Genomic DNA, 144,179 nt, shown 5'->3' on the forward strand with positions numbered 1-144,179 from the left:
ATTGGCAGGTGTAACCTTGGGGCTTGGAGCGTGGCATGTGGGTTGCAACATTGCGGCCTTGGCTGTGGGCTCTCGCTGGACTCGTTCTGCATGGTCAGCGCTTTGCTTTTCATCTTGGGAGGATTTTCGTCTGCAAGGCTCCTGCCTGGGGACTCTTGCTTGCGGCCTACTTGGGCCTAGCCTCTCGGTGGCGGTACATAACCCATAATATGGAGGTCCCGGGGCGACAGAATGTCACAAGCAGCATTAGGTACACATGGTGGCGTCTTCATAGGGATAGGTACTGAGAAAGCATCAGCAAGCACATACACGAGCTCTTCAGGCACCTTGCGTTTCTGCGGTGCTGTAGAAGGCCTATGTGAAAAATAACAATGATGCATGTCCGTGGGGATGTCAGTCCGCTACATCATAGCACTGAGTATGTTCTTCGTGTGTGTTGGTGTGTGAGTGACTGTGAAAATAAAATGAAGATATCGAGGCTGTGTACCCCAAAAGGAAATACACCAAACGCTGGTTAGAAAGGACAATTTATACTGAACAGTTTCAAAGTTTAAAGCAACAGATAGCTATCTGCCCTCAGTACAACACAGCGAACTCCAGCGTGGTTCAGTGTGCTCAGTGAGTGCGCCTGTGCATTAGAACAGTCGCACTTTATAAACTGTCGAAAACATGATATTCAGCTCTCCTTGAAGTTAATATAGGTTAATACATCACGGATCTAGGGTTTGTGCCGAGTTCATGCATCTATATATTTAGGGTTTACCTTTAATACATTCACTTAACAAGCCACAATGGCAACAGTATGTCTTTGGATTTCTTGCTAAACCTTCTCAAATGTCTATACAATGTAGTTTAAACAAGCGTTCACCGTTCAGTATTAGAATACATTGTGTTCAACATGTGCACAGGTAATCCTCTACACACAGATCAGGGATGGACAAGGTCTCAGTTCATGACCCCAACATGTGGCCTCCAGGCAGATTACATATTAGCTTATACACAGAGGTCAAGACGGCCATGTTACATTTGGAATGACACTGTCCACCATTATAGAACACAGGGTGACTTCCAAAGAGGGAATCTAAAATGGTGGATAGACTGAAAATGGCTGCTTACACTGATCTAAGGTCAAGACCTTGAAACGCGGATTTTCTTCGCAAACGGCTTATAAGCAGCGTACAGTATAGGAGGCACGATATGATTTCCCGTTCGACATGACCAGTGTGCATGGTGGCACTTATGTTCTTGTCTGTTGGCTATGTCGTCATGGCATCTCTAACAATGTACATACTTGTTGCTGTTGTTCTAGTCGAGCTGGTCCATGTCGCAGACGTCGGCTTGACCGGGACCTGGTAGTGGGCATGCTCCTCGTGCATGTGGGCCATGAACACATGGTACCTTGTCGTTTGGTAAAGAAGGGAGTTGGTCAAACTCCTCTTGTGGGGGGTGCTTGGGGCGTGGTCTCCTAGGCCATGGTCTGTATGAGACTGGAGGGAGGGTATTGTACCATTCTTCCACTTCAGTGGTAAGGATGTAAAAGAAAGAATTGGCCCGCATGGGACTTGAGAAAATATTATTTAAAGAGGGGAGCATGTTGATAGCACTCTTTCTTGCCCTCACCAGATTAGTTGTGAAAAGCATCTGCAACTCAATCCAGCAGGACTTGCAAACCCAAATCTACCTGAAGCAAATGAGTCAGTGAGCGTGATGGAGCTAGATATCTCTGAAATTGGGGTGGCAGGGCCTGCATCTGTCCGAGAAAGTGAGAGTACAGAGAAGGTTATTATATGTGTGGACATAGAGTCCCCTGGGGAAACAATGCCAAAGGATACTAGGTTCAAAACCAGGACTGAAAGTGGCCCCAACAAGAAATCAAAAAATAAATCCTGGGGAAAGACCTCTAAGAAGCTCTCACCTAAATGCTTGTGCCACCTGGTAAATGAACCATCAGATGCCACTATCCTTAAGAAACCACCTGTCAGGAAAAAGGCAAACAACATTTGTGATTCTCAATGTGGTGATCTTGCTACGGACATAGAGCTATCTAGTGAAGAAACGTTTGAGAAACAGTATGCAAAAAACCACAGGGCATGAAGCCGTCCAAACTGACTATGTAATAATGTTGGACAGTCTCTGTCAAGCAGCCATGAGACCTCCAATCATTTAATTAGAAAGATAGCAGGGATTTGGGTTGCCTAATTATACCGATGCAACTTGGCATGCAATTCCAACCAATTTCCAATTGGCAGTGGACAGATCTAAGATGCCTATGTATGCCAGAGCATTTCAACAGTCAGAAACAGCATCAGTCTCGATATTCCATGTGGGTTCTCTAACTAGGAATGGAATGAACCCTGATCAATATGCTTGTTAGTCTGTATTTAACTCCTCTGGCCATTTCCAGGAAACAACATTTGGGGGGTAATTCATGGAATAAATGTGCGCCTAAATCAGTGGCGCAAGCAGGCGCAAGCGTGAAAAAGCCAGCGCACGCAGGCGAATCGCACGCGTGCGATTCATGGAAGGACCTGCGTGTGTAATTTCCGGGATATGTGCTAAATCCGTGCGTGGCGCACACCGGCACACGCGTCATTTCCACATCCCGAACGACATGCGCGGTGCGCACAGCGAAAGCGCACAAAGTCAGCGCACACACCAAAAGGGGGCAGAACACAGGGCGGAACACGTGGAATGGGGAACAATGTGTGAAAAAGAAGGCGTAACTGGGGAAGTACTGCACAGAAATACACGGAACGCCCACACGCACGCAAACTACACGTATTCATGGAATTGAATAGGGGAAACCCACGCACGGCCAAAGACAGGCACAGGCCTAAACACGTCTGCCACATGAAGGCAGGCGGTAGCGTCCCTGCGCATTACAAAAGTGCGCACAAACAACAAACACGTATATACAGCCATGATGAATGTCCCATTCTTTGGCCCCCAAAAAAGCACGAAAAATAGATACGCGACCGCTGTAGCCCACTTGCGTGTAAAAAAAACACACGCAGTACGCTGTGGCAGTCAGGAACACAAAAAATGTCTACGTGATCAACACGCAGGCTAGTATGCCTGGAAAAAAGGGGTACGTGACAAACTGGGACACCCGCAGCATGGAAAATAGTGTGTGTGCGACCTACCATCTGCCTTGCGTGTAGAAGAAGAACGCATAGCCAACACCCACGCCAACAGAAGAAGTACGCACTGTATCTGCTGTGAAATAACCACGTGTGAACCCCAACGTCTGGAAAACACACGCACCGCTTCCCATGAAAAGCACGTCGAGAGCAATTGGAACCCACGTGGGACTGTCAACCCATGCTAGGGAAACGCCCGTGCGAGGGTTACTTCACCTATGCGCTTATGCGCCAAGGGTCTTTCCTCGAATTACACGCTGACTTGCTGTTTTTTCACATGCCAAATCACTCCGTATCAAGCTGGCCACCAGACAACACACAGAAGACCACGCTCCTGCCCAGAAGGCTGAATTACTGCCCCCCAGAGCCCTGAGCAGCCTCCCACGAGCCATCTGCTGCTGCCTGCCTGCCTGCTGCCAACGTTCCCTGCCATTTGGTGCCTGAATATCTGCCATCTCCAGGGGTCCAGTTGCTGTGACCACCCCTGCTGGAACAGATGACTCCCGACTGTTATTCTATCGCTCCACAGCCCAGCCCCAGGACCCACTTGCCCACTCACACCTGCCTTGGGGGTTGCCATGTCCGACACAACACCATCTGGCACCAGTGGCAACCCCCCAGCTGAGAGGTAGAGGGCTGCCAGCTTCACTTCCAATGAAGTTTGCATCCTGGTGGAACAAGTCCTGGTGCATTATGATGCCCTCTTCACACCATCGCGCGTCGACAAGGAAGGACGGAGGAGGATCTGGACGAACATAGTGGGTGCCATCAACGTGGAGGGGTGGCACCCTGCAGCATCAAACACGTCCAGAAGCGCTGGGAGGACTACAAGTCCAGGACCCTCAAGAAGGCCTGAGCCAGCTTACCAACCAGCAGATGTGGGTCCTGGAGCACATTCGCCCAGTGCTTCACCACCAGATGCTCAGGATTCAGGCCCGTCTGGAGTCGAGCGGTAAGTGGCCATGCATTGCTGTGTGAAACAGGGCATGTTGCAGTGTGCTGGTAGTTAGCTATTTGCCTGTATTTGTTACAATGCAATATGCGGAGCAGCATGCGGAATGCACACATGAATGCATGCCTGTCTCTGTTCTTGGACATGGTTGGGGTGTGAGAGATGGGTGCTGCTGTCATGGACATGTTTGGTGTACATGTCTGTGTGTCTGAGTAGCGTGTATGTGACTTGTAAACGCCATGGATGAATGACATATGTCCGTGACAATGTTCTGATTCACTGATGCAAGTCATCCTTGTATCCACTGTGTCTGGGGTGTACGAGGCCAGATGCATGAAACTACGGTGATGTGTGTACATGTGATCGGTATGACCCATGATGCATGTGAGTTTCAACCACCATTGTATGTTTCAACAGTTCACTGGGCATGCATGCAAATGTTCATTGCATGCATCATGCCTGTTTCTGCATGTTTGTTGCCTGCACTGACCCATGTGATGTGGAGGGACATGATGGAAGTGACGTTTGACAGTGCCACTCATGTGCTATTGCTTCCTGTCTAGGGGACTATTGTACAGTACCCCGATGCTTGTGTTCTATGTCTCCCTCTACACAGCGGCGAGTGAAGAAGAGGGCGGAGATGGTGCTGTGGAACAAAGTGGCGGGGATGCCTCCACCGGCCGGAGATGCAAGGCCCAGTCACACTCTCAGGAATTACCATCAACGGGAGGGAGGGGACTGGTGCCGCATCTGCCACTACGGCTGCAGCAGAAGGGGTGGGAAGTCTGCCTGTGGGGCATGCACTGGGGTGATGGGCTGCCTGTGGGTCATGGGGCAGGTGGATGGGCTGCATGCGTGTATTCTGAGGGGTGTGCGTGGAGTTTTATACACAATTTCGTTAGCGCGAGAGGGGTACATGTATTCTGAGGGGTGCGCAGGGAGTTTTGCATGCGATTTGGCTAGCACAAGAGGGGTACATGTATTCTGAGGGGTGCACAGGAGTTTTACACGCAATTTCGCTAGCGCCAGAGGGGTACGTGTATTCTGAGGGGTGCACAGGGAGTTTTACACGCGATTTCGCTAGCACCAGAGGGGTACGTATCTTCTGAGGGGTGCGCAGGAGTTTTGCATGTGATTTTGCTAGCTCAAGAGGAGTACGTGTATTGTGAGGGGTACACAGGGAGTTTTACACGTGATTTCGCTAGCGCCAGAGGGGTACGTGTATTCTGAGGGGTGTATGGGGAGTTTAACACGCGTTTTGTGGTTGGGGGGTTGTATTCTGGTCCACTGGCCTTTGGGCCATGTACTGGATTTGTGCGCTGTTCATGACGCACAGGGTGGGGTTGGGGACGTAACTGGCGGTGCTGCAGGGTCGCTGAGCCACTCTGTGCCACGGCTGGTTGTGGATGTTAAAATCCATGAATACGCTGTGCGCTGAAATGGGTTTTGGCTCACAGGGCTGGCGCAGACTGCCGCACGTGCTCACTGTGCGCCAGCTGCGTGCGCCACTTGTGCGCTTATTTCTATGAATTACCCCCTTGATCTTGAAGTGCATAACTATCAAGACTTTTTAGAAGCTAAAAAAAGTCAGGACCAGAGAGTGGCCTTGAGTGTTTTGAAAAATGTGTAAGGCACAGATATGATGTATGACTATGAACCATCACTGTTTTCTACAAGTTTGGTCCTTCATGGTTCGTTGACCAGTGATGATGACGGCTCAGCTTGGTCGACAAGTGTAACATTTAAAATTCTTGTTGAAAGCCTACTACCAGATAACCGTGATCTTCTATTGAATAGATCAAATATTATTCGGCTCATGAGTAAGGTTCCAAATTTGACCTCAGTGGATATTAACATAGTGGACTTTATAGACTTGCATAAAACTGACCAGGCCATAATATACATTAATGCAAAAGTTGTGATTGATACTATTATAAAAGAAGGGCATTGTTTGAGGGAATTGGTTTTCAATGTCTCTATTTATTCTGGTATGGAAAATAGAAATGCTAACCTGACTAAGGTGTCAGCCCCCTGTCAAGTGAGATTTTGGTCTCAGCAGTCTGTAGAGGAAACATGGGGAGGAGAGTTATTCTGGTAAAAAGAAATGTTGCCAATTCAGTTCGGAACCAGGACTGGTTGTGGTTAGCGGGAGCGTATTTACAATCTGGAAAGTGGGATCAGTTGTAGCCTATATCAAATGAATTCTTATTTCTGTTCTGGAATTCTAGAGGCCATCAAAAATTACTAACTGTGTATTAGGAAATTGTTTTAAAAAAGTAATCTAATCTGTCTGCAAGAAATCTGGCTAATTGATTAACCTGTGTGCGACAGCATATACCATCAGCAGATACAAAGGAAATCCTGATCATAAACATCTACGACCCTCCTACAGGCATATATACAAACAGTATACAAAAGTCAATTGGAAAGGCCATCTCGGCCTGGCATGAGTCACACCCCAAATACCTTATCATAATTTCTGGTGACTTAAATACCAAGGATGTTCATATTAGCCTGCAATCCAGGGTCATGGCAATAATAAAAGGAAAAGCTTTCTGACCATCCATGTGTTGGAATGCTTACCACTTGAAATGTCGAGACCTGTAGTCACTATACATAGGTGGTTGAATGGCAGCTCTTATTCACATATAGAGTTTGGAATAGTTGATCCTAAAATGGCTGCTGTGAAGTGCCTAAGAGAAGCCCAACTGACCTGAGCGATCACACTTATATCACATGGCCTATCAATACAGTCCCCTCTTCTAGCCAAAAAGAGATGTGCGCCCAATATAAACATCAATGTCAAAAGCAATGAAATCAGGTGATCTGCCGAGAGGATCCAGGAGATCCACAACTTATTATCAAATGACCACTTTGATGACAAGGACGGGCGGGAAAAATATATAGGACCTTGCAGGTCTCAACGGTTCACTAACCAACTGTGCGAATACGAGATCGAAGAGCTCATTTGGCAATAGAAACTGGAATCCAACTGCTCTGTTTGATCCTCTGTTACAGGAACAAAAACCTTTAAAATGCAAGGAAAGGGCCTGTATGAAATTAGACAAGTCCCTCATGAACTTGGAAAAAGTGTCTGTCCTAACTAAGACCACCACTCGATATAAGAACTGGCTTAAACAATATAAACAATTATTTTCGAGTGCCAATTGGTTGGTTATCGCCTCCCTACTAAAAGCCAATGACTCTCGCAAATTTTGTTTCTGGTTCAATGACTACCAAAAAATCCTGCTGGCCAGTGATCTAAATCCAGCCACTGAGATTGCATGGGAAAGGCATATAAGGGAGATGTATACTGGCCCTGCAAATGCAAAGGAATCTGCTAAAGTGTGGTTGAGAAAAACAATGCAAAGCTTATCGGATCCCGACCTGGAGGAGCTGGAAAACATAATACGAAAGTTAAAACTCTCCATTGCACAGGGGCCCAAATGTATTCCTAACATTCTATTAAAAGAAAATCCACAGCTCTGGTCTAGGATCTTGTTTTCCATTTTTTATCAAATCTACTGTAGCGGACATCTCCCTGAGAGTTGGCTACAATCCATATTAGTTCCTGTTTTTAAAAAGGCAGACACAGCTGTTCCGTCAAATTACAGATTGTTGGCCATGCTCAACATTAGCCAGAAGATCTTTGCTACCACTCTCTTATGATGGCTCACAACATGGGCTGAGGGGAACAACATCTTCACAATGTTTCAAGCTGGCTTCAGGAAAAAGTATTGCACAATTGACAACTTGTCTGTGGTACACTATCTCATGACACAAACTTTAAATGATCCAAAAGACAATTTGTACTGCTGCTTTGTTGACTTTAGCAAGGCCTTCAAACTGGTCAAGTGCGATATTCTGTAGGTAAATCTAAGGCGTTGGGGTATGGAGCCTCACCTTCTCTATTATATTGAACTGCTCCTCCCCAACACTAAAGTTTCAATACAGCTAAGCCACTTTGGCATTTTAAGCAAATCATTTGACACCAATCGAGGATTAAAGCAGGGGTGCGTTCTTGCACCCACGCTTTACAAATTGTTTGTAGCCAACATGGCAGAGACTCTCAGTTCTGTAAGAGAGAGTCTCAGTTCTGTAAGAAATTTCTCTCTAAAAATCGATAGCGGGCCATTGCTAATCATGACCTATGCCAACGACACTGTTATCTTTGACAGGACGCCAGTGGGCCTGCAGAGATCAATAGATACTTTAGCTGTATATGCTAAGGGTAATGGTATGGAGATATACATCACAAAGACAAACATCATGTTTCTAGATGGCAAACTTCCCCAAAAACCTTCCTTTCAGTAGCACCTAAATGGAGAGCCATTAGATATAGTAGATCAATATAGCTATTTCAACTTTCCCTTTAAACACAAACCGTCCGCCCATTTCTATGGCACCATTTTTGCTTACAAAATCTTGAAAACATGGCTGTCAGTTAAACATTATATAGCCAGGCAAGGGGGCTTTAATATTGAAGGCTTACTAGAGATCTATCGAGTAAGTACGGACCCTAGTCTAATATATGGACTAGCAGTCCTCCCCTCGAAATCTGTCCCATTGCTCGACAAGATTGAGGGTAAAATGCTGTGCAGCATCATTAATGTACCTTCATCTGTCCCATTTGCAGCCCTGAGATTGGAATATAGGCTCACCTCTTTGAAGTCTACATGGCTTCTGCAAAAGTTGCTATTGTATCACAAATTAACATCATATTATGTTAATACCCCTGGGCAGGACAAAGGCTGATATGCGGGGACATTTCTTCTCTGTGAAAAGGACAGTGAGCTAAAGACTTGGTAGAGTCTCTCCCAGGGGTTATTCACCCAAGAACAGGTCATTGGGCTGTGTTTGTGCTGGTAGAGAGATTCCCAGACCCCCCTTTGTTTGCATACATTAACTTTGGGTTTCACCCTAAGTTAACAGGGCAATCCAGACGTGGACCCCTTGCTCACTGTTCTTAGAGAGGCAACAGTTTCACCTCACTGATGATACCCAACAAGGCTGAAACACGTGTATGGGGTTACTGATGGTACTCTTGTTCAGAGGAGAATTGCCTAGCATTTCGGCGCTGGACTGCCTCTGGGCAGGACAAAGGCTGATATGCGGGGAAATTTCTTCTCTGTGAAAAGGACAGTGAGCTAAAGACTTGGTAGAGTCTCTCCCAGGGGTTATTCACCCAAGAACAGGTCATTGGGCTGTGTTCGTGCTGGTAGAGAGATTCCCAGACCCCCCTTTGTTTGCATACATGTCAAGAAAGGAAGAAGGCAATGTGCACGGAATCTCACAGTGTTCAACTTTGAATCTAAATATGTGCATACAAAACCCAAGACTTGTGTATACTAAAACCCAGGAGAAACAATAATACCTATATATGAAAAGGAATGTGGGGTAAGCACTTAGAACCTCCTTATGACTGAAAGGAAAGTCGGCAAACTCCTTACCCACTATGCTATTACAGATACTGACAGCGCTAAATCCACGTAGAGGGCAAGCAAGGACAGGATCTGTGAGCTGACACTCTGGATGATACAGAATAAGGAACTTAGAAAATGTACTCACGAGGACCGGAAAGACCACTTGAATGTCAGTAAACTCACGAACCCAGTTGATCAAACAGGAACCCTGAAGGCTATAACAGCAATGGGTGGAGGAAACTAAATACATAAGACCCTAGTCAAGGGGCGAGTAGAATTAGTGATATAAAATAGTGAGGAAACAAAAGGGCATTTACACTGGGACTAGTTACAATAACACCCACACCTAATAATCCATGGGAAATGAATGCAGAAGTGAGATGGAAAACATGGAATGGATCCGAATAGAAAGTAAGGATCAGGAGCAGGGAAAATGATATCACAAAAGGAAACCTTGAGGCAGGAAGCTAAATCTATAAAGGGAAAGACTAAAGCATCAGGTTTTTCAGTAGCAAAGGACGGCAACAAAGAAACAGAAAACACAGGCGAATTGGGCAGCATCAAAGGGTAAAGCACAGAGACAGGCTGCCTGCAGACAGAGGAAGACAGAAAGGGAAATCCAGTGAGCAGAAATCAATTAAGCACAAGAATCCGAAATCCAGGGCAGAGGAACAAGAAACAGGAACTGGGCACTAGGCACAAAAGCTAGGAACAAGGAACAGGAACTAGGTACTAGGCACAAAAGCTAGGAACAAGGAACAAGGGACCAGTCACAACAGGAACACAACAACAATGACCAGCGCTGGACTGAAGCAAACTGAGGCTTTTAAAGCTGCTTAACAAGCACACCCCTCAGGCGTGCCGCCTGCTGCACCTGCAGCCACAGGTGTTGCCTATCCTCCACCCAGCCTTGTCCTGCAAGGGAGGAGGTGAAGCAGTGAGCCAGGCATTCTGGGAAGCATAGTCATTTTATTAAAGTGGCATGCTGGCTGCCAAAAACCTGGAATGGATCCGGAAGGGAAGTAATTTGGGAAATAAGGTTTTAGCGCTCCCAATTCATCAGGACACTGTAGCATAAGGTTCGGAGGAAATGTCCAGTAGGGAATAAACCCCAAAACATGCCCCCAAGTGGTGGGAACGGGAGCGAAGGGAGCGAGCCGTGACACTATACCCCCTCCCACGGCCGACTCCAGGCGGCCGTTACTCGCACAAAACATCTTCTTTCCATGACAGGAGCGCTTTGTCTTCAGAAGTGGCACTGACGGAAACGATGACCCACGGGCAGAAGCAGAAGGACTGGAATGAATAGAATCAGGCCGCAGTCTATAAGAGCCATAGGCAGGTTTTCAGTGAGGAAGAGACTCATGGTTCGAAGAAAGGCATGAAGGACTTGCAGGACCTGAAGCAGAGTTGGAAGGTCCAGGAAGCTCAGTCTCTGGGAGCGAACACTCATACATCATTGAGGAGGGAGGCTGGTGCAACATGCTTTGGACAATGATTGATGCTCTGGTAGCCCCCCTGCTGAGAGCGGACACACAGGAGGTGAGAAATCAGCAGGTTTCAGGAAATGTTCATGTTCAGACAAAGAAGGTGGCGGCCGAGGTAGAGGTTCAGATCTTCTCTCATCATCCATTTGATTAAAGGCCTGTGGTTGAGGGTGACCAAGGTTCGACTGCATCTGTCCCACGCCTTGGGGGCCTGGAAGTCCAATGGGTTGTACGAGGTTGGCACTCTTGGTGTCAGTCATGTAGCCACCTTGTTGCACATGGAATACAACCGCAGGAACGTTTGGCATACCGATAGGAGTGATAGACGCAGTACTTGGTACATCAGGCACACTCGCAGCAGGAGCAATAACGGGCACATTTTGAACTGCAGCAGTCATATCCTTCCTTTGGCTACTAGCACCCGAATGGTGCAGCATTTGGGGGGCCGTGCCCGTCCCTTCCTTCAGGCTCATGTGGGATCCGGCAACAAAAAGGCTGTCAAGCGGCTGATCCAAACCGGCCCCCAAATGTGAACCGTCCAGCCCGTTATCCTGGTTGGCTACTTGTTCGATGTCTGGGCCATGGCGGATGGTATCCGTCTCCCTCTTGTAACACTCCAGGCAAGTCCAACGGCCTTGCATGTAAGGCCCTCCCGAGTCGTGATCCAGCTTGATGTTTCTGGCAGAAGTCTCAGACTCAGATGTAGCATATGCGGGAGGTGAGGATTCTACAGTCAAGCAGTTGGGAGAATTAACTTGTGTAAGAGGCAGGCCTTCTGGTGATCCTCCTGAAGCATAAGAAGGGCAGATTGGACGTTCATCCGTAATAAATGGTTGTGATTTAGGAGGTAGCTCTGAAGTAGATGAATCTGCAACACGATCAAACAGAGCAGACAGGTGCACCTCCGATATTGGCAGCGAGGCTGAGCAGGATACAGGTCTTTCATGAACTGAAGCCAAACTAGCAGTAGGCTCTGGGACCAAAGACAGGCACTCAGGATGTGCTACCGGAGGCTCCATGGCTGAAGGATAATCCGCTGGATGAGTCACTGTAGCCGAAAACAGGCATGCCAGAGGAAATTCAGAGGCTGAGGGCATGCAAGCTGGAGCCGTCTCGTTAGCTGATGACAAACTTGTCAAGGTCTTTGACTCTGACCACGTACATGGTGAAGGCTCTTGAGTGATTGGCAGACATAGCAATTGTTCATTGATTGAAGACACGTTAGACAATGATGACTGCAGAGCCATGGACTGGATAATCGAAGAGTCAATGGTTGTAGGAGGACAAACAGAAGTCCCAGAAGTCGACAGACACATTTGTGGCTCAGGAATGGAATGCACCTCTAGGGCGGTTGACTCCTTGGCACCAGTAACCAAAGACTGAGCTGTAACCATGCCGTCCCTCTCCTTAGTGGATGACACAGAGTCTCTTCCTTTGTAAAAGTCAAAATCAACCAGAGAATCACCATAGTAAAGTCTCTGTTAATCAGGATTTCGTCAAATGTCCATTCCTCTGACTTAGCTTCTGAAAGTGGCATATTAACAATCAACAGTTCAGGAATTGCCTGCCGGGTCTTTGGTTCAGTATACTGTGGAATGAGTCCATCAAAACATGAATTTTGTACTGTCTTTGACTGTTCATTGAGACAAAAATTGGCAGAAGAAGGAGCGAACACAGAGGTAGCATCGTTTTCCACATCAGCTTGAATGTCTACTTCAGTCTCAGTAGCTAGATCAAGGGCTGAACCTAAGCCTACAGTAGTGACTGATTCTGTGTATGCCACCATTGTGGATTGTGTTTGGGAATCAGAAGCATGTATGTGTTCAAGCTCAGAATTATGACTGACTGCTAAACAGGAAATCTTAGGTAAAGGAGTGGCTTGTAAATCTTCAACTAACGGCAATTCCTGACAAACGGTAGAACAATTGTCAGAACCTGTGCCCTGAATAAGTGTTGTGCTAGAAAGAGAACTTTCACTCCCAATAGAATCATCATATTGACAAGTATCATGACCTACAAAAACCTCCGCACTCAGGGATTGAACAGTATTCACTTCATCAACGGATAAAGTTTGAGGGGTATTCAGAAAAGACCGTAAAGTCTTATTCTCCTCTAGTAAAGTAATGTATTCTTGTTTTAACTCCTCAAGTTCAGCTTTTAGCATGCCCCGCCTTAACTGTACATCCCTATCAGTAGGCACAGGGGAAGGCATGGTGGCATCAGGGCTGGATCCTGCCCTAACCATCCGGGTGTGCACTGATTGTACATTGTCATTTGCTGCTTGCAGGTTTTGTGATCTATACTCACTCTTACCGACTTGGTCTGTGTTACCCTTAAGCAGACTACTGACATCAGACCTCTTGACATTAGGGACTACAGTAAGTACTTGTGCAGAGGAGTAAGCAGTTGACTGAGGGCTGAAAACAGAAGATATGCAATGAACCCCTCCATTCTTTATGTTTGAATCATGAAACTGTTCAATCTGAGGTAGAGCACAACCGGAATCATGGGGTTCAACAACAGACGTTCTCGTGTGTAATAAATCTAACAGTGTGTTGTTTTCCGCTGCTAAGGCTTGTGCGGACATAGAATCTGGATCAAAATTAAAGACAGAACTAGGATCAGGCAATGTACGATGGGCCATCCTGTGGGTAAAATACTCAGCACGTAAATACCCATTTGTATCAAGGAGTTCTTTTAAGTCAGGATCAATGATTTGATTGTCACAGGTAGACTTAGGGGAAACTTTCTGTACTAACTTGTTAGTGACCTTGCTGCCTTTCTTTCTTAAACTGGCCATATTCAAACGGGAATAACGGCTGGTCATTCTGTTAAGAAAGGAAGAAGGCAATGTGCACGGAATCTCACAGTGTACAACTTTGAATCTAAATATGTGCATACAAAACCCAAGACTTGTGTATACTAAAACCCAGGAGAAACAATAATACCTATATATGAAAAGGAATGTGGGGTAAGCACTTAGAACCTCCTTATGACTGAAAGGAAAGTCGGCAAACTCCTTACCCACTATGCTATTACAGATACTGACAGCGCTAAACCCACGTAGAGGGCAAGCAAGGACAGGATCTGTTAGCTGACACTCTGGATGATACAGAATAAGGAACTTAGAAACTGTACTCACGAGGACCGGAAAGACCACTTGAATGTCAGTAAACTCACAAATCCAGTTGATCAAACAGGAACCCTGAAGGCTATAACAGCAATGGGTGGAGGAAACTAAATACATAAGACCCTAGTCAAGGGGCGAGTAGAAATAGTGATATAAAATAGTGAGGAAACAAAAGGGCATTTACACTGGGACTAGTTACAATAACACCCACACCTAATAATCCATGGGAAATGAATGCAGAAGTGAGATGGAAAACATGGAATGGATCCCAATAGAAAGTAAGGATCAGGAGCAGGGAAAATGATATCACAAAAGGAAACCTTGAGGCAGGAAGCTAAATCTATAAAGGGAAAGACTAAAGCATCAGGTTTTTCAGTAGCAAAGGGCGGCAACAAAGAAACAGAAAACACAGGCGAATTGGGCAGCATCAAAGGGTAAAGCACAGAGACACGCTGCCTGCAGACAGAGGAAGACAGAAAGGGAAATCCAGTGAGCAGAAATCAATTAAGCACAAGAATCCGAAATCCAGGGCAGAGGAACAAGAAACAGGAACTGGGCACTAGGCACAAAAGCTAGGAACAAGGAACAGGAACTAGGTACTAGGCACAAAAGCTAGGAACAAGGAACAAGGGACCAGTCACAACAGGAACACAGCAACAATGACCAGCGCTGGACTGAAGCAAACTGAGGCTTTTAAAGCTGCTTAACGAGCACACCCCTCTGGCGTGCCGCCTGCTGCACCTGCAGCCACAGGTGTTGCCTATCCTCCACCCAGCCTTGTCCTGCAAGGGAGGAGGTGAAGCAGTGAGCCAGGCATTCTGGGAAGCATAGTCATTTGATTAAAGTGGCATGCTGGCTGCCAAAAACCTGGAATGGATCCGGAAGGGAAGTAATTTGGGAAATAAGGTTTTAGCGCTCCCAATTCATCAGGACACTGTAGCATAAGGTTCGGAGGAAATGTCCAGTAGGGAATAAACCCCAACACATGCCCCCAAGTGGCGGGAACGGGAGCGAAGGGAGCGAGCCGTGACAATACATTAACTTTGGGTTTCACCCTAAGTTAACAGGGCAATCCAGACGTGGACCCCTTGCTCACTGTTCTTAGAGAGGCAACAGTTTCACCTCACTGATGATGCCCAACAAGGCTGAAACACGTGTATGGGGTTACTGATGGTACTCTTGTTCAGAGGAGAATTGCCTAGCATTTCGGTGCTGGACTGCCCCTGGGCAGGACAAAGGCTGATATGCGGGGAAATTTCTTCTCTGTGAAAAGGACAGTGAGCTAAAGACTTGGTAGAGTCTCTCCAATGGGTTATTCACCCAAGAACAGGTCATTGGGCTGTGTTCGTGCTGGCAGAGAGATTCCCAGACCCCCCTTTGTTTGCTTATGTTAATACCAACCCCGTAATGCAAATACTAGGGAAACAATCTGTGATAAAGGAACACAAATATTTTCATAGATGAATTGAAGAAACCTTGGTAACTAGTACAAATTATCTGAACATACCATTGTTATATTTCTCAGACTCTCCTGACATAGAGAATATACTTAAGAAAAAGATCAAGACATGGGATAGGATCCAGTTTATTGACAACCTTGCTAGGAAGTGTAGATATAATGAGTATTCGCACCAAGCCTTCACGAGTGTAGTTTTCGTGCCTCTGGCAGATTTTGATCTGACTGGTGGTTGTGGAGACAACCATCAGATTCACTGTAGTGGACAGCTGTGAGATGGTCAGCTTCACCAAGAGTTTGCCCAGGAGGGGGTAATGTAGATAGGCAAGTAGTTATCCAGACAGGAAAGGTAGGCAGAAGGCTTTTTGAGGAGAGAGTGCTTGAGCAGTAATGGGAAGGATCCAGTGGCAAATGCGCGATTACAGAAATTAGTCAAGGCTGGAGCAAGGGAGACAATGTTGTCCTTGATAGTTCTGGAGGAGCAGCAGAGCACCTGTTTAGATGAGACTTTCATGGAGTGGTCTTGTCTTGAAATCTCATCAGGTGATATGGGAGAAAAAGAGGAGAGTAGGAAGGACAGAGGCCAAGGGAGGTCTGAGTATGGGTTAGGGAGAGGGGTGTGGTGTAGAGGAGAGTGAGAATAGGAATTTCCTGAGTTTTAGTAAATAAGTGAGAGGCCAGTGAAGAGCACAGGGCCAGGGAAGGCAGTGGGGAAATGGAGAATGCAGTAGGATTGGCAAGCTCCTTGCAGATGTTGAAAAGTTCAGCCATGTTGTTAGTTTCCCCAGAGATGTGGGCTTGGATGTATGCCCTCTTCTTCTAGCAGATGGAAAGTCTGTATTGCCTTTGGAGCAGGCGACAGGCCAGTTTGTCAGAGGATGTGCTCGAAGCCTGCTACTTCAACTCAGCTGCTCTGCACTTGCGTTTCATAGAAGAGAAGTTGGAGTCATACCAGGTGTTGAGCTTGGAGGAAGGCTTTATGCGGATCCTCATAACAGGGGCAAGGATGTGTTGGAGATGGAGTGTTGAAAGTAAAGGGCTGTGTCAGAGTGAGAGTCAGTGGCAGGGTAGGAGGGGGAATGAAGTTAGCGGCAAAGCAACAACTGACACTCACTTCCTAGGTTGAATGACGGAGAAGAAGATTGGCAGTGCGGGTGGGGGCATAGCCGGGCTACCCAGGAAGTCCAGTTGAGAGGACTGGAGAGCATGATCAGACCAGGAGAGAGGAGTAATGAGAGGGTTGGCAATGGGGATGTCTGCAGAGATTTGAGAATCCAAGGTGTGTTTGGCTGAATATGTCAGACAGGAGGGAAGAATGGAGAGGGAAAGAGGCACAGAGATTGTGGAAGAGTCCAGAGGCAACATCATGGGAGTCAAGGTGAATATTGAAGTCTCTGATGGAGGATAAGCTTGGAGGTGGAGGCCTAAAACTGCCAACCTCCCCTCTCTGCGTTTCCACTAAATAAACAACTGCCAACTCTGACGTACATCTCCCCAGTACTGTGTAGGCCCTGACTTCATGCCTGCCTATTCAATATGTACCCGAGGCATTTGTTCATTTAAGTGCACACATCATTTGTTCATTTAAGTCAACATCCCCTGGGTCTTAGATATCTCCAGCATCAAGCACAGAGGGATGTAGTGTCATGAGGGGGCAGAATTGTGCACTGTTGTTCTTGCCACGTGCTGTGATACTTTTTCTGAAAGGTAGTGGCTGGAAAAGGCTTTTGTGATATTACTATCCATTCAACCAGACGTTATCAATCGGAGAAGAATCCGATGAATTCATTTCAGTTGCTGACAGTGAGCCAGTTTTCATTTCTGATATGTTCATCAAATTGTGTGAGGAAAACAAAACAAAAAGTGATTAAAATTAACTCTGACATGATTCTAAAAGATTGTTTTGATTAGGTTAAAAATTCTGCCTGAGATTAGTCAGGCTAACTATACTGGTGGCTGTTCCCACCTCTCATATTGGCAGGACAGTCACACACTGAGCCTTGTAGCAGCCTAGGCTGAACCTTTCTTAAAATGGCAGAACCGGTCTAGACAATAGCAGCACAAATTGGGCCTCATTCCGAGTTTGCTGGTATGGAAATAAGGATGCTAATAACAACTTATTGGCACACTTTCTGGACCGGCACACTACAATTATGCCTGCCAGAGCCGTTGTGCCCAGCAGGTCTGATCTTCCATGCGCAATGGCCCCGGAAGCAGAGTTGTCACGGATGCACCGGCACCATTAGGAACGGTGTCGGTGCTTCAGAGTCCCCATTCCCATCGAGTTCTATGGGACTCCACGGGAATGGGGACTAACCTTATCTGCCGTCTTACTTAAACGGTATTGCCAGGTAATTTCTGCAACAATTCATATACACACATTATAAATTACCCTTAAGATTTAAATATCTACAGTCAATTACAAGCAAATTCGTAGGCAACCACCAGCAAAAGGGCACAATGGGGGTTCCATTTTGGACTCAAAAAAATAAAATGTGTATTATTATTATTATTATTATTATTATTATTATTATTAAAATCGTACCAACTCTGTTCTTAAGACAGAAAACACATATTTCCTATTTAGCTCACTCACGACAGTCTTGTACGTAACTGAAAACAATTCAGGTAAACACTTAGAACTGTACAAATAACTGAGACACCGGGCTCGGTATGACAACACATTTGTATATGTGCAAAATCTATTTGCAAACGCATAATCACTTTAGCGATAGTACAAGTACATTTTCACTGTATTTGCACTGGTGCTGATGCTATTGTGCAAGTACAGGCAACATTCTGTCACGGGCTAGTGATATTGTGTATAGACAAAAACATTGGGCAGAGGCATATTTGTAATATGAAAGTCACCATTTGTAGACCTCCAAGTGAAGAATGACCACACTACATAGCCAACTTGCAAACACTTTCCAATTCCGTCCTCATTCTAGGTGATTACAATTTGGTTTAACTACCGCATCAACCTCAGAGACATTTTACCCAATCTGGAGACCGAGTTTTGGACAGTTTAGGATCCTCTCACAAGCCACTGTTGGTGGGCCTCCAAGTTGCACACTTTCATGAACAGATCCTGATCTAGTTCTTACCAAATTAGCAAAGCATGAAACGCTCCATAACCGACAGCTCGTCACACACTTGGGGTTCATCAAAGTCTGTCCCTTGAAAAGGTATCCCCTGAACACTTTGCTGAGATCTGCAAATTCCTTTATCTGTAAACTGACGTCCCTGTGCCCCTTCTAGATAACCACCATCAGGAGCTCTAGAAACCATGAATATCCTGGCCCCCACAACCAACAGAAAAAACGAACTTCTATGCAAATCGAATCACTGGATGTCTAAAAAGACCGCAGAACTTTAGACAGGCGCTGCTAAACACCAGGAACTGTAAACAAAAATGGTTGCCATAGACAGCTGAAAGGATATGTTGGCACCATGAAGAAAACTACTTTTTTTGTATGACAGCATTGCACAAACAAACAACCACACATGTTAACATTTTGGAATACACAGAGACAAGAGGTCCCCTCTGGAGTGTGCCTAGTCACCACCATCTTCTCAAACCATAGCCAGTAACCTGCACCTACTTCTCTTATGAAAAGATGAATGCTATTCAACACACGGCTAATGTCACCTTCCCACATGTAAACCCATTTGTCAAGCTAATGTCACCTCTACAGTACGCAAAATGAAAGCTTCATCTGAGCAGGGTTCCCCTTGCCCAGAAAAGACCAATGAAGAATATGTAGGTGTCATGGCACCCTCGTGAATACCCTTGATCGGCTGCTGCCTTGAGTCTGGCTTCTGAAGAAAACCTGCATATCACTTCTCCTGAAGAAGGAAAACAATGTAGCATCAAAACTACTGTCGCATTTCCAAATACTCTTCATCATCAAGGTCTTCGAAAAAGGTGCAATCCATTGTCTGCAGTAAGTACAATAGCATTCTACATAATCATCAACCAAGATTTAGATCTGCCAGAGGTACCAAACTGGATCTGATTTACATGCGAAATGTGCTCCTCAACTCTCTAGAATGGAACATTCCTGCTGTTACTATCCATATATACTTGCCTGACGTCTTTGACACTGTTAACAAGTCCACCCTTATTTGATGGTAACATCCTATTTTAGCATTGAAGCCAATACCCTTACATTGAGTTGATCCTTCCTGTCTGAAAGAGAACTACATGTCATATTAGGGCTTGTCCATTCTCCACCCGCTGTGCTACATTTCGGAGTTCCTGAAGCTGTATTCTATAGCCAAGGGTATGTAATACATATTTCAAACCATTGGAAGACCTCATCACCCCGTTTTCCATGATCTTCCAATCGAATGCACTGATGGTCTTTAGTCTTAATGGATGTTCCAGTGACCAAGGCCTGGTCTCGTCATGCCTTCTTAAGATACAAGTCTGGATCATAGACAACTCATTGGGTCTGATTTACAAAAATGTTTTAACATGGGGGAAGTACCATTGATAACATTGTTATAAATCACGGCCATTGTGTCTAAAGGTAAAACATCCAGACACTATGGGCCTCATTACACGGTAGGCGGTGGACCAAGGTGCTATTAGCACCTTGGTCCATGCCAGTAAAATACCGGCACCGCCTTGGAGGAAAGGGGAATTACCACCCTATTCCAAGGTTGGCGGGGTGGTAATTCCCCCTTCCCCCATTGCCCTTCCCCATTCCCATTTTTGCCCCATAGGGCATAATGGGAATGGAGAAGGTGCTAATTACGGTACCGCAAATTGCTAAAAAGCAGGCGTTAAAGTACCAAACCGCAAAGGGACCTCATAGTAAGGCGGTAAGGGTTAGCGGTCACCGGTACCATTACCGGTGAGCATTAACGCTTACCGCCTTCCATGTATATTAGGCACTCCTATTTTGCTGCACTCCACTGTATCTGACTTCCTTGGATGCCCCAACAGACCTTCCCCAGGCTGCAGAAAATCGGCAGTGTTTTTTGAATGGCTATTTTCTTCATCTCTTCAAATGCAAGACATAATCAGGAAGTGCCATATCCAGTTACATGGGTTGAAGTGCATGCTGCCTATCTTAAAGTGTTTAGAGAGTGTTCAGGTCACTTTGTTATCTTGGCTTGATCACTGTAACAGTTTGTTTCAAGGACTTCCCAAATGCCTAACTCAGCAGTGAAAAGTCATCCATAACAATGAAGCAAGGGCGCCCTTCTGAAAAAAAAACAGTATCACATTAACCCAAGAGTTTGAAGGCAGTCTGTTTTTCTGTGCCTCTACTCATGCCGATATGAAGCTGAAGTTTTAGAAGTGCTGTCCATCAAGTTTCCTCGAATCCTCAATTTAACATTGTTGTGGCAGCCCTCAGAGCAAATAAGTTTGGATCAGGAACTCTGGATGCCTCCAGGGGTTATTTATTTATTACATTTGTTACACGCCCAGACCCTGAGATATTATGGCGAGGTTACAGACAGCTTGATAAAAATTGGTCATAGGAGGGTTGCAGCATATAAACACTGGGATACACAAAAACTACAGCAAGGGTTTTTATCTGAAATGGGATGACAGCATCCCTTCAATTCTGGTAAAAAGTTAAAAACATTACTTGTTTGCCTTGATTCCCTGGCTCTTGCATCTTCGTTATTGCTGTTTCTGGTTTCTTCTTCTGCCTCTCCATCTGACGTCACAGGCACCTATTTATATGTGCACTTATGGTATATGTTCACATTTATCTAATTGCCCTTCACCTCTCCCTTTCTACTCTCTCTTACTGATCTGAATGGTGCCATTGCCTGTGAATCATCAATTGCCTGTACCCCGACCCTTTGCCATGGGTGTTCTATGAAGCGGATGAGTCAACAGATGGCATGGTACACAAGACAAATAAATAAATAAATGTGGGAATGCTCTTTTAAAAGTGCCTGTGTCATTTATTTCACTGTCAACAAAGTTCTCGCTTACAGAAATGCATTAGTTCTCACTGAAAAGATTGAAGTTGAACTGATCATTTACATATACAGTGCTGATATTAGCACTTATATGTCCAACATAGACTTTGGTGCACATGTTAATACTTGGAAGAGATGTAATCTGACTCATTTGGAAGCCAAGTGGCATTCCGAATATTTTCCAATTTCTTTAAAAACTAAAGTAATAGGATTTTCAGCGGATTCGCTCACCCCTGTCATACCATGTTTTTCAGATTAAATGTTCACACATATATTTATCTTCTTCAATGAAGAGCCAAGACAAAGTTTCCCTTTACTGATGCTGCAATCAGTAAACCCCTCTGGCTTTTTCAGCCAGGCTTCCTAAAATACTTCCTACTTTGAGGTTTAATTGCATTCTGCTTTCAGAGGTTTCTCAGTGTGTGTTCGAACGAGTAGTATAGAAACAGTAAAGTATCCCATTCATTTATTATTAAACTGATTAGCAAACTAGACTAATTGCATGCGCTAATGCTCTATTAACTTATTATGCTTATACGATTCAAAGGGAATAGTCAATGTGTAGACAATAAACAAACAAAATACAATTTGGGAGATGGATTTTCCCCTTCACTAAACCTGTAAAAATGAAACAAGCTAGCTGTACCATGCATATCATACAGCAATTTTGCACTCTCTCTCTATCTCTGTCTCTCTCTCTCTCTCTATCTCTGTCTCTCTCGTTCTCTCTCTTGTCACCACTTGCACACTCTCCTTATCACTGCCTCTCCCTTTGTCTATGTTTTAGTGTGAAATCCACCTGCTCGGATGCTCAGCTCGCTCTAGAGCGCATTTTACATGCTAAGAAGGGTGAGTCGTGAACTCCTGAATGTAGAACTTTAGTTGAAGGACTGTTCATTTGGCAGGTGCTGGAAGCTGCATCACCTCTTAACTATGAGGCCCCTATTGAGCAGCTCCTAAGCAGGCTAATGACATCACTGATGACATCACACATGACATCACATAAGGCATCATCAATAATAAAACTGGTACATCAGATCACGTGTGCAAATAAGAGAGATGCAACATATATGAACGTATGCTTCTGCATATGGATGGATTAAATTGCAACGCGTGATTAGAGCTTGCATTTAAAAATACTGTGCATTTACAATCATGGCAATCTTACAAACCAGGATTACTCTGTATTAAATGAGCATTTACAATAAAAGACTCAGGAACCATTATCACTTTGTTCTAAAAATATTCCTCTATGCAAAGAAGTAAGTTGGGTAGTACAGTTATGACTTTGCACAAGACCACCAAAGAATGCAACACACATGAGAAGGAACAGTTTCTGAAATCATTGTATCTTCATATATCAGTCTCCTTACTGTCAGTATAACAAATCAAAGGATAGGTCTTGGCCATCTCAAATGATAAAGGCTAAGGCAGGCGGCCTGCAAGGGCCAACAATGTCAAAAACACTTTCATGTTGTCAGCATACATGATAATCAGGACTAATATAATAGTTAATGTACTGAATGGAAAAAAAGTTCTCATTGTTCTAGTGTCATGGTTTAAAGCCAGCATACCACTACATTTTTGAACTCCCATGATCCATCACCATAGCCTGAATTTCTGCAGTCCTTATTTTCCTTAGGTCCTCTTCAGAAGTCCTGCGATAATCTAGTGCAATTACCGCCAATCGGAAATAGTGTTACCACCAGGTTGTGCGGTGGTATTAGCACCGCACAACAACCTGGCTTAAATGCACACAAAACTCTGATGGTAATGTAATTAACTCCAGACGAAATCTGTGCTGAAATAAGGGTTACAGCCAAAATATCATCGCTAATAGCATTGCCGCCGCTGACCTCAGCACTAATAGTGCCAGTGGAAATTGTATCATCGCTGGAACGAGAAGCATTGCGGTGGCCATTTTGAAAAACACAATCCATCAAATATCTACACTTCGTGCAGCCATCCAGTCCTGGAAACAAGCCAGAATGTCTCAGAAGAGTTTCAGAGGCAATGCCACTTAAAATCAACTCATGAAACCTACGTTTAGTGAGGGGGAGCTGGTGGTACTGCCCAATGGGGTTGTTGCTCACAGTGATGAGCTATATGGCACCAGGCAACACAAAACATCTGCACAGTGCAGGACAGCCATCTGGCACTCCATCAACCTGAAAGTGACAGCTGTGGCCAGCATACCCCGTGACGGGGAGAAAGTTGTAAACGTTGGAACATACTCAGGGGGATTGGAGAAGGAACTGTGGAGCCACTGGTCCTCACCCCCTTATTGGAAAAGTGCAGCACAGTGCTGGATATGAAGGGAATAAAGGGAGTCAGAGCTGCAGAGGTGGGTGCCAGCAGCCAGGAGGCAGGAGGTGAGTCAACCCCCCCCAGCAAAAGTGCATTCACAAATGACAGTCTAGCCATGGAGTAAACCACCACCTCCACCCCCACAAGCTGAGTGCCACCCGGGTAGGGGATTTGCAGGTATGAAGGACCACAAACATGCATGCCAAACATCATCTGCCACAACATAGGCACCCTGCCCTACCCACACACAGTCCATGTGTCAAACATTCATTGCTGCAACCATCCCCATTATGCTGGTCTGACTTGCAATCTCCCCTGACCAACCATGCTCATCTGCCCAGAAGTGTGGGGTCCCACTCTGTACCATTGTGAATGTGTCTTGCATGCCAACACACTTGGGGGAACCAAGCCTGATGATATTTCCTATGTCCCCTACAGGCACTCACACATCACCAGAGGCATCCGAGGAGGACGAGGGGCCTGCCCTTCTGGGAGTGGTGCATCTAGGCCCTCAAGGTCCGCCTTCACCACCACCCTCCAAAGACACAGGCAGGCTATGCCAGGGCGGATGTCCCGTCATGGGACCCCACAACCCAGCAGGGCCAGGCCAATGTCCATTCCACAGCCCACCACTACCACTGCATTGGCCACTGCACCCACTCCCGCAGCTGGAGGGTCTCATATGGATGCCACACCTCCAGGCAGGGTGACTGTGGAAACACAGGGGGAGACCAGCCCAGTGTCACCAGATACAGAAGGGTTACAAACCCCTTGGTGCTCTTGCCACTGCCAGCATTCACCAACACCGAAAAGCCCCACACTGACTGAGGGAGATGGATGCAATAGGGCACATTCACTCGAAAAACCTGCAGGCCATATGTGACAGCATACAAGGGGCCACCCGCAGAATTATGCAGGCCATTGCAAAGAACCAAGCCAAGACAAATGCCAGTATGGCCACCCTGACACTATACGCCCAGACGGTCAGGGAGATGACCGAAGGTGTCTCTGCACTGGCAGAGGCCATTCACCGAAGCAACGAGTTGACATGCCATCATATCCAGGGGCCAGGTTCCATCCCTTCCAGTTTTACAACTCCCAAGGAGAAGTCTCAGTAGAGCACACTGGGGCATCAGTAACTGCGCCATCACTGGGGGCTGATAGGTGTTGAAAGAGGTCATGGTTGTAAACCACATCGATACACTTATTGGCCTGAGTGGCCATGCTGGGGAGTGGGTGTTGGGCTGAGGAAGTGGGGATAGTGTACTGGGCAGTTGATGCTGGGAGGTGGGCGGGGGGATAGTGTGCTGGAGAGTTGGTGGTGGGTCGATAGTTGGGGCACATCATATCATTAAGACTGTTTAACTTCATCAATGCATGAACAATCCTGATTGTGTCATTGTGGAGTTTATATACAGAAGTGACTGTCACACGGTGGTGCATGGCTTGTGCCAGGGAAATGACTTAAAAAAATGTCCATCAGTGCCTGACGAGCAAGTCTCCCATCCCTCTCGCCATCTCTGACATTGCTGTGGCCCCTGCCTAAGGCACTTCATCATCATCATTTGTGGGTGGCATGTCCACATCAGGGAGTAAGGGTACATTGCTCCTTATGCAGATGTCGTGTAGCATTGCACACATGAGCGCTATTCTTCCTACTTTCTCTGGAGTGTACATAAGTGTTCCACTGTATGATCTAGGCAGCAAAAATGTACCTTCAGGATTCCAAAGGTGCCCTCAATGCACAGGCGGTTCCTGCTGTGTGCTTGGTTGTATACTATGTTGTGCTGCGTTTGTGGATCACGCAGAAAGGTCATTAGCTAATCCAGCTGTGGGTATCTGGAGTCACCTGCATGGGGAGATGCACATGCATTAGTCACTCTGAAATGTGTGTAAACGTTGGAACATACTCAGGGTGACTGGAGAAGGAAATGTGGAGCCACTTGTCCTCACCCCCTTATTCGAAAAGTGCAGCACAGTGCTGGTAATGAAGGGAATAAAGGGAGTCAGAGCTGCAGAGGTGGGTGCCAGCAGCCAGGAGGCAGGAGGTGAGTCAACCCCCCCCAGCAAAAGTGCATTCACAAATGACAGTCTAGCCATGGAGTAAACCACCACCTCCACCCCCACAAGCTGAGTGTCATCCGGGTTGGGGATTTGTGGGCATGAAGGACCACAAACATGCATGCCAAACATCATCTGCCACAACATGGACACCCTGCCCTACCCACACACAGTCCATGTGTCAAACATTCATTGCTGCAACCATCCCCATTATGCTGGTCTGACTTGCAATCTCCCCTGACCAACCATGCTCATCTGCCCAGAAGTGTGGGGTCCCACTCTGTACCATAGTGAATGTGTCTTGCATGCCAACACACTTGGGGGAACCATACCTGATGATATTTCCTATGTCCCCAACAGGCACTCACACATCGCCAGAGGCATCCGAGGAGGACGAGGGGCCTACCCTTCTGGGAGTGGCGCATCTAGGCCCTCAAGGTCCGCCTTCACCACCACCCTGCAAAGACACAGACAGGCTATGCCAGGGCGGATGTCCCGTCATGGAACCCCACAACCCAGCAGGGCCAGGCCAATGTCAACTCCATAGCCCACCAAAGCCACTGCATTGGCCACTGCACCCACTCCCGGAGCTGGAGAGTCTCATATGGAGGCCACACCTCCAGGCAGGGTGACTGTGGAAACACAGGGGGAAACCAGCACGGTGTCACCACATACAGAAGGGTTACAAACCCCTTCGTGCTCTTGCCGCTGCCAGCATTCACCAACACCGAAAAGCCCCACACTGACTGAGGGAGATGGATGCAATAGGACACATTCACTCGAAACACCTGCAGGCCATATGTGACAGCATACAAGGGGCCACCCGCAGAATTGTGCGGGCCATCGCAAAGAACCAAGCCAAGACAACTGCCAGTATGGCCACCCTGGCACTATACGCCCAGACGGTCAGGGAGATGACCGAAGGTGTCTCTGCACTGGCAGAGGCCATTCACCGAAGCAACGAGTTGACATGCCATCAGATCCAGGGGCCAGGTTCCATCCCTTCCAGTTTTACAACTCCCAAGGAGGAGTCTCAGTAGAGCACACTGGGGCATCAGTACCAGCACCATCTGCGCCCAAAATCACCGGGGGCTGCTAGGGGTGGAAAGAGGTCATGGTTGTAAACCACATCGATACACTTATTGGCCTGAGTGGCCATGCTGCGGAGTGGGTGTTGGGTTGAGGAAGTGGGGATAGTGTACTGGGGAGTTGATGCTGGGAGGTGGGCGGGGGGATAGTGTGCTGGAGAGTTGGTGGTGGGTGGATAGTTGGGGCACAACATATCTTTAAGACTGTTTAACTTCATCAATGCATGAATAATCCTGATTGTGTCATTGTGGAGTGTATATACAGAAGTGGCTGTCACACAGTGGTGCATGGCTTGTGCCAGGGAAATGACTTAAAAAAATGTCCATCAGTGCCTGACGAGCAAGTCTCCCATCCCTCTCGCCATCTCTGACATTGCTGTGGCCCCTGCCTAAGGCACTTCATCATCATCATTTGTGGGTGGCATGTCCACATCAGGGAGTAAGGGTACATTGCTCCTTATGCAGATGTGTAGCATTGCACACATGAGCGCTATTCTTCATACTTTCTCTGGAGTGTACATAAGTGTTCCACTGTATGATCTAGGCAGCAAAAATGTACCTTCAGGATTCCAAAGGTGCCCTCAATGCACAGGCGGTTCCTGCTGTGTGCTTGGTTGTAGACTATGTTGTGCAGCGTTCGTGGATCACGCAGAAGGGTCATTAGCTAATAAAGCTGTGGGTATCTGGAGTCACCTGCATGGGGAGAGGCACATACATTAGTCACTCTGAAATGTGTGTAAACGTTGGAACATACTCATGGTGACTGGAGAAGAAACTGTGGAGCCACTTGTCCTCACCCCCTTATTGGAAAGATGCAGCACAGTGCTGGATATGAAGGGAATAAAGGGAGTCAGAGCTGCAGAGGTGGGTGCCAGCAGCCAGGAGGCAGGAGGTGAGTCAATCCCCCCCAGCAAAAGTGCATTCACAAATGACAGTCTAGCCATGGAGTAAGCCACCACCTCCACCCCCACAAGCTGAGTGCCATCCGGGTTGGGGATTTGTGGGCATGAAGGACCACAAACATGCATGCCAAACATCATCTGGCACAACATGGACACCCTGCCGTACCGACACACAGTCCATGTGTCAAACATGAATTGCTGCAACCATCCCCATTATGCTGGCATGACTTGCAATCTCCCCTGACCAACCATGCTCATCTGCCCAGAAGTGTGGGGTCCCACTCTGTACCATAGTGAATGCGTCTTGCATGCCAACACACTTGGGGGAACCATACCTGATGATATTTCCTATGTCCCCTACAGGCACTCACACATCGCCAGAGGCATCCGAGGAGGACGAGGGACCTGCCCTTCTGGGAGTGGCGCATCTAGGCCCTCAAGGTCCGCCTTCACCACCACCCTGCAAAGACACAGGCAGGCTATGCCAGGGCGGATGTCCCGTCAAGGGACCGCACAACCCAGCAGGGCCAGGCCGATGTCCACTCCACAGCCCACCACTACCACTGCATTGGCCACTGCACCCACTCCCGCAGCTGGAGGGTCTCATATGGAGGCCACACCTTCAGGCTGGGTGACTGTGGAAACACAGGGGGAAACCAGCCCGGTGTCACCAGATACAGAAGGGTTACAAACCCCTTGGTGCTCTTGCCACTGCCAGCATTCACCAACACCGAAAAGCCCCACACTGACTGAGGGAGATGGATGCAATAGGGCACATTCACTCGAAAAACCTGCAGGCCATATGTGACAGCATACAAGGGGCCACCCGCAGAATTATGCAGGCCATTGCAAAGAACCAAGCCAAGACAAATGCCAGTATGGCCACCCTGACACTATACGCCCAGACGGTCAGGGAGATGACCGAAGGTGTCTCTGCACTGGCAGAGGCCATTCACCGAAGCAACGAGTTGACATGCCATCATATCCAGGGGCCAGGTTCCATCCCTTCCAGTTTTACAACTCCCAAGGAGAAGTCTCAGTAGAGCACACTGGGGCATCAGTAACTGCGCCATCACTTGGGGCTGATAGGGGTTGAAAGAGGTCATGGTTGTAAACCACATCGATACACTTATTGGCCTGAGTGGCCATGCTGGGGAGTGGGTGTTGGGCTGAGGAAGTGGGGATAGTGTACTGGGCAGTTGATGCTGGGAGGTGGGCGGGGGGATAGTGTGCTGGAGAGTTGGTGGTGGGTGGATAGTTGGGGCACATCATATCATTAAGACTGTTTAACTTCATCAATGCATGAACAATCCTGATTGTGTCATTGTGGAGTTTATATACAGAAGTGACTGTCACACGGTGGTGCATGGCTTGTGCCAGGGAAATGACTTAAAAAAATGTCCATCAGTGCCTGACGAGCAAGTCTCCCATCCCTCTCGCCATCTCTGACATTGCTGTGGCCCCTGCCTAAGGCACTTCATCATCATCATTTGTGGGTGGCATGTCCACATCAGGGAGTAAGGGTACATTGCACCTTATGCAGATGTCGTGTAGCATTGCACACATGAGCGCTATTTTTCATACTTTCTCTGGAGTGTACATAAGTGTTCCACTGTATGATCTAGGCAGCAAAAATGTACCTTCAGGATTCCAAAGGTGCCCTCAATGCACAGGCGGTTCCTGCTGTGTGCTTGGTTGTATACTATGTTGTGCTGCGTTCGTGGATCACGCAGAAAGGTCATTAGCTAATCCAGCTGTGGGTATCTGGAGTCACCTGCATGGGGAGATGCACATGCATTAGTCACTCTGAAATGTGTGTAAACTTTGGAACATACTCAGGGTGACTGGAGAAGGAACTGTGGAGCCACTTGTCCTCACCCCCTTATTCGAAAAGTGCAGCACAGTGCTGGATATGAAGGGAATAAAGGGAGTCAGAGCTGCAGAGGTGGGTGCCAGCAGCCTGGAGGCAGGAGGTGAGGCAATCCCCCCAGCAAATGTGCATTCACAAATGACAGTCTAGCCAATGAGTAAACCACCACGTCCACCCCCACAAGCTGAGTGTCATCCGGGTTGGGGATTTGTGGGCATGAAGGACCACAAACATGCATGCCAAACATCATCTGCCACAACATGGATACCCTGCCCTACCCACACACAGTCCATGTGTCAAACATTCATTGCTGCAACCATCCCCATTATGCTGGTCTGACTTGCAATCTCCCCTGACCAACCATGCTCATCTGCCCAGAAGTGTGGGGTCCCACTCTGTACCATAGTGAATGTGTCTTGCATGCCAACACACTTGGGGGAACCATACCTGATGATATTTCCTATGTCCCCAACAGGCACTCACACATCGCCAGAGGCATCCGAGGAGGACGAGGGGCCTACCCTTCTGGGAGTGGCGCATCTAGGCCCTCAAGGTCCGCCTTCACCACCACCCTGCAAAGAAACAGACAGGCTATGCCAGGGCGGATGTCCCGTCATGGAACCCCACAACCCAGCAGGGCCAGGCCAATGTCAACTCCATAGCTGTAGGGTATTTTGTGGAGATTCGGGGCCTGACGGTATTTTATTACCGCCGAAAAATAACTTAGCAATAATCACTCTTTGTATTCAGATTTGGCCATGTGCAACAATAATACAATGGACATGCATTATTTCAGCACCCAGACCTGCATTTTTGGTATACGTGGTTGGTGGTATTTTGGTGAGCATAATTCCCTTGTTTTATTTGTGGCCCCAATGTCCAGAATCCCTTATCTTTTCTTAGATTTTTCGTGTGATCACTAGAGAGACCTCAGACCTGCATTCTAGGAATACCACATTTTCCAGTGATAGTGTTGGTGTGCCACCATGGGCGAACTCACTGACTTATTTACGACAGAGAGCTATATGTGGTAGTCTTGTGGTAATTTCCACTACCTTATATACGGTAGGGAGCTATGTTCAGAGAGTCTCTCTTCCCGTTGGCTCATGTACCTCCAACAAGCTATGCTACAGTCACTCACAATTATTCATACTGATTTTGACATGCACACATCTGTCTTAAAATGACCATTGCACTGTTTAAAATCTCCCCACATCATCAGCATTGTAATGGTAAACAATAAACATCACCCGTCTGTTTTCAAATATTTTTCTGTATTATAAAAGTTGTATTTAAACACGATCTCATTCTTTACTGAAATAAAATGGTACAGTCAAAGCATTGTCTGTGACACACTGCAGAGAGTGGCGGAGAACAGAACTCAAATTGCAACATTAGCACTTGATTAAGACACGCACAGGAATCCTACACTGACTGCATATTACCGTACACACTCAGCTCCCACACTTCTCATTACCTTATCTTTTTAGTTGTTCTCTTTGTGAATGTGGCTCTCTTGGATTAACTCCAGCAAAAAGGAACGCTTGCCTTCTCAAACCGGGGTCATTGTCTGGAATTCTCAGCTTTTGCAGATAGGAATGCCTCAGCCAGTGGAAAGGTCCTTCTTTCAGCTCTCCCCAATCTCGACTGCAGCAGGACACAGGAATCTGCATTCAGTCAGGAGCCCCACAGCCAGGTCTTCTCCCCAATAGTGCAGAAAGATGTCTGCCTGTCTTTTTCCCTGATACTGCCCACTAAAACTTTCCTCTCAGCCCTCTGTATGACGTGTCCCAATGAAATCCATCATCTCTCATCCTCCTACTCTTCAACAATAGCTTCGCTTATACATTTGCAATTGTTGCAAATCTGACTTCCTTCTTCCTGCAGTTACTGTGCACAAAAACACGGAGAATCAGGCAGAGAAGAGAAGAAAAAAAATCTGCACACGCATTTAAATGGTTTTCAGAGTATGCCTAATTCTGCAGTGGAGAACACATTTTATTATTGGGTTATGTTAAATAAGGTTTTATTAGTCAGGTTAATTGTTAATAGGTTAGCTGTTAATTTTCAAATGTGTCTCTAGCAATATAGGCATTTCAGGTGAAAAATAGTGTGCATTTTTAAATGAGCACGTGTGCTTTTAACTGTAAAAATAGATTTGCATCTTATATGTTAAAATCGTTTTTGACTGAATAGCCTGTCTTTCATTGTTAATCTGGCAACCCATATAGCAATGCACCGCACCCTTGTGGTGGTGCTGCAAAAAAAATGTGCTACTTGTGCAGTATTGCTGTACTCTGTACTGTAACACGCCAAATATCCTTACATATACCCTCCTTTTGTTTTTAGAACTTGGCTATAATCCAAGCCCATTCCTAAAAACAACTTGTTCTATTTTTTATACAATATAGCAATCCAACAAATGAATATTCATGTGCATCAATGAAAATTTGCAATCAACATTTCATCTGGGTCCATCAGTTCATAAAATGTTCCACATTTGCCTTCTCAGTGGAATTGGCATTACTTTAAGTTTAAATTTTCCAAGTCAATTAAAAACAATGAAATAAAACAACTAACTAAAACAAATAAGTAATATAACAAATTAAAATAAATAATTAAAATAATAAATACGTGGAACTTCATATGCCGGAACTTTTGTTTTGTCTCTTTTGGTATGTCCCGACCAGCGATGTTATTCGGTTCATTCGAGTACTCTTTCATCTTGGCAATCTTGAATCCACAGTAGTCATCTCTTTTGGCATTCCGGTTATTTTGTCTTCACCTCCACCTGGAGGCAGGCATCTTTTGGTCTTCATCCAGGGGACTCCAGGACTCCATCGTCTCCCGTGGCCTCTGATCCCGGAACCGCCGACCAAATAATGTTAATTGTCTAAATCAAAATAGAAAATAAACAGATTAAGTACATAGCACAATACTAACTTCATCCTTTTGCCAAAAATAAAACATGCTTGGTAAAAATATTTCGTTTTTTTTTTTTTCTTTCTTCTGAAATTAAACACAAGTTAAAAGAAAACAAACACATATAAAACAGCATTCAATATTTAATACACTTTCTCTCTGCACACCAACCATGAGCTTCCATTATATGTGCATTTATTTATTTATTTATTTATTTATATTTATTTTATATTATATTTTACATATACTACAGTGTTTATGTGCCATCATAACAATCAACTTTTTAACTTCTTTGTCACTGCCTCCTGATTGTACCCATTTATTTTCTCTTTTTGTGTTCAAGTGATTTTATCTGTTTCTACATGCTCAAGCCGCCTGATCTCATGTCTGGGATGGCATGGTTTGATTTGATTTACATGGACAAACTGCTCTATTGCTGTTTCACCTTCATTTTTCAAAATATTATACACTACAGGAGAAACCTTATCTATAATTCGAAATGGCCCCTGCCAGGCTGCTAGAAATTTAGAATTTTTCTGTTTACTTTTTCCAAAATGAAACTTGTACACCTGATCCCCTACATTGTATTCCTTTACTGATGTCTTTTTGTCATAATATGACTTAGCACTGTCAGCAGCCCTTTCCAGATTTCTCTGCACAAAAGCAAATGCATGTTGCAAATGCCTCCTCAGTTCATCAATATATTCATGAACCGTGGATGCACTCACTAGAGTTTGCTCATGTGTTCTGTATAGTAGGCGTTGTGGTAACACCATTTTCTTACCTGTCAAGACCTCATGGGGGCTAACACCTGTTGCTTTGGCAGGAGTCGACCTGATTGCCATCAGAACCAACGGTAAACGTAAATCCCAGCTGGAACCTGCTTCTGCCATAAATTTCTTTAAAATATCCACAACAGACCTATTGCTTCTTTCAACTGTACCTGAAGACGCCGCCCGATATGCGATATGTAGTTTCCTTTTCACACCTAGTATTTGCCATACCTTACTCATTAGAGTACTTGTGAAATGACTTCCTCTGTCTGACTCAATTCTTTGTGGCAACCCAAACCTTGAGAACACATGGTTCACCAGTAATGTGGCTGCTGTTTGCGCACTACAATCTGGTGCAGGGATGCACTCAATCCACTTCGACATCAAACATACCACACTCAAAATATAACGGTGTCCCCTGCTCGACCTTTTTAAAGGACCTACATAGTCTATTTGCAAATCTGACCATGGGAGAGTTAGGCCTCTTTTCATCAATGGTGCTCTATGCATTGGTGAAGCAGGTTTAAATTGGGCGCATACTAGACATCCTCTAGTATATAATTCCACATCTTGGGACATATGAGGCCAGTAAGCATAATCTTTTAGTATTTCTAATGTTTTTTGTGAACCTCTATGGCCTGCAGTTATGGCATCATGTGCATGGTGTAGCATTAGTCCTCTGAATGAAAGGGGTACTACCCACTGTATTTGTCCTGTTATGGACTCTCTAATCATGAGTCCATCCTGTAATCTGATTCGTGTTTTGTTCTTTAATAACACCCTCAACTCTTCTTTTCCCATGCAATCTTTTTCTGTTAAATGATTTTGTTCAGGATCTATCAAATGATTATAATAGATTCCCAAAATTTGATCATTCTTTTGTGCCTCAATCAAATCTTGGTCTGGCGTGTCATGACTCCACTGCACCACCGGTTGATTTATCTCCTTTGGTGCTTTAGAACGTGTCACTGCATCAATTTGTATTTCACCCATTAAATAATCAATATGTAGCAATTCTCCCATCACAGCCCCAATCTTAGCCAGATGGTCTGCCTTATCATTTCCCTCCTTATCCTCTCCTGGTGTTTTTAAATGCCCACGAATTTTTCTCCAGTATATTGTTAAATTATTTTCTGACACCAATTTGTCTATGGCTTGTATCATTTTTCCATGTTTAAGTGGCTTTTTGTTGTATGTAACCATGCCTCTTGCTTTCCAACCAGGCAAATACTCCACAAAGCTATTCCGTGCATAGTCAGAATCAGTCACCAGGACAATTTCACTGAACTTTTAATCAACTGCAGTAGCAATTGCTTTATAGATGGCTGCCAATTCCGCCACCTGACTGCTCTTATCTCCAATCCTCATCCCTATACTAGGAACGCCTTCACATTTCAACCAGACATTTCCTATTCCTGCCACTAATTGTTTATTACTGTCATTTTCAATGTGAAAAGCACAACCATCCACATATACAGTTGGCAAATCCTTGCATGTTTTTTCATCAAAAGCTTTGTGTGGTGATTGTTCAAATTCCTGTAAACTAGCTTCCACTTCCATTTCATTTGGTATTTGTTCAGCTGCACAGTCATGTAAGTCAGCTAACCCTTGAGCAATTGGGCTCTTTTTATTTTGTCCATATCTTACTTCTACGGGAAAACCTTGTAATGCCAGCGTCCATGAAGTGATTCTGGATTGCGCTAGATTGCCTGATCTAATTCTTTTACTCTCTAAAAATTGCAAAGGTTGATGATTTGTTTCAATAATCACCTTTTCTCCCTGAACAATGGGGCGAAAATGTTGTAGCGCCCACACAGTGGTTAATAGGGCCTTCTCACATTCATTAAATTTCATTTCAACTTGGGAAAATGCCTTACTTGCATATGCAATGGTTTTGGGATTCAAATCGTGTTTTTGTGATAACACTGCTGACATACAATGTTCAGAAAAGCCTATTTCTATAAAGAAATCCCTGTCCTTTATGGGGTATGCTAAACATGGTGCCTTTACAAGACATTCCTTCAATCTAGCCACTGCATCAGACTGCTCTCTTTCCCATCTCCAGGGAGTATTTAGTTTAAGCAGTTTAGTCAATGGTTGAGTGATTTCTGCATAATTCTCAATGAACTTTCTGTTATAGCCTGTCATCCCTAATAAACTTTTTACTCCCTTCACATTTTTAGGATCTTTTAATCTTTGTATGGCCTCTATTTTCTTCCTTTGTGTATTTAGCCCATGTTCAGTCAATTCATGCCCTAGAAAGTTCACTTTTTTCTTGCACCATTGTGCTTTTTGCAAAGATACTTTGGCGCCTGCTTTCTGCAATTGGCCAAGCACATGTCTTATTTCATCAAAATGGCTTTTAAGGTTTTCATTTTTTATCAGGACATCATCCACATAAACTATTGTTCCTCTTTCCGCTGCATCCGGCATGGCCTTTCTCAAAAATATGCCAAATTCACTCCCACTATTGATGTACCCGAACGGAGCTCTAAGCCAGGCATATTGAGTCCTGTCAAATGTAAAGGAAAATAAGTGTTGTATCTCCTCTGCCAATGGCACACACCAATATCCAGAGGTGAGATCTAACGTGGTAAATACATTTAAACCATGTATCTGAGCTAGGCCCTGATCAATGAATGGTAGTGGCCATCTAGATACTGGTACTCTTTTATTTAACTCTCTTAAGTCTGCACACAGCCGCCATTGACCATTTGGCTTTAACACACCTAAAATAGGCGTATTGGATGTGCTATGAATGGGCCTAATTATTCCCCGTCATTCCAAATTTTTAATAATCTCTGCCAATGATTCTAAACATGCCAGCGGTAGTCTATACTGGCGTACAAACACTGGATTTCTGCTACAACCTTCTGGTATTGTGGCCACATGTAAATCAGTTAAACCACAATCATAAGCATCTTTTGCAAATACATCCTTAAACTCCATAAATATTTCCCTCAGGTCGTTTCGATCCCCATCGCTGTCACATGCATCCGCTAAGGAGATCTGCTCTTCTACCATTCTGGAAAATTCTGGAAACTCTTCTGGTAAAGGAATCTCAGCGCTTTCCTCTAACTGTGTGGCTGTGTCTTTTTGTAGAGCTGCCACTTTTAAATATTTTGGCATATCAGCTTCCACTTCAATGGGCTGATTTCCTGTTTCATTTTCATTTAAATTAAATATTATGCAATCCTCTTGATGGCAGCACACTGTCTCATTTGAATCATAAGGATACACAGAATGAATTTTAAATATTCCTTTGGGCTGAGAGTCCAGGTGTTCTGGCAACTCGCCCTTGGCATCTACATATTTTTCAGGAATATTCCCAATCACCATGTTATTTAAATCTGCCGTATAATGTGATTTTTGTATGGCCATTCCTAATGGGGAGTTTTCCTCTAAATGAATATCCTGACAACCTTTATTATTTACCATGATTTTTACAGATCCCTCACCAATGTCTACCAATGGAATGTATTCATAATCCAGGCCTTGCTGTTTTATGGATTCATTCAGGCATACAAATGCATCAGAGCCTTTCATCTGCTGTCCATTTTTGCATTTCAGTGTTATTGCAAACTGTTTTGTAAATGCAGGAATAATAGTATTTTTCCTCATTTGTAATTCGACTGCATAAGGAACCAGTTGTGCACAATGATAAGCCTTTCTTTTGTCTTCAAATTCAGGTGCCGGCCCACCTAGGCGTGACCATATTTTTTGATTAAGGAAATCTAACACCATACACATTCTGTGCATGATGTCATTGCCCATGTAAAATTCATTTTGTGCTCCACTCACTATCCATACATTATGGTAAATTGTTTTCTGCCCAATGCTAATTTTAAGCATGCATCTGCCTGTAATTCGGTTTTCAAAGTCTGGACTGTCCAACCCAGAAACATATTGGTTTTTAATCCTAAATTTCGGGATTTCTTCCCTCTCCATAATTTTTTGCAACAATTTCTCATTAATGAAACTCCTTTCATGTTCAAGCGCTAAAGTGGCTTTTATTGTTTTAAGATAATCATTTATACCAACGTGAACCCATGGTTGCTCATCTTCCATGTGTATTTCTGCCAGAGTGGTAATGTGTTTTTCTGAATCTGTTTTAGGAACAGTATTCTGTTTGCATGTATTCTCTTTTAAATAGAAACGTAATGTGTGCTCATCTATAGCAGTCTGCCAATCTTTCCTTGGGTCCAAGTATATTTGTACAGGTAGTTTTTCATTGTCGCTCTGATCTTTGTCTTGACACATTAATATAACAGTGACACTAGGTATGCAGCTATTCTGGAGATATACCTCCACAGCATCATTTGTTTTGGCAACGGTGTGACATTTTTTTATATTGCTGTTTTGTGATTTTAGTTTCTTAGGCCTCAATGGTTTTTTGGTTAAGGACCACAGCACTCCATTCACCCCATCTATGAGAGGAGACAATCTTTTCAGGCAATCTGTCCCCATCAGAAATGGAATTTCACAAATAGATGTGATCAATACCTCTTGTTTCATTCTGTGCTTTCCTATTTTTATGTCAACCTCAGTTACACCTATGATGGGCACCTCCTCTCCATTAAAGTTATGCACTGGGCCTTGATTTTCCTTCACTGTGATCTGACTCTGTGGAGGCCTCCCTTCATTGATACTCTTTACCAGCTCCTTGGACATAATTGTGGCCTGTGCGCCAGTGTCAATCATAGCAAAGGTGTGGCATTTTTCTTCTACAGTGATGGGTGCATAATATCTGTCCTCAACTTCCTCTAATACACATAAGAAATGTGAATTCTTACTGATTTCAGGGCTCACCTTTCTCAGGTCTTTTTCACTTTTGGCTAAGCACATTGGTAAATGAAAAGACATTTTTCCCTCCTTTTCACCCATTTCTGCGCGAGAGACTTTATGCATTTCTCCATGATCAGAGGTTTTTTGGAGTGTGGCCACTGTTCGCCCATTCATCTGGGTAGCATCAGAGACCACATTACAATCCTCCAACTGAACATGTGTAACAACATCATTCAGCAATTTGTCATTTTTTAATTCTGTGCATTTGTGATCATTTAGTGTAATACCAGCCCTTTCAGCCTCTTCAAAAATATGTGGCTCAAAGAATTCTTCAGGTGATTGACTTGTACCCTCCTTGTGAGTATTTCCTTTTTCTGTCTGTGTTTGGTCATTGTTTTGATTGCCCAGGGAAGGAGCTATGGCATCCCCACTTACTCCCTGTTCACTGGTATTCCCCATGCATGAGTCATTTTTCTTAAATCTGTTCCTTTGTTCTTTTGGAATTCCTAATGTTTCTTTTTCATTTGTGCAAATCTTTACTGTTTTATTTAGCTCTAAATTAAACCGTACCTCTTTTTTTAGAAGTATTTGCACTTTCTGTCACAATTTCATTTACTGGTACTTTCATTTTTAATCCATTAGGCATCTCAGAGTCGTTATGCCAAATTATATCAGAGCAATCTGTCATTTTGGCACTGCAGTTATCATGAGTACTTAGTCACTTTTCGGAAGCCCCCCGGTCATTGCTATGGCCATCAGCCCCCTCTTTGGAAGGTTGTTTTTGCGCTGTATAGAGCTTTCCTATTTGCTCAGCTAACATTTTCACTTGGGCCTCAAGGCATTGGAACCTTTCCATCTCTCTAGGATCCTCTTTCTGTGGCCTAGGTCGATATTGGTTGTTTTCCCCCTGATTGGATCTATTCTGATACCTCTCAGGTGATTGATACCGGTTGGGATGGTTTCTGAACTCTTGATTCATTTGTGGAGGGGAGCGGGTTGCACCCATCCTTTGATTATAGTCCCTTGGTGGGGAATCATCGTACTGGCGTGCACTGTAGTTCACGTTTTGCCTCATGTCCTGTCTCTCAGATTGTGGGTACTGGCCCCTATGTTGATTTCCATTATCAGTAAATCGATCCACATATCGGGGCCTATCCTGATTACCATATATCATGGTGTTGGGATCAAATCTGCTCTGTGTCCCCAATGACTGGTAGGGACCATCATTTCTTTGATCTTGATTTTGTCTCTGGTTATTGTTCATACCTGCCATATCAGACCGGTATCTTACCCGGGGTCTATCCCCTAAATATCTAGGGCTGATGTAGCTCTCTCTATTACTAGGATCATGTGTTTGGAATATTGGTACAGGAAATGGCGATCTTTGTTGATTACCCCTTTGTTCAGGTGTCACATTATTTTTACCTTGACTTTGAGCAGACTCAAGGGACATTTTGGCTGACCTGATTTCCATTACTGTGGCTGAGGGTTCTTTAGATTTATGCCTGGTATCTTTCATTTTATCACTTTCTCTACCCTGACAATAGAGTACCTCATATAGCTTTGTGCTTTGATGTACAATCCATTCAAGGGACTTGTCACGGTCAAATTCACGGACCAATTGGGATATGATGTCTTTCTGTAGCCCATAGAAGTATGCAGTTTTAAATTCATTGGAATTTGAGTCAAAAGATACATCAAAGCGAGAGAATGCTCTTTTTAAGTCTTGTAAAAATTGGCGAGGGGATGTATTAGGTCCAGCAGTAATTGTGTACGCGACTTTCTTTGCCTCCTGCAATGACTGAAAAGGAGAAAAATGACGCCTAATTTCTTTTTCAAACTCCAGCCATGTCATATTCTGCTGTTCATTTAATCCCCTTATGATGCTGGCCGTCGGGGCATCTAAAGTTAAATGAAAATATTGTCTGTACTGTTCCTTAGGTATCTGGAGTGCTTTAAAAATGTCATGCACCGCTTCTAAGTGATCCTCAATGCAGCATTCACCTCCCTTTTTAAATGGTTTGATCAGGGCTTTAATGGATTTCATTATTTTTATGGGGCTACTTGTTGCAATACATGGAATTGCACTATTTTGTGAGTCAATCCTGTTTTCAGGTGTATGAGATTGGTGACTGCCCCCAATGGGAGTATCAAATCCCCCAAGGGCGCTGCAACCAAGTTCAGTCACCGGCCCAGTCACTGGAGCACTAGCTCTTTGGGCAGAGCTAGAATTCACCTCCACTCCATTGAAGGTGGTACCCTGCCGCCTCTCCTGGGACCTGGGAATGCACATTTGCTGTTCTAAGTCCTTACACTTTTTAAGGAGTCTGTTGGCTTCATCATGCAAATAATTATTTTCATCACTCATTTTATTAATCGCCTCCTGCATATCGCACATTTGCATTTGGCATTCATTGAACTCTTTATTTCTCTTGTCTCTTTCTTGGATCATTTTAATCATTTCTTGTTCTGCACTCTGGAGATCACCTTCTTTTTCGCAATGTTCTTTTTGTAAAATCTGCATTTCTGAAACAACCTCATCTTTATCCTGCCTAATGTGATCCACTAAGGCTTTTAAGTGTGTCAATTCTTGCTCACTATCTTCAAATTGTTTCTTGCTTTTGGATAACTGAGTATCAAAGTCTCTGCATTTTAATTGCATGTCTTTTTGGCATACATCCAATTCTGCTCTCAACATTTCCTGATTTTTACTTGCCCCATCTAATTCAGTCTTTAACCTGTTAATTAGCTGAGTATCATTCTCTTGCATTCGCAGGGACTTGTTTAAAATAAACCATATTTTGCCGCGTAGCCGTATTAAACAGTCTTTCGCTGCACTTTTATCGGCTGCATTCAATAATCTTGTAAGGCAGACCTGAATTATGCTGCCTTCTGCAAAAATATTGTCTAGTTTTTCTTTCTGCACCTCACCCTGGATGCGGTTACTCCATTCTAACGTGCTCTTCGAAGACCAATTCCCATGTGCAAATAACTTTGCCTCTAAATATTGCACTAGATCTGAGAATGTGGTTTCCCTTTGTGACATTCTGAAATTCGTTTTTAGTGGCACTCTGCTATTATAAAATGGGTTCCCTTTAATGTGCAAATGGCAGTGTGAGACACGCTTGCCACGCCCAGTAGGTACTCTATGATCACTTTCCCGGCCTGCAACGCACCATAAATATGTAGGGTATTTTGTGGAGATTTGGGGCCTGACGGTATTTTATTACCGCCGAAAAATAACTTAGCAATAATCACTCTTTGTATTCAGATTTGGCCATGTGCAACAATAATACAATGGACATGCATTATTTCAGCACCCAGACCTGCATTTTTGGTATACGTGGTTGGTGGTATTTTGGTGAGCATAATTCCCTTGTTTTATTTGTGGCCCCAATGTCCAGAATCCCTTATCTTTTCTTAGATTTTTCGTGTGATCACTAGAGAGACCTCAGACCTGCATTCTAGGAATACCACATTTTCCAGTGATAGTGTTGGTGTGCCACCATGGGCGAACTCACTGACTTATTTACGACAGAGAGCTATATGTGGTAGTCTTGTGGTAATTTCCACTACCTTATATACGGTAGGGAGCTATGTTCAGAGAGTCTCTCTTCCCATTGGCTCATGTACCTCCAACAAGCTATGCTACAGTCACTCACAATTATTCATACTGATTTTGACATGCACACATCTGTCTTAAAATGACCATTGCACTGTTTAAAATCTCCCCACATCATCAGCATTGTAATGGTAAACAATAAACATCACCCGTCTGTTTTCAAATATTTTTCTGTATTATAAAAGTTGTATTTAAACACGATCTCATTCTTTACTGAAATAAAATGGTACAGTCAAAGCATTGTCTGTGACACACTGCAGAGAGTGGCGGAGAACAGAACTCAAATTGCAACATTAGCACTTGATTAAGACACGCACAGGAATCCTACACTGACTGCATATTACCGTACACACTCAGCTCCCACACTTCTCATTACCTTATCTTTTTAGTTGTTCTCTTTGTGAATGTGGCTCTCTTGGATTAACTCCAGCAAAAAGGAACGCTTGCCTTCTCAAACCGGGGTCATTGCCTGGAATTCTCAGCTTTTGCAGATAGGAATGCCTCAACCAGTGGAAAGGTCCTTCTTTCAGCTCTCCCCAATCTCGACTGCAGCAGGACACAGGAATCTGCATTCAGTCAGGAGCCCCACAGCCAGGTCTTCTCCCCAATAGTGCAGAAAGATGTCTGCCTGTCTTTTTCCCTGATACTGCCCACTAAAACTTTCCTCTCAGCCCTCTGTATGACGTGTCCCAATGAAATCCATCATCTCTCATCCTCCTACTCTTCAACAATAGCTTCGCTTATACATTTGCAATTGTTGCAAATCTGACTTCCTTCTTCCTGCAGTTACTGTGCACAAAAACACGGAGAATCAGGCAGAGAAGAGAAGAAAAAAAATCTGCACACGCATTTAAATGGTTTTCAGAGTATGCTTAATTCTGCAGTGGAGAACACATTTTATTATTGGGTTATGTTAAATAAGGTTTTATTAGTCAGGTTAATTGTTAATAGGTTAGCTGTTAATTTTCAAATGTGTCTCTAGCAATATAGGCATTTCAGGTGAAAAATAGTGTGCATTTTTAAATGAGCATGTGTGCTTTTAACTGTAAAAATAGATTTGCATCTTATATGTTAAAATCGTTTTTGACTGAATAGCCTGTCTTTCCTTGTTAATCTGGCAACCCATATAGCAATGCACCGCACCCTTGTGGTGGTGCTGCAAAAAAAATGTGCTACTTGTGCAGTATTGCTGTACTCTGTACTGTAACACGCCAAATATCCTTACATATACCCTCCTTTTGTTTTTAGAACTTGGCTATAATCCAAGCCAATTCCTAAAAACAACTTGTTCTATTTTTTATACAATATAGCAATCCAACAAATGAATATTCATGTGCATCAATGAAAATTTGCAATCAACATTTCATCTGGGTCCATCAGTTCATAAAATGTTCCACATTTGCCTTCTCAGTGGAATTGGCATTACTTTAAGTTTAAATTTTCCAAGTCAATTAAAAACAATGAAATAAAACAACTAACTAAAACAAATAAGTAATATAACAAATTAAAATAAATAATTAAAATAATAAATACGTGGAACTTCATATGCCGGAACTTTTGTTTTGTCTCTTTTGGTATGTCCCGACCAGCGATGTTATTCGGTTCATTCGAGTACTCTTTCATCTTGGCAATCTTGAATCCACAGTAGTCATCTCTTTTGGCATTCCGGTTATTTTGTCTTCACCTCCACCTGGAGGCAGGCATCTTTTGGTCTTCATCCAGGGGACTCCAGGACTCCATCGTCTCCCGTGGCCTCTGATCCCGGAACCTCCGACCAAATAATGTTAATTGTCTAAATCAAAATAGAAAATAAACAGATTAAGTACATAGCACAATACTAACTTCATCCTTTTGCCAAAAATAAAACATGCTTGGTAAAAATATTTCGTTTTTTTTTTTTCTTTCTTCTGAAATTAAACACAAGTTAAAAGAAAACAAACACATATAAAACAGCATTCAATATTTAATACACTTTCTCTCTGCACACCAACCATGAGCTTCCATTATATGTGCATTTATTTATTTATTTATATTTATTTTATATTATATTTTACATATACTACAGTGTTTATGTGCCATCATAACAATCAACTTTTTAACTTCTTTGTCACTGCCTCCTGATTGTACCCATTTATTTTCTCTTTTTGTGTTCAAGTGATTTTATCTGTTTCTACATGCTCAAGCCGCCTGATCTCATGTCTGGGATGGCATGGTTTGATTTGATTTACATGGACAAACTGCTCTATTGCTGTTTCACCTTCATTTTTCAAAATTTTATACACTACAGGAGAAACCTTATCTATAATTCGAAATGGCCCCTGCCAGGCTGCTAGAAATTTAGAATTTTTCTGTTTACTTTTTCCAAAATGAAACTTGTACACCTGATCCCCTACATTGTATTCCTTTACTGATGTCTTTTTGTCATAATATGACTTAGCACTGTCAGCAGCCCTTTCCAGATTTCTCTGCACAAAAGCAAATGCATGTTGCAAATGCCTCCTCAGTTCATCAATATATTCATGAACCGTGGATGCACTCACTAGAGTTTGCTCATGTGTTCTGTATAGTAGGCGTTGTGGTAACACCATTTTCTTACCTGTCAAGACCTCATGGGGGCTAACACCTGTTGCTTTGGCAGGAGTCGACCTGATTGCCATCAGAACCAACGGTAAACGTAAATCCCAGCTGGAACCTGCTTCTGTCACAAATTTCTTTAAAATATCCACAACAGACCTATTGCTTCTTTCAACTGTACCTGAAGACGCCGCCCGATATGCGATATGTAGTTTCCTTTTCACACCTAGTATTTGCCATACCTTACTCATTAGAGTACTTGTGAAATGACTTCCTCTGTCTGACTCAATTCTTTGTGGCAACCCAAACCTTGAGAACACATGGTTCACCAGTAATGTGGCTGCTGTTTGCGCACTACAATCTGGTGCAGGGATGCACTCAATCCACTTCGACATCAAACATACCACACTCAAAATATAACGGTGTCCCCTGCTCGACCTTTTTAAAGGACCTACATAGTCTATTTGCAAATCTGACCATGGGAGAGTTAGGCCTCTTTTCATCAATGGTGCTCTATGCATTGGTGAAGCAGGTTTAAATTGGGCGCATACTAGACATCCTCTAGTATATAATTCCACATCTTGGGACATATGAGGCCAGTAAGCATAATCTTTTAGTATTTCTAATGTTTTTTGTGAACCTCTATGGCCTGCAGTTATGGCATCATGTGCATGGTGTAGCATTAGTCCTCTGAATGAAAGGGGTACTACCCACTGTATTTGTCCTGTTATGGACTCTCTAATCATGAGTCCATCCTGTAATCTGATTCGTGTTTTGTTCTTTAATAACACCCTCAACTCTTCTTTTCCCATGCAATCTTTTTCTGTTAAAGGATTTTGTTCAGGATCTATCAAATGATTATAATAGATTCCCAAAATTTGATCATTCTTTTGTGCCTCAATCAAATCTTGGTCTGGCGTGTCATGACTCCACTGCACCACCGGTTGATCTATCTCCTTTGGTGCTTTAGAACGTGTCACTGCATCAATTTGTATTTCACCCATTAAATAATCAATATGTAGCAATTCTCCCATCACAGCCCCAATCTTAGCCAGATGGTCTGCCTTATCATTTCCCTCCTTATCCTCTCCTGGTGTTTTTAAATGCCCACGAATTTTTCTCCAGTATATTGTTAAATTATTTTCTGACACCAATTTGTCTATGGCTTGTATCATTTTTCCATGTTTAAGTGGCTTTTTGTTGTATGTAACCATGCCTCTTGCTTTCCAACCAGGCAAATACTCCACAAAGCTATTCCGTGCATAGTCAGAATCAGTCACCAGGACAATTTCACTGAACTTTTTATCAACTGCAGTAGCAATTGCTTTATAGCTGGCTGCCAATTCCGCCACCTGACTGCTCTTATCTCCAATCCTCATCCCTATACTAGGAACGCCTTCACATTTCAACCAGACATTTCCTATTCCTGCCACTAATTGTTTATTACTGTCATTTTCAATGTGAAAAGCACAACCATCCACATATACAGTTGGCAAATCCTTGCATGTTTTTTCATCAAAAGCTTTGTGTGGTGATTGTTCAAATTCCTGTAAACTAGCTTCCACTTCCATTTCATTTGGTATTTGTTCAGCTGCACAGTCATGTAAGTCAGCTAACCCTTGAGCAATTGGGCTCTTTTTATTTTGTCCATATCTTACTTCTACGGGAAAACCTTGTAATGCCAGCGTCCATGAAGTGATTCTGGATTGCGCTAGATTGCCTGATCTAATTCTTTTACTCTCTAAAAATTGCAAAGGTTGATGATTTGTTTCAATAATCACCTTTTCTCCCTGAACAATGGGGCGAAAATGTTGTAGCGCCCACACAGTGGTTAATAGGGCCTTCTCACATTCATTAAATTTCATTTCAACTTGGGAAAATGCCTTACATGCATATGCAATGGTTTTGGGATTCAAATCGTGTTTTTGTGATAACACTGCTGACATACAATGTTCAGAAAAGCCTATTTCTATAAAGAAATCCCTGTCCTTTATGGGGTATGCTAAACATGGTGCCTTTACAAGACATTCCTTCAATCTAGCCACTGCATCAGACTGCTCTCTTTCCCATCTCCAGGGAGTATTTAGTTTAAGCAGTTTAGTCAATGGTTGAGTGATTTCTGCATAATTCTCAATGAACTTTCTGTTATAGCCTGTCATCCCTAATAAACTTTTTACTCCCTTCACATTTTTAGGATCTTTTAATCTTTGTATGGCCTCTATTTTCTTCCTTTGTGGATTTAGCCCATGTTCAGTCAATTCATGCCCTAGAAAGTTCACTTTTTTCTTGCACCATTGTGCTTTTTGCAAAGATACTTTGGCGCCTGCTTTCTGCAATTGGCCAAGCACGTCTTATTTCATCAAAATGGCTTTTAAGGTTTTCATTTTTTATCAGGACATCATCCACATAAACTATTGTTCCTCTTTCCGCTGCATCCGGCATGGCCTCTCTCAAAAATATGCCAAATTCACTCCCACTATTGATGTACCCGAACGGAGCTCTAAGCCTGGCATATTGAGTCCTGTCAAATGTAAAGGAAAATAAGTGTTGTATCTCCTCTGCCAATGGCACACACCAATATCCAGAGGTGAGATCTAACGTGGTAAATACATTTGAACCATGTATCTGAGCTAGGCCCTGATCAATGAATGGTAGTGGCCATCTAGATACTGGTACTCTTTTATTTAACTCTCTTAAGTCTGCACACAGCCGCCATTGACCATTTGGCTTTAACACACCTAAAATAGGCGTATTGGATGTGCTATGAATGGGCCTAATTATTCCCCGTGATTCCAAATTTTTAATAATCTCTGCCAATGATTCTAAACATGCCAGCGGTAGTCTATACTGGCGTACAAACACTGGATTTCTGCTACAACCTTCTGGTAGTGTGGCCACATGTAAATCAGTTAAACCACAATCATAAGCATCTTTTGCAAATACATCCTTAAACTCCATAAATATTTCCCTCAGGTCGTTTCGATCCCCATCGCTGTCACATGCATCCGCTAAGGAGATCTGCTCTTCTACCATTCTGGAAAATTCTGGAAACTCTTCTGGTAAAGGAATCTCAGCGCTTTCCTCTAACTGTGTGGCTGTGTCTTTTTGTAGAGCTGCCACTTTTAAATATTTTGGCATATCAGCTTCCACTTCAATGGGCTGATTTCCTGTTTCATTTTCATTTAAATTAAATATTATGCAATCCTCTTGATGGCAGCACACTGTCTCATTTGAATCATAAGGATACACAGAATGAATTTTAAATATTCCTTTGGGCTGAGAGTCCAGGTGTTCTGGCAACTCGCCCTTGGCATCTACATATTTTTCAGGAATATTCCCAATCACCATGTTATTTAAATCTGCCGTATAATGTGATTTTTGTATGGCCATTCCTAATGGGGAGTTTTCCTCTAAATGAATATCCTGACAACCTTTATTATTTACCATGATTTTTACAGATCCCTCACCAATGTCTACCAATGGAATGTATTCATAATCCAGGCCTTGCTGTTTTATGGATTCATTCAGGCATACAAATGCATCAGAGCCTTTCATCTGCTGTCCATTTTTGCATTTCAGTGTTATTGCAAACTGTTTTGTAAATGCAGGAATAATAGTATTTTTCCTCATTTGTAATTCGACTGCATAAGGAACCAGTTGTGCACAATGATAAGCCTTTCTTTTGTCTTCAAATTCAGGTGCCGGCCCACCTAGGCGTGACCATATTTTTTGATTAAGGAAATCTAACACCATACACATTCTGTGCATGATGTCATTGCCCATGTAAAATTCATTTTGTGCTCCACTCACTATCCATACATTATGGTAAATTGTTTTCTGCCCAATGCTAATTTTAAGCATGCATCTGCCTGTAATTCGGTTTTCAAAGTCTGGACTGTCCAACCCAGAAACATATTGGTTTTTAATCCTAAATTTCGGGATTTCTTCCCTCTCCATAATTTTTTGCAACAATTTCTCATTAATGAAACTCCTTTCATGTTCAAGCGCTAAAGTGGCTTTTATTGTTTTAAGATAATCATTTATACCAACGTGAACCCATGGTTGCTCATCTTCCATGTGTATTTCTGCCAGAGTGGTAATGTGTTTTTCTGAATCTGTTTTAGGAACAGTATTCTGTTTGCATGTATTCTCTTTTAAATAGAAACGTAATGTGTGCTCATCTATAGCAGTCTGCCAATCTTTCCTTGGGTCCAAGTATATTTGTACAGGTAGTTTTTCATTGTCGCTCTGATCTTTGTCTTGACACATTAATATAACAGTGACACTAGGTATGCAGCTATTCTGGAGATATACCTCCACAGCATCATTTGTTTTGGCAACGGTGTGACATTATTTTATATTGCTGTTTTGTGATTTTAGTTTCTTAGGCCTCAATGGTTTTTTGGTTAAGGACCACAGCACTCCATTCACCCCATCTATGAGAGGAGACAATCTTTTCAGGCAATCTGTCCCCATCAGAAATGGAATTTCACAAATAGATGTGATCAATACCTCTTGTTTCATTCTGTGCTTTCCTATTTTTATGTCAACCTCAGTTACACCTATGATGGGCACCTCCTCCCCATTAAAGTTATGCACTGGGCCTTGATTTTCCTTCACTGTGATCTGACTCTGTGGAGGCCTCCCTTCATTGATACTCTTTACCAGCTCCTTGGACATAATTGTGGCCTGTGCGCCAGTGTCAATCATAGCAAAGGTGTGTCATTTTTCTTCTACAGTGATGGGTGCATAATATCTGTCCTCAACTTCCTCTAATACACATAAGAAATGTGAATTCTTACTGATTTCAGGGCTCACCTTTCTCAGGTCTTTTTCACTTTTGGCTAAGCACATTGGTAAATGAAAAGACATTTTTCCCTCGTTTTCACCCATTTCTGCGCGAGAGACTTTATGCATTTCTCCATGATCAGAGGTTTTTTGGAGTGTGGCCACTGTTCGCCCATTCATATGGGTAGCATCAGAGACCACATTACAATCCTCCAACTGAACATGTGTAACAACATCATTCAGCAATTTGTCATTTTTTAATTCTGTGCATTTGTGATCATTTAGTGTAATACCAGCCCTTTCAGCCTCTTCAAAAATATGTGGCTCAAAGAATTCTTCAGGTGATTGACTTGTACCCTCCTTGTGAGTATTTCCTTTTTCTGTCTGTGTTTGGTCATTGTTTTGATTGCCCAGGGAAGGAGCTATGGCATCCCCACTTACTCCCTGTTCACTGGTATTCCCCATGCATGAGTCATTTTTCTTAAATCTGTTCCTTTGTTCTTTTGGAATTCCTAATGTTTCTTTTTCATTTGTGCAAATCTTTACTGTTTTATTTAGCTCTAAGTTAAACCGTACCTCTTTTTTAGAAGTATTTGCACTTTCTGTCACAATTTCATTTACTGGTACTTTCATTTTTAATCCATTAGGCATCTCAGAGTCGTTATGCCAAATTATATCAGAGCAATCTGTCATTTTGGCACTGCAGTTATCATGAGTACTTAGTCACTTTTCGGAAGCCCCCCGGTCATTGCTATGGCCATCAGCCCCCTCTTTGGAAGGTTGTTTTTGCGCTGTATAGAGCTTTCCTATTTGCTCAGCTAACATTTTCACTTGGGCCTCAAGGCACTGGAACCTTTCCATCTCTCTAGGATCCTCTTTCTGTGGCCTAGGTCGATATTGGTTGTTTTCCCCCTGATTGGATCTATTCTGATACCTCTCAGGTGATTGATACCGGTTGGGATGGTTTCTGAACTCTTGATTCATTTGTGGAGGGGAGCGGGTTGCACCCATCCTTTGATTATAGTCCCTTGGTGGGGAATCATCGTACTGGCGTGGACTGTAGTTCACGTTTTGCCTCATGTCCTGTCTCTCAGATTGTGGGTACTGGCCCCTATGTTGATTTCCATTATCAGTAAATCGATCCACATATCGGGGCCTATCCTGATTACCATATATCATGGTGTTGGGATCAAATCTGCTCTGTGTCCCCAATGACTGGTAGGGACCATCATTTCTTTGATCTTGATTTTGTCTCTGGTTATTGTTCATACCTGCCATATCAGACCGGTATCTTACCCGGGGTCTATCCCCTAAATATCTAGGGCTGATGTAGCTCTCTCTATTACTAGGATCATGTGTTTGGAATATTGGTACAGGAAATGGCGATCTTTGTTGATTACCCCTTTGTTCAGGTGTCACATTATTTTTACCTTGACTTTGAGCAGACTCAAGGGACATTTTGGCTGACCTGATTTCCATTACTGTGGCTGAGGGTTCTTTAGATTTATGCCTGGTATCTTTCATTTTATCACTTTCTCTACCCTGACAATAGAGTACCTCATATAGCTTTGTGCTTTGATGTACAATCCATTCAAGGGACTTGTCACGGTCAAATTCACGGACCAATTGGGATATGATGTCTTTCTGTAGCCCATAGAAGTATGCAGTTTTAAATTCATTGGAATTTGAGTCAAAAGATACATCAAAGCGAGAGAATGCTCTTTTTAAGTCTTGTAAAAATTGGCGAGGGGATGTATTAGGTCCAGCAGTAATTGTGTACGCGACTTTCTTTGCCTCCTGCAATGACTGAAAAGGAGAAAAATGACGCCTAATTTCTTTTTCAAACTCCAGCCATGTCATATTCTGCTGTTCATTTAATCCCCTTATGATGCTGGCCGTCGGGGCATCTAAAGTTAAATGAAAATATTGTCTGTACTGTTCCTTAGGTATCTGGAGTGCTTTAAAAATGTCATGCACCGCTTCTAAGTGATCCTCAATGCAGCATTCACCTCCCTTTTTAAATGGTTTGATCAGGGCTTTAATGGATTTCATTATTTTTATGGGGCTACTTGTTGCAATACATGGAATTGCACTATTTTGTGAGTCAATCCTGTTTTCAGGTGTATGAGATTGGTGACTGCCCCCAATGGGAGTATCAAATCCCCCAAGGGCGCTGCAACCAAGTTCAGTCACCGGCCCAGTCACTGGAGCACTAGCTCTTTGGGCAGAGCTAGAATTCACCTCCACTCCATTGAAGGTGGTACCCTGCCGCCTCTCCTGGGACCTGGGAATGCACATTTGCTGTTCTAAGTCCTTACACTTTTTAAGGAGTCTGTTGGCTTCATCATGCAAATAATTATTTTCATCACTCATTTTATTAATCGCCTCCTGCATATCGCACATTTGCATTTGGCATTCATTGAACTCTTTATTTCTCTTGTCTCTTTCTTGGATCATTTTAATCATTTCTTGTTCTGCACTCTGGAGATCACCTTCTTTTTCGCAATGTTCTTTTTGTAAAATCTGCATTTCTGAAACAACCTCATCTTTATCCTGCCTAATGTGATCCACTAAGGCTTTTAAGTGTGTCAATTCTTGCTCACTATCTTCAAATTGTTTCTTGCTTTTGGATAACTGAGTATCAAAGTCTCTGCATTTTAATTGCATGTCTTTTTGGCATACATCCAATTCTGCTCTCAACATTTCCTGATTTTTACTTGCCCCATCTAATTCAGTCTTTAACCTGTTAATTAGCTGAGTATCATTCTCTTGCATTCGCAGGGACTTGTTTAAAATAAACCATATTTTGCCGCGTAGCCGTATTAAACAGTCTTTCGCTGCACTTTTATCGGCTGCATTCAATAATCTTGTAAGGCAGACCTGAATTATGCTGCCTTCTGCAAAAATATTGTCTAGTTTTTCTTTCTGCACCTCACCCTGGATGCGGTTACTCCATTCTAACGTGCTCTTCGAAGACCAATTCCCATCGGCAAATAACTTTGCCTCTAAATATTGCACTAGATCTGAGAATGTGGTTTCCCTTTGTGACATTCTGAAATTCGTTTTTAGTGGCACTCTGCTATTATAAAATGGGTTCCCTTTAATGTGCAAATGGCAGTGTGAGACACGCTTGCCACGCCCAGTAGGTACTCTATGATCACTTTCCCGACCTGCAACGCACCATAAATATGTAGGGTATTTTGTGGAGATTTGGGGCCTGAAGGTATTTTATTACAGCCGAAAAATAACTTAGCAATAATCACTCTTTGTATTCAGATTTTGCCATGTGCAACAATAATACAATGGACATGCATTATTTCAGCACCCAGACCTGCATTTTTGGTATACGTGGTTGGTGGTATTTTGGTGAGCATAATTCCCTTGTTTTATTTGTGGCCCCAAAGTCCAGAATCCCTTATCTTTTCTTAGATTTTTCGTGTGATCACTAGAGAGACCTCAGACCTGCATTCTAGGAATACCACATTTTCCAGTGATAGTGTTGGTGTGCCACCATGGGCGAACTCACTGACTTATTTACGACAGAGAGCTATATGTGGTAGTCTTGTGGTAATTTCCACTACCTTATATACGGTAGGGAGCTATGTTCAGAGAGTCTCTCTTCCCGTTGGCTCATGTACCTCCAACAAGCTATGCTACAGTCACTCACAATTATTCATACTGATTTTGACATGCACACATCTGTCTTAAAATGACCATTGCACTGTTTAAAATCTCCCCACATCATCAGCATTGTAATGGTAAACAATAAACATCACCCGTCTGTTTTCAAATATTTTTCTGTATTATAAAAGTTGTATTTAAACACGATCTCATTCTTTACTGAAATAAAATGGTACAGTCAAAGCATTGTCTGTGACACACTGCAGAGAGTGGCGGAGAACAGAACTCAAATTGCAACATTAGCACTTGATTAAGACACGCACAGGAATCCTACACTGACTGCATATTACCGTACACACTCAGCTCCCACACTTCTCATTACCTTATCTTTTTAGTTGTTCTCTTTGTGAATGTGGCTCTCTTGGATTAACTCCAGCAAAAAGGAACGCTTGCCTTCTCAAACCGGGGTCATTGCCTGGAATTCTCAGCTTTTGCAGATAGGAATGCCTCAACCAGTGGAAAGGTCCTTCTTTCAGCTCTCCCCAATCTCGACTGCAGCAGGACACAGGAATCTGCATTCAGTCAGGAGCCCCACAGCCAGGTCTTCTCCCCAATAGTGCAGAAAGATGTCTGCCTGTCTTTTTCCCTGATACTGCCCACTAAAACTTTCCTCTCAGCCCTCTGTATGACGTGTCCCAATGAAATCCATCATCTCTCATCCTCCTACTCTTCAACAATAGCTTCGCTTATACATTTGCAATTGTTGCAAATCTGACTTCCTTCTTCCTGCAGTTACTGTGCACAAAAACACGGAGAATCAGGCAGAGAAGAGAAGAAAAAAAATCTGCACACGCATTTAAATGGTTTTCAGAGTATGCCTAATTCTGCAGTGGAGAACACATGTTATTATTGGGTTATGTTAAATAAGGTTTTATTAGTCAGGTTAATTGTTAATAGGTTAGCTGTTAATTTTCAAATGTGTCTCTAGCAATATAGGCATTTCAGGTGAAAAATAGTGTGCATTTTTAAATGAGCACGTGTGCTTTTAACTGTAAAAATAGATTTGCATCTTATATGTTAAAATCGTTTTTGACTGAATAGCCTGTCTTTCCTTGTTAATCTGGCAACCCATATAGCAATGCACCGCACCCTTGTGGTGGTGCTGCAAAAAAAATGTGCTACTTGTGCAGTATTGCTGTACTCTGTACTGTAACACGCCAAATATCCTTACATATACCCTCCTTTTGTTTTTAGAACTTGGCTATAATCCAAGCCAATTCCTAAAAACAACTTGTTCTATTTTTTATACAATATAGCAATCCAACAAATGAATATTCATGTGCATCAATGAAAATTTGCAATCAACATTTCATCTGGGTCCATCAGTTCATAAAATGTTCCACATTTGCCTTCTCAGTGGAATTGGCATTACTTTAATTTTAAATTTTCCAAGTCAATTAAAAACAATGAAATAAAACAACTAACTAAAACAAATAAGTAATATAACAAATTAAAATAAATAATTAAAATAATAAATACGTGGAACTTCATATGCCGGAACTTTTGTTTTGTCTCTTTTGGTATGTCCCGACCAGCGATGTTATTCGGTTCATTCGAGTACTCTTTCATCTTGGCAATCTTGAATCCACAGTAGTCATCTCTTTTGGCATTCCGGTTATTTTGTCTTCACCTCCACCTGGAGGCAGGCATCTTTTGGTCTTCATCCAGGGGACTCCAGGACTCCATCGTCTCCCGTGGCCTCTGATCCCGGAACCTCCGACCAAATAATGTTAATTGTCTAAATCAAAATAGAAAATAAACAGATTAAGTACATAGCACAATACTAACTTCATCCTTTTGCCAAAAATAAAACATGCTTGGTAAAAATATTTCGTTTTTTTTTTTTCTTTCTTCTGAAATTAAACACAAGTTAAAAGAAAACAAACACATATAAAACAGCATTCAATATTTAATACACTTTCTCTCTGCACACCAACCATGAGCTTCCATTATATGTGCATTTATTTATTTATTTATTTATTTATATTTATTTTATATTATATTTTACATATACTACAGTGTTTATGTGCCATCATAACAATCAACTTTTTAACTTCTTTGTCACTGCCTCCTGATTGTACCCATTTATTTTCTCTTTTTGTGTTCAAGTGATTTTATCTGTTTCTACATGCTCAAGCCGCCTGATCTCATGTCTGGGATGGCATGGTTTGATTTGATTTACATGGACAAACTGCTCTATTGCTGTTTCACCTTCATTTTTCAAAATTTTATACACTACAGGAGAAACCTTATCTATAATTCGAAATGGCCCCTGCCAGGCTGCTAGAAATTTAGAATTTTTCTGTTTACTTTTTCCAAAATGAAACTTGTACACCTGATCCCCTACATTGTATTCCTTTACTGATGTCTTTTTGTCATAATATGACTTAGCACTGTCAGCAGCCCTTTCCAGATTTCTCTGCACAAAAGCAAATGCATGTTGCAAATGCCTCCTCAGTTCATCAATATATTCATGAACCGTGGATGCACTCACTAGAGTTTGCTCATGTGTTCTGTATAGTAGGCGTTGTGGTAACACCATTTTCTTACCTGTCAAGACCTCATGGGGGCTAACACCTGTTGCTTTGGCAGGAGTCGACCTGATTGCCATCAGAACCAACGGTAAACGTAAATCCCAGCTGGAACCTGCTTCTGTCACAAATTTCTTTAAAATATCCACAACAGACCTATTGCTTCTTTCAACTGTACCTGAAGACGCCGCCCGATATGCGATATGTAGTTTCCTTTTCACACCTAGTATTTGCCATACCTTACTCATTAGAGTACTTGTGAAATGACTTTCTCTGTCTGACTCAATTCTTTGTGGCAACCCAAACCTTGAGAACACATGGTTCACCAGTAATGTGGCTGCTGTTTGCGCACTACAATCTGGTGCAGGGATGCACTCAATCCACTTCGACATCAAACATACCACACTCAAAATATAACGGTGTCCCCTGCTCGACCTTTTTAAAGGACCTACATAGTCTATTTGCAAATCTGACCATGGGAGAGTTAGGCCTCTTTTCATCAATGGTGCTCTATGCATTGGTGAAGCAGGTTTAAATTGGGCGCATACTAGACATCCTCTAGTATATAATTCCACATCTTGGGACATATGAGGCCAGTAAGCATAATCTTTTAGTATTTCTAATGTTTTTTGTGAACCTCTATGGCCTGCAGTTATGGCATCATGTGCATGGTGTAGCATTAGTCCTCTGAATGAAAGGGGTACTACCCACTGTATTTGTCCTGTTATGGACTCTCTAATCATGAGTCCATCCTGTAATCTGATTCGTGTTTTGTTCTTTAATAACACCCTCAACTCTTCTTTTCCCATGCAATCTTTTTCTGTTAAAGGATTTTGTTCAGGATCTATCAAATGATTATAATAGATTCCCAAAATTTGATCATTCTTTTGTGCCTCAATCAAATCTTGGTCTGGCGTGTCATGACTCCACTGCACCACCGGTTGATCTATCTCCTTTGGTGCTTTAGAACGTGTCACTGCATCAATTTGTATTTCACCCATTAAATAATCAATATGTAGCAATTCTCCCATCACAGCCCCAATCTTAGCCAGATGGTCTGCCTTATCATTTCCCTCCTTATCCTCTCCTGGTGTTTTTAAATGCCCACGAATTTTTCTCCAGTATATTGTTAAATTATTTTCTGACACCAATTTGTCTATGGCTTGTATCATTTTTCCATGTTTAAGTGGCTTTTTGTTGTATGTAACCATGCCTCTTGCTTTCCAACCAGGCAAATACTCCACAAAGCTATTCCGTGCATAGTCAGAATCAGTCACCAGGACAATTTCACTGAACTTTTTATCAACTGCAGTAGCAATTGCTTTATAGATGGCTGCCAATTCCGCCACCTGACTGCTCTTATCTCCAATCCTCATCCCTATACTAGGAACGCCTTCACATTTCAACCAGACATTTCCTATTCCTGCCACTAATTGTTTATTACTGTCATTTTCAATGTGAAAAGCACAACCATCCACATATACAGTTGGCAAATCCTTGCATGTTTTTTCATCAAAAGCTTTGTGTGGTGATTGTTCAAATTCCTGTAAACTAGCTTCCACTTCCATTTCATTTGGTATTTGTTCAGCTGCACAGTCATGTAAGTCAGCTAACCCTTGAGCAATTGGGCTCTTTTTATTTTGTCCATATCTTACTTCTACGGGAAAACCTTGTAATGCCAGCGTCCATGAAGTGATTCTGGATTGCGCTAGATTGCCTGATCTAATTCTTTTACTCTCTAAAAATTGCAAAGGTTGATGATTTGTTTCAATAATCACCTTTTCTCCCTGAACAATGGGGCGAAAATGTTGTAGCGCCCACACAGTGGTTAATAGGGCCTTCTCACATTCATTAAATTTCATTTCAACTTGGGAAAATGCCTTACATGCATATGCAATGGTTTTGGGATTCAAATCGTGTTTTTGTGATAACACTGCTGACATACAATGTTCAGAAAAGCCTATTTCTATAAAGAAATCCCTGTCCTTTATGGGGTATGCTAAACATGGTGCCTTTACAAGACATTCCTTCAATCTAGCCACTGCATCAGACTGCTCTCTTTCCCATCTCCAGGGAGTATTTAGTTTAAGCAGTTTAGTCAATGGTTGAGTGATTTCTGCATAATTCTCAATGAACTTTCTGTTATAGCCTGTCATCCCTAATAAACTTTTTACTCCCTTCACATTTTTAGGATCTTTTAATCTTTGTATGGCCTCTATTTTCTTCCTTTGTGGATTTAGCCCATGTTCAGTCAATTCATGCCCTAGAAAGTTCACTTTTTTCTTGCACCATTGTGCTTTTTGCAAAGATACTTTGGCGCCTGCTTTCTGCAATTGGCCAAGCACGTCTTATTTCATCAAAATGGCTTTTAAGGTTTTCATTTTTTATCAGGACATCATCCACATAAACTATTGTTCCTCTTTCCGCTGCATCCGGCATGGCCTTTCTCAAAAATATGCCAAATTCACTCCCACTATTGATGTACCCGAACGGAGCTCTAAGCCAGGCATATTGAGTCCTGTCAAATGTAAAGGAAAATAAGTGTTGTATCACCTCTGCCAATGGCACACACCAATATCCAGAGGTGAGATCTAACGTGGTAAATACATTTGAACCATGTATCTGAGCTAGGCCCTGATCAATGAATGGTAGTGGCCATCTAGATACTGGTACTCTTTTATTTAACTCTCTTAAGTCTGCACACAGCCGCCATTGACCATTTGGCTTTAACACACCTAAAATAGGCGTATTGGATGTGCTATGAATGGGCCTAATTATTCCCCGTGATTCCAAATTTTTAATAATCTCTGCCAATGATTCCAAACATGCCAGCGGTAGTCTATACTGGCGTACAAACACTGGATTTCTGCTACAACCTTCTGGTAGTGTGGCCACATGTAAATCAGTTAAACCACAATCATAAGCATCTTTTGCAAATACATCCTTAAACTCCATAAATATTTCCCTCAGGTCGTTTCGATCCCCATCGCTGTCACATGCATCCGCTAAGGAGATCTGCTCTTCTACCATTCTGGAAAATTCTGGAAACTCTTCTGGTAAAGGAATCTCAGCGCTTTCCTCTAACTGTGTGGCTGTGTCTTTTTGTAGAGCTGCCACTTTTAAATATTTTGGCATATCAGCTTCCACTTCAATGGGCTGATTTCCTGTTTCATTTTCATTTAAATTAAATATTATGCAATCCTCTTGATGGCAGCACACTGTCTCATTTGAATCATAAGGATACACAGAATGAATTTTAAATATTCCTTTGGGCTGAGAGTCCAGGTGTTCTGGCAACTCGCCCTTGGCATCTACATATTTTTCAGGAATATTCCCAATCACCATGTTATTTAAATCTGCCGTATAATGTGATTTTTGTATGGCCATTCCTAATGGGGAGTTTTCCTCTAAATGAATATCCTGACAACCTTTATTATTTACCATGATTTTTACAGATCCCTCACCAATGTCTACCAATGGAATGTATTCATAATCCAGGCCTTGCTGTTTTATGGATTCATTCAGGCATACAAATGCATCAGAGCCTTTCATCTGCTGTCCATTTTTGCATTTCAGTGTTATTGCAAACTGTTTTGTAAATGCAGGAATAATAGTATTTTTCCTCATTTGTAATTCGACTGCATAAGGAACCAGTTGTGCACAATGATAAGCCTTTCTTTTGTCTTCAAATTCAGGTGCCGGCCCACCTAGGCGTGACCATATTTTTTGATTAAGGAAATCTAACACCATACACATTCTGTGCATGATGTCATTGCCCATGTAAAATTCATTTTGTGCTCCACTCACTATCCATACATTATGGTAAATTGTTTTCTGCCCAATGCTAATTTTAAGCATGCATCTGCCTGTAATTCGGTTTTCAAAGTCTGGACTGTCCAACCCAGAAACATATTGGTTTTTAATCCTAAATTTCGGGATTTCTTCCCTCTCCATAATTTTTTGCAACAATTTCTCATTAATGAAACTCCTTTCATGTTCAAGCGCTAAAGTGGCTTTTATTGTTTTAAGATAATCATTTATACCAACGTGAACCCATGGTTGCTCATCTTCCATGTGTATTTCTGCCAGAGTGGTAATGTGTTTTTCTGAATCTGTTTTAGGAACAGTATTCTGTTTGCATGTATTCTCTTTTAAATAGAAACGTAATGTGTGCTCATCTATAGCAGTCTGCCAATCTTTCCTTGGGTCCAAGTATATTTGTACAGGTAGTTTTTCATTGTCGCTCTGATCTTTGTCTTGACACATTAATATAACAGTGACACTAGGTATGCAGCTATTCTGGAGATATACCTCCACAGCATCATTTGTTTTGGCAACGGTGTGACATTATTTTATATTGCTGTTTTGTGATTTTAGTTTCTTAGGCCTCAATGGTTTTTTGGTTAAGGACCACAGCACTCCATTCACCCCATCTATGAGAGGAGACAATCTTTTCAGGCAATCTGTCCCCATCAGAAATGGAATTTCACAAATAGATGTGATCAATACCTCTTGTTTCATTCTGTGCTTTCCTATTTTTATGTCAACCTCAGTTACACCTATGATGGGCACCTCCTCCCCATTAAAGTTATGCACTGGGCCTTGATTTTCCTTCACTGTGATCTGACTCTGTGGAGGCCTCCCTTCATTGATACTCTTTACCAGCTCCTTGGACATAATTGTGGCCTGTGCGCCAGTGTCAATCATAGCAAAGGTGTGGCATTTTTCTTCTACAGTGATGGGTGCATAATATCTGTCCTCAACTTCCTCTAATACACATAAGAAATGTGAATTCTTACTGATTTCAGGGCTCACCTTTCTCAGGTCTTTTTCACTTTTGGCTAAGCACATTGGTAAATGAAAAGACATTTTTCCCTCCTTTTCACCCATTTCTGCGCGAGAGACTTTATGCATTTCTCCATGATCAGAGGTTTTTTGGAGTGTGGCCACTGTTCGCCCATTCATCTGGGTAGCATCAGAGACCACATTACAATCCTCCAACTGAACATGTGTAACAACATCATTCAGCAATTTGTCATTTTTTAATTCTGTGCATTTGTGATCATTTAGTGTAATACCAGCCCTTTCAGCCTCTTCAAAAATATGTGGCTCAAAGAATTCTTCAGGTGATTGACTTGTACCCTCCTTGTGAGTATTTCCTTTTTCTGTCTGTGTTTGGTCATTGTTTTGATTGCCCAGGGAAGGAGCTATGGCATCCCCACTTACTCCCTATTCACTGGTATTCCCCATGCATGAGTCATTTTTCTTAAATCTGTTCCTTTGTTCTTTTGGAATTCCTAATGTTTCTTTTTCATTTGTGCAAATCTTTACTGTTTTATTTAGCTCTAAGTTAAACCGTACCTCTTTTTTAGAAGTATTTGCACTTTCTGTCACAATTTCATTTACTGGTACTTTCATTTTTAATCCATTAGGCATCTCAGAGTCGTTATGCAAAATTATATCAGAGCAATCTGTCATTTTGGCACTGCAGTTATCACTTTTTTAGTCACTTTTCGGAAGCCCCCCGGTCATTGCTATGGCCATCAGCCCCCTCTTTGGAAGGTTGTTTTTGCGTTGTATAGAGCTTTCCTATTTGCTCAGCTAACATTTTCACTTGGGCCTCAAGGCACTGGAACCTTTCCATCTCTCTAGGATCCTCTTTCTGTGGCCTAGGTCGATATTGGTTGTTTTCCCCCTGATTGGATCTATTCTGATACCTCTCAGGTGATTGAGGTGATTGATACCGGTTGGGATGGTTTCTGAACTCTTGATTCATTTGTGGAGGGGAGCGGGTTGCACCCATCCTTTGATTATAGTCCCTTGGTGGGGAATCATCGTACTGGCGTGGACTGTAGTTCACGTTTTGCCTCATGTCCTGTCTCTCAGATTGTGGGTACTGGCCCCTATGTTGATTTCCATTATCAGTAAATCGATCCACATATCGGGGCCTATCCTGATTACCATATATCATGGTGTTGGGATCAAATCTGCTCTGTGTCCCCAATGACTGGTAGGGACCATCATTTCTTTGATCTTGATTTTGTCTCTGGTTATTGTTCATACCTGCCATATCAGACCGGTATCTTACCCGGGGTCTATCCCCTAAATATCTAGGGCTGATGTAGCTCTCTCTATTACTAGGATCATGTGTTTGGAATATTGGTACAGGAAATGGCGATCTTTGTTGATTACCCCTTTGTTCAGGTGTCACATTATTTTTACCTTGACTTTGAGCAGACTCAAGGGACATTTTGGCTGACCTGATTTCCATTACTGTGGCTGAGGGTTCTTTAGATTTATGCCTGGTATCTTTCATTTTATCACTTTCTCTACCCTGACAATAGAGTACCTCATATAGCTTTGTGCTTTGATGTACAATCCATTCAAGGGACTTGTCACGGTCAAATTCACGGACCAATTGGGATATGATGTCTTTCTGTAGCCCATAGAAGTATGCAGTTTTAAATTCATTGGAATTTGAGTCAAAAGATACATCAAAGCGAGAGAATGCTCTTTTTAAGTCTTGTAAAAATTGGCGAGGGGATGTATTAGGTCCAGCAGTAATTGTGTACGCGACTTTCTTTGCCTCCTGCAATGACTGAAAAGGAGAAAAATGACGCCTAATTTCTTTTTCAAACTCCAGCCATGTCATATTCTGCTGTTCATTTAATCCCCTTATGATGCTGGCCGTCGGGGCATCTAAAGTTAAATGAAAATATTGTCTGTACTGTTCCTTAGGTATCTGGAGTGCTTTAAAAATGTCATGCACCGCTTCTAAGTGATCCTCAATGCAGCATTCACCTCCCTTTTTAAATGGTTTGATCAGGGCTTTAATGGATTTCATTATTTTTATGGGGCTACTTGTTGCAATACATGGAATTGCACTATTTTGTGAGTCAATCCTGTTTTCAGGTGTATGAGATTGGTGACTGCCCCCAATGGGAGTATCAAATCCCCCAAGGGCGCTGCAACCAAGTTCAGTCACCGGCCCAGTCACTGGAGCACTAGCTCTTTGGGCAGAGCTAGAATTCACCTCCACTCCATTGAAGGTGGTACCCTGCCGCCTCTCCTGGGACCTGGGAATGCACATTTGCTGTTCTAAGTCCTTACACTTTTTAAGGAGTCTGTTGGCTTCATCATGCAAATAATTATTTTCATCACTCATTTTATTAATCGCCTCCTGCATATCGCACATTTGCATTTGGCATTCATTGAACTCTTTATTTCTCTTGTCTCTTTCTTGGATCATTTTAATCATTTCTTGTTCTGCACTCTGGAGATCACCTTCTTTTTCGCAATGTTCTTTTTGTAAAATCTGCATTTCTGAAACAACCTCATCTTTATCCTGCCTAATGTGATCCACTAAGGCTTTTAAGTGTGTCAATTCTTGCTCACTATCTTCAAATTGTTTCTTGCTTTTGGATAACTGAGTATCAAAGTCTCTGCATTTTAATTGCATGTCTTTTTGGCATACATCCAATTCTGCTCTCAACATTTCCTGATTTTTACTTGCCCCATCTAATTCAGTCTTTAACCTGTTAATTAGCTGAGTATCATTCTCTTGCATTCGCAGGGACTTGTTTAAAATAAACCATATTTTGCCGCGTAGCCGTATTAAACAGTCTTTCGCTGCACTTTTATCGGCTGCATTCAATAATCTTGTAAGGCAGACCTGAATTATGCTGCCTTCTGCAAAAATATTGTCTAGTTTTTCTTTCTGCACCTCACCCTGGATGCGGTTACTCCATTCTAACGTGCTCTTCGAAGACCAATTCCCATCGGCAAATAACTTTGCCTCTAAATATTGCACTAGATCTGAGAATGTGGTTTCCCTTTGTGACATTCTGAAATTCGTTTTTAGTGGCACTCTGCTATTATAAAATGGGTTCCCTTTAATGTGCAAATGGCAGTGTGAGACACGCTTGCCACGCCCAGTAGGTACTCTATGATCACTTTCCCGACCTGCAACGCACCATAAATATGTAGGGTATTTTGTGGAGATTTGGGGCCTGAAGGTATTTTATTACAGCCGAAAAATAACTTAGCAATAATCACTCTTTGTATTCAGATTTTGCCATGTGCAACAATAATACAATGGACATGCATTATTTCAGCACCCAGACCTGCATTTTTGGTATACGTGGTTGGTGGTATTTTGGTGAGCATAATTCCCTTGTTTTATTTGTGGCCCCAAAGTCCAGAATCCCTTATCTTTTCTTAGATTTTTCGTGTGATCACTAGAGAGACCTCAGACCTGCATTCTAGGAATACCACATTTTCCAGTGATAGTGTTGGTGTGCCACCATGGGCGAACTCACTGACTTATTTACGACAGAGAGCTATATGTGGTAGTCTTGTGGTAATTTCCACTACCTTATATACGGTAGGGAGCTATGTTCAGAGAGTCTCTCTTCCCGTTGGCTCATGTACCTCCAACAAGCTATGCTACAGTCACTCACAATTATTCATACTGATTTTGACATGCACACATCTGTCTTAAAATGACCATTGCACTGTTTAAAATCTCCCCACATCATCAGCATTGTAATGGTAAACAATAAACATCACCCGTCTGTTTTCAAATATTTTTCTGTATTATAAAAGTTGTATTTAAACACGATCTCATTCTTTACTGAAATAAAATGGTACAGTCAAAGCATTGTCTGTGACACACTGCAGAGAGTGGCGGAGAACAGAACTCAAATTGCAACATTAGCACTTGATTAAGACACGCACAGGAATCCTACACTGACTGCATATTACCGTACACACTCAGCTCCCACACTTCTCATTACCTTATCTTTTTAGTTGTTCTCTTTGTGAATGTGGCTCTCTTGGATTAACTCCAGCAAAAAGGAACGCTTGCCTTCTCAAACCGGGGTCATTGCCTGGAATTCTCAGCTTTTGCAGATAGGAATGCCTCAACCAGTGGAAAGGTCCTTCTTTCAGCTCTCCCCAATCTCGACTGCAGCAGGACACAGGAATCTGCATTCAGTCAGGAGCCCCACAGCCAGGTCTTCTCCCCAATAGTGCAGAAAGATGTCTGCCTGTCTTTTTCCCTGATACTGCCCACTAAAACTTTCCTCTCAGCCCTCTGTATGACGTGTCCCAATGAAATCCATCATCTCTCATCCTCCTACTCTTCAACAATAGCTTCGCTTATACATTTGCAATTGTTGCAAATCTGACTTCCTTCTTCCTGCAGTTACTGTGCACAAAAACACGGAGAATCAGGCAGAGAAGAGAAGAAAAAAAATCTGCACACGCATTTAAATGGTTTTCAGAGTATGCCTAATTCTGCAGTGGAGAACACATGTTATTATTGGGTTATGTTAAATAAGGTTTTATTAGTCAGGTTAATTGTTAATAGGTTAGCTGTTAATTTTCAAATGTGTCTCTAGCAATATAGGCATTTCAGGTGAAAAATAGTGTGCATTTTTAAATGAGCACGTGTGCTTTTAACTGTAAAAATAGATTTGCATCTTATATGTTAAAATCGTTTTTGACTGAATAGCCTGTCTTTCCTTGTTAATCTGGCAACCCATATAGCAATGCACCGCACCCTTGTGGTGGTGCTGCAAAAAAAATGTGCTACTTGTGCAGTATTGCTGTACTCTGTACTGTAACACGCCAAATATCCTTACATATACCCTCCTTTTGTTTTTAGAACTTGGCTATAATCCAAGCCAATTCCTAAAAACAACTTGTTCTATTTTTTATACAATATAGCAATCCAACAAATGAATATTCATGTGCATCAATGAAAATTTGCAATCAACATTTCATCTGGGTCCATCAGTTCATAAAATGTTCCACATTTGCCTTCTCAGTGGAATTGGCATTACTTTAATTTTAAATTTTCCAAGTCAATTAAAAACAATGAAATAAAACAACTAACTAAAACAAATAAGTAATATAACAAATTAAAATAAATAATTAAAATAATAAATACGTGGAACTTCATATGCCGGAACTTTTGTTTTGTCTCTTTTGGTATGTCCCGACCAGCGATGTTATTCGGTTCATTCGAGTACTCTTTCATCTTGGCAATCTTGAATCCACAGTAGTCATCTCTTTTGGCATTCCGGTTATTTTGTCTTCACCTCCACCTGGAGGCAGGCATCTTTTGGTCTTCATCCAGGGGACTCCAGGACTCCATCGTCTCCCGTGGCCTCTGATCCCGGAACCTCCGACCAAATAATGTTAATTGTCTAAATCAAAATAGAAAATAAACAGATTAAGTACATAGCACAATACTAACTTCATCCTTTTGCCAAAAATAAAACATGCTTGGTAAAAATATTTCGTTTTTTTTTTTTCTTTCTTCTGAAATTAAACACAAGTTAAAAGAAAACAAACACATATAAAACAGCATTCAATATTTAATACACTTTCTCTCTGCACACCAACCATGAGCTTCCATTATATGTGCATTTATTTATTTATTTATTTATTTATATTTATTTTATATTATATTTTACATATACTACAGTGTTTATGTGCCATCATAACAATCAACTTTTTAACTTCTTTGTCACTGCCTCCTGATTGTACCCATTTATTTTCTCTTTTTGTGTTCAAGTGATTTTATCTGTTTCTACATGCTCAAGCCGCCTGATCTCATGTCTGGGATGGCATGGTTTGATTTGATTTACATGGACAAACTGCTCTATTGCTGTTTCACCTTCATTTTTCAAAATTTTATACACTACAGGAGAAACCTTATCTATAATTCGAAATGGCCCCTGCCAGGCTGCTAGAAATTTAGAATTTTTCTGTTTACTTTTTCCAAAATGAAACTTGTACACCTGATCCCCTACATTGTATTCCTTTACTGATGTCTTTTTGTCATAATATGACTTAGCACTGTCAGCAGCCCTTTCCAGATTTCTCTGCACAAAAGCAAATGCATGTTGCAAATGCCTCCTCAGTTCATCAATATATTCATGAACCGTGGATGCACTCACTAGAGTTTGCTCATGTGTTCTGTATAGTAGGCGTTGTGGTAACACCATTTTCTTACCTGTCAAGACCTCATGGGGGCTAACACCTGTTGCTTTGGCAGGAGTCGACCTGATTGCCATCAGAACCAACGGTAAACGTAAATCCCAGCTGGAACCTGCTTCTGTCACAAATTTCTTTAAAATATCCACAACAGACCTATTGCTTCTTTCAACTGTACCTGAAGACGCCGCCCGATATGCGATATGTAGTTTCCTTTTCACACCTAGTATTTGCCATACCTTACTCATTAGAGTACTTGTGAAATGACTTTCTCTGTCTGACTCAATTCTTTGTGGCAACCCAAACCTTGAGAACACATGGTTCACCAGTAATGTGGCTGCTGTTTGCGCACTACAATCTGGTGCAGGGATGCACTCAATCCACTTCGACATCAAACATACCACACTCAAAATATAACGGTGTCCCCTGCTCGACCTTTTTAAAGGACCTACATAGTCTATTTGCAAATCTGACCATGGGAGAGTTAGGCCTCTTTTCATCAATGGTGCTCTATGCATTGGTGAAGCAGGTTTAAATTGGGCGCATACTAGACATCCTCTAGTATATAATTCCACATCTTGGGACATATGAGGCCAGTAAGCATAATCTTTTAGTATTTCTAATGTTTTTTGTGAACCTCTATGGCCTGCAGTTATGGCATCATGTGCATGGTGTAGCATTAGTCCTCTGAATGAAAGGGGTACTACCCACTGTATTTGTCCTGTTATGGACTCTCTAATCATGAGTCCATCCTGTAATCTGATTCGTGTTTTGTTCTTTAATAACACCCTCAACTCTTCTTTTCCCATGCAATCTTTTTCTGTTAAAGGATTTTGTTCAGGATCTATCAAATGATTATAATAGATTCCCAAAATTTGATCATTCTTTTGTGCCTCAATCAAATCTTGGTCTGGCGTGTCATGACTCCACTGCACCACCGGTTGATCTATCTCCTTTGGTGCTTTAGAACGTGTCACTGCATCAATTTGTATTTCACCCATTAAATAATCAATATGTAGCAATTCTCCCATCACAGCCCCAATCTTAGCCAGATGGTCTGCCTTATCATTTCCCTCCTTATCCTCTCCTGGTGTTTTTAAATGCCCACGAATTTTTCTCCAGTATATTGTTAAATTATTTTCTGACACCAATTTGTCTATGGCTTGTATCATTTTTCCATGTTTAAGTGGCTTTTTGTTGTATGTAACCATGCCTCTTGCTTTCCAACCAGGCAAATACTCCACAAAGCTATTCCGTGCATAGTCAGAATCAGTCACCAGGACAATTTCACTGAACTTTTTATCAACTGCAGTAGCAATTGCTTTATAGATGGCTGCCAATTCCGCCACCTGACTGCTCTTATCTCCAATCCTCATCCCTATACTAGGAACGCCTTCACATTTCAACCAGACATTTCCTATTCCTGCCACTAATTGTTTATTACTGTCATTTTCAATGTGAAAAGCACAACCATCCACATATACAGTTGGCAAATCCTTGCATGTTTTTTCATCAAAAGCTTTGTGTGGTGATTGTTCAAATTCCTGTAAACTAGCTTCCACTTCCATTTCATTTGGTATTTGTTCAGCTGCACAGTCATGTAAGTCAGCTAACCCTTGAGCAATTGGGCTCTTTTTATTTTGTCCATATCTTACTTCTACGGGAAAACCTTGTAATGCCAGCGTCCATGAAGTGATTCTGGATTGCGCTAGATTGCCTGATCTAATTCTTTTACTCTCTAAAAATTGCAAAGGTTGATGATTTGTTTCAATAATCACCTTTTCTCCCTGAACAATGGGGCGAAAATGTTGTAGCGCCCACACAGTGGTTAATAGGGCCTTCTCACATTCATTAAATTTCATTTCAACTTGGGAAAATGCCTTACATGCATATGCAATGGTTTTGGGATTCAAATCGTGTTTTTGTGATAACACTGCTGACATACAATGTTCAGAAAAGCCTATTTCTATAAAGAAATCCCTGTCCTTTATGGGGTATGCTAAACATGGTGCCTTTACAAGACATTCCTTCAATCTAGCCACTGCATCAGACTGCTCTCTTTCCCATCTCCAGGGAGTATTTAGTTTAAGCAGTTTAGTCAATGGTTGAGTGATTTCTGCATAATTCTCAATGAACTTTCTGTTATAGCCTGTCATCCCTAATAAACTTTTTACTCCCTTCACATTTTTAGGATCTTTTAATCTTTGTATGGCCTCTATTTTCTTCCTTTGTGGATTTAGCCCATGTTCAGTCAATTCATGCCCTAGAAAGTTCACTTTTTTCTTGCACCATTGTGCTTTTTGCAAAGATACTTTGGCGCCTGCTTTCTGCAATTGGCCAAGCACGTCTTATTTCATCAAAATGGCTTTTAAGGTTTTCATTTTTTATCAGGACATCATCCACATAAACTATTGTTCCTCTTTCCGCTGCATCCGGCATGGCCTTTCTCAAAAATATGCCAAATTCACTCCCACTATTGATGTACCCGAACGGAGCTCTAAGCCAGGCATATTGAGTCCTGTCAAATGTAAAGGAAAATAAGTGTTGTATCACCTCTGCCAATGGCACACACCAATATCCAGAGGTGAGATCTAACGTGGTAAATACATTTGAACCATGTATCTGAGCTAGGCCCTGATCAATGAATGGTAGTGGCCATCTAGATACTGGTACTCTTTTATTTAACTCTCTTAAGTCTGCACACAGCCGCCATTGACCATTTGGCTTTAACACACCTAAAATAGGCGTATTGGATGTGCTATGAATGGGCCTAATTATTCCCCGTGATTCCAAATTTTTAATAATCTCTGCCAATGATTCCAAACATGCCAGCGGTAGTCTATACTGGCGTACAAACACTGGATTTCTGCTACAACCTTCTGGTAGTGTGGCCACATGTAAATCAGTTAAACCACAATCATAAGCATCTTTTGCAAATACATCCTTAAACTCCATAAATATTTCCCTCAGGTCGTTTCGATCCCCATCGCTGTCACATGCATCCGCTAAGGAGATCTGCTCTTCTACCATTCTGGAAAATTCTGGAAACTCTTCTGGTAAAGGAATCTCAGCGCTTTCCTCTAACTGTGTGGCTGTGTCTTTTTGTAGAGCTGCCACTTTTAAATATTTTGGCATATCAGCTTCCACTTCAATGGGCTGATTTCCTGTTTCATTTTCATTTAAATTAAATATTATGCAATCCTCTTGATGGCAGCACACTGTCTCATTTGAATCATAAGGATACACAGAATGAATTTTAAATATTCCTTTGGGCTGAGAGTCCAGGTGTTCTGGCAACTCGCCCTTGGCATCTACATATTTTTCAGGAATATTCCCAATCACCATGTTATTTAAATCTGCCGTATAATGTGATTTTTGTATGGCCATTCCTAATGGGGAGTTTTCCTCTAAATGAATATCCTGACAACCTTTATTATTTACCATGATTTTTACAGATCCCTCACCAATGTCTACCAATGGAATGTATTCATAATCCAGGCCTTGCTGTTTTATGGATTCATTCAGGCATACAAATGCATCAGAGCCTTTCATCTGCTGTCCATTTTTGCATTTCAGTGTTATTGCAAACTGTTTTGTAAATGCAGGAATAATAGTATTTTTCCTCATTTGTAATTCGACTGCATAAGGAACCAGTTGTGGACAATGATAAGCCTTTCTTTTGTCTTCAAATTCAGGTGCCGGCCCACCTAGGCGTGACCATATTTTTTGATTAAGGAAATCTAACACCATACACATTCTGTGCATGATGTCATTGCCCATGTAAAATTCATTTTGTGCTCCACTCACTATCCATACATTATGGTAAATTGTTTTCTGCCCAATGCTAATTTTAAGCATGCATCTGCCTGTAATTCGGTTTTCAAAGTCTGGACTGTCCAACCCAGAAACATATTGGTTTTTAATCCTAAATTTCGGGATTTCTTCCCTCTCCATAATTTTTTGCAACAATTTCTCATTAATGAAACTCCTTTCATGTTCAAGCGCTAAAGTGGCTTTTATTGTTTTAAGATAATCATTTATACCAACGTGAACCCATGGTTGCTCATCTTCCATGTGTATTTCTGCCAGAGTGGTAATGTGTTTTTCTGAATCTGTTTTAGGAACAGTATTCTGTTTGCATGTATTCTCTTTTAAATAGAAACGTAATGTGTGCTCATCTATAGCAGTCTGCCAATCTTTCCTTGGGTCCAAGTATATTTGTACAGGTAGTTTTTCATTGTCGCTCTGATCTTTGTCTTGACACATTAATATAACAGTGACACTAGGTATGCAGCTATTCTGGAGATATACCTCCACAGCATCATTTGTTTTGGCAACGGTGTGACATTATTTTATATTGCTGTTTTGTGATTTTAGTTTCTTAGGCCTCAATGGTTTTTTGGTTAAGGACCACAGCACTCCATTCACCCCATCTATGAGAGGAGACAATCTTTTCAGGCAATCTGTCCCCATCAGAAATGGAATTTCACAAATAGATGTGATCAATACCTCTTGTTTCATTCTGTGCTTTCCTATTTTTATGTCAACCTCAGTTACACCTATGATGGGCACCTCCTCCCCATTAAAGTTATGCACTGGGCCTTGATTTTCCTTCACTGTGATCTGACTCTGTGGAGGCCTCCCTTCATTGATACTCTTTACCAGCTCCTTGGACATAATTGTGGCCTGTGCGCCAGTGTCAATCATAGCAAAGGTGTGGCATTTTTCTTCTACAGTGATGGGTGCATAATATCTGTCCTCAACTTCCTCTAATACACATAAGAAATGTGAATTCTTACTGATTTCAGGGCTCACCTTTCTCAGGTCTTTTTCACTTTTGGCTAAGCACATTGGTAAATGAAAAGACATTTTTCCCTCCTTTTCACCCATTTCTGCGCGAGAGACTTTATGCATTTCTCCATGATCAGAGGTTTTTTGGAGTGTGGCCACTGTTCGCCCATTCATCTGGGTAGCATCAGAGACCACATTACAATCCTCCAACTGAACATGTGTAACAACATCATTCAGCAATTTGTCATTTTTTAATTCTGTGCATTTGTGATCATTTAGTGTAATACCAGCCCTTTCAGCCTCTTCAAAAATATGTGGCTCAAAGAATTCTTCAGGTGATTGACTTGTACCCTCCTTGTGAGTATTTCCTTTTTCTGTCTGTGTTTGGTCATTGTTTTGATTGCCCAGGGAAGGAGCTATGGCATCCCCACTTACTCCCTATTCACTGGTATTCCCCATGCATGAGTCATTTTTCTTAAATCTGTTCCTTTGTTCTTTTGGAATTCCTAATGTTTCTTTTTCATTTGTGCAAATCTTTACTGTTTTATTTAGCTCTAAGTTAAACCGTACCTCTTTTTTAGAAGTATTTGCACTTTCTGTCACAATTTCATTTACTGGTACTTTCATTTTTAATCCATTAGGCATCTCAGAGTCGTTATGCAAAATTATATCAGAGCAATCTGTCATTTTGGCACTGCAGTTATCACTTTTTTAGTCACTTTTCGGAAGCCCCCCGGTCATTGCTATGGCCATCAGCCCCCTCTTTGGAAGGTTGTTTTTGCGTTGTATAGAGCTTTCCTATTTGCTCAGCTAACATTTTCACTTGGGCCTCAAGGCACTGGAACCTTTCCATCTCTCTAGGATCCTCTTTCTGTGGCCTAGGTCGATATTGGTTGTTTTCCCCCTGATTGGATCTATTCTGATACCTCTCAGGTGATTGAGGTGATTGATACCGGTTGGGATGGTTTCTGAACTCTTGATTCATTTGTGGAGGGGAGCGGGTTGCACCCATCCTTTGATTATAGTCCCTTGGTGGGGAATCATCGTACTGGCGTGGACTGTAGTTCACGTTTTGCCTCATGTCCTGTCTCTCAGATTGTGGGTACTGGCCCCTATGTTGATTTCCATTATCAGTAAATCGATCCACATATCGGGGCCTATCCTGATTACCATATATCATGGTGTTGGGATCAAATCTGCTCTGTGTCCCCAATGACTGGTAGGGACCATCATTTCTTTGATCTTGATTTTGTCTCTGGTTATTGTTCATACCTGCCATATCAGACCGGTATCTTACCTGGGGTCTATCCCCTAAATATCTAGGGCTGATGTAGCTCTCTCTATTACTAGGATCATGTGTTTGGAATATTGGTACAGGAAATGGCGATCTTTGTTGATTACCCCTTTGTTCAGGTGTCACATTATTTTTACCTTGACTTTGAGCAGACTCAAGGGACATTTTGGCTGACCTGATTTCCATTACTGTGGCTGAGGGTTCTTTAGATTTATGCCTGGTATCTTTCATTTTATCACTTTCTCTACCCTGACAATAGAGTACCTCATATAGCTTTGTGCTTTGATGTACAATCCATTCAAGGGACTTGTCACGGTCAAATTCACGGACCAATTGGGATATGATGTCTTTCTGTAGCCCATACAAGTATGCAGTTTTAAATTCATTGGAATTTGAGTCAAAAGATACATCAAAGCGAGAGAATGCTCTTTTTAAGTCTTGTAAAAATTGGCGAGGGGATGTATTAGGTCCAGCAGTAATTGTGTACGCGACTTTCTTTGCCTCCTGCAATGACTGAAAAGGAGAAAAATGACGCCTAATTTCTTTTTCAAACTCCAGCCATGTCATATTCTGCTGTTCATTTAATCCCCTTATGATGCTGGCCGTCGGGGCATCTAAAGTTAAATGAAAATATTGTCTGTACTGTTCCTTAGGTATCTGGAGTGCTTTAAAAATGTCATGCACCGCTTCTAAGTGATCCTCAATGCAGCATTCACCTCCCTTTTTAAATGGTTTGATCAGGGCTTTAATGGATTTCATTATTTTTATGGGGCTACTTGTTGCAATACATGGAATTGCACTATTTTGTGAGTCAATCCTGTTTTCAGGTGTATGAGATTGGTGACTGCCCCCAATGGGAGTATCAAATCCCCCAAGGGCGCTGCAACCAAGTTCAGTCACCGGCCCAGTCACTGGAGCACTAGCTCTTTGGGCAGAGCTAGAATTCATCTCCACTCCATTGAAGGTGGTACCCTGCCGCCTCTCCTGGGACCTGGGAATGCACATTTGCTGTTCTAAGTCCTTACACTTTTTAAGGAGTGTGTTGGCTTCATCATGCAAATAATTATTTTCATCACTCATTTTATTAATCGCCTCCTGCATATCGCACATTTGCATTTGGCATTCATTGAACTCTTTATTTCTCTTGTCTCTTTCTTGGATCATTTTAATAATTTCTTGTTCTGCACTCTGGAGATCACCTTCTTTTTCGCAATGTTCTTTTTGTAAAATCTGCATTTCTGAAACAACCTCATCTTTATCCTGCCTAATGTGATCCACTAAGGCTTTTAAGTGTGTCAATTCTTGCTCACTATCTTCAAATTGTTTCTTGCTTTTGGATAACTGAGTATCAAAGTCTCTGCATTTTAATTGCATGTCTTTTTGGCATACATCCAATTCTGCTCTCAACATTTCCTGATTTTTACTTGCCCCATCTAATTCAGTCTTTAACCTGTTAATTAGCTGAGTATCATTCTCTTGCATTCGCAGGGACTTGTTTAAAATAAACCATATTTTGCCGCATAGCCGTATTAAACAGTCTTTCTCTGCACTTTTATCGGCTGCATTCAATAATCTTGTAAGGCAGACCTGAATTATGCTGCCTTCTGCAAAAATATTGTCTAGTTTTTCTTTCTGCACCTCACCCTGGATGCGGTTACTCCATTCTAACGTGCTCTTCGAAGACCAATTCCCATGTGCAAATAACTTTGCCTCTAAATATTGCACTAGATCTGAGAATGTGGTTTCCCTTTGTGACATTCTGAAATTCGTTTTTAGTGGCACTCTGCTATTATAAAATGGGTTCCCTTTAATGTGCAAATGGCAGTGTGAGACACGCTTGCCACGCCCAGTAGGTACTCTATGATCACTTTCCCGGCCTGCAACGCACCATAAATATGTAGGGTATTTTGTGGAGATTTGGGGCCTGACGGTATTTTATTACCGCCGAAAAATAACTTAGCAATAATCACTCTTTGTATTCAGATTTGGCCATGTGCAACAATAATACAATGGACATGCATTATTTCAGCACCCAGACCTGCATTTTTGGTATACGTGGTTGGTGGTATTTTGGTGAGCATAATTCCCTTGTTTTATTTGTGGCCCCAATGTCCAGAATCCCTTATCTTTTCTTAGATTTTTCGTGTGATCACTAGAGAGACCTCAGACCTGCATTCTAGGAATACCACATTTTCCAGTGATAGTGTTGGTGTGCCACCATGGGCGAACTCACTGACTTATTTACGACAGAGAGCTATATGTGGTAGTCTTGTGGTAATTTCCACTACCTTATATACGGTAGGGAGTTATGTTCAGAGAGTCTCTCTTCCCGTTGGCTCATGTACCTCCAACAAGCTATGCTACAGTCACCCACAATTATTCATACTGATTTTGACATGCACACATCTGTCTTAAAATGACCATTGCACTGTTTAAAATCTCCCCACATCATCAGCATTGTAATGGTAAACAATAAACATCACCCGTCTGTTTTCAAATATTTTTCTGTATTATAAAAGTTGTATTTAAACACGATCTCATTCTTTACTGAAATAAAATGGTACAGTCAAAGCATTGTCTGTGACACACTGCAGAGAGTGGCGGAGAACAGAACTCAAATTGCAACATTAGCACTTGATTAAGACACGCACAGGAATCCTACACTGACTGCATATTACCGTACACACTCAGCTCCCACACTTCTCATTACCTTATCTTTTTAGTTGTTCTCTTTGTGAATGTGGCTCTCTTGGATTAACTCCAGCAAAAAGGAACGCTTGCCTTGTCAAACCGGGGTCATTGCCTGGAATTCTCAGCTTTTGCAGATAGGAATGCCTCAGCCAGTGGAAAGGTCCTTCTTTCAGCTCTCCCCAATCTCGACTGCAGCAGGACACAGGAATCTGCATTCAGTCAGGAGCCCCACAGCCAGGTCTTCTCCCCAATAGTGCAGAAAGATGTCTGCCTGTCTTTTTCCCTGATACTGCCCACTAAAACTTTCCTCTCAGCCCTCTGTATGACGTGTCCCAATGAAATCCATCATCTCTCATCCTCCTACTCTTCAACAATAGCTTCGCTTATACATTTGCAATTGTTGCAAATCTGACTTCCTTCTTCCTGCAGTTACTGTGCACAAAAACACGGAGAATCAGGCAGAGAAGAGAAGAAAAAAAATCTGCACACGCATTTAAATGGTTTTCAGAGTATGCCTAATTCTGCAGTGGAGAACACATTTTATTATTGGGTTATGTTAAATAAGGTTTTATTAGTCAGGTTAATTGTTAATAGGTTAGCTGTTAATTTTCAAATGTGTCTCTAGCAATATAGGCATTTCAGGTGAAAAATAGTGTGCATTTTTAAATGAGCACGTGTGCTTTTAACTGTAAAAATAGATTTGCATCTTATATGTTAAAATCGTTTTTGACTGAATAGCCTGTCTTTCCTTGTTAATCTGGCAACCCATATAGCAATGCACCGCACCCTTGTGGTGGTGCTGCAAAAAAAATGTGCTACTTGTGCAGTATTGCTGTACTCTGTACTGTAACACGCCAAATATCCTTACATAGCCCACCAAAGCCACTGCATTGGCCACTGCACCCACTCCCGCAGCTGGAGAGTCTCATATGGAGGCCACACCTCCAGGCAGGGTGACTGTGGAAACACAGGGGGAAACCAGCACGGTGTCACCACATACAGAAGGGTTACAAACCCCTTGGTGCTCTTGCCGCTGCCAGCATTCACCAACACCGAAAAGCCCCACACTGACTGAGGGAGATGGATGCAATAGGACACATTCACTCGAAACACCTGCAGGCCATATGTGACAGCATACAAGGGGCCACCCGCAGAATTGTGCGGGCCATCGCAAAGAACCAAGCCAAGACAACTGCCAGTATGGCCACCCTGGCACTATACGCCCAGACGGTCAGGGAGATGACCCAAGGTGTCTCTGCACTGGCAGAGGCCATTCACCGAAGCAACGAGTTGACATGCCATCAGATCCAGGGGCCAGGTTCCATCCCTTCCAGTTTTACAACTCCCAAGGAGGAGTCTCAGTAGAGCACACTGGGGCATCAGTACCAGCGCCATCTGCGCCCAAAATCACCGGGGGCTGCTAGGGGTGGAAAGAGGTCATGGTTGTAAACCACATCGATACACTTATTGGCCTGAGTGGCCATGCTGCAGAGTGGGTGTTGGGTTGAGGAAGTGGGGATAGTGTACTGGGGAGTTGATGCTGGGAGGTGGGCGGGGGGATAGTGTGCTGGAGAGTTGGTGGTGGGTGGATAGTTGGGGCACATCATATCATTAAGACTGTTTAACTTCATCAATGCATGAATAATCCTGATTGTGTCATTGTGGAGTGTATATACAGAAGTGACTGTCACACAGTGGTGCATGGCTTGTGCCAGGGAAATGACTTAAAAAAATGTCCATCAGTGCCTGACGAGCAAGTCTCCCATCCCTCTCGCCATCTCTGACATTGCTGTGGCCCCTGCCTAAGGCACTTCATCATCATCATTTGTGGGTGGCATGTCCACATCAGGGAGTAAGGGTACATTGCTCCTTATGCAGATGTTGTGTAGCATTGCACACATGAGCGCTATTCTTCATACTTTCTCTGGAGTGTACATAAGTGTTCCACTGTATGATCTAGGCAGCAAAAATGTACCTTCAGGATTCCAAAGGTGCCCTCAATGCACAGGCGGTTCCTGCTGTGTGCTTGGTTGTAGACTATGTTGTGCAGCGTTCGTGGATCACGCAGAAGGGTCATTAGCTAATAAAGCTGTGGGTATCTGGAGTCACCTGCATGGGGAGAGGCACATACATTAGTCACTCTGAAATGTGTGTAAATGTTGGAACATACTCATGGTGACTGGAGAAGAAACTGTGGAGCCACTTGTCCTCACCCCCTTATTGGAAAGGTGCAGCACAGTGCTGGATATGAAGGGAATAAAGGGAGTCAGAGCTGCAGAGGTGGGTGCCAGCAGCCAGGAGGCAGGAGGTGAGTCAATCCCCCCCAGCAAAAGTGCATTCACAAATGACAGTCTAGCCATGGAGTAAGCCACCACCTCCACCCCCACAAGCTGAGTGCCATCCGGGTTGGGGATTTGCGGGCATGAAGGACCACAAACATGTCTGCCAAACATCATCTGCCACACCATGGACACCCTGCCGTACCAACACACAGTCCATGTGTCAAACATGAATTGCTGCAACCATCCCCATTATGCTGGCATGACTTGCAATCTCCCCTGACCAACCATGCTCATCTGCCCAGAAGTGTGGGGTCCCACTCTGTACCATAGTGAATGCGTCTTGCATGCCAACACACTTGGGGGAACCATACCTGATGATATTTCCTATGTCCCCTACAGGCACTCACACATCGCCAGAGGCATCCGAGGAGGACGAAGGACCTGCCCTCTGGGAGTGGCGCATCTAGGCCCTCAAGGTCCGCCTTCACCACCACCCTGCAAAGACACAGGCAGGCTATGCCAGGGCGGATGTCCCGTCAAGGGACCGCACAACCCAGCAGGGCCAGGCCGATGTCCACTCCACAGCCCACCACTACCACTGCATTGGCCACTGCACCCACTCCCGCAGCTGGAGGGTCTCATATGGAGGCCACACCTTCAGGCAGGGTGACTGTGGAAACACAGGGGGAAACCAGCCCGGTGTCACCACATACAGAAGGGCTGCAAACCCCTTGGTGCTCTTGCTGCTGCCAGCATTCACCAACACCGAAAAGCCCCACACTGACTGAGGGAGATGGATGCAATAGGGCACATTCACTCGAAACACCTGCAGGCCATATGTGACAGCATACAAGGGGCCACCCGCAGAATTGTGCGGGCCATCGCAAAGAACCAAGCCAAGACAACTGCCAGTATGGCCACCCTGACACTATACGCCCAGACGGTCAGGGAGATAACCGAAGGTTCTCTGCACTGGCAGAGGCCATTCAGCGAAGCAACAAGTTGACATGCCATCAGATCCAGGGGCCAGGTTCCATCCCTTCCAGTTTTACAACTCCCAAAGAGAAGTCTCAGTAGAGCACACTGGGGCATCAGTACCAGCACCATCTGCGCCCAAAATCACTGGGGGCTGCTAGGGGTGGAAAGAGGTCATGGTTATAAACCACATCGATACACTTATTGGCCTGAGTGGCCATGCTGGGGAGTGGGTGGTGGGTTGAGGAAGTTGGAATAGTGTACTGGGGAGTTGATGCTGGGAGGTGGGCGGGGGGATAGTGTGCTGGAGAGTTGGTGGTGGGGGGATAGTTGGGGCACATCATATCATTAAGACTGTTTAACTTCATCAATGCATGAACAATCCTGATTGTGTCATTGTGGAGTTTATATACAGAAGTGACTGTCACACAGTGGTGCATGGCTTGTGCCAGGGAAATAACTTAAAAAAATAAATGTCAATCAGTGCCTGACGAGCAAGTCTCCCATCCCTCTCACCATCTCTGACATTGCTGTGGCCCCTGCCTAAGGCACTTCATCATCATCATGTGTGGGTGGCATGTACACATCAGGGAGTAAGGGTACATTGTTCCTTATGCAGACGTCGTGTAGCATTGGACACATGAGCGCTATTCTTCCTACTTTCTCTGGAGCGTACATAAGTGCTCCACTGTATGATCTAGGCAGCAAAAATGTACCTTCAGGATTCCAAAGGTGCTCTCAATGCACAGGCGGTTCCTGCTGTGTGCTTGGTTGTAGACTATGTTGTGCAGCGTTGGTGGATCACGCAGAAGGGTCATTAGCTAATCCAGCTGTGGGTATCTGGAGTCACCTGCATGGGGAGAGGCACATACATTAGTCACTCTGAAATTTGTGGTGGTGGACTTACACAGTATCAGGGCAATGGACATCATGTGCATGCATAAGGGGATTCATCCTATCGCATTGAGCCTGTACAATGTCCGTGCTTGCTGTGTCATTAGTACCATAGATTGTTTTGGCTTCAGATGCACCCAGTTATGTTGCAGCAGATGTTTTGTGATGTGTCTGTCGGCGACATGTGTTCCTGGTTCATGTCTTGTGGCTGTGTATTGCTCTTGTGCTTATGGCAGGCTGGGTTGCCTATTGGCCTTCCCTATGCCTCTGGGGGCAGTGGGTCATGGATGTGGCACTGGAAGAGATGATGTTGTGTTATGCAATGCAGCACTTTGTTTATTATTGCTTTGGATCATGCATTTTGCATTGTGGTACGTGTAGTCATATGTGTGGTTTGAATTGCATCTTTATGTGTTCATCAGCGTGTCCATCCAAGTGTGCCCAGTATTATATGCATGCTCCTTGGGCTGGCTGTACTTTGTCATTGGTGCAGGAGCAGGCCGGGTACTGCTTTTGCATGAACCTCTCATGCCATGTTTTGTGTCATTATTCATAATTGATCAGGTGCTTCACAGTGCATACGTGCAGGCAGATCTACTCACCCACTATCCACGTCTGTTGTCCTCTGTGCCTTTCCATGTATACTGGCAGTGTGCTGTTCCATAGGGCCATGGAGTTGTGGGTAGCACCTGGGTAGCAAGTGATGATTAGGTTGGCGTCGCAGGTCACCTGCACATTGAGGGAGTGGTAGTGTTTGTGATTTTGGTATACTGCTTCTTCGGCCTGGGGGGCCACCAACACAACATGGGTGCATTCCAGGGCTGCATTCACATTGGGCAACTGGGCAACGGCATAGAACTGCGCCTTCATGGCATTGACCTGGGCTTGGGTCATGGGCAGACTGTGCCAGCTCGCATTGGATAATGGCAGAATGCTGTTGGGAACAGTGTGTGGGCTATGGGTGTGCCTTATGTAGCCCTCTGGAGTGCATTGGGAGCACCTGTGGCTTTTTTTCTGACACCTGGGTCCATTTACCTCCACCTGGAGAATGGAGGTAATTGTGCACTGTTTTCTACGGTATTAGAGCTGGATTTCAGTGCTAATACCACAACACATGGAATTGTGATACAGCTGTGATTGTGCAATGTTTTGCCAGTGCAGATACTGCCGGCTGTAATAGCACCGGCTGTAATAGCACCAGATGACTTTACAGTTGGCAGTATTTGTGACGCTTTGTGACCCGGTGCAGCGGTATTGGTGGAGCTAATTCTGTTACTGCCAATTTTAATGGTTACCGCTGCTGTGACTTATTTGTGCCACACACTTAGACTATTGTTCTTGTTGCATTGTTTCACATCTAGAGAGTGCACACTGAGATAATACTGTGACTTATTTGTGCCACACACTTAGACTATTGTTCTTGTTGCATTGTTTCACATCTAGAGAGTGCCCACTGAGATAATACTGAGATGTATTTATGCTGCACACTTAGAATATTGTTCTTGTTGCATTGATTCATCTCTAGAAAGTGCCCACTGAGATAGTACTGTAATTTATTTACCTTCACCACCCACTTAGGAATTGTCCTTGTTAGCATGATTCACATCTAGTAGTGCCCACTAGAGATAGTACTGTAATGTATTGTGCCTGTCTTGATCACTTGGAACTTGTTTATGTTACCCTGATTCACATCTTGAAAGTGCCCACTGAGATAATACTGTGAGTTAATTTGTGACGTACACTTAGAAAATTGTTCCTGTTGCATTGATTCACATCTAGGTGCCAACTGTGGTAATACTGTAATATATTTTCCTACACTGCACAAGTAGAAACTGTTCTTGCTGTACTCATTCCCATCTAAAGTGCCCCCTGAGAAGGTACTGTAATTTGTTTTCCTGTCCCGCAAACTTAGAAATTGTTCTTGTTAGCCTAAATCACATCTAGATTGTGCCCACTGAGACATGTCTGTGATTTACTTACCTGCACCGGTCACACTTAGAAACTGTCCCTGCTGCATTGATGCACATCTAGAAAGTGCACACTGTAATATTTGTGATTTAAATTGCCTCTCCCGCTCACTTAGAATTCTTTCTTGTCAGATTAACCTATCTCACGATATTCAGTGGGATACTCTGTTCGGCCCAAGCTTCCTAAACTACTGATTTAGCCCAACCATGCTATGATTAGACTAGCCTAGTTGGTATATGTACCAGTACCAACCCTATGATTCTGTATTGCTCTGCCAAACCATTCTAGTTACCGGGTTTACCCCAGCCATTGCCAGACTAGCCTATTCTGTCACATGTATTGTACTGCTGTGCCTGAGCCACACTAGTCAATTGACTCTTTGCCAAACTAGCCTATTTAGCCACTGCCAGACTAGCCTATCTGGCACATGTATTGTACTGCTCTGCCTAAAACCACTGTAGTCAATTGGATTTTGCCAAAATAGCCTATTTAGCCACTGCCAGACTAGCCTATCTGGCACATGTATTGTATAATCTGCCTAAAACCACTTTATTCAACTATTTTTGTTAAAACTAGCCTATTTAGCCATTGCCAGACTAGCCTATCTGGCACATGTATTGTACCGCTCTGCATAAAACCACTTTAATTAATTGCTTTTTGTCAGAACTAGCCTAATTAGCCATTGCCAGACTAGCCTTTTTGTCACATGTACTAGCATCCCATTGGTTTTGTAGCGCTCTGCATAAGCCACTTCAGTCAACTGACTGCTGTCGAACCAGCCTACCCCGCCAGCTTAGAAGTGTTATTACATTAGCTCTGCCTCACTTATCGACCACACCAGCCTACTACTAGTCATCACCTTAATGCCTTTGGTCTCCTATTCTCACTCATTAGCCTTGTGTGTTCCACCTGGCTCTGCCCTCCTCACCCACGAGGCCTACCAAGTACAACCTACTTGAAGGCATGAAATCTATCCACTATGGCACAATCTAGCATCCCCATCTCGGGCCCAATCCCAAATCACCCGTGCAATACAGTTATCAGGAACTCTAGATTAAGCTCCAGATTAATGAAACTTTATGAACCCACTACTAGATCTCTGCACCAAGTCAATCAGAAAACCAATTGGCGCACCAACCAAAAAACTACAAGCACCAACCTAATAGCTACAAGTACCTACCCTATCCCTAATAGGCCACCCAATCACGCCACCCCCAAGACCCAATCCACAGGACTACCATGTACAACTACCACCACCACCCTCAACCTTGCAGGCGCCCTAATAAACACCAGATCATTGGTTGCTCACACCACTGAGATATCCAACCTTATCCAATATGAAAATTATAATTTCCTGGCATTGACAGAATCCCAAACTCTCACTATTCACTTGATTTACAGACCCCCAGGTCCGATTGGAACATTTGAGGAGGATTCCTCGACTATCCTCCCCAAAAATCAAAAAATCTCTTCCCAGGTCATCTTACTAGGGGACATCAACCTAGGCTTCAATGACCCTAAAGACCCGCACGCCTCAACAGTGGCTAATATTCTGACTGTCCTTGGCCTCACACACAGAGTGCTCCAGCCCACCCACACTAAAGGGAGAATTCTTGTTTGGATAGCAGACTATGGGCCTCATTACACGGAAGGCGGTAAACCAAGGTGCTAATAGCAGCTTGGTCCATGCCGGTAAATTACTGGTATCACCATGGAGGAAAGGGGAATTACCGCCCTATTCCAAGGTTGGCAGGGCAGTAATTCCCCCTTCCTCCATTGCCCTTCCCCATTGCCATTTTTTCCCCATAGGGCATAATGGGAATGGGGAAGGTGCTAATTAGGGTACCGCAAATTGCGGTACCGTAATTAGCACCCTGGTCCCTTTGCGGGTTCGTTTTTTAACGCCTGCTAAAAGCAGGCGTTAAAGTACCAACCCGCAAAGGGACCTCGTAATAAGGCGGTAAGGGTTAGCAGTCACCGGTACCCTTACCGGTGACCGTTAACCCTTACCGCCTACCGTGTAATGAGGCCCTATAACTGCAATGCCTCCATCTCGTCAATCTCCCCTCAAATCTGGACAGATCATCACCTTGTAACATTCTCTCTAGCAACTAAACGACATGCCTCTACCACCACCCAGTTGGCCCCACCCATACCAACTAGGAATAAAAAGAACATTACCCTCGACAATGTACTCCCTCTGATTCTTCCTACTCTCAATTCTCTGCCAGAAAATCTGGGCCCCGAGGAACAATAAAATCATGTCCACTTTACTAGACTCAACCGCTCCTCTTAAAATGCGACCAAGCAAGCCCAAAGCCCACCTTAACTCATGGTACACACCACACCTGAAAACACTACGCTCAAAAAGAAGACAATGCGATGTATCTTGGAGACTACTACCTTCCGAGGAAAATAAAAATAACCTCCACACAATATCTGCCTCATACAAAAGTAAAATAATTGCAGCTAAACGCAAAACTTATAACACCAGAATTTCTAAACCAATTCAAGTATAAAGGAACTTTTTGTTGTCTTGAAGGAATTAGAAGCCCCTATCCCACTACCTGACAATTGCATAAAAGATAAACCCTGGTGCTCTAACATACAGCAAGCATTATCCAATAATGTCACGACCTTACAAGCCAAAATTGCTAAGAAGAAAGCGTCACTAATCCCAACTACTTACACCAAAACTTCTAGCACTTCATCTATAGATAGTGCTTGCCCTCCATGCTTTAAATTCTCCAAAGTCTCTATCATCGAGACTGAAAAAATTATCCCATAGCTCAAACCCTCTATTTGTCAGAGAGATCAATGACCTGCCCAACTGACAAAGGACGCTGCCAGGGATCTGGCCCCTTTTATCTTGAAACTTATCAGTGCTTCATTCTCCTCTGGCACCATACCAAGTAACCCTAAAGGATCCTGGGTGCTCCCACTACTTAAAATAGAGATGCTAGACCCTGCCATCCCCACCAACTACCAACCAATCACAACAGTGCCCTTCCATTTAAAAATTATAGATAAAATTGCCTTTTTACAAATACAGAAACATTTGGAATCCAACCATTTCCTTGCTGCTCGCCAGTCAGGCTTTCGACCCCAACATGACTGAAACACCATTAATAGACTTAAAAGCCCAAATTGACGAGCTCAGGGATAAAGGGAAATCAGCCCTCTTCCTTCTCTTGGACCTATCGCCGCATTCGACCTTGTGGATCACAGTGTCCTTTGCAGCCATCTGAATTTGGCGGCTCACTTTTCTAAAGAAGCCATAGTATGGATTGAATCCTTTCTTAACAATAGGACCATGCAAGCCTTCTCCCCCACTGCAGCCGTGGACCCCATCCCCATCACTTGCGGAGTGCATCAGGGATCATGCGTCTCTCCTACTTTGAACAACATCTTCACAAAGCCACTTTTCGATGATCTGGACCATCTTGGTATCACCTACACTAACTATGGAGATGATACTCAGATTCTCCTACCACTTACCAGTGATTATGACAAGGATTTGTCCTTGGTGAACAAGGTATATCTCATCATTCAGGCATGGATGGCTACCCATGGACTATACCTGAATGATGACAAGACTGAGATTATTATCCTGGGCACCTCTTCAACCCTAAAAAAATTGGGACCCAAATACTCAACCTTCAACATTGACAGCAACCTTATCACGGTCGCTACTGAGGTTAAAACCTTGGGTTTCTAACTGGACTCAACCCTTTCCTTTAATAAACAGGTTAATGCAATGGCATCCGCTACAGCATACACCTGCAAATTGATCAGAGCAGGCAAACCTTTCCTGTCTATTTACAGTTGCATTACCTTGGCCAGAGCACTGGTTCTGCCAAAGCTGGACTGCTGTACCTCTCTTTACATTGGGGCCAACAAGGGAAACCATCAAGAAAATCCAGCTTCTCCAGAATACTGCTCTTAGAGCTGCACTTGGAATTTCCAGGAGAGATTATATCTCTAAAATGAGAAGATCAAACAACTGGCTCTCCACACATGATCAAATGCAGATGAAAGTAGCCTCTCTCACATACAAATGTCTAAATAATATGGCACCCTGTTATCTTACTGAGAGACAAACCCATATAAAACCCACCAGATTATTCAGCACTAACTGCCTCTTGGTCCCAAGATTTAAACTCTCCAGAGTTGGGGGTTGCAGCTTCTCGGTTAAGGCAGCTCAACTGTGGAACTCCCTACCCTCTACCCTGCAAGTAGATCAATCCTACCCACAATTACGGCAGAACCTTATAAGTTGGCTCAAAGATTCTGACAAGTAACCCGCCAACCTTCTCTAGACTACCTTTGACTTCTCTTCTGCGACACACTTGTATATGACAATGTATAACTAAAACTGTATCTTGTATTTTATTTGTATTTTTCCTATGTGCCTTCACCTTACTCTATATCTTATACTTTGTATTATGTACATGTACTTATCTGTAACCAAGTTGTAAACTGTTTTATGTAATGCACCCTGATACCCACGGGTCTGGTGTGCAATACAAGTAATAAAACAAACAAACAAACAAAAATCGATTCACATCTAGAAAGTGCCCACTGTGACTTAGAATCTGTTTTTGTTAGGCTGACTCAGACCTAGAAAGCTACAATAATTCTCACCTAGAAATTTCCCACTGAGATAGTAATGTGATTGACTTGGCTGTGCCGCTCACCTAGAATGTGTCTCGTTACATTGATTCAAATCTATAAGGTGCCTGCTGTGATGGTACTGTAATTTATTTTCCTGTCCCACAATCTTAGGAATTGTTCTTGTTAGAATGATTCACGTCTAGAAAGCAACATTGATTCACATCTTGAAAGTACCCTCTGAGATGGCACTGTGATTTACTTACCTACGCTGCACAATTAGAATTGCTCTTGCTGGTTTGACTCAAAACTAGAAAGTGCCATCTGAGATACTACTGTGATTTACTTGCTGTTTTAGGTGCCGCTACTGTTTCTATACTTCCATCCAACTGTTGCCATCTTTGGCCCTGTCCTACTTCCCTGGTGTCCAGAATCTAGACGTGGGTCGTACATCTTGGGCCACTACATCTACTGTTACTAGTACATCATTCTATAGGTGCTGCCCTTGACCTCCCCCTGGGATGGAGATCGCAACTCCTCATATACTCCCTCTCTTGCCCGTCCTGATCCCTAGCCTAACCCACCCCTCACTGCGCATGGCCCCCACTTTAGCACCCAACTTCATGCCTCCCCTTTATCCCCCACCTGATTGCAAACCATGACCCCTCCCTTGTACATCATTACACCCAGACGCCACCCGCCCACTCTCCTACCATCATCCCTCGTCCAACTCTAAGATCAGAGGAACACTCTGACATGCCAAACACTTGCCTCCTCTAGTGCTCATCCCCCACTCCCCATCCCACCCTAACACATCGACTTCTACTCTCCCTCTGACATCTATTGAGAACTTCCTGATACCCCCCCGCCCATACACCATGCCCATTATAAAACTCCCAAGCCAGGGAAGCCCTCTGGCGCTGCAAACAGCATGATCCACCCTCACTTCCACACCATCCTTTTGCCCACTGAGGAACTCCCCTCCCTCTCATCCAAACCCCCATGCTGCCCTCTCCCTCCCCTTGAGCCCACCAGGGATCTCAACACCCTCCCAACCAACCTCCCATGCCACCCTCTCCCTCCCCCTTAACCCCTACTCGAACTCTGCCATCAAACCCCCTTCATATCCCTTCCCTTCTCTGAAATTAGCTTGTCTTGCTCTTGCTAGAACGGTAGCCTCATCTCCACCCCCCTATGGCCCCCCACCCTATCTCACACCCCTACGGCACCAAAACCCACAAAATACAGAAAACGTGGCTGGTCCTCCCCCTCAACCCTCGACTCCTCACCACTTCTGCTTCAGCCCAACCTCCCAGCCTTCAACCCCTACCGCCAGACACTCACCTCTCCCTTCTCCCCTGACCCAGTTTCCACCACTTTCTCTTGACTTCTCACCATGTACATCTTAAACCCCCAGCACCCTCCAGACTCATTCTAATATCAACCCGCCTAAACCCCCACACCCCCATAAGGATCCATTCACCACGCTCCCTACCCCCTTGACTCTCCCCTCATCTCTCACATCCCTACCTCAGCCCGCCTACTCTTCCCACCCCCCATTGACGTAACCGTCTCACCTGACACTCAAAGTCCACAGGCACCCAGCCCTTCCCGTACCCTACCTCAGACCCTGAATGTATGAGCATTCAGGGTCTGAACCACCCTGAATGCTCATACCACACCCACCACCCCACCGGGCACCCATGTCCGCCAAGCTCCCACTCCGATGAACATCACGAAAACCACCCCCCTCACAAAGTCGCATGCATCCTTTTTAATGCCTGCTCGGTAGCAAGAAACAGAAACATCATGTTTGATCTCCTATCCTCTGACAAGCCCAATCTCATTTTTATCACTGAAACCCGGTTTTCTGACTTTGCCCCAGTAGCACATAAAGCCTTTCCCCCTCAGTAGTCGCTTATGACCCACAATAGACCCTCCAAAGGTGGCGGAGTGGCCATCCTCTTCAATGCTCTTTTCTCAGTCTCACTCGTTGAATCCCAGACATGCATTGCTTCCTGTGAATCCCTAGTAGTAAAACTCTCGACTTTCACCCACAGCTTCCTACTCAAATACAGACCCCCTGGATATGACAGACATTTCGCCAACAGCCTCTGTGACTCATTGGTTACCATTCAAGTTAATCACCCTTCTCTTACACTCCTGTGAGACTTTATTTATTTATTTATATATTTTTTATGCATTTATACAGCGCACCTAGCCCACAGGCATCTAGGCACTCAATTAGTTATTCTGATGATCTTATGAAAGTGGTTACAAATGTACATATCTTAAAAGCAGGCATTGTTACATATATTACAAAAACATCATATTTACAGAATATTCACGGCAGCAAAGGTCACACAGTATTACACGTATGACATTTAATAGTATAGTTATATATCCTTCCTGTACTAAATACAAGGTTGCAGTAAACTATTGCTGGAGGTCAGTTGAGAAGAGGATCGTTTTTCGTTTTTTTCTAAATGACCAGTATGAGGTGTCATTTTTCAGTTGGTTCGGAAGAGCATTCCACAATTTGGGAGCTATTAATGGGAAGCTAGTGCCTCCTGCTTTAATTCTCTTAAATCTTGGTATGCTGACCAGGTTAGTGTATGCAATCCAAGTTTGTCTGTTGGAACTGGCTGTATAGATGAGGATCCTAATATATTTTGGCGCCTTCTTCACAATACAATTGTCAGTCATAGTAAGATTTTAAATTTAATTCCGTCCTGAACAGGAAGCCAATGAATATTTCTTCTGGTGGAAGATATACGGTTGTGGCTTGGGACATTTAATGCAGCTCTTATAGCATTATTTTGTACTGTTTGTAATTTTTCTATATTTCTGGTGTTATTTTCAGCGAAAAGAGAGTGGTTCAGTAAACTATCCTAGGCAGTATTAATGCTTTTGCCAATGTGATGGTATTTTCAGAAGAAAGAAAAGGGCGGCTGGCTCTTATCAATTTGGCAGTGTACGTGGCAGAGGAGAGTATAGCGTTGACTTGTCTATTAACGTGAGGGCAGAGTCTATGCAGACTACAAAGGTTTTTATTTCAGTAGCTACCGGGATAGTATTACCATCAATGATGAAGGATTTGTACTGCTGAGTAAGGTTATTAAGTTGTGTTTTATTGCCGATGATAAGCTCTGTCTTCTCATCATTAAGACATAATTCATTGCTAGCCATCCACGCTTGGATTTCAAGGTATATTTTGTTTACGTTTTTAGAGTCTGTGTAGTAACATCCAGTAACATCCAGTAAAAGGTATGAGAATAAAGATTTTCCATAATAACTTACTAGAAAGTCTTAATTCTATTAAAGACACGGAGTAGAGCATTATGCTTCTCTTTCTTTTATTCAACAATAAAGAAAAGGCTCAGCAGCAAGATATTTGTGCACCCAAATGTGCCATGAGTAATGTGCAAAAAACAGGTGCACTAAATGTATAATAAGCATAGTAATATAACAGTAACATCATAACATAAACTAAGAGTCTCTGAAGGAACTGCATTTCCCAGGGAGCTTTGCTCCAGTTCATTTAGAGGCCACCAACATGTGACCTAGTCGACCAATAGTAGTCCAGATCCCCTTCATAAACAGTCCTAAACATGATTTCACTTCCTCTTTTGAGGCTGCGAACTTGGCTGTCCATGGTAGAAGATAACTGTAGCCAACTTGTAGAAGAAGCTGTGTCGGGCTGCGATCAATGTCTGCAGGTGCTGTCAAAGAAAAAGGAAAATTAGTTTCCTGTATATGACAACCCTAGATCTCTTATCAGGGTGGGAAAGAGGAGGCAGTTATTCTGATAGAATACATATAAATATACATATAAATTCCAAAAACATTAATATTTACATTAAGTTTCCAATCAACATCAAGTAACATGCTGTTATTTTCTCGCCGGGTGGGATAATGCTCGCCTCCGTGTCTTTAATAGAATTAAGACTTTCTAGTAAGTTATTATGGAAAATCTTTATACTATGTCAAAACCGGAGGCTCCCATTATGCTTGTTTAAAGCTTACTTACCACAATGGATGCCGGCTGATCTACCAGTTTCAGGTAGAATTGTTTGAATACTGATTCGCTTGCCCAGTCTGCCATCCTCATGATGTCTTCTAGGCAAACTCCTGCCTGAAAGGCTTTGGAGGCCATGGCTCCTCTAACGGAGTGGGCTCCGAAGTGCTGGGTGTCGATCCCTGCTTGAGCTAGAGTCCAGCGCACCCAGCGTGCTAAGGTCAGCGCTGATAACGCTTTGTGCGGTTTACGCAGAGCTATCAGTAGCTGCCCGTTAGGGGAGGTCCTGAATGAAACTGTCTTTTCTTCGTAGACTTTCAAGCATTTAACCAAGCAAAGCTTAGGTTGGTCTCTGAAGGCAGGATAAGAAATCACCCTGGAATTGCACTTCGTTCTTTTATGAATATGGAATACAATGCCATCCGGAGAAAAGGCCCTTCCTGCTAAATCTAGAGCTCTGACGTCAGAGACTCTCCTGCAGGATACCAAGTAGAGTAGTGAGTTTGCCAGATAGGGCTGTACGTGATAGGTCTTCGTTACGAGGCCATGACAAAAAAAGGTTCAGTACTTTATTAACATCCCAAAGCTTGTCATAGGGAGCTGGAGGTGGGACAGTAAGCCTCACACTCTTGGGCAACCTGCAGACAAGGTGGTGTTCTCCTGCTGGTACTCCTTGTATAAGGTCATGACCTGTGAAAATTGCTGAACGGTAGGCGTTCACGGTCCTGTAGGCAAGCCCTCTTTCCGCTAGGGATGCTAGAAAATTCAAAATCTCTTCTACATGTGCTGAAATTGGATGCAATCCTTTCTCTCGGCACCAAGAGCTCCAGATGCTCCAAGAGTTGGAATATCTCTTAAGGATAGTAGGAGCCCAGCTCTCTTCGATGAGATTGATCACTTTGTGAGACATGCCTGGGACTCTCCATCTTGACCTGAAATCCTCCAGGCCGCTAGGGTCAGAGATCCGCTGAGGAGAAGAGGATGACGCCGACCTGATGGATGTAGTAGGAGATCCGGAAACTGGGGTAGTAGGATTGGAGAATCCGAAGAAAATTCCAGAAGAACTGGATACCAGGTCTGAGATGTCCAGACCGGCGCTATAAGGGTCAGATCTGCATGCTCCTGACGGGCCTTCGCTCTCTGTTGATCTTGCAGTCGCTGTAATCTGTCGAGTGACGGGAGTACCAGCCCGCTACTACATTTGAGAGACAGGGAAGGTATTCCGCTGTAACTGAAATCCGATGATCCAGACAGAAATGCCAGAAATCCTTGGCTAATTCTGCTAGGGGTCTCGACTTGGTGCCGTCCACATGGTTGATGTATGTTACTACTGAGATGTTTTCCATCTTTAGTAAGATACAGCAATTCGCTCTGTCTCTGGCAAAAGAACGCACTGCAAAGGAATCTGCAAGAATCTCTAGACAGTTGATATGCAGATCCAGCTCCTGAGGGGACCAAGTCCCTCCCGTGGCTATGGAACCGCATCTCGTTCCCCAACCAGAGAGACTGGCATCCGACTCGATGATAATATCTGGAGCGGAGCAGAAGATGGCTCTGCCGTTCCAGGCTTTCATGTGAGTGAGCCACCAGTTGAGCTCTGTCCTCGCTTGAGGTGACAGTGTCAGGAATTGTGAGTAAGAAAGGCTTTGCCTTAAATGTTGGCCCTTTAGTCTTTGCAGTTCTCGATAGTGAAGAGGGCTGGGAAATATTGCTTGAATGGAAGATGAAAGTAGCCCTATCACTCTTGCTAGGTCTCGAAGAGAGCACATGTTCTTCTGTAAGAGCCTGTGTATCTCTCTTTTGGTAGAGTGAATCTTGGCTGATGGGAGTCGAAGTTGAGAATTCTGTGTGTCCACTATGAATCCCAGAAATTCCATATTTTTAGATGGAAGTAGAACTGACTTTTCCCAGTTCATGAGAAAACCGAAGCTGTGTAGCATGTTTATTGCCAGTTTGGTTTGTTTCTGAACTAGCTCTTGCGAGTGGGTCATGAAAATAATGTTGTCTAGGTAAATTATGAGACGGACACCTTGTTCTCTTAATTGAGCTACTACAGGTCTTAAGAGTTTGGTGAAAACCCAGGGCGCCGAAGAGAGTCCGAAGGGTAGACTTGTGAGCTCCCAATCCCGATTTCTCCAAGAAAATCAGAGGTAACTTATGTGGGCTTGATGAATCGGCACTGCGAGGTAAGTGTCTTTTAAGTCTAGGCGCATAAGCCAGTCGTTCGGTCTTAGAAGATCTCTGAGCATGTGTATACCTTCCATTTTGAAATGGCGGTAAATGATGAATTCGTTGAGAGCTCTGAGGTTTATGACTGGGCGTACCTTTTGCTTCCTGTGTACCAGAAATATGGGACTGAAGAAGCCTCCCTGACTTGAGCAGGGACAAATCGCTCGCTTTTGATGAAGACTGAGTATTTCGCTGTCTAAGGCGGTTTCTGTCATGTCTGAATGGGCTGCGCGAAAAACTCCAGACGCAGACCCCGAGCTGTGTCCCTTACCCAGGCGTCTCCCGATAAGGTATCCCAAGCATTTGCAAACATCATTAACCTCCCTCCTATAGGTGTTAGTGGCGCTGGCGTTGCTATTAGTACACTGACTTGTAGATTGTTGTTGGGCTGGGTATCTAGCCGCTCTCCTCCAGGGACGTCCTCTTCCACGACCTCTCGAGAGGAAGAATGTGTTGGAGCATTCTTGCCAGGAATTATGCTGGCCTCTGGATTGTTGAGGTCTCTTGTCGAAGAAGTAGCGGCCAGAAGAGCGACCTCTTCCTCATCTGGCCCTGGAGAAAACCTTGGTTGCAAATACTAATTTTATCAAAGCCTGTGCTTTGTCCAATGCTGTGAATGTCCCGACAAATTTTGTCATCTCCTTCATAAAAGGATCTCCGAAAAGCAGACTTTTTGCATTTGGGCCAGATTCTGTGTCTGCCAGTTCGGTTAATTTGGCCTCTATTTTGCATAGGATGCCTTCCTGTCGCTCTGTTGAAATAGCGCAACTGGCATTTCCCAAGAGGCAAATAGCCCTCTGACCCAACCGGACAGTGTTACTGGGTCGATGGGGTCTGAGGAGCTGATGGCTGTATTTGCAAGATCTGAGATTTTTGCTAGGGGACCTGCTACGTCCAGCACTTTGTCCTGGCAGGACTTCCAGGCGCGATCAATACCCTTCCTAGGGTCTTTGACGTTTTACCTAGAAAGGTAATCATTTTAGAATCAAGCTCTGGAGTCAGAGCTACTTTGTCCGCAATGTCTGGTCGTGGACATTCAGCACGAAGTCTGGGCCTGACTTCTTTGGCAAGTGGCTTGCGCAGCCTAAGGTGGATGTAATTTGATGTCTTGGAAGATGGTTCCCAGTCGGTATACCTGGTGTGTATTAAGTCTTCCGGGGTAAACATCCCTTCTGCAAGAGGCTTGTTCCCGGTTGTGTCTTTAGGGATGGAGTTTGCCACAAACCCTGACCCTGAGGGTTTTGAATCCTCTAGATGAAATTCCTCTTCTGAAGAAGAGTGGGAAAGATCAGCATCATAGACCTATTATGATTTTCTTCTTCCGTGCCCTGTCCATATCCCTCCGGGCTTGAGGGTCTATCTCCCCTGATTTCTTCCTCAGGGTAAGAGGGTTGATGGGAAGGGGTTACCTTCCTATTCATGAAGGCTTTTTCAGCTTTGTTACGGAAGCTGTGGCATTAGTTCTCTGGCTCGGGGGGGGGGGCGTAGAGCTCTCGCTCTTGCGAGCCGGTGTACACCCCCCTTCAGTAAGGTGCTTCCTTTTCTGTGTTTTCTTCCTCCCAGGAGGGGAGGTCCCTCTTGTTGTAGTGGTCGTGGACATTCAGCACGAAGTCTGACCCTGACTTCTTTGGCAAGTGGCTTGCGCAACCTAAGGTGGATGTAATTTGATGTCTTGGAAGATGGTTCCCAGTCGGTAGACCAGGGGTGTATTAAGTCTTCCGGTGTAAACATCCCTTCTGCAGGAGGCTTGTTCCCGGTTGTGTCTTTAGGGATGGGGTCTGCCACAAACCCTGACCCTGAGGGTTTTGAATCCTCTAGATGAAATTCCTCTTCTGAAGAAGAATGGGAAAGATCAGCGTTGTAGATGCTCCTATTATGATCTTCTTCTTCCGTGCCCTGTTCATATCCCTCCGGGCTTGAGGGTCTATCTCCCCTGATTTCTTCCTCGGGGTAAGAGGGTTGATGGGAAGGGGTTACCTTCCTATTCATGAAGGCTTGTTTCAGCCTTGAGAAGGCGTCCGTAACGGCAGCTGTGGCATTAGTTGGCTGGCTCGGGGGGGTCGTAGAGCTCTTGGGAGCCGGTTTACATCCCCCTTCAGTAAGGTGCTTCCTTTTCTGTGTTTTCTTCCTCCCAGGAGGGGCGGTCCCTCTTAAATGCTCCTCCATAGTGTCTAGGCGATTTTGTATGGGAATGAGCATATCCGTTAAAGCTTTCTTAATACTGGTCTCCACCGAGGATCTCAGAACCTTCTGTAAGCTATTAGCCATTGCCACTTCATCTATATAGCAGTGATCTCCCTCAGCCTCAGACCAAGTCTGATCTGATTGAGGTGAGTACTGCGCTGCCATGAAAGATAAATAAAAACACCTTACTCACTTTTTTTTTCTTCTTTTCTGGACTTCTGAATGCCTTCTCTCACTGCCCAGTAATCATATGCACAGTTCAGCTTGTTATTGTTCTTAGAATGCTGAACAGGAGATTTCTTTCTTCTCCTTTTTTTTAATGCAAATTTGGAGTTTAAATATATATATCTTAACTCGCGTGGGTTTTCTTGTTAATCCGCGATGAAAATCGCAATGAAGATGAACTCTTTACTGCCTGAAGAGAGAGAGAGAGATTCCGGCGCTCGAGCTCACAAGAACCGTTATATCATTAACGGTCATGCGCACTCGAGCGTCGGAATGTTGAGGAAAGGACCAGTGATAGCAGGAGCTCCCCTGGTGGTCTGCAGGTGGTGCAGCATGTTCTGGCTAGGCCGCGCCGGCCCCCCCAGTGCTCAAGGAGAGCAACGAAGATACGGGGAAACCGGCGCAAGGCCGCCGAGGGATCCGCTCGATGAGCAGATGAAAAAAAAGCTGGTCGGCTGTGACTGCGCGAAGCAGAGCTTTGCATTATGCAGCGTCCGAGGCCAGTAGAAGGCAACTGGCGTCGGAGCGCACGACAATAAATAACAATACAAAATCAATACCTATTGAAGGTAAATTCATATAAACAGAGCGCTCTCTTAATAACAATGAAATAAATATGATATTATGAAAAAATGTAACGTTATCTTTAAATTATGAAATCCTTTCATAAACAGTGCTAAACATGAAGTACTTATCTCTTGCTGTGAGCAGCAAAGAAAGAGGAAGTGACATCATGTTTAGGGCTGTTTATGCAAGGGATCTGGATTACTATTGGTGGACTATGTCACATGTTGGTGGCCTCTACATGAACTGGAGCAAAGCTCCCTGGAAAATGCAGTTCCTTCAGAGACTCTTAGTTTATGTTATGATGTTACTGTTATATTACTATGCTTATTATATATTTAGTGCACCTGTTTTTTGCTCATTACTCATGGCACATTTGGGTGCACAAATATCTTGCTGCTGAGCCTTTTCTTTATTGTTGAATAAAAGAAAGAGAAGCATAATGGGAGCCTCCGGTCTTGACATAGAATCTGGGTATCATCTGCATAATTAGAAAATTATCAATGTAAGGTTGCCTTTGAGTGTGGATGAGACAAAGGTAGTGATGGTGAGGCGGGTCATGGATGAGTGGCAGGAGAAGTGGGTGAGTGGGGTAAAAGGTAGGTGGATGTTTGGTATTCGTGAGAAAGTGTCAGTAAAGGTGGATCTGGGAAGTCTAGAATGGAGGAGGGGGGAGGAGGTAATGCTGAATCGATTGAGAATAGGGCATATGGGGCTGAATGAATATCTGTTTAGAGTTGGGAAACGAGAGTCGAGGGAATGTGCGGTGTGTGGAGAGCCTGAGACTGTGGAACATTTTCTGTTTAGGTGTGAGAGATACGCTGTAGAGAGAGAATTGATGAGGGTTCGATTGTCTGCGCAAGGTGTGGCTGAGTTGAGTGGGAAGGCTTTGTTGGGAGGTGACGGGGTGAGTGGCAGGAGGAGGTGTAGTGTGTTGTTGGATTTTGTGAGGCAGACAGGACGGTGGGAGGAATTGTGAGTTTTACGTAGGTTGAATGCTGAATAGTGGATAGGTGCACATCATCCAATTGGATGGGGAAGCGCCTGCGTGGGTCCGCCCACGCGTTCGTTAATTAAGAAGAAGAAGAAGAAGAAAATTATCAAGTTTACCAAATAGAAGTTTAGTAAACGTGTTGGAGAGAGTAGGTGAAACACATGAGCCTTGTGATACCCCACATGTTACCGGGACAGGGAGGGCTGCCGCAGATTCTGAGAAGACTATCATAGTCCGGTTAGATAAGAATGATCTAATCCAAATGATGGCGTCTGGGGAGAATTGGGATGCAGTGTCTAGATGTTCACATAAGATATCATGATTCACTAAATCAAACGCAGCAGAGAGATCTAGTAGTAAAAGGATACACAATTGTCTGTTATCCTTATAATGATTCTTTTGCGATTTCAAATCGAGCAGGTGCCATTTCTGTGCCATGACCTGGTCAGAATCAGGATTGTTTTAGGCCTATATATTGTGTCTAACTTTGAAAGTGGCAAAAAAGAGAATTTAGTTACCTTAGGGGTGTTTGTAGAAGGGTACACAGTCGATGGGGGTTGGTTCAGATTAAGTTTGGATTTTTTCTGTTCAGTTTTATGTTGTTAAAGTGAGATTTTATCAGCCAAGGCATTCTGGATCTTCGTACACCATTGTTCGTCTTTGATCGGATGGTCAGCTGTAGAAGCTGGTGATTCCAGTTTTCTGAGAATTGTGAATAATTCTCTGGTTTGGATTGGGAATTAGTGATTCTATGATTATAGACTTCACTTTTGGATTTAATTGTTTCAAGCTTATAGTTGTTGGCTATAGTTTTGAAGAGGGTTTTATTTTCGTGAAATGGCATTTTAATCCATTTGTTTTCAGCTGATCTTTTTTGGTTTTGGGCCCGCAAGGTTTTAAATTCAGGGGTAAACCATGGATTAAAATGAGCCAGAAGTTTAGATTTTTTACTTTTTATTGGGACAATTTTCTCAATAGCTGCTATCATCGTTTCATAACAAATGGCTAACTAGAGTTGATGGGTTGCTGAGCGAGTGCAGTGAATTTAGGATGGGGGAGAGTAGGGGTGACATATTAACTCGGCTAATACTTTTGAGATTTTGAGATGGGGCCATCATAGTTGGGTGATGCTTTTTTAGGACCTTAGTCATGATAGTGGTGGTAAATGAGACAATATTATGATCAAACCATGGTAAGGAGGTATTAGACTGGATGATAGTGGAACAATTAGTGTCAGCTAGCCAGTCCAAGGTATGCCCCTTATCATGAGTTGATGCTGTGATTCTTTGAGTGAAGCATTGGGCTTCTAGAGAACTCACTAAGAGAGTAGCATTCAAGTCTAGGGGTCATTCAGTCCTAAGTTGAAGTGACCCATAATTATCATTTTAGAATGTGGTTTAAAGTTGTGAGTCACCAGAGTTGTGATATCATCTTCAAAGGTGGAAATGGCACCCAGGGGTCTATGAATGATGTGAAGTGTAAGTGTACAAGTAGGTGTAAGGGACATTTTTACAGAAATAACCTCACCAGATGTGAAGGGTAGGTCAGGGGATATTCTGATGTCCAGGGATTCTTTAGCTAGTAGAGCTACTCCACCTCCTCTTGCGGTAGCTCTATTTTTTCTGTAGATAGTATAGCCTTCCAGAATAGCTAAGGAGAGGAGGAGGCCAGAGGCAGTGTGGAGCAAGGTTTCCCTGACTGCTAAGAAATCAAGAGCATTGTTTTTTATTGTGTCCACAATATCCAAAGCATGGGCTGTGGTAGATCTGCTATTTGTGAGAGATACTTTTAGTGATATCATGTGAGGACAAATTGGCTTAGTGATAGTTGTGATGTGGCTAGGGTCTTTGGGTGTATTAAGGCGCATGATGATAGTGTTAGTTTGGGGTTGTTGAGAGAGAGCAGTCTTGACCTGAGGCAGTTGTGTGCCTATCATGTGAGGTTTATTCAGGGGAAACTTGTGTGATCGAGAAGATCATCTGTTTCTTCTCTGTTGGCCGGTGATAGTTTGTGATGGCCATAATGTCTGTGGAATTTGGACGATAGGAGTTAAGACAGTATCTATGATCATGTGGTTAGGAGTAGATCTGATGAGAGGGTGGTCGAGTTTACCAGTGTTATTTGACGATAAATTAATCAAGTGTGCCTTAGGTATATTTCGAGAAGAAGCGGTTTCTTCTCAATTGGCCAGTGATAGGTTGTGATTGCCAAGGGACTGAAGCAATTAGGGTGGTAGGAGTTGTTGCTGTGAATACATTCAGATGGTTAGATGTTGTACTTGTATTGAGTGGCCATTTGTTACCATTTGGGGACAATGCAGTGTGGAGAATCTCAAGTGTTGAAGGGTCAGTGTCAATATTAGTATGTGCTTTAGTGGGGGATATAATGGTGGTTCATAGTGAGTGGAGAGGAAAGGGTGCAGTCTTATTGAGTAATGGTGTGGGGCAGGGGAACGGGTGGTGCCGAATGCACTGCAGGCAGCCTAATCCTTTACCAAGGTAGATAAATCCACCAGCTGTACAGGTCAAATCCATAGTTATGGTATGGTGAGATGTGATTGCTGAGTAGTAGTTGGCCAATAAAACTAGTATAGAGAACCCAGGAAATGAGGTAGGTGTCAACATGTCCTCTGTAAAGATTAGCAATGCTAGGCAGCTAACTAACACAGGATGTAAATGATTGTATAATGTTCATTGCAAATTGACGTACTGTACGTCGTACAAGTTAACAAGTTAATATGGGTCAGTAATTTGTACTGGGGTACATCATATGAGTCAAGTCTACTGAGTCTAATATACAATAGATGAGTTCAAGTTGGTTCACTCTCTCTATAACAAGATTATAGAGGCTTATGCCCAACAAAGGAATAACCATACAGATGCATTAATTACTATCTGCGTAAAACGGAAGATGTGGTATTGTCTTATCTGTGTGCCGTTATCAATTGCTTGATACAGTAGGGCATGACGGAAGTACACAGGTAGAGATAATGGATACAACTAAAAACAATGAGCAGTTGAAATACGTGGGAGGTTGATGGAACAGACATTAGGTAGACAACAAAAGTGCAGCTACTGCGGCCTGAACAATGAAACAGGCGGGAACTATGAACTATTCTAACCGGAGCAATGGGTAGTATCAAACAGGTTGGAAAGACGGCAATATAGTTCAAGAAGTATGGTCTTTATCACTACACGCACGTACATTTGAATGATCAGATCAGTAAATAAGGGGCATCAGTGTACGAATGTTCTATAGAAACTCTACATGTAAAATCTTAAGTTCTAATAGTGTTCCACAGATTTTCGGATGCCAATGTTGAAGACACGTTAAGGATGTTGGTGGGAGGCTGAATTACTTCAATGATCAGGGGAGGCACTAGCACAAACAGGGGTAAACAGGGCCTTGTGTGTGGGCCTTAGGTGGGAGGCTGGCATTTGGCTGCCGGCTACCAATAGGCAGATTGTCAAGCTAGTGTAACCAATCACGATGGCTATAGGAAGTCAGGCTTGGCTCATTTGATATCCCCAACAACCCCATGATTTATCCGCTGGTTGACAGTCTTGATGCGCTCAATCTCTTCCATCATACCACTGGTCCAACCGACTCAGGTGGGCACACCCTTGCTGCAATTTTCAGCTCCCATGACCTGGTTAATATATCACATCCCAAACCACTCATCTGGACCGACCACTATGCCATCCCTTTCTCTATCCACATACCTGCTCCTCCTCCTACAGTTCCCCTGACCCACACCCCTGATCTCAAATGCTGGAAGAAAGTCAAGATTCTTCCCGACCTAGCTGAAGCCCTGCTACTTTATCCCCCTATAACACTGCCCCCCGATAGACCCTTTACCATCGATTCCTTCGACTCCTTGCTTAATTATTCACTAATTCCTCTCACTCCCTTGTGCCACACATCCTCACGCAAAGGCTGTCCCCCTAATGGTTCAGGGGCACACCTGAGGAATGCCAAAAAACAAAATAACACTCTTGAACCCAAATGGTGAGCATCTAAAACCGATCTCAGCAGATCCATGTTCACCCTGCACCACTGTAACTACAAATCCAAAAGGCCAAGAAAACCTATTACAATAAAAAAATTCTCAACTTTGGAAACCGCAGCAAAGAACTCCACATGATCATATCAGAATTGGTGAATCCCACGTGCACCTCTATCCAATCCACCCCCACACAATCACTCTGCAACTGCCTCTCCCTACATTTCTACATCACCACTCTTGACAGGACTGCCACTCTTAATACCAAACTGTCTTTCCTCGCCCCCTTCGCATCACCTACCCCTCCTGATCCCATTGCCCCGATGCCCGATCTGCGTACTTTCGCTCATTAAAACCGATCTCCGGAGATGAGGTCCTTGACCTACTATCAGCCAGTGAACCCTCTTGGTCACCCTTTGACCCCCTGCATCTGTCCTGAAATATTTTCATCTACCTGCTCAGGAGAACATGTGAGAGCCATGCTTAATGGCTCCCTCACCTCTGGCATCTTCCCCGATGCTTTCAATATAGCGCATTTCAAGCCACTTTGACCCTTGACCCTCTTGACCCCAAGAATTACAGGCAATTCTCCAACACCAGATTTCTCCAACACCAGATTTCTCACAAAACTCATTGACCTGACAGCATACTCCCAGATCAACTCCTTTGTAGAATCCAACCGTCACCTAGACCCCACACAATCAGGCGTCTGACTCTGGCATGGAACAGAAAACACTCTGATGTCAATCTGGGATGATCTCAAGGTCACTGCAGACTCTGAAGGCTGCGCAGCACTGATTCTCCTCGATCTCTCTGCAGCCTTTGACACGTTTAACCACTCAATCCTCCTTGACCGCCTTCACTAGGAATCTGCGGCACTGCTCTCAAATGGATTGCTTCCTTCCTCAGCATCAGGAAACAAATAACCCTCCTCTCCATTTTTGTCTCAACTGCTCCCTTGGTGAACACTGGGGTACCCCAAAGCGCATGCCTTTCTGCTCTCCTGTTCAACCTCTATATGACACCTCTACCAGGAATCATCCGTTCGCAGAACATCTCCTGTTACAACTATGCTGATGATACCCAAATTATCCTAAGAATTCCCAAGTCATGCGCCAACCCCCTTCCTGACCTTGAAGCTTGTCTCCGCGATATTGACTGATGGATGACAATAAACCACCTCCTTTCGAAGCCTGATAGAGCTGAAATCATGGTGTGTGGCAATACCGTCCTTCTGCCACATCAGCTCCTGTGGCCCCCGTGCCTCGGACCACCTCCCCACCCTCCGATATAGTTACAAACCTACGCTGTACTATGGACTCAGGCCTAACCCTCTCCCAACAAATCAACATGTCAAAATGCTGACACTACCACCTCAAACCTCTCAGACACATTTTTCCCTCCCTCTCCTACCCAACAGACTTACTTAGCGCCTTGAAACACTTGTGTATAGGTGCGTTACAAATGCCATATCATATCATATCATATCATATCATATCATATCATATCATATGTCTATTGTGATGTCGAGACTGGTATACGCCAACTCCCTATACCTAGGAGTTCCGGCATACCAACTCAACAAACTCCAAAGAGCCCAAAACGCTGCCACAAACCTGCTCCTTGTCCTGGGTCAAAGAGACCACATCTCACCAGCTCTCCAAACCGTCCACCGGCTCCCAGTCGGACGAAGGGTCTCCTTCAAGACCCTATGCATCACTTACCAAGCAGTGCACCAGACTGGCCATATGTACCTACAAGAAAAGATAACACCCTATCTCCCATCTCGCACCCTAAGATCAAGCACTGCCCTCCTTCTAGTGATTCCAACCTCTAACTCTGTCAGAATCGGAGGATCCACCTTATCAACCTTGGCCCGAAGTCCCCCACATATTCGACACACTGAAGACTATATGACCTTCCGCAAAACTCTAAAAATGTGGCTCTTTCCATAACGCTGACCACGTCCATCCGAGGCAACCGATGCTCAATGAATTCCCGAGCAATGACGCCAATGAATATGTGTACTATTAAGCAAACGCATGCTTGAAATCCGGAATTGCCAAATCCTTAGCTCATAACTATACCCAAACACTCACCTCCCATATCACCATGCTTACTCTCTACTCTACATCGGCACACAATTAGAGTGAAGCTACACCCCTCAATCAATTTCGGCCTAGCTGCTCACATATGAACATTACCCCATGAACACCTTCCCATCCTAATAAAACATTGCTACATCCCATGTCAAACTGGCCTAGATGCAGACATAAGCATCCTACACATGCCTAATGCAGCCAGAACCCAGTCTTGGTGCCCATCCTCCAAACTGCATACATTTAACTGATATCAATACCACCACACCTAATGCTAGGATGCAGCTACCATCAGGCAATTGCATCAGCTGCACACATAACTGGTGCACCCAAGCACCCTATGACACCCTACTCTCTCAACTGACCTGGACTACGGTCCTTAGGGCGTTCAACCTAGCAGCGCTTTGCGGTCATACCAATGATATATAGAGCGCTATATAAATGACAAATAACATAAAAAATATCATAACATGACTTATGATGAGGCCCTAATCTGGTGTTTCTTTATCCAAAGGTATGGACTTTGTGAGGACAAGAATGAAAATGTATTATTCCTATAGGAGTCCCATTCGGAGATTGTTTGGTGGAACTGATTTCCACTTTTTGGAGCTCAGTAGTTGCTATCACACTGTGTTGTGCTGCCTTTCTAATGCATGCTGTAACTGGTTCATAGTTTTCTTGATGGGAGTTCCTATGAATACACTATTACAATAACCAAGCTTGAAAGGATTTAGAGCTGGTACAAATAAGAACAGCATTTTTTAAGTAGTTGGATGCGGTGTTTAACACCGTGGGTAACTGCCTAAAACTGAAGAATACACATAGTATGGGAATCCAACATAAAGCTTGTTTTAAAATTGTGCTTTATCATGAAGAGTTGTTGGTTCTTTGAAAATATGGCCATTTGAACAGGAGTAGTTGGGAGAAGAGCGTTCTTTGTTTGCCATTGTTTGGATCACAGTCTGAAAGGTATTTCAGCCTTTTTTTTCAAAATTTCTTATTGATCAGGCAACAAGGTTTGAGGTTGATGTTTTTCTCCTCAGTTAACCAGTGAAGTGTTTTGAATCAAGCATGATATATTCTCATGTTCTAAGGCATAGGATCTTTCGAGCTGCTTTGATCAGAAACAGCTGCAATTTGTTAATTGTCTTTCCTATGACCATTACCAGCTACGTTCTGAAAGATGTAGGGCTCATACTAACTCTGTGTTATGAACTGTGCTAATTAGGGACAAAGACTCTAAGTAAATGCATGTTTTACTGAACATTGTTGTATCTGTATTAAATTCAGGGTTATATGCAACCAAGTATAGAACCTTAGTTTTTGTTTTTTTGAAGTGGCTCAGAGGGTTAGTGTGGCTGTGGTAATGGTTAAGGGCCACAACGATTAACATGTCTAACTTTTATGAATTGCTGAAAGCCATCGGGAGGTAAGGCCAATTTTACAGTGTTATTGCTATACATATGGAAGATATGCCAAGGTGTATGCTGTTTGGCTGGCTCTGGATCACTGCAAAAGCAACAAGGAAGGAGACGCACATGCCGTGGTACGTCAGCTTGCTTCAATGGACTTGATTGATAGCTTGAACTGAGGAGTGCTATGTGCCTCTGTCTCTACGCAGGCAACTTGGAATTTTGAATGGACTTTTCTCCTCCCACACAATGCTAATAGTCTTTTGTTTTGTTCTTAGGTCCCGCCCTCATTTCCTGATACCATTTAACGTGGGGTCAATGCGCATAACGCGTGCATGCGAAGTTGTATGCCAAGGTGTATGCAGTTTGGCTGTTCGGCGTGTTCTCTGTGAGCACCTTATAGCATGTTTTAAGTGCCTGAGTCAATTCGCTCCTGTACTGAGTGTCTGTTTGCTAACTTCCAATTGGACAGGACTTTTTTTTTTCTCCCGCGTTGAGAATATATGAGTCAACTCATGTCCAGCGGAATGTATACGCTTAAAACTGGTATGCCTTCCAATCTGGTGGTGTACCAGGCATGTGTAACCTTGAAAACCACTCCTCTCAGGCCTTCACCAAATATTGCAAACTGAAAGAAACTTACCGGCGTTAATTCATTTTTGATGGACAAAAAATCAATGGACGAAGATACTCGGAATATACGCGACTTCTGTCAGCCGCGTGATGCTGCTCTAGGAGTCACTGTAATGGTGGAGAGCGTTGGTCCCTCCCGGCCGGTGAACCCTTCAGACCCGCAGGTAAACTTTCAAAATTATTCAATAACTGACACACAACTTTTGTCTGGGGGAAATGGTTCTCTGGCCGGGTGTGATTCTTCGCCCCCCACTGTTCACTTGACTAGCCAGCCTGTGATTGTCTGTGAAACTTCCAATGTGTGCATTGATGTAAACTTGAACAGTACCATCAAGAATGTTGAAAGTCCTAATGAGATTGGTCCTGATGCAGGCGACGCAAAACCTTTGTGTGATGCGGAATTTGAGGGAGCTGTTGTAAAGAACTAAATCAATCGCCCATTGGTATCCCTCAGTGCTTTTCGCCGCCTAACTGCTCTAACAAAAGAGCTCATTCATCCAATCATTCTCACAGTTTATTTGAGCCAGCGAATCAAACGGCTATCAATCTCTCAGCTTCATACATCCAGCCCACCCCTAGACTGCTCCAGCATATTTCATCTCCTTATCAACACCCGAAGGAGGTTGCTGGAGTCTGCCGAGAGCTCTCCCCGCTGTTACAGATTACTCTAACCGCGATCAGCACACCTGTCTCTTCGCTATTGGAACTGTTTGACACCAGGAAAAATCAGCCGTCAATCAAAACAGATTGATGACCTAACAATATGGATGAGGAGTATTGAGAAAAACTGCAAAAAAACCTAGACCCAAGGGAACAAATGTCTCTGATTGTTAGTAACAATCCATGTAAAGTAACCTCATCTGTTCTAGCGGTTAATTTTGGGAGTGTTTTACCTACTTTCCCTTTAATCATTAGGCCTGTTATTCCTATTGAAACACCTTGTTTAGATAGATCAATTGTTCACATATCTAAGATCAGTCCAGCTTCTATAACTAACAAAGAAGTAATGATAGACAGTACAAAAGGTGAACCCACTGTCTTGAGGATGAAAGACACCCAATTCCCTACTATTACTCAGCCTTCCGATTCAAACAATCCAGTAGATAAGTACCAGCATCGATCTGTAACATATTCCGTGTGAAGCCTACTAAGAAATTGAAAGGCAGTCTAACAAAGGCAGCTAAGAACCATATTCAAAAGAAAATTAAATAAATTTCGAAAAATCAGGTACACAATTTTGTTGGACGGGTGTTAGCGAGAGGAAACGCTGAAACGCTCCCTCCAGCTTATAAATAATCATGTAGACCTCCTAAAAGGGAGAATTTAGATGGCTCTATGTCTGAGAGCGAGTCTCCTGATTATGCACCTGTAAATGCTTTAATTTCTGCACTAGCTGGAGGTGAAAAACCCCTAAAACAGAAGCAGGCAGATCCAAAAGTGACCGTGGGTCGGCTGCCTATAGTGGAAAACACAAGACACTAACGATGGTGTGAAAATTAACAAAGTGCATTCAGTGGAGGCTACTCATGTAGCAAGCCATGAGAAAGCTAGAAGCATCTTGTCAGCTGTAACCAAATTACAAGAACCTACTCAAGAGTTGGACATAACTCAAAGCTTGCTACCTCTTATCAGAGACATGATACAATCCACCCTCAAGGATTTAATGGTGACTAAAAACCACATTGAAACTAGGGATGAAGGTGAGATTCAAACGCCTGGTACACTTAAAGATGTCCATCTTGCCCAAAATAATACACACATACAGCAGAGTAATGGTACAAATGTGACTTCCAATCTCAAGCTGCGTACTGTTTCATTTTGAAATGGCGGGCAGCTGCTTTCCCACTGTATGACTTGAATCGAACCTCAATCCTGGCAATATTTGAAGAAGTCTCAAGTCTACAAGATATTAACAACAATGACATTGCTGAGGTTGAATTTCTTAATGACCAGGACCTATCCATAGTTAGAATTTGGATTTCATCCAATGTAGTTCATAATGTGATTTGGAAGCAAAGTTATAATTATTCACTTTGAGATTTCCATTGGCACAAGATCCTTCAGCGGTCAAGGAGGTACCAGAGAGTGACCCCCTCAGAACTCAAAATGTAAGATCAAGTGTCTTCAGATCACAGGGTTATGGATCCCAGTTATTTGGTGCCTCTCGTGAGGGTTTTATCCAGCCATCCTCTGGTAATCTGTAACTATCTAGTAGAGACAGCCATAGGACCTTGAATTTAGTGAATTGCAACACATGTGGATCCTCACATTTGGTGGATCCACCTCTAATATCTTATTACCATTCCAGATACTTGCCTTTCAAGAGCCTTGGTTAGTAACGTCACCTACATGGAATGGTTATGAGCTTATTTTACATCCAGCAAAAGCAAACGTTAAAGGCAGGCCATCTTTGGGCTTAATGGTGGCGGTGAACCATCAGGCAGGCCTACAGATATCATCATGGTTGACTCCTAACCTTAACACGAAACTGGTTAGAATTACGTTCTGTAATTATAGCATAGCATTATTTAACGTATATCGCAATCCTATTGCTGTTGCTGATAGTGTTTTCTTTGGTGACCTAGAATCACTTCCAGACATAGTGGTTCAAACATCAGATATCACTAATATAATTCTGGTGGGTGATTTAAATCTGCATCTTCTAGGGCCCAATAATGTAAGATTAAAGAAAAATACTGAGAGTTTTGAACGGTGGCTAACCCTAATGAAAGATCGACAGCTGGTAATGCTGAATGGTGATTTTGCAAAAGACATCCCACCTAGAAATACCTGGCCTAGAAACAAGAGTGAGTCTATCCTAGATTACATTTTTACAGATCGCGCTACTTTTAGCTGCATTAGTGATTTTGAAATAGTTTCTCAAATGTACAGTGACCACAATCTAATAACTGTAAAATGGTCTGTTGATCCAATTGTCACTTGCCTTGGTGGAAATGTTTATAATCATCATATTAACATTAATAACGCTGGTAATCGCGTAAAGTGGGATGAAACAATGTTAGACAACTTGTTACAGCATGGTTGGCGCGATGAGCAATACACTAGAACTCTCCAATGTTACCAAGCACCTACCCGTAAATTCTCACATATGATGCCCAAACATAGACATAATTTTGATACTGAGGTTGGGGTGCGCAAGATGGCCCTGCATAACGAACTTAGGAGGGCCCGCATTGCGCCTCTTAACTCACGCCATGTTTTAATCCGGACATTAAAATGTAGATATCGTAATTGGTTACGCATGTTTAGGAGCACACTGTATCAGCATGATGGTGAAGAAATGCTGAAAGCCATTCGCAGCAAAAATACTGCTGACACTTGGGGCCTCATTCCGAGATTGGAGGTAGCCATGGTGCTATTTGCGCCATGGCTGCCTCTAATACTGGGTCCGGCACCGGTCTGGTTCAATGGGGACTTACCATGGCATTACGACCCTTGAGGGACCGGTAAGTCCCCATTGAACCAACCATTCCCCATTCCCATTTGAGCCCCCATAAGGCTCAATGGGAAATGCGAAGGCACTAATTACGGGCCTGCTAATGGCAGGCCCGTAATAAGCGCCTGGTCCCCTAACGGGACCCGTAAGGGACGTGTGTTCCAACCAAATGTCCCTTGCGGTTCCCGCTAAGGGACCTCGGAATTGGGTGGTAAGGGATTACCGGCACCAGTCTCCTTACCGGTGCCCGGTATCCCCTACCGCCCAACTTGTAATGACCCCCTTGGACTTTAACCTTTTGGGGAATGGTTGGTTCAATGGGGACTTACCGGTTCCTCAAGGGTCAGAATGCCACGGTAAGTCCCCATTTAACCAGACCGGTGCTGGACCCGGTATTGGAGGCAGCCATGGCACAAATAGCACCATGGCTACCTCCAATCTCGGAATGAGGCCTCAAGTATCAGCAGTATTTTTGCTGCGAATGGCTTTCAGCATTTCTTCACCGTCATGCTGATGCAGTGTGCTCCTATACATGCGTAACCAATTACGATATCTACATTTTAATGTCCGGATTAAAACATGGCGTGAGTACTTCAATGGAGAGAATATTTCTCAAAGATGTATGCACCTCCAGAAAATCAGATAAGGAGTAACAACAATCCCAACCACAGTTACAGTGAGTTACAAATAACTAAAGAAGACATAGGGCCTCATTACACGGTAGGCGGTAACCATGGCGCTATCAGCGCCATGGTTGCCGCCGGTATTTAACGTGTCCGCCTTGGTGGATGGCGGAATTACCACTCTACTCCAAGGTGAGCGGGGCGGTAATTCGCCATTCACCAAGGCACTTCCCCATTCCCATTTTTGCCCCATAGGGCTCAATGGGAATGGGGAAGGCGCTAATTACGGTACCGCAAATTGTAGTACTGTAATTAGCACCAAGGTCCCTTAGCGGGCCCGTTCTTTAACGGCTGGTAAAACCAGCCGTTAAGGTCGGGTCCCGCAAAGGGACCACGTAGTAAGGCGGTAAGGGTTTACCGGTACCGGTGCCCTTACTGGTACCGGTAAACCCTTACCGCCTACCGTGTAATGAGGCCCATATTGTTTTTCATAAATAAATCTAGCAGCTCGCGTGCTCCAGGCCCAGATGGGCTAAGCAACTGGGTATTTAAGCAGCATCAGAAAAATTGACTAAAATCCTTTATAACCTTTTTCAAAAAATCATTGTTCCTGAATCATGGAGGAGCTTGGTCGTTGTTCCAATATTCAAGAGGGGCGATCGGTCATGTCCTTCCAACTACAGACCGATCGCCCTTCTTGATGCACCGGGTAAGCTCTTCTCTCATTTTATTTTAAGGGAAGTTAACGCCTGGTTACTAACACACTCCAAACGTGACCCGTTTCAAACAGGTTTTATAGCGGGCATGGGCACGTCTATTAATTTGCTCACCATTAAGGCCCTTGTGTCCCATCATCTCCCGCTCAATCAGTCACTTTACATGATCTTTGTCGACATGAAGGCAGCATTCGACTCTGTTTCCAGGGAACTTCTCATTGAGAAGTTGACAAAGGCTGAATGTCCTATGCATCTGGTACAACTGATAAGAGACCTACATACCAACACTAAAAATGCAGGTCAGATTAGATCTATAGGGCACTCTAACCGCAGATGTTGAGACACGAAGAGGGGAGAGGCAGGGATGCACACTAGCCTTTGCCCTCTTCAATTTCTTCATCTCTTATGTTGGGGATGCAACTGGGGACAGTTTGGATGATGCACCCAAGTTGGCTGCTAGGGTGATCGCGGCCATCTTATACGCGGATGATCTTGTTTTGATTTCAAAGTCACCACAAGGTTTGCAGAGATTGCTAGATGCATTGTCTAGATATGTAAAGAATAACTGCCTGACCATCAACTTGATAAAAACTTAAGTAATGACCTGCCACAAGAACAATAATCAGAGTAGAAAAAAATATCAGTGATCTTTTTCTTACAGAAAACAACTCCCATAATTTTATATGGTGCTGAAACAAAAAACCCTATCATTGAAACAAAGTGGAACAAGTTGGAATTCAGGTTTTGGAAACAAGTTCTCAAACTACCAGGATGTGTTCCAGGTGTTATGATTAGATATGAACTGGCCATTATCTCACTATATGCGCAATATATTTGGCAGGTCATTGATCTACTTAGGAAGTGCTTTCTGGCGATTTTTTCACCTTTGCTGATAGGCATTCTGTCACGACACATGGTTGGATCAAATGATTTGTTTGTCAGAAGATGGCGAATGACCGCCACACAAGCTTTAGCTGATGCTAATATATCTCTCGATACTTTGCTAAACAATCCCACCAAAGCAAAGACCTTAATATTTCAATTAGACTGGATCCAGACCAGATACAAATGCATGAAATACCAAGATTTCTATAACCAACCATTTATACAGTCAACCGGAAAAATATTTGGAATCTTTCCCGTCAGTTCAACACAGAGCCGACTTCATGCACCTGCTCCTTAACCTAAGGCCGACAAAGCAAATCCAGTATACGCGAAAATCTAGGCATCTAGTACGCCTTTTTGTCGATTCTGTAAGATTACAGGTGAAATAGAGACTTTGAAACATCTAATAACAACATGTGAAAACTTAAATAACCAACGCAAGCAGTTTCTTGGAAAACCTTTAATGATATACAGAGAACTATCACCTGATCACATGTGGGAAATTATATTCTCAGGCCATTTGGTATCCTTGAGAATTGGTACGATTAATTTCCCGCAAGCTTTAAAACTTGATGACTCAAAAATTAATGTGACAAATGACATCTTCTCTATCGATGAATCAGTTATTGTTGTAAACTGATTGATACAGGATGTTGACAAAGCTTATTAAGGATCAGATTGTTTTAATTGTATTGGGCTATTATTACAATTGTGCAAATTAATTTTGGTTCAAAATGTCTTGAACGGAAAATTGTTTTATTGAAGTAGGCCTATTTTGTGTTCTGTTTATCCTTTTTAAATTACTGTTCCTAAGTGCTGAGAAAGATTTTCTCCTTTTTTTCCCAGTTTTTAATCTTGACTTATTTGTAAGAATGTGTATAATTTTGTAATCTTTATATTGGCATATGAAATTGTAAAAGTTGATTCATTCAGCTAAACACAAATAAAAAAAAATAATAATAATAATACATATGGAAGAATAATTTCATATTTTATGTATACAAGTATCAGCCTGGGGCAGAGGGAGCATCACTGGGGCCTGCAGGAGAATGCACAACACATAAAGAGTAAACCAGGGTAAACCAGAAATAGAAAAGTAGAACAGCTATTTAAGGGAAGTTCACTGTGATATTATGGATCAGCATGGACTTCATGTTTGACACTATAATAAGCAGCCAACAAATCTAGCAGGAACAGTATTGGGTGTAGCACATCAGAGGCTTTGGGTACATTATGCTTAATGTCAGTCAGTTTGTTCTCCTCATTTATCATTTCCATCCCTATGTCCCCTGACGACCGCTTCAGTCACAAGGTGCCTATCTTATTCAGCTCCTGCGTTTTAAGTATTCGCAGATCAGGGCCACACTTCTTCTGTTACTGCAGCAAAGCTTTGGAATTCTCTTCCTCGTACTATTTCCACAATGGAGAATGGGATCCCTTGGCACCCAGATGCCTTCCAGCATATGCTCAGCTCTATAAATATAAATAACATAATATAAAATCATGAATAGGGATTCATTTTCTGAGTTGGTTAAAGTTGTTAGGTTACTTCCCTCTCAAGTGTCTTTCCAAAGAAGGGCAGGTTTGAGTTAATTAAATATTTTCATTGAGTAGGAATTGAATTTCTTTAGGAAGGGGTGTGGTGTCTTTCAACTGTTTCCTATGCACTAAACCATTCACTAAGGACATATTTCAGAACGAGTTAAAATCAGGGGCAAGAGACTCAATATGATCCTTCATGGGAGATGCCTGGGAAGGGAATCTTTGCTTTGAGGAGACTTTCATGTTATGTACCTTGTTGTTCCATTTCAGTTAGGAGAAGGGCGTGACAATATCAAATTATGACTCTGTTGTGGATATCAATGTCCAAATAAGGTGTTGATCTTCCATGTACTTTATTTAAAAATATGCGCAAATGATGGTCCATTTCAAGGGATGCAGAACATTCAGTCATTGATTGTAAAGAGCTCTTTAGATTTAGATATAAAGCGGATGAAGGTTAGCTTAAAATGTATTTTTCCAGAATGTCATGGCCCAGTCGGAACCCCAAGCATACATTTTGTAGACTATAATATTGTCAGTCGGAGAAACAGAAAGGGCATTAAGGGAAGATCTGGATATTTCAAAGTCTCCTATCATGTGTCAGACATTAGGGCAGTTGGGACATGCTACAGTCAGATTTAATTAACAATCCATAACTTAATGGATGGAGGTATGGCCCTTGACATAGGCCATAGGTCAGTGGGAACATAGTGTTGACTCGCAGGGTAGAAGTTGATTCTTGATTGGTGTCTAGTTCATGGTAGATGTTGTAATTGAACTTTCAAAAATGTCTGCATGTATGTGCATTTCTTTCCAACTTTTCTATTTGGATAGTTGGGATTTTTCCTAAACCACCATTGACTTCTGCACCTGTACTTCTGTCCAGAGACATCTTTATGGGTGGGCAAATGTGGACCGTGCCTCGGGCCCCTATTCTCCCCATCCTGGGAGGGGGCTCCCACCTGCTACCCAACTTGGGGGGGATACTGGAGCTTGAAGGCAGGAGTCTGGTGCACAGCCTGCAGGAGAACGCTGGCAAGGACAGAACACATTGCTTATTAAAATAGAAAAAGGATTTTTTTTATTTGCATATGTCACATTTGCATATATAACAAATATATGCTTGTGGAGTGGGCAGGCGAGCCTCGAAAAAAGATGCAGACAAGCCAGTGTACCGAAGCCTGCAGTTACACATTATTAAACAAAAGTCACACTGTCTCTGCTCCTCCTCCCTGCCCGCAGCCTCCACACAACAAGGAAACAATCAATTGCTGAGGCTAGTTCCGGGGGACAAGTTCACTGTTGGTGGTGTGGAAGCAGTGCTAGTGCAGTGACAGGAATTATGATGAAAAAACAACAGTTTTGGTGGAGGGGCGAGGAGGTGTAAATGGCCAGCCAGCTCATGTTGTGCATGGCTGTGGCTCTGCACAGCCCCTGCTTAACTGATGCAGCCCTGCCTCCTCGAATAGCAACTAATTAATGATGCACCTTTCAGGAGCCCATCAGACGACCTGGACCCTGGTTTTGTTTCCAGTCTCTGCCAGCCTGCAGCTGCCTGAATCCTGAGAGAAGAGGACTGGGTGTGGTGCAAGCCCTTCTGACATGAGCCAAGCAGAAGGGTCCCAGATCTTCAGGGATGTACGTGTAATGGGGTTAGTAACTTTTCATTTACAAAAGGTAGTTGAAACGTCTTGATTTTGAAAAAAACAAATTACTTGTCAGTTTAGTCTGTGCAGGTCCTGTCCTTGTCTTTTTAGGCCCGCACCATAATTCAAAAGGTTGAACCTAAAGGTGTGGGTCAATAGCACCAATGGCCTAAGGTATGCATTAAACAGTAAAGCTGATGATCCTTGAAGTACTCAGTCCGTGTTGTACTTAAGTAGGTTCAGGTGTAAACTAATCCTTGACGTGGATTTGACAAGGAGGCAAACTAGTTCAATGCAGTGCCCCCTGCCTTCAACACTAGTGTTTATCATCTGAGCAATCAGGACGTAGTCATGACCATGTCTAAGGCCACCAACATTGCTTTCTCATTTTCTGGCATGCAGTTGTAGTGTATTCCTTCAGGTAGAGCCTACCACGTTCTGGGTTTGTATGACCTTGGAGTTGTGTTTGAAGGGAAAAAGTCAGAGAAGCACCTTCGATAAGACGCACTTTCAAATTCTGTGGTGGGTGCCCCCATCTATTGGGTTATAACCCCCATCTTCATGTGCTTCAGGAACATAGCTGCCACCCCACCACATGTGAATGCACAGCTCAGTGAACATTCTCTCTGGAAAGGATCTAATATCACACATATGTCACACCACCGCCATCCACATCCTGGCCCTCCCGTCCTACTTGAGTAGCTGTTAAACCCACAGCACCTTGTGTGACCTTCAATACATGGGTCCGGGCATAACTTTTAATTGTGGGACTTTTGCTGGTTCCGTGTCCCATGTCTGTGATTTAGCGCTCTAGTCCCTGCTCTCTGACACTCACTGATGTTGCCCAATCCACACTTCACATTTTTTACCCAAGTGTAACTCCCACAGCTGGGTTTTCGGGGTTGTACAGTGCACCGTAACCTCTTTTCAATGATTATGTCCCGTTCTTGTCTCCAGCGCAATTAATGGCTCTTAGCAGTGTTGCCATTGCAGCTCCTTATATCCCAGTGTTTTGGTCTGGTGTGCTATGTGTTATGCTACTCATGGCTTTATTTTGTGAATATGAACCGTGTGGTTCGATGTAAGGTGTCAGTGTCATGTATAACTAACAACTAAACTTGCATTGGTCTAGATGACACAGGTAGGTGGATGGAAGGGGATAGGAAGCCCTAAAATGCGCGCATGTAGGCCACACAATGCAATATTCATGCCTACACTCCTTTCAAACCCTTTCCCCCCCCTCAAAGTGCCCCAATAAATATGTATCAGTGGGACCAGCACTGACTGTTTCCGCACACAGCTAGCCCTTATTCTATTGCTGTATTATTGTTTGCATGGATGTGATTGGCTGGAAGGGTATTAGGGGTTCCTTCTTCGGGGCACTGTTCACGGGAATGGGGTAGAGCCTGGGCAGCTGATAGAAGTGAGAGCATTCTAGCTATGTTGTGAGATGGAGCTAATAAGCAGGTTGTCAAACGAATGTGCGCTCTGACCGGGATGTGGGAGTGTTGCAAACAGGTCTGTGATGCACTCATCTCCCAAAATACATTTTAATAAAACATGTAGAGTGGATCAACGCACACCTGCTGCGTAGAATTGTGTATCATCCTTGATTTCCAGATAATAATGGAACACGCTGTGTGTTTGGAAACAATACCACTGTGGATTATAATCTGGGAGCGTTTATCCGTCCTTTAAAACGAGATGTGAAGGGGGATAGGCTCGGATTGGCCTTGAGCACAATAGCCAATAGCCAAACTAAAAGCACAACATGCTACTGTAACAAGTGTTTTTTTTTTAACTTTGGACAGTTGGAAGAGTTACTATGCAGCTAGTAGTTTTGCCCACTGTTGCTGAAGAAATATTCTTTGAAATTAAGAATTTGCAACACATTTTGCCAAAAACCTTCCTTCCCCTTGGCTACTACTCAGGAATGGCAATGTCATTTGCAACACTGTACCACTTTTCCGTTTGTGCCCAATCCAACTTTATGCCCTGGTTCATCTTTGCAGCAACTAATTGTATGTGTCCCCGTTTGCAAAGCACAAACCAGAGGAAAGCAAGCTCTTCACAGACAATTTGGCCCCTCGTCTTTCATTAAATATCTTATTAGTAATCCTTTTTAATCAAGCATCATGAGTTTTTATCAATCTGTGTGGAGTGTTATAGAAATGGTTGCTTGGTGTTGACATGGCCATCAAATCACAGGTTCCAACACAGGCAGGGCTAGCTCAGCTTTTCATCCTTTCAACTTACTGAAGATAATGGAAACATTTGTCCATTAGGGTGCTTCCTAGTATGAAAACGTGTATCAAGTGCATTAAAAGCATGGTTATTAGTATATACTGGCAGGCCCATTTTGTACTTTCATCATCTGGAAGATGATACAATGATTGCCACAAATGTGGGTTATGGCAACACCCATTTGTTATGCAGCTTCCAAAGGTGCATGCTTGTTTACCTCTTGGTTCAGTGACATTTGATTGGAGACAAGGGACATAGTCAGGCCTGCACCAAGCATGGTGTGTGACCAGTAATGATTGCACTCATGGAGGGGTGTTGGACCACCACATATGCAACTGTTTGTGGACCGTGTACATAGTTGGGGCTTTGGTTTTCCCTCCTGTGAAAATCCAAATTGGTTTTATTCAAGAATGCCAAATGGAGTCGCCGGGCTACCCGTTTCACAGAGGATGACTCAGTGGTATGGTTTTGGATTTCAACTTTAAGTGCTTGAGCCCTAGCTGAACTATAATGCAATCGTTTTGGATTATAGGAAGCACAAGCACCACCTAATAGCCCAAATTAAAATGTGAATACAGCAGGTGATTTTAGATGAGAAAAGTGGGCATTTGTCAACATTACCAGGGTGTAATCAAGATTCTTATAATGCAGAATGAAAACCCTGAGACAAGGGAGTAGTTGTCTTGGGTTTACGTTGTCTACCCAATATTTTTATTAACATGAACTTTCACTCTTATTTTTCAGGTAAAAGGATACGTCTGTGTTCTATAGGTTCTCCTCCACCTTCCAGCTGAGAAGTCTCTTCCTGGAACTTGGTTCTGTAAGTTTCTTCATCATGCCCCTATCTTTCTAAGATAACTCACTTCATATCCCCATAATTTGTGTCACCAGTAGGGTTCACCTCTTGATAGGCGCATTGCATTTCGCCGGTCATTGAAGGAGCAATATAGTGACACCATCGTTTTGATGGCCACTGGGCATTCCTAGCCACGCGCTTGAAATTCATGAAAAAATTCACAGGATCTTCCCCTGCTGTATATTTTGTAGTATGGAGGTAGGAACTTGGGGGGGAATTTCTTAAATTTGTGACTTTAAGTAGTTGAGCTTGTTGTACTTGTAGGGCTTGTTGGAATACCAGTCTATCAGCTTGAGCCTGTTGGCTCTGGATTTGTAGAGCTTGTTGGAGGAGTTGTTGTCCTCCACTTAAAGTTTTGATAAGTTCTTCCATGGCGTACTCACTGTATCCCACCGCTGCCACCAAAATTGTAGTAGAGTCTCTTATAATGCAGAATGAAAATGCTGAGACAAGGGAGTAGTTGTCTTGGGTTTACGTTGTCTACCCAATATTTTTATTAACATGAACTTTCACTCTTATTGTTCAGGTAAAAGGGTACGTCTTTGTTCTATAGGTTCTCCTCCACCTTCCAGCTGAGAAGTTTCTTCCTGGTAGCAGGAGTACAGGCAAGTATCATTGCATCTTTTCCAAAATGTCTATATTCTCTTTCTTCTTTATATTTCTGTCTCTGCCACTTTATATTCCCTTTTCTTTTCTGTTTACTGTGGTTTCTTTCCTTTCTAACACTCTATATGTCTCTTAAGTTACTGTTGAATTCAACCTATTCAATTTGGAAGACACATTTAACGTAGCAGTCTCTCTTATTAGGTTTCTTGAGGCACTGTTTGTTTAAAAGCTTCTAGTTAATGGGGACTGCTTAACACCATTATCCATTTATGGTTTATAATGGGCTCTCGGCTGGTACACATCCGTTCTGCCTCTTTAGCCTTCTATATCTCTCCCACTCTAGTCTAATGAATATGCATGCTCTCTTTCATTGCCTTTTCCCCTCCCAGGACTTCACATACCTTTGTGGTACAGCGTTTTACTGCTGGCTTCAAGCAGGATTCACTCACGTCGTGTCTTTCTTAACAGCTCTTCCTCTGAACTCAGCGCCTTCTGACTCCGCCACCTCAAACTCTTCTTGCTGGCCGTGTCCGTCAAGCTGACACGATAGACCGGGAGATCAGCTGTCTTCTTCGGATAAACAGCTGCGGGGAACACGCCCCCTCCCGCAGCTCTGTAACGGGTCTGATGCCGGAGTTTGAATTTTCTTCAAACTTTTGTCACTTTAACTTTGTAAACTTTATGGTGACAACTGGTCATCTAATTAACACACACAATCTTTCCTTCACGCAATGGCGCCTCAGGATGAACAACAGGAAAATATCCTCTTATGGTATGGGCGTCCAAAATGAAAAGGAAGTTTGTGTTAGGCAAAATGTAGGTAAATGTGTCCAAAAATGCGCCGTCCATAGGGGTCTGGGTCACAGAGAAGCCGAGGTCAATTGTTCGCTTCGGGTGCTGGCTAAACTCCAAGGCGTTTTTGGACACATTTACCTACATTTTGCCTAACACAAAGTTCCTTTTCGTTTTGGACGCCCATACGCCCGGTCTCTCAGTATGATTAATATAAGAGCCCTTCATTGAGCCATTCACGGCAGCTTTTTGAGAAGGATACATATCTTCAACTTTGGTTGCATTAATTCTTGACCCACCCATGCAGCTTCTTTGTACAACCTAAAGACGTGGTGTTAAAACACAGTGGAAAGGGCGCTGGTGATTAAACCATCTGACGTGGTGAACCTTGCCTTAGTTTCTACGATTTGTGCCGCTATTGTGCCGCCAGACATATCTAAAATAATTCTGAGACAGATGAACGTTTGCATCTACTCCAGCACACTCGACCCAGTGGAATTAAATCCACGATGTCTCATCCAAACTACCCATCAGCTTCATCATAAAGAAAATTGTTGTCCTGTAGATGGCCATTTTACTTACTCCTGAATGGATACCTGAGAACGTATCTAATCTGATTTCTGGCCGAAACATGTCGACACTCTCTTTCTCTAATAGCATTTAAGCATAACCGCTATAGTCGAATTTTTCAAATGCGAAAGGAGGATTGATAAAATCTCCACTCTCTCTATAGTATGTTCTATTGTATAGACAGTTGTCTTTTGTGTTTTTCGTGATGCACTACTTTATGAATATATACTGCTTTTAATATTTATTAATAAAGTAATATTTATATATATTTTTCTCACTTGGATTGTTCTAATTGCCCTCTAGTTTCAATGAGTTTCATCGCAATGTGCATTGGTGTGATATGTTTATGGTGTTAAGTTGTATGTGAAGACAATCGGTCAATCTCTACTTTCCCTCGGGTTTTAGTAGTGAGGGGTTTTCAATTCTCTGTGCTTCACGCACCATTTTCTGTTGTGTGTGTGCCTCCAGGATGTGGGCTGGGATGTCTGTTCCCAATACACATCCGGGGTGCCAGAGAATCTGGAGTGTCCTGAATGCCTGGGACCACTGTGGTCCATGATTGGTCCACGTACGGAGTGAGTGTTTGTGAGCAGATCTCCCATTGGGTCCTCTCCGTTTTGGCGTAAAGGGAACTTTGGATAAGAGGAGACTGAAAACACCACTACCATGTCGATCTCCTGAGTTCACATGAACAAAGGATAAGGAGCCAAGTATCCTGCAACAAGAAGCTGAGTCAGGAACCACTGGTGACCCGCTGGAAGGTTTGGCACCCTGAGCCTGCTGTCATCCTGTGGGACCCCTCTGCCTCTGATCATCCTAGAAGGTCTGCGAAGATGCTGCGACCCATTGGAATAGAGGGATCAACTATTCTCGGCACCTTCAACAAACCCTGCAAGAAAGCCTCTTCAGAAGTGTCCCTGAGCCAACCAGTGGGCTGACCAGCTTGCCTGGGACTTTTGCTCTGTTACCACTGCTGTTTCGAGGAGGCCCTCGAAACTTGGTACACTGCTTGCTCTGTTTCTACGGCACCCTCACACCGAATTTCGTACACTTGGCATTCCCAGGTCTGAAGTGAGACGAGTGTGCCTGGACCGGAGTAACCGCGGTTACCGTGTTGCCCTGCTGTGGCAACGACCTGTGCACGTTTGCTGCATTTGTGACCCCCTTGACCTCGAAGCCTGTTGCAGTGGAGATGGACTGATTCTTCCACCTGGAGCAGAGAAATCGCCACTGTCCCATTTGGGAATTCCCACTGTATCTCGGAAACTACACGTTGTTGAGACGTCCTGATTGTCACATTCGAACCTGCCAGCGAAGTTGACTGTACTGGTGAAGTTTGGGTCTGCCTGCGTCAGGGACCGGTGAGTAGTCCTTACCCCAACCGGTGGCCCCTAGCGCAGGAGCCCATTTTTATGCATGAAGTGGCCCCTGAGGGCCCCTTTCCTTTCCACAGCTATTGCGAAAAGCGACTCCATCCTGCACTCTCAACCTGCCTCTGCCCTCAAGTGGAGGTCCTGCTTGAGTAGTGGGAACTTGTTCTTCATCACCTTATCCACCTTCCTGAGCTGCTAGTGACCCTTGAAGAGACCCTATTTTGTCCATTGGCAAAAGCACGAGCATGTACTATTGAGCATAAAGCTCATCTCTTCGTAGGGCTTGGACTGCCTCTTAGTTAGGTGTATTCTAGATGTGGAACTGGGTCTAAAGATTACTTGCACTGCTTGTTTTTCTCTCCATCTAGATGGTCTACATATTTTGTGCTTTTTAATCCATTAGACCCCTCTGATCTTGTATATATATGGTATTGATTGTGATGTATTGGTTTAGTCTAGTGTTACAGTGATTCTTTGCTATGGTCTATGTTACAAAGGCCTTGTAATAAATGTGTCTTTTTTAATATAACACCTGTCTGGGGTAATTTGTAAGTGTCCTTGCTCTGTGTGCTCATTGAGGTCTTTCAGCCACCCTCACCCCTCTTGAGACTTAGTCTTGACCGCCTGCCATAGCTACCCAGATTGGTCTGGCTTGTCCAGAGGTTACCCTGTTCCAAGAAACTAGTTTTGGCCTTCTGAACCTCTGCCCCTCCAGGTCAGAGTTCAGAAATCCTTCTTACCAGGGAGGTACGTGGGTTTCCGTTGGAGCACAATGGTGTCTGTGCCCACGGCCCCAGAAACTGTTAAGATGGCCCTGTTTCTATCAAGTATTTTGCAAGCAGCATATATGTTACTTGGTGATTGACAGACTGATAAGTATTGTTGTAATTTGTATAGGATTATGGATCTGTATCAAAGGGGAACACAATGCTTGCTTCGTTGAAAGACTAATTAACATAATTTGAGGACTGCTTGTTCATATAGCACACATCATAATGGGAATTACCTTCATTTGACTGCTCTTTGGATTAGACAATGGTGCCCTATATGAGACAGTAATGAACAGAGACTAGAAAACAATTTTAATCTGATGTTCAGTACTGGAAAATTCTACATTTTGGGAAGGTAGATCTTCCAATAAAAGGTACAAGAAATCTAGCATATACCACACTAGAAAAGTGTCTATTGAACTCACTGAGATGTCAATAGCAGAAAATATATTTACTCGACATAGATAGCCGTGGTAATGGGTCATGTAAATATAAAAAAGCTAGCAGTGTGAATGGCCTAGAAATGTTTGATTGTGGCGTGACATATGATTGTTTGTTTGGCAAGTGTTACTTTAAAGTTAGTTTCAGTACAGCCGTATAGCTGCGGGAATACTATGTCTACCATAGCTGTGGTTATGGCTCCGCCAATAGCACAATGGGCCTCATTACGAGGTAGGTGGCTGCGGAATGAACGGTGCCAGTAAGGGACTGGCACCGTTCATCCCGGTCCGCCACATTACAAGGGCTGCAGCGGGTCCCACTCTTCACGCCTGGTCAGAACAGACGTGCAGAGCGGGACCCACTAGCAGACCAGGATGCTAACAACGAGTCTGTCATTAACAGGCCTGTTGTTAGCATTCCTCCCCATAAAGTTGGCATGGCCCGGTAATTCCCTATTTTTGGGACACGGACCCGGTACCCGGTTTGGGGGTAGCAATGCCGGTAAGAACTCCTAATGAGGCCCAATGTGTTTTTTGTCAGGCTCCCCTTCCGGCAGCGCTAACCATGCTGCGTTGCTGTGGGAATCCAACTGGCCAATGAGTGTGTGTCTCTCATAGCTGCGGGAACGGGTAATGCACATTTTTAAAAAGCAGGGAAAAAAAGGAATGTATTGTTTTTAACAGTGTGAATGGCCTAGAAGTGTTGAATTGTGGTGTTGCCTATGGTTGTTTGTTTGGCATGTGTTACTTTAAAGTTTTTTTCGGAATGGCTGCACTTTCTAGTCACTCACAATTAACTGTAGGAAGGCAGTCTGAATATACCAGACTTGTCTATGGTTCATGTTGGGTTACCAGAGAAGAACAGTGAAAGTCAATGAAAGTGTATTACTTTTTGATGAAGGTAACAGTTTGTATGAGTATTACACTATTCATCCTCTACATTCATGAGAAATGATGGGTGACATTTGTGAATTATATACAATTAAGCAAACAAAAGGTGCACCAATCAGTGTTTAGGAAAAAAAAAACTGTAGACGCTTGTTGTTTCCCTATGCATTTTACCACTGGAAAAGGTGGCAGATCGGATGATCGTGAAGTTCCTATTACTTCCTCAGAATACTGCTGTACATGTATGTATTCTCAGGATTCCAGATTCCACACCAATATTGAGTACATTTTTCAGTTACAATATGAAAGTGAATTTTAAACACTGTGCTAGTTTGTTGCTCATACACTTCAAACAGCAACTAGATTCAAATATGTTTCTGCTAATGAGATGGCAAAACATGTAAAACAAAAGGATGAAGTTCTAGAAGGCAAATTACCAATATCCCAGCCATTTTGAGAGGAACCAAAGAATATGGATATTAGAGACATTCAGAGGATCGATGGATGCTTTTAACGTGGGTCCTCCTACGTGGTTGCGACTTTAAAATGTGCAGAATATGGTTGGGATGATCTTGCAGACGGAATGCCTGAAAGTAACCCAAGCAAAAAAGGTATATTACACGTGACAACAGCAGAATTGTGTTCCATGGATCCTGTCACTGTATCTAGATTATTTAATCTGTGATTATTAGCAATGTTGCATTTTATATGCAATAAAGAAAATGGTCCACTAGGCACTGTGGAACATTACTTTTGGATGAAAGAGTACCAAACTCATGGAACTCCACATATACATATGCTTTTGTGAGTTCCAGGTGCTCCACAGTTTGTTAAAGTCAGTGATAGATGTGTCTTGGAATGTATTGAACAACATGTCAAATGTTCTATCCCTGCTCAGCATCTCAATGCAGATTTATGGGCAAGGTGGAAAGGTTTCAAAAGCATGTGTGTAAAGTACTGTCAAAGAAAATGTATACGTTAAGGAATGTACTATAATAAGTGCATATTTGGATTTCTTAGGCCTGTTTCCCCAGTTAGTCAAGCAAAATGTGTTTTCACATCTGTTCAACACCATGTTGCTTGCCTAAGAATACATATCACCTACAATGAAATACGGAATGTCAATTTGTAAATGATAACAGTCCTGTAATTGCTCAGCATTGTAATGCCAACACTGATGTACAACATATTGCTGATAACACAACGACTGAGAGGAGCAATGCAGCAGAAGTGTGGGCTGACTTACCAGCCGACAAATGTCTCATTCAGAAACTACTAAACCTTTGAATAAAAACACACCCACCCACAGAGTGTGAATCCTATGAAGCTGCAGATCCGCTTACTAGTTTGCCTCTGTATAGACGCTTGGTCCTGCAATTAGCACAAAATATTTACTAAGGACTTTGACTGAAAACGAACAGTTAGCTGAATGAGTACGGGATAGTAAAGACATGTTAAAAACAAATGCAATTGATACCTATTATCCAAACAGGTCATTACACTTGGAGAACATTTGCTTGTATGAAGCAGCAGAGCACCACACATACCATAATCTGGAAAGTAACAACGAAAGTGGATGGTACAAAGCATGTGAGTGTACTGGTGGATTTGTGGGACATGAAAAGCAAAGTCTCACCAAACACATGAAACTGTCCTGCCAAAGGAATAATTTTATTTTTGGCTTTTGCACTTGTTCTAGCTATCTATCTATCTATCTATCTATCTATCTATCTATCTATCTATCTATCTATCTATCTATCTATCTATCTATCGATCGTAATTTTTGTATTGTGCCCTTTCACCCATAGGCCTCAAAGCGCTCACATAGACAGACAACATGGAACAGATACCTCAAGCAGGAGAGAGAGCAACAGGGACAATTAAATTTCTCCTTCATCAAACAGGTGTGTCTTGAGCAGTTTCTTAAATACGGCAAGAGACACGCTGTTTTTAATCATAGAGAGCGTGGAATTCCAGATCATTTGAGCCCAATGAGCAAAATGAGTACCACCTACTCATTCCAGGATTCTTTGTTGTTGTTGTAAGTTATATTTATCATTAGATCAAAGGTTTCTTTGGACAGGGGCCTTCGTTTGTTAGCAAGATGGTTAGGGGCAGTACCACCGAGGCACTTAAAGATCAAAACGGAGCATTTAAATGTTATCTGCTTTTGGACTGGCAGCCAGTGAAGTTTTGTTCTGGCTGCTGACATTTTTTCCTGTCGGTTCAATCTAAAAACAGCCCTAACCGCACCATTCTGTATGGTCTGCAATTTTGTGGTATTGCCTTTGGAAGTACCCATCTGGAGACTATTACAGTAATCCAGTTTTGAGATAAGTATGGCTCCTGCAATCAGAGCTAGGTTTTGCTCAGTTAGATATAGTTGGATTTGCCATATAAGATTAGTGTAGAACGCATATGTTGATTTTAGATAAGAAACATGTCTCTTATACGAGAGGTACGAGTCCATGAAAATACCCAAGGCCTTAACATGCTCCGAGACTTCAATGAAACTATTATTTATCTAACGTTTTTTGTACTGTTGATTTAATTTTCCTATTTTCTGAGGAGTATAAAGAGTTCAGTCTTTGCCTCATTGAGCGCAAGGGAGTTATTTGCCATCCATTTCTGGATAGCATTGAACACTTCATTAACTCTTTGCACATCCTTTTCATAGGAGCTTGACAGTTCAAATACCAATTGATGTTGTCAGTGTAATTTGTGAACTGGACACCCATGTTTTCAAGCATGTCACACAATAGTTTTGAGAAAATGTTGAAAAGCCAAGGCGACAAACATAATCCCTGCGGGACACCACAGGTCAACAGCCTTTTCAGTGAGCTAAAGTTACCCTTTACAACTGCGGCCATCCTTGGGTTTAAGAATGATTTAAACCAGTTTGTTGCTAGAGGAGAACATCCGCCAGTAGTTCTCAATCTCTCGGCCAAAAGATCATGATCAATAAGATCAAAAGCAGAGGAGAGTTCAAGTAGCATAAGTAAGGCAGTGGTTCCTTGTTCAAAGATACTAGCAATATTGCCTTGGAGATCCAAAAGAGCGGTCTCTGTTCCGTGTTTAGCCCTAAATCCGGATTGCTCATAAGCCACTAGTTCCTTTGTGTCTACGAACTTTTGGTACTGTAGATAAGCAATACTGTCAATAATTGTTAGCAAGAATGGCACATTTGTTATAGCCTAAAATTGCCAGGTATTGATGGATCCAGGTTTTCCTTTTCTATAAGAGGCGTAATCCATGCTTCCTTAAGATCTACTGAGCATAGGCTTCTTCAAATGATTGGTTAACAAATTGCGCTACCCAAAGTGCTAGGGTGTCTGCATAGTCCTTACCATAGCATACATAGAGCGATCTCCTTGGAAGTTTTGAAACTTTTGAAGAGTCATTTCTTGCAAATAAATATCACATACACAAAGTTTGAAAGTACTTGCAATTATTACAAAAGGAAAATGCCAAGAAGACCTATTGGCAGGTGAATTGACAAAGGATACTCCTGATGACAGTCAAGATTCTGTTAAAGCGAGTGAACATGTGTCAGGAGATCCAATTATTCAAACAGATGCTGAGTTCGTCATGGAGGAAGTGGAGTTTGCAAGACGACAAATAAAACATCAAAATAAAAATGAGGAGACTTTAGTAAATACGTTAAACGAAGAGCTTCAGTTCCTCTTCACAATTAACTCGTTAAATTTTTCTACACTAATCATAGTAACAGTTGTGTGACAGGCAAGTTAAACATAGTTTTAAAACCTTTATTCTCAATGGCCAGGATGGTAGAACATCTAACTTACCCTAACTCTGAAATGGGAATGATCACTAAAGGAAAGCAAACTAAGGGAAGTCTAAGTCTGTCAGTCCAAAACAAAATACTGCCGGCGTCAAAACCTATGCTTGCCTTCACTTCTATAGGAAAACAGGGTGTATGGGATTTTGTCAACTAAATAGTGTTTAATGTAAAGTTAATGTAACTATGGAACTCTTCCGTAGCCCCTGTCCCGAAGTTCAAGACACTCAGGAAATTTTCAAAGTAAAGTTAGTGTGACAATGGAGCTCATCTGCAGCTCACTTCCCCAAGTTCGAGAGCACTAAGGTTTAGAAAGTTCCACAGGTTCTCTGGATTTACTTAGTAACTCAAATTTGGCTTGACTAAAGCATACAATACTTTTTCCTCGTCAGGACATGCCTCTGTAATCTTAACCAAGTTCCTTGTAGTTTATAACTTTTACAATTCATCTAGCTCCTTCCTTTCAGCTGGGACTCCCCGGGTATGACACAGTTGTCAGACTGCATGGTCCACCCATTACTGGTTGCTCAGTCAGGTTCCTTACATTTTACTTATGTCCTCTTGTCCTTGTGGTGGGGTTTCTGTGGCCCTCCTGGATCTGTCTCCTGCCTGGGGGCCACACCAATTCTTTGCCAATACACTTTCTTTCTTCCTTGTGGTGGGTTCTTTGCAGCCCTCCTGGATCAGCCTCCTGCCTGGGGGCCACCCCAATGCTTCTCAACAGTCTTGATTTAGTGGACAGTCTCTTTTACCTTTTCTTCCTTGTGGTGGGGTCTCTGTGGCCCTCCTGGAACAGCCTCATGCCTGGGGTACACCCAGATGATTCTTAACATTATTGGTTTAGTGGAAAGTCTCTTTTCCTTTACTTTTGGGAATTCTGCTCCCACTTTGGATCTCACACAGCTCCCCCTTTTGGATCTCTATTTTGCTCTGACTTCAGGGCTGTGCACATGTCCCCTTTATTCACAGGAGCTTCCTATTCAGCTACAGATTGGTTCGATAATGTGTAATCCCACATGCGACCACTCTGTTCCTTTGTATAAAAAGAATCCTTTTGTCAATTTCACACGACGTGTCGGTAGAGCTATAAAATTGTATCTTGCTCAGCCATACCAGGCTTTAACATTGCTTTCCTCTCTGATTGGGTTTCCTTCCTTTTACCGACAGCATCCTTGAAGTTTGCGGTCAAGGTCTTCCCACCTGCCCATCAGACACTCCTGGCTCTCTGTCTCACCGCAGGCGAACGTGGACTTGGCATTCACACAAAAGGGATTAGCACGCCTCCCAGCTCCCTTTTCCAGACATTTTCACCCAACTGGAGTTGCAGGCTTCTCGTCATGTGGTTATAGGGCACACCCTTGTGCATGCCCTTGGCATCTCAGCATCCATGATTATCTGCTCTGGTTCTGGGCACCAAGGCTCTACAGCTCTCCTCCCAACTCGTTCAAACAACTGAGTGCTTGGGTGCTTTTTATACTCACAGGCTAGAGGTGTGCATTGTTAATGTCAATGGCCTGAACTTACCTGGCCTTGTTAGTGGAACATAGAAAATGAAGAAGTTGATATTCCTTGATGTGCATCTTCTTCTTATCAGTACTATAATCGTGTTTCTCGTAGGAAGTCTGTACTCCTCTTGACTCCCTCTTCTTTGACATAATACTTAAGCAATGTTTGGGGGATGGAAGATTGCATTTCTTAATCTATCCTCTGAAGGCTGAGGAGGGGTGTTACGCTCATCTGGATCCCACAGAGGCGTCGATCGGACCCGGACAGCTGCGGTCTCCACCAATGTGATGTGTAGTGCCGAGATGACTGTCTGGACTGGCCCGTCTAATCTTGTCTGCTTGATCCGTAGAAGTATTCTCCTGCAAGTGGAGAAAGTGATTTAGCCACCCATGGATATGAGTGATAGCTCCCTCCCACTGTTCTCGTTTTCCCTTCTTGTTTCCTGCGATATCCAATCCTGCGTGGATTGGAGGGGCGCGTAGATGCCAGTTACTTCACTGGTTTGAAGGCGTGGGAGAGTTCCAGAGAGGATTGACTCTGAGGTTTCCTGGCAAAGTTCGGTAAGTATCAAGTTCATAGAGTTCAATATGTCCAATGATTCACTCTTGTCCCCCCTTCCTTCCTTGTCTTGCAACTAAAATCGTGAGAACATACCCTTCGTGGCAGTTGGTGGCGCTGAGGTAAGAGTCTGTATTACCCGACGCCGTCCGGTAAATGTTGCCTGTGTTTAACGTGTTGTTTTCTCTCCCTTTGCAGGTGCGGCACATGAAGATGTGCAGAGTTATAGAATAATGCCTCCGGTGGTAATCAGGTAAGTCTATGATGAAAAGTGTTTTATTTGTTGATTTTCTCAGCTCACCTTGTTGTTTTCTTTTGTCCCTCAGGTGCCGGAGTTTGGCAAAGAAATGATGGAGGCAGTGCCGAATCGAAAGATGCTGCGAGGACTGGTGAGTATGGTGCAGCGCTGCAGCTGGAGATGCGACACGTACAGAAATGATGTTCTTCCCAGGTCCCGAGGCGGGTTGGATCCGAAAACAGGTGAGGATTTCAAAATAGTTTGTTTTTCTAATCTTGTCCTTTTCTTTCCTCTTGGTTTTAGGAGCTCCATATTCAAGGCGGGCGTGGCAGAAGACTGGATGCAGACTGCAGGCACGGTGAGCATTATGCTGCTGGATGCAGAATAACGCGAAGCGTGTGCTGTTGTTCGGGCGTGGTTTAAATAGCCTCCATAGTAGTTCCAGGTAAGAAGTTCCCTAGAACCACGCCCGAGTAAAAAATTGTCCCTGTAGAAAAATAATTCCATCCAGGCCTCACGTTGGCTTGGACTCACTAGCAGCATGGTCTGCATCAGGTAAGTAAAGTCTATGAACCTGGTGCCTAAGGCACCAGGACTGATTTCCATGATGAGCCTGGCGCCTAAGGCGCCAGGACTGAACCCAAACAGCCCCCAGCAGGGGCTGTTGGGGTTTTAATAAGTATCTAGATGCCTGCTCCCAGTGCTGATGGGCTTGGTCCTGATACCCGGGGGTAGGCATCATGACAGGGGTTGGATAGGGTACTGTCAGAAAAATTGGGATATCGTGACTCAGTTCTAGGGGTGTCCCTATGACAGAAATATGGTATTGCTGTTAAGTGTATCTTCCCTTTCTCAAGGTTAGTTTTTTAGGGAAAGTCCTGGGGTAGTGTAGGACCTATATGACAATATTGTAGGACAGCAGAAGGGAGATAGGATAAATCAGAATTACGAAAGGGGTATACCATGTCTCACCCTCGGGCATCCCACCCCCATTCTTCAAGGAATCTGGCAGCCTTTCCCTTCTCTTTGTTACCTGAGGGGGTTCTTCAGAGGGTTAAATGTGAGAAATCCCTCAGATTTCTCACACAGACAACACTTGCAGTCGCTAATGAGCCTTAAATATCCTTAAAATAACTGCGCTCCCACCGTTTGTCTATACAAGACTAGAATTTTGGTTCTGGTAGTTCTCAATTGTGCTACAGGTAAATTGTTTTGCCAATCCTCTGATTTTCTTCAAATGGTGTACTCTTTCACAGGAGTTTAATTTATTACATCTGATAGGCTCAAGGTACTTTATGAAAGGCAGTTATTGAATGTTTCCAACATTCCAGGCTGCCCATGTCACATCCAGCAAATCAGTTTCCAGAAGATATTCCTCCATACTGGTTTGGGAAGGTGTTATGGTTGTGAGTCAGTGTTGTCAAGTGTGTTTGCGCCAACCCTAGGGTGTGTACTAGTCTATTTGGCAATGGGTTGGTAAGGCACTGGCAGAAAAGGGGGAGGGGGGAAGTGGGGGTATGAGACTGTAATACCTTACCAATCAAGTGAAAATGCAAAGTAAATGGTAGATCTCCCCTCAGTTATATGCTCTGTGCTATGTCTTGTCTAAATGAGTGAAATGAACATGGGAATATGTGTCATCAGTGTATGGTTTATTTATCAAACAAAGAAGGATTTTACCTCGTATCCCATAATAACATACATTCCAGTGCGTGATTTGTGTGACAATAATTAAAGGTTGTATACAATTGTGTGTGCATTAGCCACCAATAACATTTGCCTTACATGCTTGTTTTGTTTCTCCAATCCTATGGCTTTCTCTGGGCTTGTGTTTACAGAATGTCTGTTATTTACAGCAATGGAGATGTGGTGTGCACTTCTGTGTTGGACCTAGTCTGTCTGTAACTGACCCATTAATTAGTAGGTAAACAAATTCCTGTCATTCAACCATATGTAATACATTTAAAATATACAATCAAACTGCATTCATTCTCAATACGTTTGCAAGGGATTCCATCTGTAAGAGAGAGTGGAAAAAGTACAATGGTGTGCCTGTGAGTTTATGAGTTTGGCAATGGTTTGCTATTTGCAGCTAAAGTGGTAGAAGATTATCTTGTGTTATTTACCCTCTTTGTGCCTCCGTTATTAAGGCCTTGAGTGACTTGTGCTTACTGTGCAACATTTTCCACAATGTGTTTGTGATGGGAGAATTGTGGTGGACTGGTTAGGTGTTTAAAGGTTCTAAGTAAGGTGCCTGATGGTGCGTTGGTGACCAGATATAGTGCCCCGTCTACGGGGGATAGAGGGCAATGGCCAGTGTGGGGACTGTGTAAGAAGCGGGGTTGTAATAGTGGACTCAGTAGGTGTGAACTGAGGCTGCCCCTTGTGCTCCTGGACTTAGAGGATGGCAATGTGGAGTGTCAATGGGAACAAACGGGTGGCCTAGCGCTCAGAGTGGTGGGTAAAGAAGGGAGGTTACCTGTAGACCCTCCACTGAGGCTAGATGGCTAAAAGTGACCAATCTTGGTTAACATCTTTCTCCTGTCCCTCGGTTGGCGATATTGCGACTCCTTTCTGCAAGTGCTTGGGAGCTTAGCATTAAAGGACTGTTGAACAAATCACTGAGGAACATTACAAGGCTACATGTAGGGTGGGCTCCCTTACCGTTGTTGCTTGTGGCGCTACAGTGTTTCATGGGATTCCAACATATCACTCAGGGAAAATGTGTTATTTTCTACATAAAATACACCTCGTATATGGATACAGACCTTCCTGTTTTATTTACATTAAAGTATCACACAAAACAAGGACAGGCACAAGGTTGTTGATTCTCATGTCATTTTGCAAAACCTATTATCATGTTCTCTAATCCTCAGCCTCACACTCACCAGAAGAGCAGCCTATCCCTTCAGTGTGAACTCACCCTAGGTTATGGTAGTGTGCCGCCTATCTAACAGCATAGGAAGAGGGGTAAACTAGCCCTATCACTACAATGAAAAGCACATTCTCACAAAAAAACACAACCTGTCATCCAGTCCCATGACTGAACTAGTGGGAATATACAGTAAATGGCACACTGCCATGTCATTTATTCACCCTCCGCAAAGTGTGCTCTAACTAACCATAACAATTGCTTAAAAGTGGAAGAAAGTGATAACACTCTCGTCAAGTTGTCCTTTATACTTAATACATTGACTAATTACTTTACTTTTCCAAAATATTTCTCGCAATAACCATTATTGCATTTTTAAGAAGCAATTGGAAACACAGAACAAATCAAACCAAAACCAATCTAGTGTCATCTAAACACTGGCTGTTTGAGATTATTATGTTCAAACCTGTATCTCGAATGACTTAGAGATATCTGCAAAATTTCTGGTTGACCGGTTTCGATTAGATATTTTTGAAGTCATCTTCTTCAGGACCGATTTCTTTATCACTATGTGATCAGTCATCCACACATCAAATACGACGGGGCACCCAGCCCAACCTAGGAGCTAAAGTCAAAAAAATGACCTATTTTTAGTTGGGTTTTTTGTGAAGGGAACTCATTTCTGGTATAAGCACAATGTGCTAGCCTCAATATATTGTTCAAAGACGTATTCTTTTTTCATGTCCCTCTCCCGCATCTACTAGGTACACACCACAACCCGATATTGCTTAATTGTGCCAGGGGCACCTCATAATAGAAAACCCCCGGTCTTCAAATTAATCAGCAACAGTTGCTTCTTACAAATCATGGTTTACAAGCCCATTATTTATGCCTCATATCCATTAGACAATTACTTTGTCGGTGCCCTTTCCATGTGTGCTATGAGCATAATTGTTCAGAGAAGACAATACGTATGTCCGTCTGATTGACAAGACATAGTTACCCAGGTCTATCCACCGGGGGAACTGAAAGAAACGAGAGGAAAAATATACCTCTTAGTACATGAAACAACCGTGTAACCAGATTAATTATCTCTGAATAACTATTTACTAATAGTGACTGCTGGGTGTCACTTTTATGCATTTAATGGGCAGACCCATATTTTTTTGAGTTACCCAGTGTATTTTCTAATGGCATCTTGAACATCAACCTCATGCTAAAACACATTACACACTTGTGTCTTATGATTTTTCTTTTTTCTCTTTTTTTCACAGGTTCCGGCATATCCGCTCACACTAGTGTTGCTTTATCTGTAACACTATGGAACACAATGCTTGTTGTGCAGAATTTCTTGGTTTTCGAGCATGGACGCTCGCGAAAGAGGGGTGTTCTTTATATCATTACAAACATTGATCTAACCACATCCTTAGGGGGTAGTAAAGGCTGCAGCAGTTCTTACCTTAACCGCGTTCCTGTCTGCGCGTACTGTGCAGTGAGGCTCCAGCAGGAATCTCATGCGGAAATCCCCATCAAAGGGTTGCCATAGCGACTGTCCTGCCCTTTTATTCAATTGACTTGGAGCAACATCCTTGTTCTTTCTGTGACTCTGTGGCAGCCATCTTTTGGTATTTGATACTTTTTGTAAACCCTCTGTAATTCTCACAATGCAGTGTGACTTTGGGCATGATGGCTCTGATGTACATTGCCTGTAAATGTATTTCTAATTGACCATTTTGTTAGATACAATCCAGGATTGTAACTACAATTCCAATGCTCAATAGTGTCACTACAATGTTATACAATCCCCAATGCTTATTGACTCAAATGTCCTTTGCATCTGATCGTATTTCCGATTTGGCTTTTTATGTTCTTTTTTTGTGCGAGTTACTACTGAAGCAATAATACTAGATTGTGTCACTGTATTTTTACACACTCACAGGCGTGCCTCTTACACTTGCCCACTGTGATGTTAGACCCAGTATATTATGTTACTGGAAGGTTCAGCTGCTTATCTACACACCTACATTCATCACATTCTTTAAAAGAGGTTTTGGTTACTCCTCATTCGACAAATGCCTACTAGATGTATTATTGATGTTTATCAAACTGGTAAATAGAGGCTTATAAGCATGCTGTTCATTCATGACTTCCGCTCGTTAGTGATGGTATTGGACAATCACTTATTCCAAACAATATCACCGGGGATACCAAATGGGTTATTCTAATGTCCCATTCTAGAGTACTTTTTTGATAGGGCCAGGTCGTTCCAGTGATTTGCTTTGTTCAAGCCATTCTTTACAATGTTGAAACGGAAAATCCAGTGTTGTTCTCTTTTCAACAACAGATTGTGGTAATTGCCCCCTCTACAAGGCAACATCATTTTCTCAAGAATTGTCCATTGAAATTGCTCTGCTGTGTGTTTTAACAATTTGAAATGAGCTACCAAGGGTGCTGAGATTGTTTGTGTCCTAATACAGGAATTATGTTCAATCATCATTTTCTTTCCGGCTCGTGAGGTCATCCCCACATGTCTCAAATTGCAGGGGAGTACAATCAGGTAGATGAACCCCTTGCTGTTGCAGTTGGTGAACTCTCTTTGCTGCTAAGGGGTCTTCCATCCTATGTCTACACTCTTGCTTCTAGCTGTCTGTGTGCTCATAACACAACTGTCACATGGGCCATGGCCACTTAGTGCATTTGCACCCCAGATGGTGTTGAGATGAGATTCATCATTTGGTTCTTTTAAAGTCTGAACCAATCGGTCTCAAATATTCTGTCTCTGCTTTATAGCAAAGGATGGCTGGGCTAACACACTTTTACCTGTGTTGAGAATTGACCACAATCTTTTTATTTCTCTCTTGAGGTTATTAAACATTGGCAAATAAACCAGCACTAGTGTGATGTTCTCAAGTGGTGTTTTCTTCCCATGTTGTTGCAGTGTAATATATTGCGGGATATTTCTTATTTGTTTTCATGTGTTATTTACTATGCACTTTGGATAGCCTCTGCACAACAGCTGTTTTTTTAAAGCAGATGTCTGTGTGTTGAAGTCCGAGATATTCATGGACGTTCGTCTATATCGAAGAAATTGCCCAAACGGTAAATTGTCCCACAATGCACGTGGGTGATAGCTCGTATATGTCAACCGTGCATTGCGGTCGGCATTCTTTTTATCGACTTTCAAGGTCAAAATGCCTTCCTGCACCATAAGATGAAGGTCCAGGAAATGTGTTTCCGTTTTGTCAGAATCTATTGTGAATTTGAGATGAGGGCTGCATCTGTTAATCCACCGATGGAAGGCTTCTAAATCTCCACTGGTGCCTTCGAAAGATCATCAATATATCATCGATATATCTCTGCCATACTTTTATCCAATCATGATAGGGATTTGTGGCAGGATATATGTTCTCAATTTCTAAATGCTTAAAATCGTGGTTCGCAAGACTAGGGGTGAACATGGCGCCCATTGCTGTGCTGAAGATTTGTTGGTAGTATTCTTTGTCACATACAAAATAATTCTTTGTGAGGGCTATTTCTGACAATTCCGTGATAAATGCCCTGAATAGCTCCACCGCTGGGATCATATTAATTTTTTCAGGTGCAGCGGGAGGGTCGCTTTTGCTGAAACTTTGGTCACACTTGCAGTGTGCCTCTTTTCCCCATGTGTGGGGTATACACCACACCAGACAGATAATCCAAATAAAATCAGGAGTATTATACATCTGTGCTTCCATTGAGTCCATAATATTAAAAACAACATCGACCATGGAAGAAAAAAACTACCTGTCATATGCAGATGAATTGGTAGAAGGGGTTTTGTCTAACCCTTCTCTTTTGGGCATCAACATGCCCGGACCAAACCTTATTAACACAGATGAATGGAATGAGGTTGAAATATTGAGGAAAAAACATATACCGGCAGAAATTCATGGGCATTAATAACCAAGTACTTGAGGGGCCATGCTGCACCAAATGTCTTAATCATTCGAATTAAGCCGAGAATGTTTCTGGAACATCTGCATTTCCAGAAGAACTGGTCATGTATTGCAAACAAATGTACAAACAACTGGCTCATTCTGATTATCAACACCGCCAAATCAATATCAGAGAAAATCAATCAAGAACTTGAATCCAAATTGACATCTATTAAAGATCAATTGGACTTGGAGAACTATGAAACATAATTAGCTGCTTTGGACACAACAATAAAAGAATTTAAGGATGTAAATACGATGAAAAGAATGATAACATTGAAGAAGGATCTGATGTATTTTGTGCACACTGAAGTCTATCCATATACAATGGACGACTACTACACCATAGAAGCAAGATAGGCCAGGCAAGATGCCTATCAGCAAAATATGCAAGGCAGCAATCGAGGCTTCGGGAATGCATGATCTGATTCTTCTAACAATTCAAGTACACTGTGGCAGCTCTGTGAGCGTCTGATGCTCGTCTTACTGTCGATAGTGGCGTATGCATGCACCGTCCCATTATCATTTCGTGCGGGCTCAAATGATGGTCCTTACTTGGTTGCGTTCTGAGTTGGAACAGTGCTAGGGGCAAGCAATATACCCAGTTCTTTTTAAGTGTGTTACATAACTTGGAAAATTTGCTTTTGAGCAGGTTGTTGATTTGTTCAACCTTCCGTTAGCCTGCAGGTGATAAATCGAACATAATTTGTGCTTTACATCTGACAAGGTGGTCACCTCCTTGAAGAGGGCATTCACAAAATGGGTGCTGTTGTCTGATCTGATCACATCCCATATACCCCACCTCAAGAAAACCTCTCGTACCAAAAACTTTGCTGCACACTTTGTATTTGGGTGTGGACATGGCCCAGCTTCCACCCAACATGAGAAGGGACTAACTATTACAATGAGATTTCTTGCCCCATTACACCTTTCTCCCATGTCCGCATAGTCTATGTAGAGCTCTCTAAAAGGCCCCACAGGATGTGGCAGTGTTTCTCGTAGTGTTCTGAGAGTTATTCATGAATTATATGTTTGACATGTAGTGCATTCAATTGTTAATTTGGGTAGATGTTCCTGCAAATTGGGGACAAACCATTCTTCCTGAATCTCTGCTGCAATGTGTTGTTTTGTTACATGCGTTCGGATGTGGAGCTGTTGAAATGCTATCAGTAACTATTCTACTGGCAACACTACCTTCCCTGTCAGTTCTTGCCGCCATATTAAATCTGTTGGTGATTGTTTACATCCTCTTTTCCCCCATAATTCCTGTTCTTCTAATGGTGCATGTTTTTGCAATTCTATAACTTGTAGAATGGGTGTGCAGTTGTATCCTTCCTCCTGTACTTCTGAACTTGTTGTTTTTACAATGCACTCTAGTGGTTGGGGGACATTGAAGTATGCTGCTTCTTTCGCAGCAGAGTCTTCTACCACGTTCCCAAGCGAGATCGCGTCCATGTTATTGGTGTGTGCTTGGCACTTTACCAATGCTACCACTGGCGGTTCTGCTAGTGCTTTAATTAGGTCATTTAATAGTGCTCCGTGCTGTACTGGCGAACCATCTGCCCTCCTGAACCCTCTTCATCGCCATCGTGACAACCTTGAATGCACTGTCATTGTCACATATGCCGAGTCAGAATATATTGTCACTGCACATCCTTTGGCTGTATGTAGTGCTTCAATTAGCACAATCAATTCTGCTGCTTGTGCTGAGTAGTGTGATGGGAGGCGTTTCTGCACTATAACTTCCTTCTCATCTCCTTCTTTTCTTACCACTGCTGCTCCTACATTTTTTTCTCCTGTCTCACTGTCAATCGATGCTGACTCATCCACGAAGTATATTTCCCCTTCCTCATGCATTTACGTTCACTTTTGGGATATCATCGCCCTCCCCATCGTACGTGGCACAATCATGTTATTGCATATCTTCTACATTACAGGGCTCAGTGATGAAGGAGTGGGGTTCACACTTTTACATCTATCTACATGGACGATTGGCCTGGATATTATTATTTTGTAAGCTGTTGCTCTTTTTGTTGTGAGTGTCGATTTTGTTCTTTCTAGAATGGCAAATAATTAATGCTCTGCATACAAAGTTACTGAGCATCCCATTACAATTGTGGTGCTTTTTTCTATCGCAAAGGCCGCTTCTGCGAGAGCTTGTTCGCATGCAAAGTGGCCCTGCATCACTGAGTCTAATGTGCCGCTGTAGTAGGCCAATGGCTTGTGACCTAGCAATGTTTTTTGTGTTAGCACTGCTGTCATCAGTATTCCATTGCAATGTGAAAAGAGGTAGAACTCCCGGTCATAATCAGGGTTCGCTAATACTGGGGCGTGTGTGATGAGATCTTTCAATTTGAAGTATTGTGTCATCATTTCCTGAGTCCATTTTATTGGGACGCTGCTCTTTTGGCTTCTTTTAATGCTTGCAATAATGGACGTGTATATGCTGCATAGTCCAAAATCCATGCACGGCAATAGTTACATATGCCGAGAAACTTCTGCATGTCCTTCACTGTTTTTGGCATCATCACATGGCGTATTGCTGCCACTCTGTCAGGTATTATTCTTTTCCCATATTTTGAAATTAACTGTCCCTGGTACAACACTTCCACTAGGCAGTATTGAAGATTGCCCTTGTCCACTTTGTATCCTTTTGTGGCCAGTAAATTTAGTAATGAAATTGAGTCCTCTCTGCACTGTTCTTCACTTTGACTGCAGATGAGGAGGTCATCCACATATTTAATTATTGTGCTCTCTACATCCACATTACCAAGGTCTTTGTGCAAAATTCTATTGAAGATGCTGGGGCTGTCACAGTACCCCTGTGGCAATCTACAATGTTCATATATTTTGCCCCCAATGTAAATGCTGTGAGATACTGACAACTTGGGTCAAGTGGCACCGAGAAGAAGGTGTTCTTTAAATCCACTACCGTGAAACAAGGGGCTTCTTTAGGTATGCTACACAAAATCGATGTAGGATTAGGCACTAATGGGAACTCTTTCTGTATGATGTCATTAATTGGGCGTAGGTCCTGTATCATCCTCCAAGCCCCGCCCCTTGCTTTTTTAATCAGGTAAATTGCTGTGTTACAAGGTGAATTGGATGGCACTATCATACCTTGTTGTAATAATGCAGTTATAGTTTCCTTTATTTCCGCCTCTGCTTCTCTTGACAATGGTTACTGTTTTACTCTAGGTGGAATTGCACCAGGTTTCAGTTTTATTTTTATGGGCGTGACGTCTTGCAATATCTCTACGTCATGTGGGCCGGTAGTCCATAATTCTGGCAGTACCTTTTCCATATCTTCATCAAATATAGTGTGTGGTGCACTAACGCTAGCCATGAGAGGGTTATGCATTTCTCTATGCTGGATCATTATGTCACAAGGTACAGTTATTTCCATTATAATTTCCCCATGAGTATCATTGTCAGTGAACAATTCCTTGTCAGTCAAATCACGCAACACTTTATTTGGGTCTATGCACAGCAATGTTCTCCACTCACATCCATGCCTGTCCAGTCCTTTTACTGCAATACGTTTGCTTTAAACTTGCACTGCTTCCAAATCAATGGACAGAATTGTCCCTGGCACAACATCTGAGTATACAATGAGGGCAGAACACAAAGTCAGATGGCACTCTCCATTCCTTCCGTGTTATCTCGGGCACTACTTTGGCAAGTACCTGTACCCCATGAATGAATATATCAATGTCAATGGGTACCCCTCGTACTGCAATCTCATTGGTCATAGTGCTGATCATTAACATGGCCCTTACTGGACATACCCCTGGGGTGGAGCATACTATCCCCCGTTCTGTAAAGGAGATAGTGATATTCAATTTCCTCAGGAGGTCCCTTCCCAACAAATGTATTGGCAAGTCTTCAAGGTACAGTGGGGGTGCTTGCACCATCTTTCCTCCCATCGTTATGTCAAAGTCTTTTGTGAAAGGAACTTTTAAAATAGCTCCAGAGAACCCCTGCGTTTCCAAATTTTTTCCATGAGCCATGATTTTTCAGCTCCCGAGTCCACCATAAAGATGAACTGTTTGTTGCCTATCTCCGCCCCCACCACTGGTTCCTCTTCTACACGTTGGGTAGTTGATAGGACTGGACATACAAGTGCTTTCTGTGGGCTGTCCTAATCTGTGTATGTTTCTGTTCCTGGGACAGAAATGACATTGTCCCCCACCACAGCTATGCTGCTGAAAGGTGTCGGCGCGCCATTTGTGGTTGTTGCAAAAATGTTAGTGTTTGCGTTTTCCATTGTGTTCTGGTGTGCTACCTGTTGTTCCATCCCTTGCTGTTGGGGTTGCTGTCTGCATGGCATTTGCTGTACCCTCTGCTGCTGCTCATTATAGCATTGTTTGTTCTGCCCACTCCCACCCATTGGTAACCCGTAAGGACTGCCTGGATGTGGGTGACCACACTGCTGTTCGTTCCCCATGGGAGGCTGCCCTTGGTAATATCCCATTGGTGCATTCTGCATTCTCTAGAAAAATGTCCCCACCTCCCGCAATTCCAACATGCCCTTGTGGTCCTCCCCTCATTCCTTGCACTCTAAATCCTCTATTTCCCTTCCCTCAAATCCTCCTCTCTGTCCTTGGTACTCACCTCTTCCTCTTGTGGGTCTGCCCTGCCATTGGGGCCCTTTGTATTGCTCCTCTCCTATCCATTGCTCTTGTCCGTTTTCAGACCACACTGCTGCCATCCTCGCTGGTGTATTTCCTGACCCCTCTGCTCCTTCCCCCTGCCTGTCAGTGGGTATTGCTGAATCCATTGCCACAACCTTCCCTAATTTATTTTGTACCAATTTTGCTTCGTCTGCCAACCTTCTCTGTGCTATCTCTTTTTCCCTTTCTTTGACCTTCATACAATGGTGTACACTTATGCTCTGAATCTCTGGCCATCCTTTGGCTTCGATCCCAGCTATTTTATCCAAGGCCTTCTGTACCTCCTTCGGGAGCCCTTTTTTTAATTATGAAGTAAATCATGGAGGTGGAATGGTCCCACACCGTGCCCGTTTCTGATCTCGACAAGTCTTGATGAATTGCGCAGCCTCTTCCTCTTCTCCCATAGTCCACTGCATTACTAAATGTAAGTCTGGTGTATATGGGAAGGTTCTCCGCAATGCATCCCATACTTGTGCTCTTATATTGTTAAATGATGACCCGTCATGCTGGTCGCAGTTCATTGTTAGTCCCGGGAAACCGGCCTTCACCCACACTCTGTCTGCTTGATCACCGACGGCAGACACTAATGAACTTTTTACATCCCCTATGGCCAAAGGTTATCTTTGTCTATCTGTGCCCAGGGTATGTAGTGTGGTATCCCTGCTCCTTTATGTATCAGAGGCATCTGTAATTTGGCCTTACTTCCTTTTTTACTTACTGTTCCCTTCTTTGTTTTACTTACTAACATATTTCCTACTCTTTGCCTCAACCTCCCTTGCCACCTTGGGAACCCTACCCCATCTTCTGGATCCATTGTTAATGGGAGCGGAAATCCTGCCGCTGCCACCCCCTCTTCGTACTCATCCAGAACACTCCATACCTCATCTATTTCCTCCCCTGACTCTCTTTCTCGCTGTCCCTCTCCTCCTTTGTCCTCTGCGGCTTCTGCTCGTACTATTCTTATCGGCTTGTCATTTAAATGAAAGAAAAATTCTCCTGATTGCCACTCATGTTCTGGTCCTTTTGGCACACTCTCCTGTGGCGGCGGAGATGATGTAGACCCCCCCCCCGCTATGCTGGGTGGAGGCGTTAAGTCACTCGTCACACTGGGTGGTGCATCTCCTCCACCGGGCAGCATCTGCCCCTATCACACATTGCTCTTAGTCGTATTATTTTCATTTGAGTATGAGCAAGCTGTCTTTCTAAATCCCCAGTAAGGCATGCTAGGTTAACCGAAGGGGTGCTAGTGGGCCCATATAGTCCTCTAGGATCATACGGCGCCGTGACAGCTTGGCGCAGGTACATACCTGGGCTCACTGTAACCTACTGCGGGCGACGTCAATAATGTATAGATCTTAGTGAGATCTTTTTCCCCTGTTTTCACTGAACATTCCTCCGCCGTTATTCCTTCTCCCTCTGAGGGCCTTTCCTTATTTGTGTCAGGGCTTGGGGATGTTTCTGCGAACATTCTCCACAAATCTAGTACTTCCCGTCTGTTTTGTAGTTGCTTACCTCAATACTTTGCTAGCAAATGGTTGTTACAAGATCTAAGACTCTTTTTTCAAAAGATCCTCCTTCTGGCCATATTTGGGATGAACCCTGTCCTTTTATTTCTGTAAGCCATTGGTCATGATATTTTTGTATTTTTTCACTGTACAACGCGAGGTGTTGACAGATATGCGCTAGTGGTGTGTCTCCCCCCATAATGTCTTTCCACACTTCTTTTTCAGTGTCACTCTTATACTAGGGGTAGTACACAATGTAATCAAAAAACCCTTTCCAATGTTATTATCAGTACCTGCTAACCCACATCACGTGAAACATCAACAACCTTATTTACTTACACCTTGGTTTCTGCAATCACATAACACATTTCTCAGCAATACTCATTCTATGGACATCATAATATGCACATATTTTATCGACAGAAAAGAAACAAGTGACTTCAACAACATAAAACATGTAACATATTCTACTTTCTAATATGAATTACCCCGTTATTCTACCCCTATTCTCTTTTTCTCTTCTTGCTATTTCTTTTCATTCACTCCCCACCTTTGAGCCCCCTTAGGCTGCCTCTTTGAAGAATTCTACTCACACGGAAACAGAATATTCTGAATAACTACTCCGAGCCTACTAAATATATAAGACTCCTACGTTTTTTTCTCCTTATCTCCACTTGTTCCCTGCACTGGTCAAGACAATGCTATGCGATGCCACCTTCTACCGCCCTTCGGAGCTAGGATCCCGTATTCCCTTTTATCTGTTTGTCCACAACAACCTAATGGCCATATAAAGGATAGATAAGAAAGCCTGTTAGTTTCACTCGCACAGTCCCTAAACTCAACTTCTTATTCCCACTATTCCGTTACCCTTATCTTTTACACTATTATCTCTCAATTTTTTTTTCCCTCCCTTGGTAATCTTGCAACCAGTACTCGTGTTCAGCAGGGTGGTCCGAGAGCTTACATTCACAGTCTATCCACAATCGGGGCCACACCCCAACCAAGCCGTGACCCGCCTCGGCGAACAGTTAATTGGATATTTTCAAAGATGACGGATACCCTTGGAACCTTTCTTTTTTGTGTGCACACTGGTCAACTGCGGAGGCAATGGTTTTGCTGATGGCGTCCCGGATCTCACCGCACAGCACAGGGGCCTCTCTCGGCACACCTTTCTCGATCACGTCGGGGTCACCAAATATAAAGGCTCACTCCCCACTTACACATGCATATTCATAAAATATAATACACCCCAGTGGGGAATGAGACTAGGAGGACAGGTTGCAAGATTAGATAAGTTTATATAAAGTTGGCATCCAGAGAACTATGCTGCCTCAAGGGCACTCTGGCAAACATTACAGTTACAAAGAATTATAAAGGAAAACAGGGTCATAGATTACGCAACTAACATAGGGAGCTACAATGGTGCAGGATTGCCTGGAAGGCAAAGACACATATCTCGGTGTAGACGCTGCTTCTTCTGGATTGGTTACACAGATGGCGGCAGGGTGAGCATCACGACGTCCAGCTGCATGTGTTCAGGAGGGGTGAGGGTTAGGTCATGGCGAGATAGAGTTGACACTAACTAAGCTGGCATGAGAAACTACCATTCTACATATAATAAACAACAACCATTAGTATACCTTTGAATAAATCTAGAAAAACTATAAATTGCATACATGTGGTTACAACATCTTTCATTGGCTTGTATGGGGTCCAATGCGTAGAGGGCTTGTCCTCTATGATAACCTGGGTGATTGGGTGGTTCTTAGTACATCAAGGCAAGTGGGGAGCGTAATGACATATGTTAGTTTTAGGTCAAAATATTGTAACGCTCACCATGTATACACAGGGACACCTCAGGACTGGTCCGGGACATCTCTGGGCTCTCTGCAACTCCCCCGGATGTTCTACCTGGGATCAGTTCTATAAAAAGGGAGAGGGGTTTAGCGACTTCTCCTTGTCTCCTGCGGCCCACCTCCCGGTCTTCCCTTGCGATTTCCCCTTGGGACTCCGCTCATCTTGATTTTCGTTATGCTGCACTCTCTGTCCTGACGTGCTTGGCAGGGGCGCGCCGTTGTTGGCGTGGTCCGCCGAGTTACTTCACTGGTATTTGCCTGGAGTCCAGACCGGCTGCGACTCCTCCTTTCAGGTAAGTCTTTTAATGTTTCTTTTGAAAAAAGTCTATGTTGATGAATGTCCCAGTAACCTTCTTCTTTTGTCTTGTAGAGGCTGATGGAGAATGCCGAGGCTGACTGCAGAGTTCGAGAAGGTAAGGATGCACTAGATGCGGCGCTGAAAGCGTCCTTGCAAATGAGCTGACCTGTGCCTTGTTTCTTTTCAGATTATGGAGAATTCCTGGAAGCGACGATAGATTGGCGGACTGAGCGCCAAAGGTGAGGTTCGTAATGGCAGAGGCTTTCCAGGTGAGATGGTAAGTAGCTACTTGTTCTTGCCTCTCGTAATCCTGAATATGTAGCCGAGGATCGATGGAGATACCCTTGAAGGCTCCTACTGGATGAAGAGTTGGAGCTGAGCAGGTAAGAATAGCGATTTCTTCCAAGCTGTTCGCCCGAGTGGGCCAGGATACAGAGCATGACCCGGTGAACATCACGCTGCAAAGCAGAATAACGTGAAGCACGTGCCTCGGGTCGGGCGTGGTTTAAATACCCGGCAGCTATCCCAGGTGCCTTAGGGGCAGACCCCACCCAGAAGCTAGCCTGCTTGTTGCAGTTCCAAGATAATCATCGTGGGGGCAGCCATATTCCCCCATTGTCCATTGGAAACCATACTTGCCAAGTGCTCCTGGTGCAAACGGCGCCAGGATTGTGTCCAAGGCACCCACAACGGGCTAGTTTGGGCCTTTCTGGCCGTGGAACGGTACTGAGGTGGAGGGCATGTTGCCCAAGACCTACAGCCATGACTCGGGATCGTGACAAATATACTGTGACAGAGGTCTGGGTTTATTGAGGGGGAAGTAGGGTAAACCTAATACAGGAAAGCTCAGGCCACATAAGGGCTGGAGTTAAGACAATTTGGAAGCATAATGGCCCTGTAAATGATAATCTCCCCACGCTGCATAAAAAGCAAACTGTCAAAACCTGTTTTTTCACTTGCTGCTATGGGTTTCGACAAAGGTAATGCGACTAACGAATATGATGGTGATTATTCCTAGTTCAGTGAGCCTGACCTGACATGCAATCACAGAACCTACCCACAAGGCACTGTAATGCACTTTAACCCCGATACTCCAAGTACCCAAGACCCTCCAGTACCACAGGCTTAGCAAGCTGCTAGTGAATTAAGTGATGTAACATGGGCAGAAGTCTTCCCCATA

This window comes from Ambystoma mexicanum, chromosome 2p (assembly GCF_040938575.1).
Source record: "Ambystoma mexicanum isolate Mex_15411 chromosome 2p, UKY_AmexF1_1, whole genome shotgun sequence".
Classification (NCBI taxonomy): Eukaryota; Metazoa; Chordata; class Amphibia; order Caudata; family Ambystomatidae; genus Ambystoma; species Ambystoma mexicanum.